At 44.9% G+C, this 144,179-nt stretch overlaps 3 protein-coding genes across 8 annotated transcripts in view; 2 read left to right on the top strand and 1 right to left on the bottom strand.

The window, feature by feature from the left end:
• The first annotated feature begins 1,906 nt into the window (after nt 1–1,906).
• Nucleotides 1,907–61,975, top strand: LAS1L (LAS1 like ribosome biogenesis factor). Of its 2 annotated transcripts, XM_084814152.1 has the most exons (14): nt 1,907–1,991; nt 2,761–2,994; nt 4,708–4,833; nt 6,671–6,740; nt 6,908–6,989; nt 9,244–9,423; nt 10,339–10,385; nt 12,051–12,160; nt 36,620–36,705; nt 37,964–38,170; nt 42,516–42,651; nt 44,766–45,160; nt 49,104–49,248; nt 61,606–61,975. In XM_084814152.1, the coding sequence occupies exons 2-14, from the start codon at nt 2,804–2,806 to the stop codon at nt 61,694–61,696; spliced, it is 1,866 nt and encodes a 621-aa protein (XP_084670278.1). In that variant the 5' UTR covers nt 1,907–1,991; nt 2,761–2,803; the 3' UTR covers nt 61,697–61,975. The 2 variants fall into 2 exon arrangements, with proteins under 2 accessions (XP_084670278.1, XP_084670279.1); XM_084814153.1 differs by lacking the exon at nt 49,104–49,248.
• Nucleotides 61,976–62,262: 287 nt separating this feature from the next.
• ZC3H12B (zinc finger CCCH-type containing 12B) lies at nt 62,263–116,005 on the bottom strand. Its single transcript, XM_084814151.1, has 7 exons — nt 115,758–116,005; nt 103,651–103,738; nt 75,180–75,922; nt 73,608–73,747; nt 70,914–71,148; nt 70,617–70,723; nt 62,263–69,162 (listed from the first exon to the last, which is right to left on the bottom strand). The coding sequence occupies exons 3-7, from the start codon at nt 75,779–75,781 to the stop codon at nt 67,739–67,741; spliced, it is 2,508 nt and encodes an 835-aa protein (XP_084670277.1). The 5' UTR covers nt 75,782–75,922; nt 103,651–103,738; nt 115,758–116,005; the 3' UTR covers nt 62,263–67,738.
• Nucleotides 116,006–129,916: 13,911 nt separating this feature from the next.
• The window catches only part of ZC4H2 (zinc finger C4H2-type containing), a 22,162-nt gene continuing 7,899 nt past the window's right edge, over nt 129,917–144,179 (top strand). The window contains exons 1-2 of one of the 5 annotated variants that reach the window (XM_084814156.1): nt 129,917–130,033; nt 133,703–133,824. Coding sequence is in view for 1 of the 5 variants with exons in the window: in XM_084814154.1 (XP_084670280.1) it covers nt 129,981–130,033 (53 nt within the window). In the remaining 4 variants the exon portion in view is untranslated. Of the gene's footprint in view, nt 130,034–130,091; nt 130,177–130,263; nt 130,536–133,702; nt 133,825–144,179 lie in introns of those variants that run through there. The other 4 variants (XM_084814155.1, XM_084814159.1, XM_084814158.1 and 1 more) reach the window with 4 other exon arrangements.

Consider the following 144,179-nt stretch of genomic DNA (forward strand, 5'->3'; position numbering starts at 1 on the left):
GTGCACACAGTTGGAACTTCCAATAAAAAATAAAAGGCTCCATTGTGTCTATTATTCTGTCGTAGACTTATAGTGCAATCCGATGAATATTTACTCAGAAGTAAGTTCCACTGTATTGCATAGGGCTCAATTCCAGTCTCAGATAAGGTTGCACAGGATTGCAGCCTTATTGCTAGATTCCAACAGGCTGACTGACCTCTTGGAGGGCCACTTGCACAGTGCCAAGCAAGAGAACAAAAGAGGGCAGAGATTTGCATAAATATCTACAAGATTTGCATGTGTGTGTATATGCACGATGCAATTTTAGAAATAATATAATTTACATAGAAATACAGTACATCTCACCATAGTGCCTGCTGAGTCTGCTTAGAAGGCACTAACCGCTGAGGGGCAGCTTCACAGTCCCTGCTGCCCTCCTTTTGTAGGGTTCTTTCTCTTTAAATCAGATTTGGACTGGACAACCCCTCAAACAGAGGATGCTTTCAGACAGAGACTGTCCTTGGTAAAGTAGGGCACATGGCCACCGTGCCAACTTCTGCTTTTGTTTTAAATTTTGTTGTAGCTTTGACAATCCATTTTAGCTCTTTTGTTCATCTGAGTTTTAAGTTTGTTGTACTGCAGCATCACATCGTATTGTTCCACATTTTCTTGTTCTGGGTTTTAGCTTGTGGTTTTATTCTGCAAGATGCTCTGATAACTTTCAGCTAAAAGGCAGATCACGAAATCAAGAGACAAATTTACATATCCCCCCACCCCACCCCACCCCTCTCCAGGGCAAGATTGCCGGCTGTAGAAACAACGGAGGGATCCAAGGTTTTGGCATAGCTGTGACTGGGCAGCAACAACAGCATCTCTCTCCGCACCCACCACTAAAGGGAACAACGGTGAGAGGAGTTCCTGCTCTTTATAAATATAAGGTCAACCGTCCCCAACCTGGTGCCCTCCAGAGTGGCCACGTGTTCTCTTTTACAGAGGACTGTCCTGTATCTGAAGGGCTGTCCAGTCCAAGCACAGTTAAAAAGATAAAGAACCATCAGAAGGAAGAGCTGGGCCTTGAAGAAGCCCATCAACAGCACCTGGACAGCAGGCTGTCCAGTCCACCGTGCTATGCGAGATGTAGCGTATTCCTATTTAAATTACACGAATTATTTCTAAATGTGCATCGATGCATATAAATCAGCACACGAAGATTGCATAGAAAGCGGCGTCCCCCTTTTCGGGCCTGTCTTTGGGTGAATGAATCACAAGCGGTCACTCTTTCAGAACTACAACTCCCACCGTGCCCCAGCTAGCCCTGCATGGTGGGAGTTGTAGTCCTAGCGCATCTGGTTGGGGAAGGCCAAACTAGGTCTTATTCCGCGCGGGAAGTTCGGGTGCCGGACGTTCGGCGTCTTGGTGAAGAATTTACATTTCTCGCAAGAAACAAAAGCTGAGTTGCAAGGAGTCCGGCGCGCCCCTCATTGCTGAGGGGAGGAAGAGAGAGCCTCCAGCAGCTCCATCGTGCAGCCGTCCCCAACCTGGCGCCCTCCAGAGGTGTTGGACTACAACTCCCAGCATCCCCCCTGGGGGATGCTGGGAGTTGTAGTCCAACACCTCTGGAGGGCGCCAGGTTGGGGACGGCTGCACGATGGAGCTGTTCCTCGCCTTCTCCTGGCCGCTCTCACTTCCGCCCAGGAGGGGCCAACCGCCGTCTACGAACGCACCGGAAGCCCAGGCCCCTGAGTCGCTCTAGCCGCTGCGTCTATGCCCTCCGCTTCCGCTCCTGGCCGAGCCACTTCCGAGTCGCTCCGACGCGACGCGCCCAGTCAGATCGCGCGCTTCTTCGCCCCGCCCCGCCCCTGCCAATGCTGTGGTAGCGATTGGCTGCTCTCTCTCTCTCTCGCCCGCCCCTCGCGCGGCCGCTCTCGGGCTCCGGAGCGGCTGCTTGGCGGAGTCCCCGCTCGCCTCAGGAGATGCTCTGAGCGAGGCCTTCGCGGGGCCCGAAGGACAGGGTGCTTAGCCGGAGGGGCGGAGGGGGGCTGTGGGGGGAGCCCTGATTTGGGGGGAAGGGGGGCTGTGGGGGGAGCCCTGATTTGGGGGGGAAGGGGGGCTGTGGGGGGAGCCCTGATTTGAGGGGAAGGGGGGCTGTGGGGGAGCCCTGATTTGGGGGAAGGGGGGCTGTGGGGGAGCCCTGATTTGGGGGGAAGGGGGGCTGTGGGGGAGCCCTGTTTGGGGGGAAGGGGGGCTGTGGGGGAGCCCTGATTTGGGGGAAGGGGGGCTGTGAGGGAGCCCTGATTTGGGGGGAAGGGGGGCTGTGGGGGAGCCTTAATGGGGGGCACAGGGGGGCTGTGGGGGAGCCCTAATGGGGGGCACAGGGGGGCTGTGGGGGAGCCCTAATGGGGGGCTGTGGGGGAGCCCTAATGGGGGGCGCAGGGGGGCTGTGGGGGAGCCCTAATGGGGGGCGCAGGGGGGCTGTGGGGGAGCCCTAATGGGGGGCAGGTTGGGAGAACTCCTCCATAGATTGGGCAGGCTGTCAGTTTAGGAGGCACAAGCGATGTGGGGGGGGGTTTAGCAAAGCATGCAGGTCTTGGATGTGGAGATGTTTTTGGATTTTACTTTAGGCAAGACTTAAAAAAATTGTTTTCATGTTTGCTTGGATGCATTTGGGGGTTTGATGCAACAGCTTGTTCCATCTTAAGAAGCATTGATCTTTTGAGTTGTGAGCGGGGTCTGGGCATGCTTTGTTAAGAATTTGCTTGGCGGTGCTTTTGTTATCCTTAGATCTGGCAGTATTGGACTCAACAAGGCAGTGGAAGACTGCAGCATGGCTAGTGGTCCCAGTGGCCCTTGTCTGGGGCAGAGGCAGGTGGCGGGAAAGTCTCGTCAGAAGAGGCCGCGGAGTGTGGTGGCCTGGCAGAGCAAGGCTGAATGGGATCAGGTCATGGTGGGGCTGTATTGTGGGGACTGCCAGATGCAACGGGATGCGTTGGACCGAGTGTCTGCTTGGAAGAGCAGGTGAGAGGAGATGTGGACAGAGTATGAAGGCAACTGTGTGGTGTTGGGAGAGCAATGGACTGCTGGGAAGAAATGCAGCCAGCCCAACCCTGCATTTCCTAGGACTGAGGACCTGCTGGGCTGTCATACTCATCAGTCCCCTCCCCCACCCCCCACATAAACAGACACACTCAAGTCATGCATCCCGCCTTAGGGGCACCTTCTGTCTTCCCAGCCCCAAGTTCCTGGCTTTACTTCTGAATCTAGATCCTAGTCAGTCACCTTTGATGCCTTTCCTTGTCATCTCCAAGTGAAAATCATGGCACCCCTGCCATCTCTGTCCATTAGTCTAGTCTGAATTTCTGTGCATAGCTACCAAGAAAATTAATTTGCAAATGCAGTGCATTCCTGTTGGGGCAAAGCCTTCTAATGGGTTTTTGCTGCATCTTTTCCTTCAGCCCATAAAGTCTGAAAAGGTGCCTGATGAGTGAGTAACTCTGCATACCTGGACCGAGAGGGATTGAATACATGACACACAGGAGACACAACAATAAAACAAATCCAGCACCCTTTCTCTCCTCATGTGTTTAGCCAATTTGATCTGATGAGAAAAATCCTGCAAAAGCCATTCCTTGTCTTCCAAGAGGAAATTTTGGTCAGGAGGGATGCTATTTCATGCCATACAACATCTTATCCTTTCTTGTGGAAGTTCTTGATTTCTTTTGGGTATAAGGTGGGAGAGAGCAGATAAATGTTTGAGATCACATGAGCACTTCTCCATCTCTGTGGGCTACAGCTGGGATGCCCGTTCAAGAGTACCATTGTCTACAAGCACTAGTTAAGGGCCAAATTAGGACAAAGCCAGTCTTATAGATTTCTCTCCTTGTTGCCTTCTAGAAACACTTGGTAGCCAATGTTCTTGAGACCTGACATTCATTTCTCTCTGACGGCATTAATTTGCATGCTTTCTGGGGGTTTTAAGCAGTGGAAGAATGCCTTCATTATTAAATGTGGGAACCACATAGGACCTGTGTAGGTACTGACAGATTAGAATGTTTTCTGCATAAACTGAATGGAAAGCTGGAGAAGGATGCTTGAAATGCGTGACACCTGATGCCTCTGCTCCAGTACACACCTAATTTACTTGCATCAAACTGAATCAAGCCCCCAACCCCCAGTGCTATTCCACTTCTCAGTAGTTCATTTCATTTATTATATTTCTATACTGCTTCATAGCCAAGGCTCTCTGGGTGGTTCACAAAAATTCCTGTCTCTTGTAGCCCTTATCCCATTTCTAGATAATGCCTGCCAAAGAGACTTGGATGTTCAATGATTCTGTGATTTAGGATGTTTACCATGCCTGACCTCTGGAACTCTGGCTTTCACACTTTCTTCTCCGGATAATTTTTTGCACATTAGTTTTGTCTGCTGAGGAACCCCTGTACATGTGCCAGTGAACCCCTGAGCACTGCAGAAAACTTGAGGGCATCTCCTCAGGCCCAGCCCACACTGGCTGCTCATTGGGCCTGTTGGACCAGCCCTGTGCCTGTGCACTGCAGAAGAAGCTGATCTTCCCTTTGTAGAACCCTGAAAATCCTGAAGGAACCTCTGGGTTTTCTAAGAATTCAGTTTAAAAACGGCTGTTCTAGAAGATAAATGATGAACTGTTTTGACTGGGGATGGGTGGGAGTGAAGATGATCCCAACCTCACCATGTCTCACTCTTTCAAACCAGGTATGGACACAGGATGCCGTTAGCTGTGGAATGCACTGCAGATCTTGTTCGTTGCAAAATCCTAGATGCCGCTGGTGATTTGAAATCCCATGAACTTGTCCTTACGTATGGTCTGGCTCTTGTGAGGTAAGGACTCTAGTAGGCGGTGGGGAGAAGAGTCAAGGGTCAGAAAGGGGATTTGTGTTATTCGGGAACTTCATACCCCTTTGTAGAAGTGCCAAGGGGAGAGAGTCGATCAGCTCTTCATGGAAAACTGTCATGCTTTTAGAGCACAAATGTTTCTCCAGTGTGAAGCTATTTTAAATTTGAGGTTTTTAGTACTATCTTTTCCCCTACACCTTTTTAAAATATACTTTTAGGAAGAAATGTGTTTAAGAAACAAAGCAAAACAATACGAGAAACCCAATAAAACAATCAGACAAACCCAATAAAACAAGAACTTTTAAAAAGAAGGAAACTACTAACTCCTGAATTATTTCAAAATGGATGAATCCTATAGCAATTGTGTAAGTTTTAATAGAGAGAGAAATTGAAAGAGATCCAGTAATAGTAGAATTAAGTCATCAATGATTAATAAACATGAAACAAATGATATTTGAATGGCTTCACACGGTGTGAATTTGTTTATCTGTATAAGTGGCTAACCAGAACCAAACTCACATAAATGCCCATGATATATATTTGCTTGAACTCTTTTAGATTTAATAATATAGCCTTAGGTAAGGATTATCCCCTCTGTTTTGTTTGTATGGATTTGTGATTGCATGATGCCAAGGCTATTAAGATGAATGAGGCTATGCTGTGCCTATATGCATAGAACTAGTGAAATATTTTAAATTCCTAAATGTCAGTAACAAATTTCTAGGCAGCTGGGCACCTGGTATTTTTTCTGGCTATGCCTGTGCAGCAAGTGCAAACCAAAGGTAACATCATCAGCCTGACCCAGCCTTTGGCCAGACAGCCATCAGCTGTTGGGAACGTGCTTCCCTCTCCTTTACCAGGAAAAACTTGGCTGGAATAGCCCATTGCTTTAGGGCTGCAGAGGTGAGGGAAGGAATGCTCTGGCCCCAGTCACCAGCTATGGGACCAAGGGTAGCTGGGAAGTCGCAGCACAAAGCTAGCAAGGGAAGATCAGCCTGGCCCCAAATAGACTTAAATCCCTGTTAAAACTCACCTGTAATTCTGTCATTCTCAAGCTGATCTCACCCCTCTCCCTTTTCCCTCCATTCCTTCTGTGACTAGTCTTTTGGATTGTAAACTTAAGGAGGGTTGTTTCTTTATTTTGGATCTATATATAGTGTAGATACACTAGAAATGATCAGGGAGTCAAACCAATAAGTGTTTTTGGTTTGGTTCTGGTTCGGTTCTGGTTCATGGTTAGTGGTAACTGAAGTTGCTCTGGTTTAGTTCCACTGGAAGTGAATGAAGGTACTGTAACTAGGAGAGTACACATGAACCAACCAATTTTATTGGCTCACGTGCTTAAGAAAACTTATACAAGGCACATTATAATGATCATTTGCAGAGCAAACTAATAAGGTCTAAAACTATAATGCATGCATGAAACACAAGAACAAATTCAAAGTACTTCATAAATTTGCAGTGGTTATTTGAATTGTACTGTTCACCTGTATTATCAGAGATATGTACATTTTATTTTATGAGCTCGTTGGGGATGCCAGTAAATGTACCATATCACTTGTCTTTAGTTGATCCCTTATTTTGGAATGGCAGCCTATTTTTTAAATTATTTTAAAATTTTGGTATGTGGGGTTCTGTGATTCTGGTTCAACAGAGTGAAAATCTTCACTGAGGGATTCAGTGAAAAAATTAAGCCTTGTTCCAATTTTTGGTGCAGGCTCAGGTTTGGTTTGACTCCCTAGAAGTAATGTTTTCAGCAAATGTATCTCTGAAATCCTGAATCACTCATGCATAGGGTCACCTTTCTTTTTGCTGTGCACAGGTTTGTGAATCTCATCACAGAGCGGAAGCAGAAAAGGGTCATTGCTTCGCTGAGATGGCTGGCTAAAGAGGTAAAGAAGGTTCCAGTACGTTCGGTCTTTACAAGCTATAGATATCACCCCCAGCAGTTAGTGTGACCTGTAAATGGTATTCCGAGTGCATTTCAAGCAAATGTCTTTGGAGTGGGGTGGATCTTTTTCTTCTGTGATTTTAATAGCCATTTGCTTCTTATTCAAAGCTGGACATCCCGGTCTGGATTGTGGACCTTCGTCACGAACTGACCCACGGCAAACTTCCCCACCTCGTTGCTTGCCGAAAAGGTGAGTATAGTCTGTTAGAGATGATGATGATGATGGCAGTGGTAAACAGGAAGAATATGTGATTATTTTAGTTAGGCTTAATTACAGCAGGATAGGCTTTCGTACTCTGGTGCTTTCCAGATCCGTTGCATGACGTGCTGGCCGGGAGATACTGGGAGTTGTAGTGTGACACATCTGGACACAACAGGTTGAGGAAGGCTGTGGTACGGTATGAGGTGACTGTGCCTAAGGCTTTATGGAAAAGCTGGGTTACAAGGAGAGATTTGAAGGAAGTAAAAGAGGGGGCTTTCTGGCAAGGGAGATGGGGTGGAGTCCTTCAAAGGAGTAGATCTTCAGATGGGTGCGGGTGCTGGAGCTGGACCAGCAAAGTTCACAGGCGGTTGGCACATTTTGCTGGCAGTTGGTTAGTTTTCATCTAGGGTGGAAATAGGCAATTCCACCTCTATACCCCACCCCAGGGAATTGAAGGTGGTCTGGCAAAAGCATCGTTGTCTCTGGTGTACACTTACCTTAGTTTGCAGGTTGTAGTGTCAGACAGAGTCCCCTGGACTGCAAGGAGGTCAAATCAGTCAATCCTAAAGGAAATCAACCCTGAGTGCTCATTGGAAGGACAGATACTGAAGCTGAAGCTCAAATATTTTGGCCACCTAATGCGAAGAGAAGACTCACTGGAAAAGACCCTGATGCTGGGAAAGATTGAAGGCAAAAGGAGAAGGGGACGGCAGAGGATGAGATGGCTAGATAGCATCACCGATGCAATGAATATGAACTTGAGCACACTCCGGGAGAGAGTGGAGGACAGGAAGGCCTGGCGTGCTGTGGTCCACGGGGTCACGAAGAGTTGGACACGACTTAACAACTGAGCAACAACAACAACAAAAGTGTCATAGGCTTGTGTTGTGCTTCAGAGGCAACAGTGGGGATGAAAGCAATGATAACTCATTCCACCTTCAGCTCTCTTTAAAAAAAACATTGTCCATCTCCAGTCCTGGCAGGTTACTCTCCTAAACAGTTTGCTAAATCGCTGCTGTTAGGTGCGGTGCTTTAGGATCTCCACCTGGTGGTGCTGTGGCATTAGGGTTTGGTGCATGCTTGCACCAAAAGAGAGACCGGATCATGTGGAATCTGCTGCAGAAGCCTTGGCCTGCTTTGGGCAGATTTGTAGCCGCATGGCTCGTAGCCGTTTCTGGGGGCAGAGAAGGCAATATTAGATCACCCTACGGAAGGAAGAAGGGAGGCCAGACATGGGGGTGGTTAAAACAAAGCGGGATTCTGAAGAGCTCCAAGAGGATCTTTCCAAACCGGGAGAATGGGCATCTTAAAGGGCAAATGCAGTTCGGTGTAAGCAAGTGTAAAGTGATGCATGTTGGGGCAGAAAATCCCAACTTCAAGTATAGCCTGATGGGATCTGAGCTAGCGCTGACTGACCAGGAAGGAGATATTGGGGTTGTGGAGAAAATGAAAATGTCAGCCCAGTGTGTGGCTGCTGTAAAAAAGGCAAACTCCATGGTAGGCATAATCAGGAAAGGAATTGAGAATAAAACTGCCAATATCATACTCCCCTTATACAAACCTATGGTGCGACCACACTTAGAATGCTGTATACAGTTCTGGTCACGACACTTAAAAAAGATATTGTAGAGCTGGAAAAAGTGCAGAAAGGGGCAACTAAAATGATCAAGGGACTAGAGCATCTCCCCTCTGAGAGAAGGTTACAGCAGCTGGGATTGTTTAGCTTGGAAAAAAGGAGGGTGAGGAGAGACATGATAGAGGTGTGCAAAATTATGCATGGTGTGGAGAAAGTGGATAGGGAGACATTTTTCTCCCTCTCTCATAATATTGGAACCCGGGGTCATCCTATGAAGCTGATTGGAGGGAGATTCAGGACAGATAAAAGGAAGTGCTTCTTCACAGAGCACATAGTTAAACTATGGAATTAATTACCACAAGACATAATGATGGCCAGCAATTTGGGTGGCTTTAAAAAGGAGGTTAGACAAATTCCTGGAGGAGAAAACTATCAATGGCTACTAGTCCTGATGGCTGTGTGCTACCTCCAAGATCAGAGGCAGTGAGCCTATGTACACCAGTTGCTGGGGAGCATGGGTGGGAGGCTGCTGTTGTGCTCATGCCCTGCTTGTGAGTTTCCTGCGGGCAGCTGGTTGGCCACTGTGTGAACAGAATGCTGGACTAGATGGACCCTGGTCTGACCCAGCAGGGCTCTTCTGATGTTCTTGCCTGTTGTCTCCTCCAGGCTGTGATGTCGTACTAGAGTGGCTCCGGCGCACATACTGGAGCCGCCAGTTTTGCAATGACCAAGCTGAAGATGGCGAAGAGGAAGAAGAGTCAGCAACAGATACAGAGACAGACAGCAGTCGGGAAGAGCTTGAGAAATCACTGTCGCCAGGCTGCCGGAAACACCGGGAGGTCCATGGTTAGTGTAGTTGACATGGGGAGACATAGGGCCGCCCAATACCGTCTGTGCTAAAATCCCAGATTTCTCCGTTGGTTTCTGTGGCTTGTTTGTGGCGGTAGGGATGGGACCCGGGGTTGGACGGACTATGTGAGTCTAGCAATTAAGGCTGTGATTGCAGGCGCTTGAGCCATGGAATGTGGAAGGCTGAAAAGGAAAAACCAAGGGAGAAGGAGGGATTTAGCCAGCTTGAGTCCCTTATACAGGAGTGCAGAACCTCAGGTCCAGGGTCTCTGGACTTCCAGGGTTCCCCAGGAGGCCACACCCCTTTTCCCTAGCCACTGATCACCTGGTTGTTTCCCAGCTTTTGTGCAGTTTTATTCCCCATTCTAAAAGGTTGTAATGCCTCTCATAAGGCTTAGTTCCTAGCAGTAAGACCTTTAAGATAAAATACACCTGTACTTTTGGTATTGGCCCCACCGCTTTTGCCTTCAGCTCCGTCCACCACTGGAATGCAGGGCTGAATGTATAGCATCCTTGCCTGAGAAGGGCTTCACTTCAAAAAGTACAGAATGAAAACCAGTCGGGCAGCACAGGTAATCTCCCTTGAGAAGGATGCAGTAGCTGTTAGGGCCTAAACATGAAATAGTGACGTAAAGGTGAAACGGTCACGTTTGCCTGCGCAGTGCAAACGCTAGATGATCTGATCCGACTTGGCTGCTGCGTCTCATTTACTTTGTAAAATGTCCCTGCCATATAAGTGATCACACAAGATAATGCAAGGGCCTCGAGTTATGATGGAAACGGTGCTTGCTTGCTTGATTGTTTAACTTGTGTCGGGTCTTTCCACAAACGGTGCTCCAGGCAGCTGTGTTGCTTCTCTCTGCATTTTGTCGGTTTCAAAATGTTTCCTTTTCCTCCCTCTTAATCCCCCAGATAAAATCACAGATGTCCTGGTTTCCTATAAAAAACAACAATTTGAGGTAAGGTCCACAGGTTCTTAATGTGTCCAGTAATTCCTGTTTCATTTAAAAACTAGTAAAGTATAAAATTCAGAACATTAGTTCTATTTTTCCTGGCCCTCTTGAACAGTGCATGTAGGGATTTAAACTGGTATTTGAACTTGAACCAGGGGAATTGTATTCTGAACATACATACCAAGTATCATTCAGATGTCTCAGAGGTGCAGATTATCGAAGTCCATCATTTTTGCCAAGACGTTAGGCTGATTTTAAGATGATTCATCCCCAACCTGGCTGGACGGATCTAGTTGGCTTCCAAAATGCTTGGGGGGATTTTTTGGTAGGTCTCACTGGCCTTCCTGTTTCTGGCCTGGCTGATTATTCAAATCAACAGCTCTTGCTGTAATCGCTCCACAGCGGTTCTCTCTGACTTACCAAGGAGCCCTGAGCAATGAAATTAGCAAGTAGCAGAAGTCCCGTGCCAAATCAAGGCACAGCTTGCAGCCCATTTGAAGGCCTGCGTTGCAGCAATAGCGGTAGCGAGGGAATCTTACTTCTCTGAAACGTGCCAGTCAACATGGAGCCGCTGGGCATGGATTTAGCGTGATCACGGGTGTAGGGATGAAAGGCCTGGAGCCTCGCGTTGTTGAAGCACGAACATGCTGTCTGGCTGGGGAAGACTCTCTCTCCACTTCCATTTCCTTATCAGTAACATAGGATTGCTGGTGGCCTGTGACAGAGTGCGGTTGCGACCATTGTCTCTTGCTTCTGCCATTAGCCACAGGACTGAGGGCCACTGGAAGGCTGCACTCCCCTGCTTCACAGGGAGAATATCAATCCAAGGGGGAGACCAGCCTGGCCCATCCACCGTTGAGAGATGGAGCGGCTGCAGGTGCTCGCTTCCCCCTCCCTGCCAGAAGAATCACTCAGCTCCACCTGCCCTTAGTCCTGGAACTGCAGAAGGAAGGGGAAAGAAGAACGCTCTGCCCCCTCCACCGGCCAAAGGAACCGTTGAGCAGGCGGTTGGACTCGATGGCCTTGTAGGCCCCTTCCAACCCTACTATTCTATGATTCTATGAACAAGAGCCTCATTCAAGCAGGAACAGCAGCAGTGGAAGATCAGCCTGGCCCAAAGTGCATTTAAATGCCCTCCTGTTGCTCACCACCTCGTTCTGGCCTTGGGAAACCGATCTCCCTCTGCTTCCTTCTTCCTGTGCTCCCCTCCCCCTGGGTGTGTCTTGTCTTTGTAGCCCATGAGCCTGATGGCTGGGCCTGCCTCTCATTTTGGATTGGTGTGAGCCGCTTTGGGGAGACTATAACTGTCTGAAAAGCGGGATTAGAAAAAGACAGTCAATAGAAAGTCTTTTAGCTTTGGTGTTTTAAATCTGTATTTTAGATCTCTGCATTGCTGCGAGGTTTCATTCTGGTTGTATTGTTATATTGCGGTTTTAATGCTTTTATATTTTATATTGTTTTATCTTGCGTTTTTTTGGTTTAAATTTTTGTGAACCGCCGAGAGAGCTTCAGCTATTGGGCAGTATAGAAATGAAATGAAATAAATATTAAAGGCTGTAACGTCCCCCAGGAGTGCTGGCTCATTCCAGCCAGGCTGTCCCCTTTCTGCCATTGCTACTGTGTGACTCAGTGTCTCTTGTCAATTGACAATGCTCTTCCCGCTTGCCTCAGGTTCTTCAGAAGCTGCAGAACATCGACCAGGCCTGCGAAGCATGGTGCGGCTCTTCCTCAGAGGCGGAGTGGGTCGTGGCCCAGATGAAAGACTTATTGCAAGAGGACAGGTAAAGGGCTGCAACTTCCGACAGAGAGTCAAGCGCTCCGTGGCCGGTGTGTGCCTTGCCTGCAAGGATGCAGAATTTAATGCATCGTGCGTTTGGTTAGGTCCCCTGCCATTTTGCTGTGTGAAGTTAGGCTAAAGTGTCTGTTTCTGCCAACTCTTGAACGGTGTGGGAGAACACAAATGGCAGAATACTTGGATTAAGTGGGTAATTATTCAGCAGCATTTGGGGCTACAAAGTGAGGTTAGGCTGGCCTTCCCCAGCCTGGTGCCCTCCAGATGTGTTGGACTGCAACTCCCATAATTCCCAGCCAGTGTCAGGAATGAGTCCAAGCCTTTTCAGATGTCTGACAGCTCCGATTCTGAGTCAGAGTTAGAACTGCTAGATCAAAGCCTGGGGGAGGGACTTCCCTAAGAGCGCCTTGATGCTGAGAGAGATTCCTCTGAAAGCCTTGACAAACAGATGGCTCAGGTTCAGTCCATGCCCGCTCCCTCCACTCTCAGACTCTTCGCCAGGGTAGCTGCTCTTGGAAGCCAACGTAGGAGGGAGCCACCCTAAGGGAGGGGTATCACTGCAAAGCAACCTGGGCTGTGGGTTCAGGCCCAAACTGCTGGCAACTTGCTGTCCCTTGGTTCGTCTCCTCTGCTTAGAGATGGTTGATTAGTTGTTTAGGGCCTGGGACAGTCTGAGAGTTTCATTTATTATTGCATTTATATCCCACCTTTTTTCCTCTCGCAAGGAACCCCAGGCAGCTCACATAGTCCTCCTCTCCATTTTATCCTCTCAACAACAACCCTGTGAGGTAGGTTAGGCTGAGAGTCAGTGACAGGACCAAAGTCACCCAGTGAGCTTCATGGCTGTGAGGGGGCTAGGACCCAGATCTCCTGAGTCCCAGCCCAACCGTCTAACCACTACACCACAGTGGCTCTTTGGGCTGCCAAATGGGCTCTGTGTTGTCAGATCTGAGCTTCAGCACGAGCCTATAGTCACCGCTGCTCCTGAGGTTTCGTGGGAAGAGGGAAGGCCCGCAGCTGGGCTGGGGGTGGTGGTTCAAGCACAGGGCGTTGGGTTCCTCACTGTAGGAGCTTCGGAAGCTGGCTTATACTGAGTCAGATCATGGCTGGTGCTAGCTCTGGAATGTCTCCGCATTGACCGACAGCATCTCTCCAGGGTTTCAGTTAGGAGACTTCCATAGACTTTGGGAGATGCCAGGGATTGAACTTGAGACCTTTTGCATGCAGAGCGGGCGCTCATCTTGTAAGCCGTGGCTCCGTTACGGCCTCAGGTGGGGTGTCTTGGGGGGTGGGGGTGGCCTCTTGCTGTTTCTTTGGCAGCATTCCACTCCCTGGGGTCCCTGTCTGCTCTGTGGATCCTGCTTCTCCTTGGAGGATGGGTTGTCTGGTTCATGCACTGGTGGGTCTTCCCACAAATGTCCTACTTGCTCAACGTTCTTGTCTACTAACAGCAGACCACAAGGGTGGGTTCACATGCCGGCATGGTGATCATTTTGGTCCCTGAAGGCGCAATCCTATCCCAACAGTGAGCAGCCTCTGAACTTGGATCCTGCCGAATATCCCATGCAGGGAGGGAGGAGAGCGGAGGCTCTGTGGCCCAGCCGCCTTGCATTTTGCTAGACAGGCAGTTTTGCCCATCTAGCAGCAGTGCCTCAGAGGGGGAGGGAAGGAGGCTGAGGCAGCCATAGGAAATGGCGTATCCCAGCTGCCCAGGTCTCCTCTCCGCCCCTAGGAGTGCTCCCTTTGCCCATTTCCATGCTCTTTTTTCTGAGCCCAGACAGGTAGCCAGTGTGGTTCTCTCCGCACTGGCTTGAGGAGGCAGGGGAGAGGGTGGGGAGTGTGGTTTCCTGGCTCCCAGCTCAGAGCCCTATCTCCGACCTCATAGCCAGGAAATGGAACAATCCTATCTCTCTCCCCCCCCCCCCCGAAGCTGGCTCGGGTCCATAGGGTTGGTCTCCCCATGTCTGATTGGCAGTGTTGTGTAGTTAGCAGAGTACAGTCTGTGGACGTGGAAGTTGGAAGCTTGGCTGTCATGGTCAGTACCTGCCAATACGGACTGATGCAACCCCCATTTAAAGGCACTTGTGCTATTCAGCATTGCAACCTCGCATGAAAAGGGATTCCACGTTGTGTGTGGAATGTTTGTGTGTGTGTGTGTCAAATCTGCTTGCCTGTGAATTTCAGTGTTTCTGTACTGCCCTTCAGTTGAGCTTCAAGTGTTACAAAAATGAGAGAAAATACAAATAACATGAGATATGTCTTTAAAACATTCTTTAATACATTAAAAAGCCTGGGAAAATTAGTGATGTCTTTGCCTGGCACCCCAAAAAAGATGTTGGCACCAGGCAGGCAAATGGGGCGCCACTGTCTCTCTCTGGTCACCACCTGCCTTGCATGTCTGGGGCAGCACAACCCATCTAACTTAATCTAACTTAAACCAGATTGCTTGAGACCTGGGTCTTGCTGGGGTGGTCGACCTGTGTCTCCACTGTACCTTTCTAGATTTGAATTTTATTGAATTGCAGTCACAGTTCAGGTACTGAAAATACAAAACATGAAATCAAGCTGACAAATACCAACTGCAAATGCAGAATATACATAAAATGGCAGATTCAGTCAGAACTAACTTCGATGACAGCATCCAGTCATATCAGCTAGTACTAAAGTTAATTGTAATGAAATTTAACCATCTGATTCCTAATAGAACATGCCCAGGCACAAAATTTTGCCACTTTAAGAGAAAATTCATTGGTGGAGTCTGAAAAAAGAAGGAGTAAGACTTATCAGATCTGCCTGGAAACTTAACTAAAGTTGAAGCAATATAATGGGAGCAGATGTCCTTATAATATAAGCAGTATACTAAAATGTGTTCAGCTGTTTCAGCCATGCTTGATTGGCAGGGGCAAACATGTTGAGAATGAGGGATTTGTAAATATCTCCCTTCCAAAATTGCTGATGGTAAAGCATTAAAACGGGCCAAGGTAAAAGCTCTGCAGTATTTAGGGGTCTCAAAAGCATAAAGATAGTCTGCAGGGACAAATATAATATTCTTATTATAATTTTATTTATTTAAAATATTTCTTGGCCGCCTTTCAGGGCAGAAGCCCTCCCAAGGGAGCTTACGGCAATAAAATACATAAAAGCAGTTAATATTAAAAGTGATAAAAACGATAAAAGCAACAATAAAAGCCAACAAAGCCAGCAACAATGTTAACAGCATTACCAGCAACAATAGCAGTCATATCATGAGAAGGCCAAGCAAGGTAAGATAATATGTTTTCAAGGCCTTCTTGAAAGTCTGCAATGACAGAGCATAGTCACTGCAAAACTGGCGGCTCCAGTATGTGCGCCGGAGCCACTCTAGTACGACATCACAGCCTGGAGGAGACAACAGGCAAGAACATCAGAAGAGCCCTGCTGGATCAGAGCAAGGGTCCATCTAGTCCAGCTTTCTATTCATACAGTGGCCAACCAGCTGCCCGCAGGAAACCCACAAGCAGGGCATGAGCGCAACAGCACCCTCCCATCCATGTTCCCCAGCAACTGGTGTACATAGGCTCACTGCCTCTGATCCTGGAGGTAGCACATAGCCATCAAGACTAGTAGCCTTTTCCTCCAGTGATTTGTCTAACCCCCTTTTAAAGCTATCCAAACTGGTGGCCATCACTACTTCCTGTGGTAGCGAATTCCATGGTTTAACTATGTGCCCTGTGAAGAAGTCCTTCCTTTGATCTGTCCTTAATCTCCCTCCAATCAGCTTCATAGGATGACCCCGGGTTCTAATATTTTGAGAGAGGGAGAAAAATGTCTCCCTATCCACATTCTCCACACCATGCATAATTTTGTAGACCTCTATCACGTCTCCCCTCACCCTCCTTTTTTCCAAGCTAAACAATCCCAACTGTTGTAACCTTCCCTCATAGAGGAGATACTCCAGCCCCTTGATCATTTTAGTTGCCCTTTTCTGCACCTTTTCCAGCTCTACAGTATCTTTTTTTAGGTGCGGTGACCAGAACTATATGCAGTATTCCAAGTGTGGTCACACCATAGATTTGTATAGGAGCAGTATGATGTTGGCAGTTTTATTCTCAATTCCTTTTCTAATTATGCCTAACATAGAGTTTGCCTTTTTTTTCTGCAGCCGCACTCTGGGTTGACATCTTCATTGAGCTGTCCACCACAACCCCAAGATCTCTTTCCTGGTCAGTCAGCACTAGCTCAGATCCCATCAGGCTGTACTTGAAGTTGGGGTCTTTTGCCCCAACGTGCATCACTTTACACTTGCTTACATTGGACTGCATTTGTCATTTAGATGCCCATTCTCCCGGTTTGGAAAGATCCTCTTGGAGCTCTTCACAATCCCTCTTTGTTTTAACCACCCTCATGTCTGGCCTCCCTTCTTCCTTCTGTGATCCAGTACTGCCCTCTCTTTGATGGTTCTTTATCTTTAACCACCCTAAATAATTTGGTGTCATCAGCAAACTTGGCCACTTCACTGCTCACTCCTAATTCCAGATCATTTATGAACAGGTTGAAAAGCATTGGTCCTAATACCGATCCCTGTGTGGACCCCAACTATTTACTTCCCTCCATTGGTAGAATTTACCATTTATTCCTACTCTCTGCTTTCTGTTCTTTAACCAATTACTGATCCACAAGAGGACCTCTCCTCTTATTCCACGATTGCTAAGTTTGCTCAAGGGTCTTTGGTGAGGGACTTTGTCAAAAGCCTTTTCGAAGTCCAAGTAGACATGGTCTACCGGATCACCCCTGTCTACATGTTTATTGAGACTCTCAAAAAACTCTAAAAGGTTAGTGGGACAGGACTTACCTTTGCGGAAGCTGTGTTGTTTTTTCAGTAGGGCTTGTCCTATATGCTTACTAATTTTATCTTTAACAATGCCTTCAACCAATTTACCCGGAAGAGTCGTTAAGCTAACCCGTCTGTAATTTCCCCCTGGATCCCTTTTTGAAAATTGGTGTTACATTGGCCATCTGCCAGTCCTCTGGTGTAGAGGCTGATCTTAGGGACGTGTTGCATATTTTGGTTAGAAGATCAGCAATTTCATATTTGAGTTCTTTGAGAACTCTAAGATGGATACCATCTGAGCCCGGTGATTTATTTGCTTTCAATTTATCAAAAAGGTTGAGAACTTCTTTTGTCACCCCTATTTGCCTCAGTTCCTCAGACTCGCTTCCTGAAAATATCAATTCAGGCACGGGTATCTGTCCTGTATCTTCTGCAGTGAAGATGGATGAAAATAATTCATTCAGCTTCTCTGCTATCTCCTTGTCCTCCTTCAGTACTCCTTTAACTCCATTGTCATCCAATGGTCCAACTGCCTCCCTAGTTGGTTTTCTGCTTCTGATTTATTAGATTTATTAGCAGCCCATCTGGCTGGCTACCCAGCCACTCTAGGCGGCATACAACACTAATAACAAATTTACATAATTTAAAGAATTCTTTATTGTTGGCCTTGATGTTAGCGATATGCTCTTTTTTGCATCTCTTATTGTCTGCTTGCATCATATTTGTGCAAGCTTGTGCTCCCTTTTGTTTTCCTCACTTGGGCAGGACTTCCATTTTCTGAAAGAAGCTCTCTTTTTCTCTAATAGCTCCCTTAACCCTGCTGGATAACCATGCCAGCAACCTCTTGGACTTGGTGCTACCTTTCCTAACCTGTGGCATACATTTTAGCTGGGAATCTATTATTATGGTTTTGAGTAATCTCCAAGCATTATGAAGGGATTTCATCCTTTTGACTCCCCCTTTTAGCATCTGTTTCACCATTTCCCTCATTTTAGAGAAGTTTCCTCTTTTGAAGTCAAATGTGACTGTGTTGGACTTCCTGGGTAGGTTTCCACTTAAATATAAATTAAAGCCATTATGTGATCGAATTGGCCCACTCCCACCAATACTCGGGTGGCCACATTCTGCACAAGCTGGAGTTTCTGAACTGTCTTCAAAAGCAGCCCCATGTATAGCATATTACAGTAATCCAGCCTGGACGTGAGTAGTGCATGGATAACTGAGGCAAGGTCTATCCTCTCCAGATAGGGCCGCAGTTACCATACCGGCTTAAGCTGGTAAAAAGCACTCCTGGACACTGCAGCCACCTGGGCTTAGCTCAGAGTCCAGGAGGACTCCCAGATTGCGCACTTGGTCTTTCAGGGGGAGTGCAACGCCATCTAAGACCAGTTTAAAACCTCCATCTGAAGTAGTTAGTTTCCCAAACCATAGTACCTCCAGCTTGTCTGGGTTAAGTTTCAGCTTGTTCACCCGCATCCATCCAAAAACAACCTCCAGACACTGGTTCAAGAGTTCCACAGCCTCCCTGGGATGTGTGGATGGAAACAAGAGGTAGAGCTGAGTATCATCCACATATTGCTGTCATTTCAGCCCAAACCTCCTGATGATTTCCCCCAGTGGGTTCACGTAGATGTTAAAAAGCATGGGGGACAAGATAGAACCTTGCAGCACCCCACAGGCTAATGGCCATGGGGTGGAACCGAAGTCCCCCAGCACCACCTTCTGAGACCACTCCTCCAGAAAGGACTGGATCCACTTTAAAACTTGCTTCCCAAGCCCAATCCAGATAAACGATCCAGAAGGATACCATGGTCGATGGTATCGAAAGCTGCTGAGAGGTCCAGAAGAACCAAGTGCCGGTGAGTACTGACCATTCTAGATTGAATGCTCCTCTGCCCAAATGAGGATGATAAAAAAATGTCCCTGTATGTACAAAAAGAGGTCAGTGAGACAGATTTTAACTCTAGCATTCTCCCTAATTTCCTGTTTTGTGTGGCTCGAATTTTCTCCTGGAACAAAAAATGTTTGATCTGCCTATCCTTAATTATTTTGACAAATAGCCCTTGGGGTTCCCTACCTTGCAACAAAACAAAACCGTGTTGCACTTTCCCATAGATCTTATTGAACTGCTGGGGAAACTGCAATTAGGTGGCTTTCAGATGGCTCATTCAGATTCTGCTTGTGGGCCAGGTAGGTTTCGGAGTTCTCTTGCTTGATATGCCTGTGGTGTCATGTAGAGCCACATGAAATTTGTGCCTTTGTGGTCCTTTTTGGGGAGAGAGAGTGGAGAATAGGACTGTGTTTTTCCCCTTGGGTTGCCTCACAGTGACTCTTTGCTGTGCCTTGTTTTCCCCAGCCCTGTTCTGGAACCTTCGCAGGCTGCCTTTTGCTGTACATACTGGCCCAGTTTGGCCAAGGCTTTTTCCTGAATGCGTTCTAATGTATGATGGGGGAGTGAACGCTTGCTTTCCTGCTTTGCTTATCTGGCAAGGCAATCCAACCAGCAAGGTCACTGGCATGTTCATGAAGCTTATCTATGGAAAATGTGAAATGCATAGTCGCAGGGTCGATACCCAGGTTTTTGCACTGCTCAGGTTCGTGTATGTTGGATTTTACAAATGTTTATCCTATACCAGCCATCTTTAATCCACTGCCCTTGAGAGGCATTGGACTACAACCTCCATCGTTCCCAGCCAGCATGGCCGCCATGCTGTTTTAAGTGCACTGTGAGCATCATGGAGGATAAGGCTATCAGTGGCTACTAGTCATGATAGCTATATATTACTTCCAGTGCTGCAGGCAATGTGCCTTTGCCTACCGGTTCCTGGGGAACACGGACAGGAGGGTGCTGTTGCACTCATGTCCTAGTTCTGGGCTTTCCACAAGCAGCTGGTTGGCCTCAGTTAACAGCCAATGCAGAACTAGATAGGCCTTTGATCTGATTCAGCATGGCTCTTCTTCTTTTCTTATCTTGGCTGGAGAGTTGTATTTCAGTGCCGGTTTGGAGTCATGTCCTCCCTAGGACACATGGTGGATGTGGCAGGAAGGCCCAATCTTTCTCCCTTGTCATGTGTACAGGTCAGGGGAGAATAATAGTCCGGGCCGTGCTGTGAAGGACATAGATTAGCGTCAGCCTACCGCAAAATAATTCCAGCCACAGGAATATCACGGAACTCTTGAACCCCAAAGCGCCACAGCCCTCGGAGCATGCACAGCAGCTGTTCCCTTTGCGCCCTTCCCCAGCAGGACAGAAGAGATGCCTCAGCACTTTCCTACCTTGTTTGTTTCTGAGCTTCCCTGTTTTGATCATGTCATGCCGTCTGTAGCTTGCTGGGAGTGTTTCGTGGAGGCGATTGGCAGAGTTGGCTTGTGGCACTCTGCATTGGAGCGGAGCCTCCTGTGTTCTAGCAATGGGCAGCAGGGAGAGTAGGAGGGGGACTGCTGCGTAGGAGTCGTGATGAAGAGCCAGGCCATGTGGCAGCCATGTGATGCCTTTCACAAGGCAGGGCGAAGGGAGATGCATTTCTGCATCTGAGGCATGCTTGGAGTTGTAGGCCTTTTCTCTGCCTAAACATGCATAGGATTGCGCCCTTAAAAACAAAACAGAAAACATATGACTTGGTCAGTTGACCAGTATTTTGAAGCATTAATTGGATAGAACTGTAACAGAGAACAGACGGAACTGTGGTAATAACAAACTGTCTTATGAACGTAAGAAGCTTCCCTACATATGCCAGGTCAAGCTATTTGTCCATGTCCCTCAGTATTATCTTAAAGGTGTTAAGTAGAGTTTTTTCCCATGACCTTCTACCAGATCCTTTTATCTGGAGTTACTGGGGACAGAAACTGGGAGTGTCTGTAAGCAAAGTATGTGCCATACCAAGAGATGCAAAATTTCTGGAGATTTTGAAGCTGTGGAAAGAATCCAGTGTTTTTTGTCGGGGGAAAAAAGCTGAAATTTGGGGGAAAATTGAAAAAGAAGCAATACTCCTTTTTTTTTTTTTAGCAGTCTCGACAGAAGTAAAGTCACTTTGTTGCTTTAGGACAGCCTGGTGCCCTCCAGACATTTTGGACTTCAACTCCTATCGGCTTCTGGCAAGATGGCCAATGGTCAGGAATGATGGGCACTGTAGTCCAAAACATGTTTTGGACTTCAGTCTGTTTCCCGCCTCCCAGCTGAGCAGAGCAGAGCAAGCTGCTCCAGCTGGTCCAGGGACTACAGAAGCAGGCAAGCTCCCAGAGAGCGAGCGAACAGGGGGAGCGAACAGGAGTTGGCCAGGGGAGTTTGGCAGGGGAAGTCAAGGGGGAGGCCCCTAACATTTCTTTTTTTTAACTAACTTTTTTCCATTTATTTGTCTTGTAACACACACTTTCACACCAGTGGGACTCTGCTTTTAACCTCTACTGAGTAGAGGAGCAGGCACAGGCTAGTCTAGAACAATCACAAAGCTAGACACAAAAAGGGAAAAGAGGCTATGGAAGGACAAGACTCTCCACTGGTGGTGACCTGCAAGGTGTGTGCAGTGTTTGTTTTCTTGCCTGAGAACAACATGGCCTACACCTGCAACAAGTGCAAGTTGATCACGCTGCTGGAAGAAAAAGTAAGTGGACTGGAGCGGCGACTGTCGACCCTCCGGGGAATAAGAGAACACGAAGAGTTCTTGGACAGAATGGGGGAACTACAGCAGCAAAGGGAAGACCAGAAGCTTGAAGAGCAACAGCAAGATGAGGCAGTGGGAAATGCTGAGGTGAAGAAAAATGGAGTAGAGGATACTCCTTGGAAAAGGGCGACAGTTAGGAGAAGAAGAACTAGACACCACTCTGCACCAGTGGAAGCAGTGGAGCTGTGGAACCAATTCCAGTTACTTGCGGATGAGACTGAAGGACAGCCTGCAGAGGAAGAATCACAGGGGAACCTGCATGAGAGTGAGCAAGAGGCTGAAGGTCAGTCAAACAGAGGCGATGAAACCCAGGCCTACAAGAAGAAGAAGAGAAGAATGGTAGTAGTGGGAGACTCCTTGCTGCGTGGGATCGAGACCCAAGTATGTCGCAAAGACCCATGGACTCGCCAGGTATGTTGTCTCCCAGGAGGACAGATTAGAGACGTGACTGAAAGGTTGCCTGCACTCATAAAGCCTACTGACAGGTATCCCTTTCTTCTCATCCATGTGGGAACAAATGATACCGTCAAGCGGAACTACGAAGAGATCACGTCAGACTTTGAAGCTCTGGGAAGGAAACTCAAGAACTTTGGGGCCCAGATAGTTTTCTCATCCATCCTTTCAGTAGTTAGAAGAGGGATAGAAAGGGAATGAAAAATACTCTGGGTGAATGACTGGCTATGAAGGTGGTGCCGACGAGAGAGATTTGGATTCTGGGACCACGGGCTATACTTCCTGGAAGATGGGCTGTTGGCTAGGGACGGGTTGCACCTCACAAAGGATGGGAAGAATGTGTTTGGCCACAGCATGAAGAACTTCATCAGGAGGGCTTTAAACTGAATCCTACGGGGAAGAGAGATGTAATGTTGGGGGTAACAATGGATGTAGAGAGAACAGCTCTGATAGCGCCCGATAATAGTCTTCAGACACATGTAGGAAGAAAGCCAGACTATGAAGCACATGGTGTTCGATGTCTATATACTAATGCCCAGAGTATGGGAAACAAGCAGAACGAACTTGAACTCTTAATACAAGAGGGAAATTATGACCTGATAGGTATAACTGAGACTTGGTGGGATGACTCTCATGACTGGAATACAGCAATTGAAGGGTATAACTTGTTCAAAAAGAACAGGAGGAACAGAAAGGGAGGTGGGGTTGCATTGTATGTGAAAAATTCATATCTCTGCACAGAAATACAGGAGGAGGAGCTTGAAATAAATGGAGCAAAGAATAAAAGGAACCTGGTGGTCGGAGTCTACTACCGGCCACCCAATCAAGGAGAAGACAAGGATGAAACTTTTGAAAAGCAACTAGCCAATGTTTTAAGGAAGCATGATGTAGTAGTAATGGGGGACTTCAATTTCCTCGATATTTGTTGGGAGACAAATTCTGCAAAACATGGCCCCTCCAGGAAATTCCTGACTTGTGTGGTGGATAACTTCCTCCTACAGAAAGTAGAGGAAGGAACTAGAGGATCGGCTATCCTTGACTTGATCCTAACCAACAGAGATGACTTAGTGGATAAAGTAGCAGTTACAGGAACTCTGGGGGAAAGCGACCATGTTGTACTTGAGTTCTTGGTTCTAAGGGAAGCAAAAGCTGAGTGTAGTCAAACGCGTACCCTGGATTTTAGGAAAGCTGATTTTAATAAACTCAGAACAATGATCAGTAAGGTCCCATGGCAAGCGACTCTTAATGAGAAAAGGAGTCCAAGATGGGTGGGAGCTTTTAAAAAAGGAAATTCTCAAGGCACAACCACAAACAATTCCAACAAGAAGAAAAGGTGGAAGACAACAGAAGAAGCCAATGTGGCTTCACAAAAAGCTTAGGGATGACCTGAAAACAAAAAAGGACACATAAGGAAGTGGGAAGAAGGCCAAGTAACAAAGGAAGAGTACAGGCAGATAGCACAGAATTGCGGGGATGGCGTCAGGAAGGCTAAAGCTGAGAATGAGCTGAGGTTAGCAAGGGATGCTAAAAACAACAAGGCTTCAGATACGTGCATAGTAAAAGGCAGAGGAAAGAAATGGTGGTTCACCTATTAAATAAGGATGGCAAAATGATAACAGATGTCAAAGAAAAGGCAGGGGTGCTCAATTCCTACTTTGGCTCAGTCTTCTCCCAAAAGGGGGTCTATGACCCCCCTGGCAAAGGCGAAGTACAGGCTGAAGGGGCAGGATTGCAGCTTGAGATCGATAGGCATATGGTCAAGGAACACCTTATGACCTTGAATGAGTTCAAATCTCCAGGGCCAGATGAACTGCATCCTAGAGTCATAAAGGAACTGGCAGAAGAACTCTCAGAACCGCTGTCTATTCTCTTTGAGAAATCATGGAGGACGGGGGAAGTGCCAGATGACTGGAGGAGGGCTAACGTTGTCCCTATCTTCAAAAAGGGTAAAAAGGAGGAACCTGGGAACTACAGACCAGTCAGTCTGACATCAGTCCCTGGGAAAATTCTGGAGCAGATGATAAAGCAATCCATCTGGAAGCACCTTGACAACAATGCCGTGATTACTCAAAGCCAACATGGATTTGTCAAAAACAAGTCCTGCCAGACAAATCTGATCTCATTTTTTGATCAAGTAACCTTCCTTGTAGACCGTGGGAATGCTGTAGACATCATATACCTCGACTTCAGCAAAGCTTTCGACAAAGTGCCCCATGATATCCTGATGAGCAAACTAGCTAAAAGTGGTCTACAAGAAACAACGATCCGGTGGATCCACAGTTGGCTACAGAATTGGACTCAAAGAGTGCTTATCAATGGGACCTTCTCAAACTGGGGAGAGGTAACGAGTGGGGTAGCGCAGGGCTCAGTCCTGGGCCCAGTGCTCTTCAACATTTGTATTAATGACTTGGAGGAGGAGGTGCAGGGAATGCTGATCAAATTTGCAGATGACACAAAATTGGGCGGGATAGTTAATACTTTGGAAGACAGAAACAAAATTCAAAGTGATCTGGATAGACTGGAGCGCTGGGCAGAAAACAACAGAATGACATTTAATAGGGATAAATGCCAAGTTCTGCACCTAGGAAAAAGAAACCAAATGCACAGTTACAAGATGGGGGATACGCGGCTCAACAACACTACAAGCGAGAAGGATCTTGGAATTGTTGTCGATCACAAGCTGAATATGAGCCAACCATGTGATGTGGCTGCAAAAAAGGCCAATGCTCTTTTGGGCTGCATTAATAGAAGCATAGCTTCCGAATCCCGGGAAGTACTAGTTCCCCTCTACTCAGCACTGGTTAGGCCTCATCTGGAGTACTGTGTCCAGTTCTGGGCACCACACTTGAAGAAGGATGCAGACAAACTGGAGAGGGTTCAGAGGAGGGCAACGAAGATGATCAGGGGACTGGAAACAAAGCCCTATGAAGAGAGACTGAAAGAACTGGGCATGTTTAGCCTTGAGAAGAGAAGACTGAGGGGAGATATGATAGCACTCTTCAAGTACTTGAAAGGTTGTCACAGAGAAGAAGGCCAGGATCTCTTCTTGTTCATCCCAAAGTGCAGGACACGGAATAATGGGCTCACGTGACAGGAAGCCAGATTCCGGCTGAAAATCAGGAAAAACTTCCTGACTGTAAGAGCAATACAACAATGGAACCAGTGACCTAGGGAGGTAGTGGGCTCTCCCACACTGGAGGCCTTCAAGACGAGGCTGGACAGCCATCTGTCAGGGATGCTCTGACTTGGATTCCTGCATTGAGCAGGGAGTTGGACTCAATGGCCTTGCAGGCCCCTTCCAACCCTACTATTCTATGATTCTATGTGGAGGGCACCAGGTTGAGGAAGGCTGAATTAGGAACATAAAGCAGCCTTTATGTTCCTAAAGTTATATTATGTATAACTTAGTTTGCTCATAAAATTATTGCTATATTTGAAAACTTTAAACGGTGAACTCAGTTAGTAAATGTGTAATTATTGTCTAAACATAGCTTAGAATTTTAATATACTAAACATGATTAATTTTATGAACAAACCAAGTTATACATAACATATTTTAGGTTTCTAGTTTATGTCTGACAACAGGGAACTTCAGCAAGAAGTCCCTGAAACTTCTGAATCATTCTAGAAACCAGAAGAAGCAGAAAGAACTGGAGGCAAAGGAAGACAAACAAATACAGGACTCTGTAGAACAAAACCCAAACTGTCAAGAATTCTTCCATGTTATGATATGGTGACTCAATTCACATGTTGGGAAACTAAGCATGACTTGGAGCATCCTGAAAAGTCTATCAGTAAAAGATACATTGAATCAATAATTTTAATAAGAAATAGAAGAAATAACTATGCTGCAGATCTTACAGAGAGGATTAAAAACATTTCCCCCCCACGGCTTCATTATTTCCAGACATTTTATATGTCTAGTCTAAAAACTATTACATAGTTTTTAGAAATCATTGGGGTGGCGGCAGTAAAGTCTTGTTAACCATGTATACACCCTGTCTTAAATTCTTAAAGAAAATATTTCATAATCCAAAGCTGTTCAATTTTTCCAGTTTTTCAGAAAAAAAACAAACAGTCCTTAGAAAACCAGAAAAAGCCCCCCCCCCCCGATTTTTTCTGGGTTTTTTTTTTCTGAACCTACACATCTCTACCCATACCAGCTACGGGCCCTCGCCCTCTTCTAGAGAACCCCAGGCTCCAATCCTTTCTAGAAGCTTTATAGAGCACCAGATCATTTGGAGGCCCCATAGTGCAGGGAAAATACCACAGAGGTTCGCCACCCGGCCCATCATCTTCACCTGAGCTATGGCCTTTGCTTTAATGGATTGGCAAGGATTTTTGTATTGGACAATATCTGACTTTGGGTCACATAACAGGTGGTCAGTTAATTGGGGCTGGAACGAGTTGTTATGGAGTGCACGGGGCTATCCCTGGTCTCTTCTTCTCCCCCATGGTAATGTTTAGTAAGTGAAAATGCATAATGCCCTATGGTTGCATCACAAGTCTCTCCACTTCCTCCCTACTTCATTGGCTGCTGTTTGTGGGAGTGAGGAAACTCACTCATAGACTGTGCCACATCCCGTTACTGCGGGAAGAAATGTGGGACTGCAGCTGCTTTTCGGTGGCAGCCACACAATCTCTGTATTGGCTAGTTTCAGCCTGGGCATATGCCAAGAAGCAGTCGAACAGAAAATGCCTCCAGGTGACTCATGGCAGTGATCAACCCCACTTTCTCTTCCCCCTGCCCCAAGCCAGAAAATACAGCTGACCAGTGTCATCAGGGACACACTTCCTTCCCCACCCCAAACATGGTCAGTTGGCTGGGCCTTGAATGTGAGGAAAAGCCTACCTGGTGAGTCATATCAAACACATTTGAGAAACTCCATGTAGCCCAACATCCTGTGCTTTGCCACATATTTTTTAAAGTCCTTAAATTTCACTTTGGGGTGGGGGGGCTGTTTCTTGGATTTATGAATCTCACATGCGAGCAACTGATCATGTTTAATTGTTCAGAAGTGTTGAAATGGGACTAGAATTATGAAACTTGAAACCTTGAATAGCTTTCGTTTTCCCTGCTTACCTTATTTGAAGATGAAACTGACTTGGGATACATGTTTTCAAATGAATTTACTGGCATGATTTGTGAACCTGCAGCATCCTACAAAGCTCAGGATTACCCTGGACTTTGGCATTTATGCTTTCTGCTGGCTTGTAAATAGCGGGTTGCCTTGGGAAGAGAGCTGGATCTTGTGCCTGCCCCCCTGCCCTTGTTTTATTGATGTGCACATCCAAGAGCATGAGGTGCTAGAGACCTGAGGTCATGAGGTGACTGTACCGCACCTAAATATCGATAGGTGAGGTACCAGTTTTGAATGCTCCGTCATCTTAAAAAAAATCCCTACAAATAAAAATCTAGGGCATTAGCACTGTTTCTAGCCTAGCCTGCTCCTCCTGTACTAGTTTTTTTACTTGCAGAGGATTCCCCCCTGCTCCCCGCATAGGATGAGCATTTAGAAATGGCATCTCTCACCTGCTCTCTGAAGTGATACAGCTCATTCTCCTGCAAGTGTAGGCCAGGCATTAGATACACATGGACAGGTCAGTGAACTAATTTTCAGAGCTGCTTTTTGTGATTTGGTTTTGTCTGTTATTGTCTACAAGCATAGGTGTTCAGGTTTTATGATCGGCCATCGGTTAGAGATAATTTTCTGTGTGCAGCCTTCTGAGTGCAACTCCTACACAGAGCAGACCCATTGAGGTGAATAGGCCTAAACTAAGTAGGACTACTGTTGGATACTGCTCTCTGTGTCTTGCAAAACATGCCATCAAAGCGCTGGTAATGTTACATCAGTTGTATTTGAGGAAGTCAGAGTTAGAACAAGTAAATAAGCACCTAATGCACAGAATTGTGAAGAATAATTGTGCTACTAAGTCACTAATGTCAATATATATCATAAATATAAACACTGTTTAATCAGATTCCTCTCAGATAACTAACAAATCTTGAAGTCTTCAGAGAAGTGAAGGAAGACCAGACTTGGTAATGGTTGTTTTTCGCCTTTTGAGCACACAGTTTTTGTAGGGCTGCTTCCTCCTTACTTAGCGTCAGATCATTGTGGCTTGAAGTCTGTGCCTAGAGAACAGATGTTCTTTCAGGTGAGAAGTTGGAACTAGATCTCAAGACCTTTGTGAATATGAATGCGAGTAGTTTGATTTTTGCTTCCTCTTCTCTCCCAGTTTATCACTTCTGTAAAAGGAATTTGGCACCCAATTGTGAGTTCAGTTACTATAAGATCTGGAAATTTTCCAGTGTGTGGCGCATGGGGAAGTACTTTAGAGAAATGTATAGCATTGAGATAAAAATAGAACTTCTTAGTTCCATATCCTGACTTACAGTCTCTGTTCTTGATAAGACACTGAGCGATGACTCTTCCTCAGGTGATCTTTCGGAAGGAATCTCATGTCAGAGTGATCTTTCCCTCCTCTTCACGCTCCGTAGTTTTATATCTTTTTATTCATTCATTTGGGTGCAAATGAAGGCAAAGAGTGGCGGGGGGGATGTATGATGAGGCCTACTCCTGTGGCTTTTGCATGTGCTCCTGAGCTTTAAATACCATCTGCACTGAATTTGTGGGTGTGTACACCCAAGCATACTTGGGCTCCTGAGTGCACAGCCTGGGACACTTCATTTTCCTGAGTACCAGATTGCACATCTAGGAGCTTATTCACATTTTGATGTACATTTGTAGGCTCCATGCTGATGAGTGGGCACAACCCCGCTCCGTATATTCATTTGTAACCAAATAAACATAAGAAAAGAGCAGTTATGTTTCTAGGTGGCTGGTAGCTGAATTCATCCCTAAATGAAAAGGACGTGTCATCGTGGTGACATGGAGCAACCACAGTAGCCATGCCAGTAAGGATATAAGCAGGGTGGTGTGTACTTGGTGTCAGGGGGAAAATTATTAAAATCCTGGGTGCCCCTAATCTAAATTGTGTGCCCCCCAAAAGCTGAATACCGCCGCCTGCGTAACTTCTACAAAGTGGACAAATGTGTATGGTTTTCCTTATTTTGCCTGGTTCTGCGACTTGTACTATTTTTGCATAATTTGCTGGTTATGGGGAGGGGTAATGCACTAGTGCCATCCAGGCTGGACTACTGTAAGGTGCTCTACATGGGGCTGCCTCTGAATATGGTTTTGAAATTTGAACGGATACATCTGTGCCACCTACAGTTCCATGATAGCAGAAACGCATGATAGAGTTAAGATACATAAACTGAAGCTTTTCCCTGTGGAAACACTCTTATTGTCAAATAAAAGCAACCATGGCCCAAGGGAAATATCGACCTGTTTCACACATAATGGCAGTGCCCAGGTTGCTTAACCCAGGAATTGCCAATATCTAGTGGGAGTGAGAGAGCGCATTGCCTCCCATGCGCTCAGCCTTTCCACTTTCAGTTAACAACCCAGGAGCGAAGCAGGTCAAAGTGTTTCCCTTCACATGGATGCCATTTACATAGATGGCTTTACAGAAAAAGAAATTACTTTCACTGGTGAAACCACACCATTCTCCTGTATTTGTTTTAGACCAGAAATAATGAATACAAAGTGGAGATCTGAGGGATTAATTTGTTTAAAGATGTCTAAAAATAGGGAGCAATAGATGATGACGTGCATACTAGAATAAAAATAACATTTTTAATGCATGCTTTTTTCTCTTCCCTGTTTATATTAATGTTCTAGTGCAGCCTTGCCCAACCCAGCACCCTCCCAATGGGTTGGACTACAGCTCCCGTCATTCCCCAGCCAGCCAGGGGTAGTAATCACATTTTACTTAGAGCTGAGTTGGCTGGGGGTGATGGGAGTTGTAGTCTGACACATTGGGAGGGTGCCAAGTTGGTGAAGGCGGTTCTCACGGTACTAAAATATAATTCGGGTAACATAGATGAAGGGTTTTGAACACACTAAAGTACCAGGTAAGATTATGACGGCTCAGTATTTTAAGGGTTCTTTGTCGTATTGCTATTCTCGCAGAAACTGAACTAGAGGAAGTTTCAGTAAAAGGTTTAAAAAAAAAGAACTTCATAGAGAAGGCTTTCCTTTTCTTGCAGTAGGCAAGGAATCCAGGGAAGGGGTTTTCTCATTGGGTCACCTGAGTCGAGTGAGTCTGAGGTAGGGCTTTGTGGCTGACCACGTAGCAGAAATTTTGCTTCCCTTTTTCGTTCGAGAGGATTTCTTTGGTTTCGAAGAGATGCCAAGCTGTGACTCAAATGGCAAAGGGCAGGGCCTGTAAACTTCCATGTTGCTTGAGACTCCCATTTTAGAATGGCCTGCAGCTTTGTAGAGGCTGTGCCCAAAACACAGGTGCTCGCTCTCTGTTGCAGGATTTTCCAAGGTTCTGGTTCAGGGAGTGGGGGTGGGGACTGTGAAGAAGCCTTTGGAGGAGGAGGGAGCAATTTTCACTTACATTTTTGGCCTCTTGAATGCCTTACCAGACTGCCAAATACCATGTGAGAAGGGTGTGTCTATAGAATTCAGTGCATTTCTTTGTTTAAAAAAAAATCTCAGGAATGGTCTGATTCTTTCCTTGCTGCCACATCAGGGTGGAAATGTAAGTTTGGCAAATAAGGGGTCGTTATCCCATCCCACCCCAGGCATAGTCCAAATGCACATTTTGCAGTTGCTTTTCTACAGTTAAGCTGGTCTGGGACTGATCAGTGGCTGCAGGCCTCGTGTCATCACACAGCCTCCTTGGGCAGCTACTGACACCCATCCTGGGTCCCCCCCCCCCCCCCGGTGGATGGCATTCTGAATAAGTGTCAGTTTCTGCTGTTTACAGTTCCTACAAGTCTTCCTGTCATAGCATGGTTCCTTGGAATTGTGGAAATGTCAATGGTGCTGCCTGGTGCATATGCAGAGTGCTGCAGTCGCCACAAATGCCAGAACCACCAGGGCCCACTGAAATAAGGGGTCCCAGCGGAGGGCATTTTGCTGAGGTTCTCCTCTGAGCTGGAGCCAACCTTGATGTGGCTGGATGGGAAACAGCCTCAGAACCTTTTGTTGCATCTCTTTGAGTCCTTGAGTTCCATCAAGGAAGAAAGGTGGATAAACATAATAAAATTTAAGAAATTTAAAAGTGTTGGGGAATATTTTCAACAAGCAGTGTGTGTGGTGGTGGTGGTGGTGGGGTCTTACTTTTTCAATGCCTGCAAATGCCTTTCTATAAAACCCTCCCCTTCCCCAGATGCTTTTCCACCAAGTGGGATTCTGAGGGTTTTGCTGGTCCAGCAGGGGAAAAGCAAGAATCTTCCCTGGCAAAAAAAGAAGGTGGAGCAGTTCACGGAAGATTCTGCTGGGAACAGCTAGAGGCATCTCCACTGTTGTCATTTGCTCTTGGTGCCAGGAAGTTAATTGATCGGGTCCAGGGGAAAAATAGGTATGGGTAGGAGTTGAGATAAAGAATGGAGATTTCAGAACATATGCCTGTAGCAGTCCCTGATAAACTGACCAGAGGCCTTCTTCTTCCCTGTTCCTTTTGATCTTGTATTCACTTCCCAATTTCTGGAGGAGCGTGTCTTTCGAATTATAGTACGAGCTGCTATTTATACTGTGCAGGGGAGAGGCTGCGTCTATTTCCAGCAGCTGGGACTGATGCACGGACTATGGTGACGTCTTCCCTTTCCATCTTGAAGTTTTCTTTCAGAAGCCGACACTATTATATGGGGCTTCCAGAAAAGATCTGTCCTTCCCCCACCTTAAAAAAAAAAAAAAGTGTAGTATGTTAGTGTTTTTAGAAACAGGTTCATTCCCCCCTCTTTTAAAAAGCAAATTTGTTATGCTTTATATATGGCGACTCAAACTATATTGTGGATTTATCCATGGATTGGTTCTGAGTTTTGGGCTTTCATGTTTCCTCTCTCACTTCTTGATTTGTGTCCATCACTTGCTTCCAAACAGAGCTCTTCTGATGTAATGCCAAACCATGGGATGGCATTAGGAAAATGGGGCCTCCTCTCTTCACATGTGGGGGTTAGAAACATTCCCCCCGTTTTTCGCTTGTGGCAAATAATACTTTCATCATTTTCTCCAAACAAGTGAATTATGGTTTGCACCTACCTGCTAGCCAGCTTTCCAGGTAAACACCAACTATCATTTGGCCCTTCAGGTCTCCCAACAAACTGTTCCGCAGCTGCACTGGGATCAGAAGTTCTTAATTTCTTTGTGCAAGAAATGAGGGGGAAATGTATGAGCCCTGGGCTCCTCAGGACTTGCAGTCATACTGCCAACTCATACTTTGGCAGTATTGCTGAACAGCCCCTTGAGCTGGATTTCAAGTTTGGAGGTGAACTGTGGTTTGTCTAAACCTTAGTTTGTCCAATTCAGACATCATGGGCAAATCGTAGGGTTTGCTCAAATCAGGAAGGGTGAGGGAAAGAGGAAACACACATGCCCGAGTGGAGGACTGCAAGAAACGTCTCAGTGTGTGCCTTGTCGAGAACGGAGGCTTCAGTCATTTTCCTGACATTATCTACATACATATTTCCTTTGGTATTGGAAATTGAAATGGGACATGTTAGCAAATGCTAACGTGAGATGGAATTTTTATAAAATCCAGTTTTATTGATGGCTTTTTCCATAGAGGCCCCTATACAACCTACCCAATGACAACATATTGGTGTCAATCACCTCCCACAGACATCTATCATATTTTGGGTCATGAATTATAACTACAGGCTTCCGGAGAGAGATGCTTCCTGTGGTTAAAGAGATTACAGGCCACGTTACCCAGTATGATTGTACAATTGTATATTTGTGAGTTATTTAAACGATTCAACTATAGTTGATAACCTTGAAGTAATAGCTTACTATCTACAGCAAAATTTTGTGTATCTGGTTGGAAAAGCTTTATAGCTGCTTCACTGATGGACTGGTATGAACAAATCTAGATTATACCTTTGAATAAAGTCCTGTTCATTTATTTATGACACTTGTATACTGCTGAATATAATAAAATCCTTCAGTGGTTCAGGTGTCAACTCTTAATCCTGGTTAGGGGCACGGGGCTGCACACAGTGGCCCACACTCTATGGCTCCATTTGCACAGGCCCCACTCCTCAGCAGTGATGTGGGGTGAACAAGTTTTGTGTGTGTGTGTAAAATTTTCCATTCGTAGCTTCAGGAGTAACAATGAAGGGATACCTATTGCAAATACAATATTAGGCAAGCTTTTGTCAGTAGATCAAAGTAGTAGATCAGTGGTTGTCTGCACATCATGCACAGTTCTTTGGGTTGCTAAAAATTATTAGTGTGTCAGCAGTTCTCAGTACCTTTGGAATTTTTGGGATGAAGGGCTATATATTAATGTCTTAAATTAATAAATCTTAAATGAGAATAAATAAAAGATCAAGTGTATATTGGCTATATTATATATACACTGTGTGTGTGTGTGTGTGTGTGTGTGTGTATATAAGTGTGTGTGTGTGTGTATATATAGTATATTGCCTAAAATTCCTAGTGGATGCAGTTGAACTCTGGTGTGTGCCTATGGCCAGGTATACTAAAACACCGTGAGAGAAGCAAGGAAAAAACATTTCACTGCCTCTATTCAATATTCCACATACTGCCCAGTGGAATGGGTTTACCAAGTGGTTTTTAGGGTTGTCCAGGACCTATTATATTCTGGGCCCACTGTAATGCACTGGCTAAGCACTTCCAAGATAAAATCTCTTGCATCTGCTGGAACTTAGACTCCAGTTTTACTGCTGGTGAATCTGGTGAGGTGTCCAGAGCACAGCCTGGTCTGGTTATCTTGGATGAGTTTTAGTTGGTACGGCTTGAGGCTGTGGACAAGGTATTTGGACATGTTTGTACAACCACTTCCATATTGGATCCTTGCCCCTCTTGGCTTATAAAAACCAGCAGGGAGGGAACAGCCAGCCGGGCCACAGGTGGCTTGGGACCACTCCCTCTTGCAAGGAATAATGCCTCCTTGCAAGAGGGAGTGGTCCCAGGCCACCTGAAAGAAGCAGTGGTGAGACCATTCCTGAAGAAATCCTCCCTAGACCTGGAAAATCTTAATAATTGTAGGCCGGTTGCAAATGTTCCATTTTGGGGCAAGGTCCTTGAGCAGGTGGTTGCAAGCCAGCTCCAGACACTCTTGGATGAGACCGATTATCTGGATCCATTTTAGTTGGAGTTCAGGCCGGGTTTTGGCACAGAAACAGCCTATATGATGACCTCTGTTGGGAGAGAGACAGGAGGAGTGTGACCTTGTTGATTCTCCTTGATCTCAGCAGCTTTTGATGCCATCGACCATGGTATCCTTCTGGGATGGCTCTCTGAGTTGGGAGTGGGAGGCACTGTATTGCAGTGGTCTCGCTCCTACTTGGAGGGTCAGCTCCAGAAGTTGGTGCTTGGCGAACATTGCTTGGCCCCGTGGATCCTCCAGTATGGGGTTCCGCAGGGGTCAGCTTTGTCCCCCATGATGTTCAACATGTCCTTGAAACGGTTGAGTGCAGTCATCCAGAGTTTTGGAGTGTGCTGTCATCAGTATGCTGACGACACACAGTTCTATTTCTACTTTTCATCTTCAGGTGAGGCTGTGGATGTGCTAAATCAGTGCCTGGCTGTGACAATGGACTGGATGAGGGCTAGTAAACTGAAGCACAATACAGACAAGGCTGAGATGCTGTTGGTGGGTGATTCTGCTGACCGTATGGAGGGTGTTCAACCTGTTCTGGATGGGGTTGCACTCCCACTGAAGGAGCAGGTCCGTAGCTTGGGGATCCTCCTAGAACCATCTTTGTCACTTGAGGCTCAGGTGGTCTCAGTGGTATGGATTGCCTTCTACCAACTTTGGTTGGTGGTCCAGTGATGCCCCTATTTGGACAGTGATAACATGGCTTCAGTTGTCTATACTCTGGTAATCTCCAAGTTAGATTACTGCATTGCGCTCTACATGGGGCTGCCTTTGAAAACGGTTCAGAAGCTGCAGCTCGTGCAAAATGCAGTGGCCAGATTGATAACTGGGACTAGAAAGTCCACACATACAAGACCAACTCTGGACTACTTGTACTGGCTGCCTGTATGCTTCCAAGCTCAATTGACTCTGGCCGGCTTGTACTGGCTGCCTGTATGCTTCCAAGCTCAATTGACTCTGGCCGGCTTGTACTGGCTGCCTATGTGCTTCCAGGCTCAATTCAAGGTGCTGGTTTTAACTTATAAAGCCCTACATAGCTTGGGACCTCAATACTTAATGGCACACCTCACCCAAAATGAACCCACCCATACTCTATATTCAGCATTTAAGGTCCTCCTCCAGGTGCCTCTTCCAAGGGAAGCTTGGAAGGTGGCAACAAGGGAGAGGGCCTTCTCAGTGGTGGCCCCCCATCTGTGGAATGAGTTCCCCAATGAGGTTCACCTGGCGCCAATATTATGTTTTTGGTGCCAGGCTAAAGCCCATCTATTTTCCCAGGCATTTGGCAGCACTTGATGAGTTTTAATCAATCCTAGATGTGTCTTCAGTTATGGCTGTTCAAAGTTGGTTTTAATTATATGTTGTTTGTGTATATTGTCTGTGTGTTTTTATGTAAATTGCTTTTAAACTTTGTATATTGTATTTTAATGTTTTTAACTTCTGTAAACCGCCCAGAGAACTTCGGCAGTATAAAAATGTTGTTGTTATTATTATTGTTATTATTATTATTATTATTATTATTATTGCTATTATCATAATCATCAATAATAACAATAATAATATACGTAAACCAAATCCTAAACTCATTTGCTACATACTCTAGTCCTTTTCTATAAATTACCAATGGGCAAAGGCTTTTTTTGGCAATAATAATAATAATAAATATAGAATATGTGTCCATCTGAGTGCCATAGGGCCAAGACTGTGAAATCGAGGCATTTGAAACTTGGCGTGCATACGATAGTAGTGTGCACTTCTGGGTTATTAAAATGCATTTTAATTACTTTTAATGATGTGTCCCTGTGTTTGAAGACTACAATAACATCTTCAGTCACTAGGTGGCAGACTTCCCTAACCAGCACATAGCTTTGCAGTTTTCACAGTTTGAAGCCAGGCACTAGTAGTCTGAGGGACAGGGTTATACAGTTGCCCTCCCCCTGCTGTGGGGCAGCCCTACTCAGGGGAATGGATTGGGTAGGGGGGCTGTAGGGGTGTATCATGGGAGGGGCCATGCCTAGGAGTGCCAATGGGTGTGGTTTCACTCAGGCAGGGAGAGCACAATGTGTCCAATCCTGACACCTGCATAACTTCGCTTGAAGTCTTTACTGTATTAAACTAAAGGCTATTCCAACCCGTGCAAAGCCAGGTCCATTCACTAGTTCTGGATAAAATGAAATTAATCTACCGTACTGAACTGAGAGGAGTGCAAGCAATCATTTTATACTTCAGTCGTTGACTGGAGAGGTAATTGCAGATTGATGCAAGATCTGTGATGGGAAACCGACACACAGAGGGCACTCACAAGGACTTATAATTTTTATAGGGAGGTTGTGGCCAGAGCCTTGCTTGAAGATGGCTTTCTCATCCCAACCACGGAAGAGCTGCAGATCTTGAATATCAACTCACAAGGTTGGTGTCTTAGATCAGGGCTGGGCAGAAGATATTTCGGGATCTACTGGTAGATCTCTAGGTTATATGAAGTATTTCCGACTCCCAATAGTTTAAAAATGACAACAAATGACCCCCCCACACACAAAATAATGTATCCTACTCAAATGAAGAAAGCTGAAGGAGGGGTAACCAAGAAGCATTTTTGTGTGAAGGACTGTGAGCTCAGTGAAGTTCTGGTTCTCAGAACAATTTCCTGGACTCAGAATTCTTTAATTCCACATATATGTCTTTTTGCACCAGGCTCCACTTGGTGGATCTCAGGGATTCTAGTAAAGACAAAGTAGATCTTGCAGGACTGAAGCCTGCTCCTCCCTGTTCTAGATATCTCAGTTTCTTTGGTCAAATAGGTGAATGTTCATTGTTAATTTATTGCCCATTCAAAATACATAAAATAAATATGTGCTAAATCCCAGCAAGTCAAATTTGTTACAAGTAACTCCCCCGCCACCCGCAATATTAACATTTTTAAGTAACAAAAAAATCACTTTTACATTAACGGCCTGCATGGTCAAAATTTATTTGGAGAAGTGAAGAGGGAAAGAGCACCGTGAATAATGGTGAAAAAGGAGGAGACAAGCTCCAGTGCTCGAGAAAACCAATTTATTGCCCTTAGTGCATTTCAGAATGCTTCCTTTCCTCAGGAGTTTGTAGCTCAAGAGATAACATAAGTGTTAGCCTTCTCACGGCTGCATGGCTTTTTAACAAACACACAAATGAATAGTCATTATATCAACTCTTATCTTATGCTTGTCCAAAAGATAAGAGTTGATATGACTGTTCATTTGTGCGTTTGTTAAAAAGCCATGCAGCCGTGAGAAGGCTAACGCTTATGTTATCTCTTGAGCTACAAACTCCTGAGGAAAGGAAGCATTCTGAAATGCATTGAGCGCAATAAATTTGGTTTTCTCGAGCACTGGAGCCTGTGTCCTCCTTTTTTCACCAAAATTTATTTGGAACAAGTGGGAAATTGCAGGGGAGGGAGGAGGAAAAGAAAAGAAGAGAAGCCATTTGCCCCTCAATTTTGTTTTTGGGGGGGATCTCCTCTGGAGATCATGGTTCTCTCCCCACCACCCCCAGTCTTTTAAAAATAATGCAGAAATGTAGCTTTGAAATGTGAACAGCGTTGAGGATGGATGGTGGGGTTCAAAATATTTTTTGTCAATTTGTTTTAATGGTAACATTTTTCCCCTCTCTCATGGTGGTGGTTGGAGTGTAGAAACCAAAGAGTGGGATTTTCAAATCCCTCGGACCTTTCTCTGCTTTTGGCAGCCCCTGCTGAAGGGTCTGCATTCGAAAGACTTCACACAGACTCTGCTAGAGAGAATGTTTAATGAGCTGAAGAAACACACCCAGGATTCGGAGCTCCGATCACAGTACCTCATCAACTGGATCGCAAAAATTCTGAAGACCAACATGCATGCCAGTGAGTATTGTAAAATGTTCAGACTTGAATTTAAGGCAAGACGCGCTCACTCACATTCTGCCTGGCTATATTCTGTTGAGAGAGAGGGAGAGACTCATATTTATAATAAGAGGAGTCCTGTGAATTTTTTTCATTGAAATCCAGCCTTCCTTCCTTCCTTCCTTCCTTCCTTCCTTCCTTCCTTCCTTCCTTCCTCTCACTCACTTTTTAGGCTGAAGAAAAAATCTTCCAAACCTTTCCCACTCCTGAATATCCAAAGGGAAACAATAGTTACCTGAGAATCTCAGACCAACATGTGTAATTTCTAGGTTTAAAGATGTTTAAAAAGGCTACTGATTTTTAATCACTTACATAACCATAGCATTTTCATTGTCATATATTCTAAAGCCTCAAGGAACCAGCCCACTTTAATATGAGCTTGGATCAAAGAAATCCTTACCACGAGGTATTTAAAACAGACTACAGACTGATAAGTAGCCACTTAGTCGCCTGTGATGAGGAAGAATTGCCTCCAGGTGACTAGGCACAGGTGGCTAACATAGATGTCTCTGGGCAGATGGTCTAGTAAAAATGTGTTGGGCCAGTACATTTTGTGAACGTGGATGCAGGGGTGGTTTGGAGAGGAGGGGGATTTTTTTTATCAAATTTCCTGAAACAGGCAGTGTCCTGATCATGGGGGGGGGGGGGGGGGGGGGGGCAAAACAAGCTGACAGCAGCATTCTGTGTTCTCCTCTGCTCATCTGCCACTCTGTTCTTTGGCCACAATGTTAAATGCAACAGCTTGGAAACGTTGGCAGAATATGGAGATGTGTGAAGCTTGTGACCAGCAGCGCTGAAATTCACAAAGCGCTGGTGTAATGGAGATGTATCATTCCTGTTGTCCGAGGTCCAGAATATAAGAGTTGTCCTTGGAGTGTCAGTAGAACCTGTTTCTCAGCTAATGACTTTCCCAAATTAACTTTCATGCTTTAAAAATATATATCTGCCATTCAAGTTTAAATGAGTGAATTGAGCTAATTAACCAACTGAAGCTCATCACCCTCCTAATTACTGTTTTGACAATGTAGAATAAACACCATCAGAGAGAAAGTTGAATACTGATCCAGGTGGAAATTCTATGGTAGGGATACAGAACCTCTTTCAGCCTGAAGGCTGAATTCCCTTTTGGGGAAGCACTTGGGGTCTGTGTTCCAGTGGCAGGTGGGACTGAAGCCAAATGGGGTGGGGCCGAAAGTACCAAAAATGCCCTCATATCTTTGCTTTAATCTCACACGGCCAGCATCTAAGCCTCAGCGGAGGCATTTCAACCTTTTTGAATGGGGGAAAAACTGTGTCAGAGTTGGGAAGCCACCAAATGATCAGTGGTTGGGGGGGAGGGGGGGAGCCAAGAGAGGGGATGTGGCCTTCAAGGGACCCCCGAGGGCCAAATTTGGCCCCTGGGCCTGAGGTTCTGCACCCCTATTCTGTTTGCTTCCAGAATGGGCATTATCATTCAGCCTCAGTTGCCGGTGCGTAAAATTGGCAACTGACAGAAAGTGAGTTCAAATGGGTAAGATATGCAGCCTGGTGTGGGACACACCTCCAGTGCTGCTTACAAAGCAGCCAGTCGGTCCCAGCTTGAGGCAAGTTCTGTTTGTTTCGAAAAAGACACTTTATATGCAGTTGGTCTTAAGATGCCGGCTATTTGCCTCTGGGCACACTTTTTGAGCCCTCTGCTGCTTGACCCTGAATGTCATGTTATGCCTTCTTGGGGGTCTCTGTGTTATCCCCCTGAGCTCATCTAGACAGCCACTGCAACCCACCATTGAGGAGCTTCCTCTCTTCCTTCCTGATGGTTACAAATAAGAATAAGGAATTGCTCTAAAATAGGAATTCCTGAAAGGTGTGCTAGGGATATAGCTTCAGCTATTGGGCGGTATAGAAAGAAAGAAAGAAAGAAAGAAAGAAAGAAAGAAAGAAAGAAAGAAAGAAGTGTACCAGGAAAGAACTGCTAGAGGGCCACGAGAAATTATTTTGAAGTGAAAGTCTTGTAAGCCCAAAGGATCCACCCCTGGAGGAGGCTCCCTAAAGTGTCTCTGCATGATGTATTGCTCTGGCCTAGTCTCTTTCCAATTAGGCTCTGCTTTAGATGCATAATTCTGCCGCATCTTTGTGTTGGGTATGATTGGACCATGTCTGATGCAGACACATAGCAGAATTGCCCACCGCCAGAAACAGTTTGTATGCACTAAACCTTTGGGGGCCGAAGGATGATGGAGGAGGGTGCCTCCAGTTCTTATTCAGAAAAGGGTGCTTCTATCAGGAGTTCGGGAAACATTGTTCTGAAATGAGAGGCGGGCTTCCTTGTGGCATATAAATGGACATTCCTTGATGTCTAAATGTGCTGTTTTAGTTCTAGTGTTAGCAAATGGGAAGTCCTGCCATCTCACAGTTCTCCCCTCGAGGGAAGGAGGCCAGCTATTTTGGGAAGGCCCGGCCTCTGGGGCCAGGTGGCAGTTCCCTTGTGATGAGTTCCAGAGGAGGTGGGGCCTCCCCCTCAAGCTCCAGTTAGGCCTCCTGCCTCATAGCAAGAGGCAGATTCCTCTACAGCTCCTGTGTCGATGCAAGAGCCAACCTAAAAAAAACACTTGGAAGAAGAGTAAAGAAGAAGGAAATCAACATGTGGCTGGAAAGGAGTGTGGAGTACACAGCTGTGGGCACTCTTCCTCTTGGCACACAGGAGGCTGTTTGGGTCACACCGGTGGGCTGATGAAAGGCCCCCCTCAATCCCTCCCTGACTGGGGCAGTCCGGTGGCCAGGGGAAGGAGTCCAGGGACCGCCTACACCCGCCCCAGAGCCCTCCTGGGCCAACAGCCACCACAAAGGCAGGAACAGCCCAATCAATAAAAAGGGTATAATTTGCCTCTGCTGTGGACGCTTCACAGCGGGAAGGGACCCAGCCAAGTGGCAGCCACATCAGCCACCCGCAGGACTGCATGGAAGCAGTGCACAGGGCAGCTACCTGGCTTGCCATGCAGACCTTCGCTAAGCACTACAAGATCAATACTTCCCCATCTGCGGAGGGTGCCTTCGACAGGAGAGTCCTCTGGCGCTCTTCTCCATTAGGGGAGGACCAGCACCACTGGCCCGCCCTGCCATACCCTGCGGTCTACATCCTCAGACTGGCTGGCCTTCTCTGGAAGGGAGAAAGGGAAACTCCGCACTCTCCTGTGAATTTCTGATGAAGGCCAGCTAGGCCCACCCTGGAGCTGGTCCTCCTCGCAGGGAGAACTACTGGCAGTCTCGGTTCTCATTCTGTGTGTGGGCAACCTAGAATCTGAGGACAGGGAAGACGGAACCAGGCTGTGCCCAGAAGGGACCTCCAGTGGGAGCTTCTCATGGACCGTTCAGGAGGAAGCATCTCTGGCACTTGAGGGGGAGGCCCTGTCTCCTCCAGAACTTATAGAAAGGAGGCTGCCTCCCAATCGTGGAGTCAGGGCCTTCCCAAACTAGCTGGCCTCCTTTTCTCGAAGAGAACAAACATTCACGGGCAAGGACAGAATTTTCTGTGGCTTTCCACAAATCTCTATAGAACTTGGCCCCCTGCAGGGCTGTTTTTCTACACACTAGTTTTCTCCTTTTTAAGGATACTGGTGGCTCAAGAAGCTGAAGACAAGAGCGGTCCTGTTGCATTGGACCAAAGATGCATCTAGTCCAGCATCCTGTCTCCAACAGAGCTAATCCGATGGTTCTGGGGAAAGCATAAAAGCAACAGCTGTCTCTCACTATATGCCTGCCAGCAACTGGTATTCGAGACACCGCTTTTGAACATTTAGTTATTGACAGCTGATTGCTTTCCTCCATGAATTTGTCTCTTCACCTTCTAAAGCTATCTATAAGATGGCATTTAAACTGACATTTTCTAAGTAAACAGGCATTCACCAATCCCTGTTCAGTTTGCAAAGTTTGATATGCATTCTCTTTGTCATATGAAAAGTGGCAAGTTGCCAAGATTTTTTTAAAAGTTGTAAATGGGCCTATCCTGAATCCATGCATAGGGCAAGCAACAACATTAGGCTTACCTTCTTTTAGTCTTTAACAACAACACACACACACACACACACACGCACACACACACAATATAGGGTACCCTTGGTCCCACTTTACAGATACGAGAATTAAGGCTGAGAAAGAAGTGTCCCTTGTCCAAAGTCGTGTGATGGATGTGTTCATGGGATGTCAGAAACTTTGGCCCAGGACTTCCATGTCCAAATCCAGCACACTCTTCTGTGCCAGCTCAGTGTCTTTCGCTTCCTGGCTATGACAGCCTTCCCTTTTCTTTTTTCTTCCATGCTTCCGTGTTAAGAGAAAAAATTAAAGCACAGGAATAGGAACACAAGCTCCTCGGAGCTACTTCTCCGGCGTGTTTCATTGCAGTGGCTAAAGCTCCTTGATGACTGCCTAGAAGCTCCCTGCTGGGCGAGTCCCCATCTCCTACATCTGTAAGTATGTAAGCCGTTTGCCAGCAGAGATGTTGGGGGTGAAGCGCAGGACTTTGTGCGTTAATGCAGAGGGCTGTGCTCAAGGAGGGTGCTGTTGCACTCATGTCCTGCGTGTGGGTTCCCAGTCGACAGCCGGTTGGCTGCTGTGTGAGAGGAATGCTGGACTAGATGGACCCTTGGTCTGATCCAGCAGGGCTCTTCTGATGTTCTGAAGGAACCCATGTGATGTGCAGCCAGTGCTCCAACATCTGCGCTTGCATTCCTTTACCTTCCGGGCAGAAGCCACAGATAAGACTTTTAATTTGAATTATCCTAAGTAGCTTGGTGGCACCTACATACCCTAGGAAGGCTCTTTATTTCCTAACCTGTTTCAGTTTCACTTAGATTAGGGAAAGGTCCATAGCTGAGCTGTAGAGCCCGTGGTTTGCTTGAGGAAGGTCCCAGTTCCTATCTCTGGCATTTCCAGTTAAAACCAGGGGGGGGGGAGCCGCATGCCTCTGCCAAATCTGGCCCTCCTGGGGTGCCAATCTGGATCTCTGAGGTTCCCCAGATGACCACACCCCCTTCCCTGGCCCCACCTCCTTTCCCCAACCACTGATTGTTTGATGGTTTCCTCGCTCTTTTGCAGTTTTCCCCCATTCTGAAAGGTTGAAATGCCTCTTCTGAGGCTTAGTCCCTGGCGGGAAGAGCTTTAGGCTAAAGTACACCGGTATTTTTGGCATTATGGTGCTTCCCCCTTTTGCCTTTGGCTCTGCTTCCTTTGCCTTCAGCCCCCCCCCCCCCAACACACACACACTGGAATGTGGCCCCCAAAAGCTTCTCTGAAGTATAATTCAATCCTCAGCTGAAAGATGCTGCACCCCTGGGCTACAAAGACATCTGCCGGTGGTGACCATGCATTTTAATTCTGCTCCTCCACTCCCACAAGTTCTCTGGACATCACAAAAAATGCTCTTCATACCAGAGATGAAGGCACCAGCCTTTCCTCTCTCCTCCTCTCCTTGCCTCCCCCTCCTCTTCATACCTGAGATGAAGGCACCAACCTTGCCTCTCCCCTCCTATCCTTGCCACCCCCTCCTCTTCATACCTGAGATGAAGGCACGAACCTTGCCTCTCCCCTCCTCTCCTTGCCTCCCCCTCCTCTTCATACCAGAGATGAAGGCACCAACCTTGCCTCTCCCCTCCTCTCCTTGCCTCCCCCTCCTCTTCATACCAGAGATGAAGGCACCAACCTTGCCTCTCCCCTCCTCTCTCCTCCATGGGAGGCGATCTTGTCTCACTCCATGCCAGGCTTTGCGGGAAAGTTGGACACAGTGTAAGGCTCTTGCTGCTTTTGACGTTTCCCAATGCCTGGCCTGAAGTGAGAGACCTGCCCTGCTCCCCCCACCCTGTCCCCTTGTTTCTGCTGCTGCCGCAGACCTTAGGGGAGAGTGGCAAGGTTAGTAATGACTCCCAGGCAATTGCCTGCTTGGCTGAGCCAACCTCTGGCCTACGGGAGCTGCCTGCTGAGCTTCACTGAAGCCATTATGTGCCAATGCAGCCTCTTGAAGCACTCTCCCATCCTCTGCACACCCTTGTGCAAAAGAGGCTGCAGTCTACAGCCGTTTATCTAGCCTTTTAAATAAACTTACAGATGTTACTAGCTTGCTGCTGCTTCTTTTCTTTGTAACTCGGCTGCTAGGAAGCGAAGAGCTTGCATTTCCATGCTGACTGCAGAGGACGGGAAGCCGCCTCCTCTGCGGCCGCTATGGATGTTCTGGCAACTCGTCTCTGAGCAGGCAAGCAAGGGTCTTGCTAGCCAGCTCAGAGCAGGCTGGTGGAGGAGGAACCGAGGAATCTGCCCCTCCTCTGCCAGCCTGCTGCGGTTCTGTGCTGGCTGCCGAGGAAGGGGCTGTCCTTCCGCCCTGGCTAGCACAGAGGCCGATGGAGGAACAGCAGAGCATTCTGCCCCCCTCCATCAGACCCCCCTTGCTTGCTTTCCACACATATGCCTGGGTAGAATTTCTTGCCTCCTACAGAGGTCCAGGGCTCCTCCTTTCGAGGCATTTCAAAGCTGCTGTTCGGCTTTTGCGCTGTTCTCTCCTCTTGGTCACTCCTTCCATTTTCCTGGCCAGGATCCTGTCAAGCATGGAGCCGCCTTTGCCGCCGGAGTCCCAGGAGAAACTTCTCTACCTCACCTCCATCTACACCCAAGAAGATGACTCCCTTCCCAGCCCGGGCGCAGCCTTGGACCTTTGCAAGCAGCCCATTTACACAGTGGAGAGCTTGCAGTGGAAAGCAAAGCACAGCAGTGTGGCCCGGGGACTTGCCAAGAGAGCAGGGAAGGGAAAGATGCTGCTGGGGGGTCTTGAAGAGGAAGGGATGGCGGAGGAGGAGGAGGAAGAAGATGAAGAAGAGGAGATGGAGACTCAGCCAGCACCTCTCCAAGAAGTGTTCCTCCCTGAGAACTCCATGGCTCTGGCGGAGAAAAGGGTGGCACTGCAGGGGTCTGCCTGGCAGGTCAGCTCAGGTAAAAACTGCCTTTCAGTTTGCTGGGTCGGGAGAGCTCTGCATGTGAAAAGCAAGAAGTGGGCCAACATGTCTCAAGCTTTACCTCCGAGCGTCTCCAGGGTGTTCACATGTGCAGCGCTCGGTAGTTGGAGTGTGTGGAATGGGGCGGGGGGAGAGGAAAGGACGGAGTACCTGGGGCTTGGAGACCCTTGGCCCCATGGGAACTTTCTTTGAGTAGTGGGGAAGTGCCCAGGAAATGGCATCTTGTGCGAGGGTTCCTACCCCACGATAGACCACCTGATTTTGTATGCAAAGGGTCCCAAGTTCTATCCCCAGCACTAGGAAAGACCCCTGCCTGAAACCCTGAAGAGCTGCTGCTTGGCAGTACTGAGGTAGATGCACCGACAGTCTGATTCGGTATAAGGCAGCTTGTAGGCGCCACTGAAAGGGACCGTCGTTCCCTGGTAGAGCACATGTTGCTGAAGGTCGCAGGTTGAATCTCCGACTTCTCCAGGCAGAGCTGGAAAAGGCTCCCTGCCTGAGACCCTGGAGAACTGCTGCCAATCAGCACAGACATTACCTTTGAAAATGGTCTGGAAACTTCAGCTGGTCCCAAATAGGGCAGTGAGGTTGTTAACAGAGAGTGGCCGATATGATCGTATTACACCAGTACTCTGTGATCTGCGCTGGCTGCCAGCCCATTTTCAGGCCCCATTCAAAGGGCCGGCACGAACCTACAAAGCCCTAAACAGCTTGGGCCAGGTTACCTGAAGGATCGTCTCCTTCCATGTATCCCTATCCAGATCCTAAGATCATCCTCAGTGGCCCTTCTCCAGGTGACCCCTCCAGATGGGTTTTATCTTGGTTTTACTTCGGTTTTATTCTGTTTTAAAACGTATGGTTTTTATATTATGTTTTACTATGCTATTCTGTTGTATGGTTTTAAGGTTTGTCTTGTAAACTGTCCAGAGAGCTTTGGCTAATAGGCGGTATAGAAATGTAATAAAGAAATTCAGAGCACTGGTCTTTAAAGACTTTTTTGAGTGTTCACTCCTAAGGATCTTGTTCAGCAAAGCTACTAACCGTAGCTAAGGTATTGCTTAACCCCTTTCAGCCATTTTTTTCCCCTTGCCACTAGAGCCCACAAACAGGGAAGGAACTTTTCCTGTCTTTCAATGAGGGATTAAATAACAGAATGGTGATTCTAACCCTGCCTTTTGATTTTGTGTGTATTTTTGTTACCTTCTTTTTGATTTTTTGATTTTGTAAGTATATACTATATTAAAAGCTCAAAGAGGATAAATTAAAGCAGCATTCCCAAATGTGGGCCCCTCCGGATGTTTTGCACTACGACTACCCATCATCCCTGACCATTGGCCATGCTGACTGGGGCTCATGGGAGTTGACCCACAACTCCTATGAGCCCCTGTCCAACCATGAGCCTTTATTCCCAACCTCATGGCGAAGGTTGGGAATAAAGCCTACACAAGTATTACAGAATCAGATTGGTGACAACAAAGCATGTAGTTCAGTGTTACCTGAAAATCTCTCATGCCAGTAGATTATAAATGCGAAATAAGTTAAATATGTGTCGAATGACGGAATGGTTTACTGGTCCGTTTCATTGGATGGTGCTTCATTCTAGCGTGATGCAAAAGGGATGAAAAATTCCCTCTTGATCAGTTTGATGGCTAATGTAATATTCCCAGGCCCTGTAGAGTCCTTCGGCCATCATCACTGGTTGTCTTTCCAAGGCGGACTCGCTCTCTTTTGAGCAACAGTGACTAGATTTGCCCCTAATTCCAAACCTTCTAGATCTATTAAATCTCTTGAGTGCTCAATTTGTACACATTTAGTTTCCCAGGTGATTGGATAACCATTTATTTCCTGAATACGATGCGCAACAAAAGTCCAAAAAATGTCGTCGTGTTGGCCGTGTCCAAAAGTGATGTTAAAAGTCTGCTTTCAAGGCACCACCCCTCTACCAGCCACCTTGATCTAATGCTTCTGGGCTTTCCCAGATGGCCATGCCCCCTTGCCCTGTCCTTCCCCTGCCCACTGATTGTTGGTTGTTTTTTTCTCATTCTGAAGGGTTGAAACGCCTCTCTTAAGGCGTAGGAACCGGTAGCAAGAGCCATAAGCTAAAATATGCTGGTGTCTTTTGAATGTTTGGCTCCACCCCTTTTACCTTTGGCCTTGTGTCCTTGTCTTTAGCCCTGTCCACCACTGGAGTGTGGCCCCCAAAAGCTTTTTCAAACCTGCTTTTGGCCCTTGGGCTGAAAGAGGTTCCCCAGCCCTGATATAATGTATGGACAAGCTTTAATATAAATTATCTTGATACTGAGTTTAGGGTGTGTGGAATAGTGAGGATATTTCAAGTCTAGGAATGTTCAAGGCTGGATTTCAATGGCGATCACTCAGAGCACTGTAAATGGGACTCCTAGTGGTCCAGACAGTGACTAGGACAGCTTCTTAGTGACATCAGCACTACAGCTGAAGTCACTATATGAACTTTTATTTAACTAGTGAGTGGGGGCAGGGGAATCACTCTCTTTATGTTCACTGCCCTACATTCACTGCCCTGGTCTTGGGAACAAGCAGGTAGTTAAAGTTGTCACCAAAAGCATTAGTTTCCAACCAGTGCATCAGGACCCATGGCTGGGTCACAACTTGACATTAAGTAGGAGACAGAAGCAGCACTATCACCACACAAGCATGTCGTAGAAAGTTAAGAAGTGGGTCTCCAGGTGGCCATGCCTCCTGGGGATGGTGGGAATTGTAGCCCCAATCATCCCGAAGGCTCCAAGCTGGGGAAGGCTGTCCTAAAGTGACATAGGAAACGTAACAAGAGCCCTGCTGGATCAGACCAGGGGTCCATCTGGTCCAGCATTCTGTTCACACGGTAGCCAACCAGCTGCCAACAGGAAACCCACAAGCAGGATATGAATACAATCTTTGTTTGTTTGTTTTTTAAAAACATTTGTGTCCCACCATATATCATTAAGATCTCAGGGCGGCGTACAGATAAAATCAATGTTAACAGTATAAAACAATAATTTGAACAGTTAAAAACATATTAAACCATTAAGCAAGCTAATACCAATTAAAATCTAGAACAACAAAACTGTTAAAATAGTGTGCTACTTTGGAGAATGCATTTAGCCCTCAAAGTCTTTGATAAAGGGCCATGTTTTTACTTGGCGCCGAAATGAAACCAATGTACGTGCCAATCAGGCGTCCAAGGGGAGGGCATTCCACAACCGGGGTGCCACAGCAGGGAAGGACCTGTCCCACGTCCCACCCTCACACTTGTGGGATGCAGAGGAGGGCCCCTCCAACAGATCTCAATCCTCGGGCAGGCATATATAGAGAGAGGCGCCCCCTCAAATATCGAGGTCCCAAACCGCTTAGGGCTTTAAATGTCATCATCAGAACTTTGAATTCCGACTGGAAGTGTATTGACAGCCCGTGCAATTCCTCTAAAACTGGTGTTATATGATCTTTACGAGTTGTTCCAGTCAGCAGTCTAGCTGCTGCATTTTGCACTAGCTGCAACTTCCAAGTCGTCTTCAAGGGCAGCCCCACACAAAGTGCATTGCAGTAGCCTAATTGGGAAGTTACCAGCACATGTATTACTGTGGCTAGGTTATCCCTGTCCAGGAAAGGCCATAGCTGGAGAATCAGCTGAAGCTGGCCCCAAATACTCCAGGCCACGGAGTCCACCTGGGGTTCCAGTGACATGATCACCCTCCCACCCATATTCTGCAGCAACTGGTGTACATAGGCATAGTGCCTCTGATACTGGAGGTAGCCACTGAACTTGCACTCAGACTCAGTTGTAACTTCTGTTGATATTTGGGGAGGACAAAAACAGGGAACCCTGCATCTCATCGAGGGCCCGTCCCAGTTTTAAAGCATTTGGTCTTGCTGAATTTGTGTTAAAGAGGCATCTCCTCCTGCAGATGGGGTGAAGTGGAAAAAATTTCCCCTGGGGAGGCTGCCCGGCCAGACTGATGATCCAGACAGCCTGCTGGTGGATAACTACTCTGTAATGTCGGCGCTTGACCAGCTGGTGGATCGCGACAGGAAAAGCTCCCCCAGCACTGCGTGAGTCATGCACTTTGGGATTGGGTGGACTTTCTCTTGTCAGATAGAAGAGCCATTGTGCTTGCATGCATGCTGGCCAAGGAGAGGGTTGGCCAGGCTCAGTCTCCGCTCAGCCATGAAGCTCACTGGGGCACCTTGGGCTGGAAATGGCAGAGACATCCGCAACGGAACCAAGTGAGTTCAGATTTTTATGAATCTGTCTAGTAGGTCCTGCAGCAGACCAGCTTTTCCCCAGTCAGGCAGATTCTACAGACTTGTGGACCCTTTTTCTAACTTTCTCAAATTTTGTGCAAATGTAGTAATAGGAAAATATGCAAAATATTTTAAAAATCAGCTGAAGATGCACATTTTCCCCATTAGCTAAAGTGTGAAAAAGCACATTTGGGGGGGATTTGTGCATTTTGGAGGATTTTTGCAAATGTAAATTTGTACAAATTTGGAAACTAAAAAAAATCCAGTTTCCTCGATGAGTGGACAACGGAATGAAAGGCCCCTGACAATCCATGAAACACAGACGGAACGGATTTTAAACAGTCTGTACACCCCCACCTTGGGCAATTCCTCCCCCCCCCCCAGCTTGACATGCGTCACAGCAGCCTTTCCCCAACCTGCTGCCATCCAGGTATGTTGGACTGTAACTCCCATCATTCCCAGCCAGCACACACACACCCCCATTGGCCATGCTGACTGGGATGGATGGGAGGTGCAGTCCAACACATCCGGAGGGTAGCAGGTTGGGAAAAGGCTGCCTCACAGGATCATTTAGGATAAAATGGGTCCTGAGCTCCCTGGAGGAAAGCTAGCTCGGGGCGGGGAGGGAATGAAATAAATAAAGTAAGCGGCACGGCCTGGGGTGTGTGGTAACGCACCACCTGTCTGTGGTCCACAGGCGCCTTAAGCTGCATTTGGGATGTTGCTCTGTGTTTATTTCATTCATTTACCACTTCTAAACCTGCTCCTACGCCAGAGAGCTTGGCATAGCTTTTATAGGGTTCCCAAGACCCCTCTCATCCAGGTGTTCTGCATTTCTCGCCTTCCTTGGCTTTCAGCACTTAATGCAGTGGCATGTGCTGTTCATTCTCTCAGGGGCTGGTGGTGGGCTCTAAGCTGCAGTCCCTTTGGCCTCTGGCAAAAGGCTTTGTCTGATGCAATGAGCAAAGACACGGAAGAAAGTTACCCTGGGAAAGATAAGTCCCCCTTAGGTGGGTGTCAGCTGATGACATGTCGTTTTATGCAGTCCTTGATTTTAATTTCTAGCACAACCCTATACATGTCTATTCAAAAGTAAGTCCAGTTGAGTTCATTGGGGCTTACTCCCAGGAAAATGGTTTTAGGAGTGCAGCCTTAGTGTCTCTTCAGCCGCTATTGTCTTTCCCAGCCCCCCTCTTTCTTCCTTTGTATTTACCTGTCTCTCTGTTTATGGTAAGCCTGGGTGCACAGCCTTCTCCTTGTTCTCTGTGTCACGCTGTACAGCGCCTTTGTATTTTTAAGTGCTTAAAGCAACAGCTGTTATTTGTGTAATTGAGTCGTACGTTAAATGTAGGGCTCTAAAGGTTTGCTGATGGCTTAAACGTTTTCCTTGATTCCATTTAATTGGGCAGCAGAGTTTTATTTTTCTATTTTTTTAGTATCATAATTTTAATTATATTTATTTATAAACTGGGGTTCGCAACTTTTGATAGCCAAACACCAGGACCCTGCCCCTTTCCTTCTTCCTGACCTCGTGCTGCATCACCACCTGAGGTCCAGAACAATCTTCAGCTCCCCTCCCGAGTGCCAGGTTTGTAGCTCAGAAGGGCAAAGAGGTTACTGGTTCAGTCCTTACAAGGCCGAGGCATTCCAGGCACCTGAGCAACAGGGCAACTAGACAAGCAGCCCTCCCTCTTTCTCCCAAGCTTGGAGCTGGAGTGGGGATCATGGTGCAACTATGGGCACAATCCCTGCCCTCTACCCCAGCTCCACAGTGATCCCTGCTTCCATAATATCAAACAGGGGTGTCAACCTTTTTTCAGTCTGGGAATTGGAATCTGTCCGTCCCCCCTCCTGCCCAATCCAGTGGGCCAGATGACATCATTGAGGGGGGGTGTTCCATCTCTGCCCTGATGTCATTCAGTCCCACCCCCACCTATTTTGCTTTTCTCCATGCCTCCCTTTGCAAGGAGAGCAGAACTTGCCCAATGCTGGCAATCCAAGCACCGGACTATTTACTTATTTTATTTATTTCATTTCTATACCGCCCAATAGCCAAAGCTCTCTTGGCAGTTGGCAGAAATTAAAACCACATGGTACAGCATAAAACAATATAAAATATGAAAGCTTCAAACTACAGTATAAAAGTACAACCAGAATAAAACCTAGCAGCAATGCAGAGATTTAAAATACAGATTCAAAACACCAAAGCTAAAAGACTAGGAAGCTAAAATGCCTGGGAGAATAAAAAGGTCTTCACCTGGCGCCGGAAGGAATACAACATGGGTGCCAGGTGAACCTCTAGAGAGCTCATTCCACAGCTGGGGTGCCACAGCAGAAAAGGGTGTCTTCCTGGTAGCCACACGCCTCACTTCCTTTGGCAGGGAATTCTGGAGAAGATCCGTGAACTATTCCCTGGTTTAATATGCCACTCATCGTCCCAACTGGGACAGCGAGTGGCACACTAAGGGGAATCCACACTAGCCTCCAGGGGTGAGGCTTGGGGGAGGGGCCCGTACAAGCTGGATGGAGAAGATATATGGCCTGAATTAGGCCTGTAGGCCAGCGGTTCCCCATCCCCGATGTAAAAACAGAGGGTGCTTTCTTCCCCTTCAGCAGCCTTGTTTTATCATTCATGTTCAAATCACTCCTTATTTAATCAGTGAATTGCTCAAAACGTCTATGGTTAAGATTTCTCTAATTGGTAACGGCTTTATGCTTGATTTTTTTTGTCTGCCCCAAACTCCATAGCCTTGTCCACAACTCAGTCTTTTCTCATGGAGCATGCTTGACAGCCAGACCCACTTCAGGTGGGACTGGGGAATAGTACAGGTGACGCTAAACAGCCCCAGAGCATCTACACCTCTTACAACTGTTTGTCTTCTAGATCAGCTGGTGTCTATTGTAGGTCACCACAGCCCCTCAGTTTGCAGTTTGGTGTTTTTCCATAAGGCTGGATGCTTTCAGCAGGGTGGCTTCTAATTGTCCATTTGAGTCAGTGCCACAGACTTTGCATTGTTCTGTCATCAGGAAGCTAGTGCTGGTTGTCACAGCAGCTGTGGCAATTATGGCCAATTATAGCCACTCCTGCCTTGCTTGCTCAAATGTTCTAAGTCATTAGGTGTTCCTGCTGTGGTGGTCATTTTCTCAAGCTTCCTGTGTGCGGTGTTGGTGGGGGTGGGGAGGTTGGGCACAGAACTGTGGGGGTAGAGATGTGCAGAAAGTGGCTGGTTTCCCATGCATTCACATGGAGCTTTTCTATATGATCAAAAAGGTGGTGAGTCGGGAGGGCCGTTGCCCAGTGGCAGAGCCCCTGCTTTGCATGCAGAAGGTCCCGGGTTCAGTTCCTGGCAATTCCAGACAGGGCTAATAAAACCCCTGCCTGAAACCCTGGGGACCCGTTGCTGCCAGTCATTGTCGACAATACTGGGCTAGATGGACAAATACTCTCAGTATAACCTACAAGTCCCACCTTCATTTAGTTGGTGGAGCAATATTCGTGCAAGCCTGGACCCAGCTGCAGGAGCATGATAGCACTGTCCCTATTTTAATGAATGGGGAATGGTAGCCATTGCTGTAAACCACTTCCCCATGATAGTTGCCAACTCCTGGAAATCCTGGATGAGGGAAGCTGATGGACGAGCAAAGCACACTCATCCCAGCCTCAGCAGTCAGATGGCTCCTGGATGCACCTACCAAGTGCAAAGTGGTGGAGTGCTCAGTCACTCTCCCATCACTCTCCCTTGGGGGCGGGGGCTTCCGGAGAGGGCAGGGCTTGGGGGGGGGGCAAGGGCCTTACCTGAGGTCCTGTGGGCTAGCCTGGCAAGCTAAATTGGGAGATATCCCATCCCTGACGTAGAGGCACACAGAAAATTTAGCCTGGCTGGCAGTTTTACCATTTATTTCATGGGGAGAGTGGGCAGTCTGTGGGCTGGATGCGGCCCCTGGAGGCTATCTATGCAGCGGGCTGGGAGTGCCCTGCCCCCACCCCTACCAATTTTATTTGAACCTGTTCAAGGTTTCCCCGAACTCCTTGGTGTCTCCTGGATATCACAGGTCAAATGCTAAGGACAACTGGGGACAGGGAAGGCATATTTCAAAGTATACTGAGTCAGGGCATTGGTCCATGTAGCCCAGTATTATCAACACCGACTGGCAGCAGCTCTCCACCATTGTAGGCAGGGGTCTTTCCTAGGCCTACCTGGAGATGCCAGGGATTGAACTGGGATCTTCTGCATGCAAAAGCTCTGCTTGATGACTCAGCTGTGGCCCTCCATGGGAACATCAGAAGTAGAGGTGTGAAGGCTGGGGGGAAATGGAAAATATTGGGGGAAAACCAGTTTTTCCCTGGTTCCTCCCTCCACCAGGACTGTTTTTGTTTTTTTCTGAAAAATTGAACAGCTTTGGATTATGAAATATTTTCTTCTAGAATTTAAGACAAGGTATTTATATATTGTTAACAAGCCTTTACTGCCCCCTCAAATGATTGCTAAAAACTATGTAATAAGAAGACTTTCATAGAAAAACTAGAGATGTAAAGTGTCTGGAAATAATGAAGCCATGGGGGGAAATGTTTTTTAGTTCTCTTTGTAAGATTCTCAGCATAGTGATTTCTTCCATTTCTTATTGAAATTATTGATCCAATGTATCTTTTACTGATAGACATTTTGGAATGCTCCAAGTCATGCTCAGTTTCCCAACATGTGAATAAAGTCACCATATCATAATAGAGAAGAAACCGTACATTCCTGACAGTTCGGGTTTTGATCTAGAGAGTCCTGTGTTTCTGGAGTTGTCTTCCGGTGCCTTCAGTTCTTCCTGCTTCTTCTGGCTTCTAGGATGATTCAGATGTTTCAGGGACTTCTTGCTGGAGTTCCTTCTGGTCAGACATAAACTAGGAATTTAAAATATGTTATGCATAACTTGGTTTGCTGATAGAATTAATCATGTTTAGTATATTACATTTTATAGTATAGTTTATTCAGACAATAATTACACATTTACTAACTAAGTTCACTTCTTAAAGTTTTCAGATATAATGATAGTTTTAACTTTAGGAACATAAAGGCTATTTTACGTTCCTAAAGCATCCTTCCACAACCTGGTGCCCTCCAGATGTTTTGAAGTACAGTGGTCAGCATTCCTGACCACTGGCCATCCTGCTTGAGGCTGATAGGAACTCAGGTCCAAAATATCTGAAGGGCACCAGGTTGGGGAGCGCTGTCCTAAAGCAACAAAGTGACCTTAGATCTTTAAAGAATGCTTAAAAATAAGCATTACTTATTTTTCAATTTTTCCCAAAATTTCCATTTTTTCCTGGAAAAACGGAAAATTGGGTTATTTCTTTTTTTTTTCCATCTCATTTCCAGAAATTTTACATTTCTAGAAATGTAGATTTTACATTAATCAGAAGCTGCCAAAACTGAGTCAGACCCTGGGTCCATCTAGCCCAGTATGGCCCAAACTGCCTTGGCAGTGGCTCTCCAACATTTCAAGCAAGATTCTTTCCTACCCCTAACCGCAGATGCTGGGGATTGAACCTGCGACCTTCTGCATGCAAAGCAGGTGCTCTACCATTGAGCCATGGGCCCTTCCCCTCCTCTGTGTCCATGAACCACTAACTGCCACCATTGTGCCTATTGTTGAAACATCTGCCCTTTCTACCTTCCCATATGCATGTAAGAAGAGTATGTACGTTACAGTGAACACAGTTTTTACTATGCCTGAAAACTGAGATACTCATGTTAGTGTTGATAATCATTTGCATGTTTGCTGCTCACTGGCATAAATCTGAAAAATGGGGAAGCCCATGTCTGGACTTGCTGATGCTGTTGGCATTCACAGAGGTTTGGACATTCACTGTAAACATTTCTGTCTCCTATGCAAATATGTGATTGATTACACAACAAAGATGAGCATCAAATCAGATACACCCTTTGTTAAGCATTCCAACTTTTGCTTTTGTAACTTGATGCTGTTGCATTTTCAGGCAGGCAGAATCAAAAGTGATGGTTCTTGGAATACTGGCAGAACTCTGGGAGAGAATTTTCCGGAAGGTTGTGGCCTTCCGCAGGAGGCAGCCTGCCCCACCTGCTGCCCTCCAGGTGTGTAGGACTGCAACTCCTGCCATGCCCAGCCATGCCACATGGCTGGCTGGGGCATGCCGGGATTTGTAGTCCAACACATCTGGAGGGCACCAGGTTGGGGAAGGCTCCCTAAGGGGCACTATATATGCATGGAAGTTAAAATTGGTTTTAAAGCACATAGAACTGTGTGTGTGTTGACCTCCTAAGTTGAGGCCGCATGGTCTTCGGAGTCTTTCCAGTAAAGGGGAGGAAGAGTTCCGTCCTGCCAGTCCCAGAAATAATAGAACCACTAGGATATTCAGGCCTGAACGTTCTGTGGCCGTTTGAATGGAAATATTTAGTAACAAGCTTAGTCTTTGTGGCTGTGTTTATTTCTCTGGGGTTCCTGAAGCAGATTTGAAGATCTGTCATTGCTTCTCCAGCATTCTCTGCTTGAGGCATCTAGCGCAGGCACTTGCATTCGGCAGCACTAGCGATTTTACCGGGGATCAGCAATGTTTAAACAGTAGGTTTTGCCAACCACAGTCCTTTTGAAGGTGGCAGTTTCCTTAGGACATTTGCAGGCAGTTGCGTTCACAATGATGAGATCCAGGATCGGCAGCTTTAATTCCATTCTCGCAAGCAATTGGTGTCAGCTAGGAAGTTGGCGGAAAGCCGTGAAAGGAGAGTTTTGTGTTTCTTTACTTCCTCTCCTGTTCCCCAAGCTCATTTATCCCTTGCACTTTGTGAACCCTTCTTTTTGAGGAAATAGAACATGCTTTGGAGGTTTACTGTATTCCTAAATTAAGGAGTTTTGTAAAGAGGCTTCCCCAAAGATCACTCATCCACTACTACCCATCTTCCCCTGTAATGTGTAGCTACAAGAATGCAGAGTGTTATTGGCTGTACTCCTGGTTAACTCAGAGCAACAGTGAGACCCAGCATGCCCTCTGTGTATGCCTCAGAACAGGGGTGCAGAACCTCAGACCAAATCCAGCCCTTCTGGGGTCCCAATGTGGCCCTCTGGCCACACACCCCTCCACAGTCCCCACCCATTTTCCCCAACCACCCATCATTCACTAGCTTCCCAGGTTTTGTGCAGTTTTTTCTCCTATTCTAAAAGGTTAAAATGCCTCTCCTAATCCTTAGTTACTAACAGCAAGACTGTGAAGCTAAAAGATGCCGGGGGTTTGGCCCTGCCCCTTTTCCATTCGGCTCCGCCCATCACCATGGCCCCCAAAAGCTTCTCCGAAATGACATTTAGCCCTCGGGCTGGTTCTGCCCCCACCCCTGCCTTCGGATATGCCCCATGATTTGAGATTGTTTGGTACAGTGATTGATGGGGCAGGGTGGGGTTGAGGTGAAATCCCTGAATTTCAGAATGTTTCAAAGCTGCTTTTCTGTTTCGTATGAACTCTCTGCAGCCTGCCTTGAGCCAGTGTAGTGTGTCTTCCTTGCAATGCAGGTTTTAGCACCCCCATCCATTGCCTAAGGTAACCTTTGTTTTCCATGCAGGCAAGAGACAGATCATGTCCCTGGATGAGCATGCAAAGGACCTGGGGAAAGTTCTGAACCCATACAATCCCTGTATAGTTCGACTGTTCAGTCTAGTTATCCAAGTAGGACAGTTGATGGTGCCATATGTGCAGTGCAGCCCTACGCATGTTTATTCAGAGCGAGGTCCCCTAGATCTCAGTGGGGCCTACTCTCCAGCAAGTACACTTAGCATTGCAACTTGGGTTTCAAAATAAATTCAGTGTATGCCAGGAGTGGGCAACTTTGGGAGGTCTGGGGGGACCATTTTCCCCACCAGGAGTCACACCCTACCATTGTCACCGCTGAATTGTGCTGCATTTTCAATATTGCTTTAATGCAAAACCATGCTCTTGGAAGCCACAGGGGGAGCACAATTTTGCACATAAGCAAGGTGTGTGTTCCCTACATGCCATTTTAAAGGGAAAATGTAGCCTTTTTGCCTAAAATTGGATGGTGTGGCAGCAGTTTGGGAGCAGCAGAAATGGACAGGGGCACCTGTGTCCTTCAGACCACATGTTGCCAACCCTGATGCTTGCAGTGGAAAAAGAAATGCTGTAACTATTTAACAGATACTGCTGATTTTGTATGTGTGTACAGCTTTGTCACCCAGAGAATTAAGGTAACTTTTTCTCCCCTCTTCAAATAACTGAGATAGGCTTCCTGCCATCAGCCAAATACCCCTCAGTTGCATATATACAAAAATCCTCGCACACCCCGATCTTATTCTACACATAAATTAAGAGGATTTTTGTTTTCTCTACATCTATTTAAAACACTGTTCTGCTTGTGTGTATTTGTGGTTCTTTTCCTTCCTCTTCACCTTTCCCCACTTTGAGGCTGAATTTTTCACAATTCGCAAAATTGGATTTTTGCGGTTGTGAGGTAGCAGAAGACTCCAGTGTGGGAGAAGCTTATAGTCTCGCTTTAGTAGTGAGGTGTGAATTTTGTGGTGGCCAGAATCTATTGTGAACACAGAAAGAGATGAGAATCCTACTTTTCTACTCTGGTTATGAGATCCCTCTCCAGAAGCAAGTTTCCTGCGGGCCGCGGGGGAATTTGATGGCCTAGTATCAGCTGTTGCCGTCACTCACAGATCATACACCCGCTGTTGCAGGGAAGGGGCGTGGGGAGAAGATAGGATGGGGCTTGCCCTCTGTATTCCCCATCTACTTTTGCAACCAGAAGAGGAAGCGCTTGTGTGATGAACAGGATGCAGCTGCTTTCCGGAAGAAATCACTGTTGGACACTCATGCTTATAGCACAGAGAACTAGCAAAAGTCTCTCTTCCGCAAAGCTGCGTGCTCTGCCTCTGCTGTGTAGGTTGTTCCAGGCAATGCTGTAGAAACTGAATATGCTTCTTCAGTACTCCTATCCCGAAGAACATGCAGTACAGTTTGATAGCATCCAACATTGGCTATGTCACCAGCCCCTTCCGTTCTTATTCCATCACACTCCAGCAAAACCAAGATATACAATCCAGGCAGGGCTGTGCTGAAGAGAGCTGGCAGAGTTCTCAGTGGGTCCAGTTCAGCGGTATGGGGCAAGAAGTTGCTCTGCCCAAGGCTCTAGCCTCAGTGATGGGTGAAAAGACTAGAAATCACCTGTCCGTCGGTCTTGAGCTAGCTTCAGATAAACAGGATTAAGGGGTTACGGTTAGACGTTGGACATTCTGAACCCTTCAGACCATCCAAAGGATGGCAGAGCTTGCAAGTCTCGCACGGTTCTGTTAAGGAAAATAAGTTTGAAAGGCTGAAGGGGATGCGTGGTGTGAAAAGTACCATGGGAAGCTTATGCTCAGGACTGTATGAATTCTGGGCTAAAATCCTTAGCCTGGGGCACAGCCAAGGTTGTGTTTATGCTACGATTCTGCAGGAGTACAGTGAGGGGGGACAGACAGAAAATGATGCACACATGATCCCTCTGCCTCACACATACAGGTTGCAAAACTTGGCTTTCCTTATAGCTGGATTTAGATTGGCTGGAAGGGCTTTTTTTTCCTCCAAACGACCAAGCACCCTGGGCATGTGTGGCTCTATACAGTTTAGGAGAGGAAAGAGGAAAACCTAGGCTGTTGGGCTGGACCCTGAACAGAGTGGCATTTCCATTACTAAGGGTGCTGGTCATGTTTGTAAGAGACAAGGCATCCATGACTACAAAGGGGTTGGCACCTGGCTCAAGGTATACATGCAAAGTTGACATTGGGTTCTCCCCAGCCTGGTTCTACTGGCCTGGACTGAATCTCTGTTTTGAGATTGACTGCCTGGGCACTTCCCTACCCCAAGATGAAGGCTTTTCATATGTGTCTGAATTTTGTCAGCCTTTCAGAGCGCAAGCATTCCCCTTGCTGCTGTTGGATTGCAAACTGCCCTGTAGAGTTCAGATTCTGTTCTTTGCTTTGGACAGAGCATGTCAGCAGTCTTTGTCTACCGTTCAGTATTGCTGGTCTCTACTAGGTTCACAACCTGGGACATGCTCTGAAATGTCTGGGTCCATTTGCGAAAATGACCAGGCATTAACTCTCCAGATGCAACAAGTGTTTTCCTTTCATCGCAAGCCAAGAGTTCCACTTCCAAATGTTTCTCTTTCCACTTTATGGTAGACTGACATTCTGGCCTTTAGTTCTATTTCATGCTGCTTGTAGTATCGACTCCTCAGTTCCATACTACAGCCAGGGCTGTACATATGGTGGAAAGAGGTGGTAGAGTTCTAAGATAGGGTGAAAAGATAGGGTAAAATGGACTACCACCATAGGTGGGACATACCATTGTTGAATGCTTCCATAAGTGAAGACTATGCCTGCTAGTCAAAAGCTCGCATAACAGGGTGCAAGCTACTTGAACTACTTGATATGCTTGCTTTTTTTCCTTCCCACACATTTCTGATTGTGCTATTGGGGAACAGTTCTCAAATGGCATCCTTTAATTTGCTCAAGTGATAGTCCACTCTGCTACCTCAGGATTCTGTCATCCCATTCTGTTGCATGTATAGACCAGGCCTACTGCACATCTTTCTTAAATCACATTCATGTAACTTGAGAAGACGTGTTCAAACGTGGACAAATGTGGCTTGATCGTAGTACCAGTTTTATCACATTTTTATCCCGCCCATCCTCCAAGGATCTCATTTTGGGGGAATTTTGTAAGAACTCAAAACATGATTTTGGCCCTGGCTTTTACTGCCCTTTTTCTGGCTTACGGGGAATTCTTAGGTGCTGTTCAGCCTTTTCCTGGTCCTGCTTGCTGAAAGCACTCTGGTGGGGTTGGAAACCAGAAACCACAGTGAACATGAGGCAGGCATGTCTTAAGACTATACTCCTAGACAGCTTTACCAACGCTAAACATCCTGGGTCTGGGATACTTCAGCGAATGCCCTCCCCCACTTTGTGTATACACACACACACACTTAAATTTATCTCCCCCTCCCCATACCTTGAGATTAGGGAATGCAACCCTCTTTTGAATGCTGCCGCACTAAGATTGACTTCTGTTAGAAACAGGGCCTCTTTCATGGTGTCTGGATAATACCTCCTGAAGAACTGTTAGATCCTTTCTGTTGGCCCCATTAGATGGGCAAGTTTTTTTATTTTAATTTTTCTTGTTTTTACTGCCTTGATTTGCAGTTTCTCTTTATAAAGCTGTTATTGGATTCTTAATTTTATTTTGGACAGATTGTTGTGTGAAATGGTAGAAAAGCAGACTGTAAATTACAAAGCTACGTTAAAAGTACAAAGCAAATCCTGCTGAATACAGTAGGATTTACTTCATAAGAACAAAACCAGAATTGGGCAGTTAAAACATCAGCATCCACAGAATGTGTTTCCACAAACACTGGCAGGTCTATCTGATCGTATTTGCATTTTTTGCTTGGGGAATCCCTTCTCTGAGTTCTAAAGAACACACCAGCTATTGAGCCATTGTGTGCATGAGCAGTAACTGGAAAAAAAAAATCCTGTGCAAACGTAACCAGCGCTGAAATAGGGCAAAAATAACTATAGCTCAGTAAGATAACACACTTCACTAGCAAGTCTTGTAGATTTTTATGGACTTGGTGCTCCAGGTAAGGAGAGGCAAGAAAGATTATGGATGGATTCACTGTGCTTGTTAAACAGGCAGATGACACTTCTATTCATGCAGAGGGGCCGATTCCCATAAATTCTCTCTCCTCTGCCCTGTATCAGACTGTTCTGGTGGTGAGTGTGAGGGGCTTCATGGGTTAGGAAAGCCCTGTTGCATGCACAGAACAACAGTCGTTTGGACCTAAGCTTATACAACTCTGCCTTGAGGAAGGACCATGAATTCATTAAAGCAGACCTCAATGCCTGTTCTTTGCTCAAGAGGGGTCAGGCCACTTAGGAGCCATGAGCTATGGCTACTAAATCAAGCAACATGGACGTAGCTGCCACCGCCAGCCCCAGACTTAAGCAGAATTTCGGGGGGGGGGGGGGGCGGGGAATACACAGCTCATTTTCTTGCCTCATGATGTAGCTGTACTAAACGTGCCTGCCCAGCTTAGAACTAATTCTGTGCTTTGGTTCCTTCAGTTCATTATTACTCTTTCCCTCCTACAGCTCTTCAGAATGGGGTGGCTCTGTTGCCGAGGGATTATTATGGACCCAGAGTGAACTCCATAAGTTGAAAAGTGGTCTTCAACTTTTCTAAAAGTGGATGTCGTACTGATGGTGCGCAGGAATATATGGTGTGAAATATGCTTCCCTGATATCAGGGGCAAACAGAAGACTATGTCTGTCCTCTTAAAAGGTACTTTAGTGCAGTGCAGCTCATTCACCTAATTACCTGCAGATAGCAGTTTTTCTGTAAATTTAAGGAGGGTGGGGAGAATGTGTGCACTTATTCGCTGTGCTAGTGGATAACATGCTCAAGAGAACTACCCACTGTTTAAATTCGTTCTGTATTTTAATAAAACATCCTTCAATAGTTGTTTTTCTTGGCTTTTAAATAATGTGTGCCTTTTTGAATAGGAGATTTGATATCCATTTCAGAGACACGGAACAATAATGCAAGATTGTTCCATGTACTAAATTCCTTTTGGGTTTTAAAAATATGCATGCCCATCTGGAAGTCAGATGCCATTCAGTTGTATGTCTGTGCCAAATCTGGGCTTTAAAAAAACACATTTTCAATTAATATGAAACCAGCTACGAAACTGATGAGACTGGTTAGCCTTCTTCGTAATAAGTTGCAAAGAGAAATACATGAGATGATTTCAGAGGTATTGAGCAAGTGACTCAGTTTATTATACATTTATAGAAATACCTAGATATAAAACGGCTACACAAAACCTGTTATACAGTAATCAGAAGTATTCTGATGGGGCAGATATCATCCCCCCCCATAACATTTGAGATACATTTCAACAGACTTTGTTGCCCACATCACCCACCAGAACTTGTGAGTTATAAATACAAGCAAGCTGGAGCCACATTAAGCAGCCTCATAAGTAAATGGGCACTTAGATTCTTTTTGCATGAAATGACAATGAGATCTGTGCTAGTGTGTACATGCATGTGTAAGTAGCAGCCCTATGCAAGAGGAATGCCTGAACCTCAAAAGTGTCACACACTAAATAGATGCTGTCTGACAAGTTCTGCTGCTGGGCAGCCATCCTTCATTTCATTTCGGGCTTTGCTCGAGGCTCCTGCCAAAGCCACAACAATGTGGCTACTCATCAGCAGCGCTTGGTGGGCTGCACCCTTTGGCAAGACCTCTAGCAAAATGTGTATCTAATGCCCTGGACATAAAAATATTCAGCAGTCTGGTACATGTGCTGCTTGCAAGCAACTATTTGGCAGTTCAAAACATAGCAATACTTCTCAAGTTAGTCGTCTAAGCAAATGACTTGGTGTTAATCAATCCTGCTCTCTAGGGTAGACTCTCAACGCGTGGGTTCAAAACTGGTGCCGTTGTCCCAGGCCTGGGAGGGTGTAAACCTGGCACAAGACTTAGAATTCAGTTGTGACATCAAGCACGTTCAGCGGGACCAGAGAGCAGCTGAGGCGACGTCAAGCCCAGTAGAGTTTCTCAAGTACATCATTTGCTCAGTAGATATTACAGGGAGACACCTACAACTAATGCTGTTGATCACTAAAAAATTGAAGCCATCAATTTTCACATTAAGGGAAAAATGGTTTCTGTCCCTCTTGCAAGCTGATGCTTTGGTGATTATCTCAGCCATTTAGTTTATAAAAACATTTTTTACAAAGGCGACATGCATCCCATGCCAGCGAATGCCTTAAACATGCACCTGTAGATAAAAGCACTGCACAAAATATTATACTGATATTATACACCACATGCTGGCCCTGACCCAGCACTAGCTCCACGTTACTGCTCATCCCCTTCTGCATCAGACAGCCAGTTCAGTAGGGGCTGGATTGCCATCATGATATGCAATCAGCTTCTGCACTTGCGGAAGCCCGCTTCCCTGCATGCATCTTGCTGGATCGGGGCAACTGGCTGTGAAGTCTTATCTTCACTCTTTGTCATTGAGACTTACATTATATTTGGGTCAACAAAAAAACCCAAAGAGATTTTATAAATTTTTACTACAACCATTAAACAGTAATGTTTAATTCTACAAATGAGGAAAGCAAAGTACTGTAGCTCAATAGTACAACAAGAGGACTAAGGGCGCAATCCTATGCATTTGCTGGCTAGGGAATGCTGGGAGTTGTAGGCCTGTTCTCTGTCTAAACATGCATAGGATTGCACCCTAATTGTAGTCAAAAATCATGTGTATACAAGCAAAAACAATACTAAATAGCATATCATATTTACAAAATCACTTAACTTAGGGTTGCATTCTAAAACGACCTTGTGTGTTTTCCCAGACACATCTCAGTTGTGGAGCAAGATGAATATTAAGCACTCTTCAATAATAAATTACAGAAAGTTAAAATTCAAATAAATATTTTACAAGAGGGAGATTACTGGGTCGTTTTTAATTTAGACAGACAAATATTCGGTAGCAGTTTGGTACACAATTTAAAAAAATTAAATACTGTGCTCTCAAAAAGAGCATTTTAAAACAGAGTCTTATATTTACAATATAGGTGATTGTGACTTGTTTTTATACCATCCCTTCTATGTTAGAAGAAATTCTGCATTAAGAGATGAAGGAAGTGAAATGTCAGTGTTTTGAACTGGCATGAGAAAAGGAGAAGGAAAAAGCGAGAAATGAATCAAGACAACAGAAATATTTAAAAGTTTCATTGAAAAATAATTGGCAGGCAAAAAAATTGCAGACTACAAATGTTCATTCTCCCTTCCTTGTAGAGAAGACAGATTTGGGAATCTTTTTAGGAAAAGAGGGATTCTCCTTCCTTTCCTAAGGAAAATATGCGCTACAGTTATGGTACACTACTTGCTCTCCACAGCAATGTTTATTTCTTCTCAAGAAAGCACTAAAAAAAAGACTTGCATTTTTAATATAGAACTAAACAATATATAGAACTAAATATAGAACTTTTACTGACCATCACAGTAAAATATTTTTGCCCCCAATAAAAACCTCATGCAGTAACTTCTGCTCAACATTAGGTCTGGTGAAAGACTCCTCTAAAATCCCCTGCGAGAGTTGCCTTAAATTAGGAGTAAAATGGAGAACGCCCATTTTTGTACATACATAAACTGAATTCCATGCAACAGGTTGTGAGTGCACAAAATTTCACACTGAACCTAAATCATACTTTAGTAATTGTCCTGTTAAGAACAAAAGCGGGATGTACAGCGGTTTTTACTGTCAACAGCTTTGTGTATAAATATGAACATCAACCTATCAACACTGATACTTTACAAAAAAAGAATCCATTGCAAGAATGCATTCATTTAATAAATAGACTTAATATAACTTATGCAGCATAGTGCTCTTAAATGTACACACACTAGCTGTGCACATTATAGTAATAAAGTGGATTTCAAAAGTTGCCTTTTTCTATAAACTGTTAAGTGCCCATTTTAAATAAAAAGATTCAGAATCCCCCATGGGCTACTCTCCTGTGACACACAGTGTCACAAACATAGTGATGAAAATACAATATTGAAGCTAATCTAGACATGGCTTTTGTACATTTTTTTATACAATCAAGAAAGAGATACAATTTGTATCAACAAACAAAAGGTCGTTTCTGGTTATTTGAGGTGCTCTCAGCTGCTTTTATACCACGCAAGGAAGTATAAAGTAACTCAATAATAAAGGGATCCCATTCTGATTGAGAAGGTACTTGTTTAGAAAGTTGATCAAAACAATGTTTTCAAACATTTTTCGTGTTTAAATGCCAAGCATTTTACAGTTAGTGTGTCTAATGATGCTCAGATTAAAAGTACAGAGCTGGTCTGCATTCTGCTGTGCACTTCTAAATGATTGAATGAAGCAATCAGTGCAAAGGGCAAGAGCCCTCCTAACCACAGGTCAATGTGGTGTGCCATCCCAAGCCTTTCTAAAACAGGTTCAGCAGCATGTGATCACAATGAATGGTTCAGAACAGTGTGTCACTGACACATTTCTGCACCGACTTGAAAAAAGCAGCCAGCTACAATAAACACAATGGTTGTGTCACTTGGCATTCAGGCATTTTAATGCCTAGAAATAAAGCTGACACAGTTTTTAAACAGAGTACGACATCATGAAATGGCAATAATACTATATGCAGGTGACCTCTGAGTCCCTTGAAAATACAAAGAATTTATATCGTGGGTGAACTGATCCTGTTAGCCTTTATTGTATTTAGATCAGTGTGTCCAGACAGCACCTTCCTCTCAGTTCAGCATTTGTGCACACAACCAGAATCACAGCAAGCTAGCGGAGTTCCTTTTTTCTTTCTTTTTGGCACAGATGTACTACTACTCTGGCTATGGATGCTGCCTGGCCTGTACTGGGCCCAAACTCTCTGCCCAGTTTTATTGTGACCAGCGGACTTGATCAGCATGGGTTGGAATTACCACCACCTGTTGGCTAGTGGTGAACATCCATCTTAATGCATGATCATCCCTCTTCACAACCACCTTAAAGTATACTCATTTAATGAAAAACAGAAACGGGCCACCAGCCATTCCGAGCATCAGTACAATCATTCACGAAGAAAACACTATTATCTAGTTTGGTCTTTTTTCCCACTGGGATCAACAATAACCTGAAAGCAGCTTGCAAGCCATTATCAAAACACCAGAAACAACCCTGACTGCAGCCTCACGTTCCGTGTGTTTCATAGTAAGAAACATTTAGGCAGTGTCACACCTTCTCATGAAGAAACAAAAGGCCAGAAACCAGGCCTTCTCGACTTTCATGAAAAAAAACTACAGTAGAAGTCAACAAGTCCTAGCTCGAGACGTATCGAGTTAGTAGTGGTTCAAAATGTTGAAATACACATTTGGATTTAAAAAGGGTGTCCAGTCAGTGCAGCTTTAAAAAAAACAAGAAAAAATTAAAAAGCCACCACCACTACCATAAATACCTCTTGTGGGAGACATTTAGCTACAAATTTGCCCACCCCTGAGCAAAAATACCCAATGCGCAAAAATTGCCACCCACAGAATGATGATCCTGGTCTGTCAAACAAAGAGTGATAGGAAGCAAACGCTCACCTTTGCATGGATTTTAAAGTGCAAAAAGCAAGCAAGTTGGCAGTATCCCCAATTCTGTAGCATCCCTTTGAAAACTGCCCTGCCTTCCAATACCAATTAAAGCTGGTAAGAGAATTTTTAAAGCTACATACTTTAGCATCCATTCAGGCAATTTCATGGGATATGTATGGTCAAATCACTATGAAAAGGAAAGCAGAATTAAATCTGAGATGCTGCAACTTGACTGCTTTTGGACTGGGATTAATTGGGTAGATTTAAAAGCTTAGAAATGCCAATTATAACAACATTTATAAGTGCAAATCTTACAGCAGTATTTAGCCGAGAATGATTTTACTTGCTTACAAGTGGTCCATTTGTCACTGATGTTCCCGTGCCCAAAGGGCGCAAGCTAAAGCTATCCAGAAGGTTCAAGGTACACGTTCACTGTATTTCATGCAAGCACCACATTCCCTTCAAGGTTGGGCCATGCTCCTGATGTGCAAAAGGACATCTCCACTGTGCACATAGTGGATTCCCCAGAGAACTGGGCCTCCCCCAAAGAGCCTCTTTATGCTGGAGCCACTCAATATGTGCAAAAGCCCTCTGAGGATACAAGGCATGCCAACCGATTAGCCTTTTCTTACCATAAGAAAATCTGAAGATGGATGCCTAAGATGCCAAGCTTCTGTCTGTGAGGAGGATGTTCAAGTGCACAGAGCTTATTTGATGGAACAACATGTCAGTAAATACTGAAAACTATACATTGTGTCATGCAATATAATTGCTAACAGTTTTTAAGGACCTGTTTTAGACATAAACATATGACCTTTTGGATTCAGTAAATGATACATCCATGCATAAGGTATGCACTTCCTGTAAAATGCCTTTTTAAAAATCCCTGCTTTAAAAATTCTTAAATACTCATATTTATAATACAATCTGCTTTTACAGAATGCCTCACATATATTAAATATAATTGCTACAACAATATACAGAGTTGTATACCGCAGTTAAAAACTATTTACAAATAGAGAATATCTTGTCATTTGTAGAGATCTCCTCCAGAATGCTTGCACTGTATTTTCAATATTGATCTTCAAGAATTCAAAACTTAAGCTCCTTTTAACGCCCTGTTCTCAATTTGGCAACAATCATAGCTGCCAACTGTTGTGCATCTGCCATGTGAGGATTCTTCTCCATTACAGAGAGGACAACGCTAGCAGGAAAAATATTGCAGAGATTCTTATAGGTTTGATACTGGTGCTCTGGTATAATGTGCGGCTCTTGCGGCTCACCACAGACTCCAACCCAAGGATTCCGCCAGAGCTGTTCCATCTTCTCAGGCATGCTTCTCACCATTACAGGCTCATAACATGGTTGCATGAGGTTGTTGCTCAGTGGGTAGGAATGGTAAGCATAGGTATCAGTCGCGCATGGTAATGGATCCCAACTGGCATGCTGTTCTCGACAGAGGGGCGGCCGTTTTTGTCGTGTGGGATTGCTTTCATAAAGCCGTGAGTCAGAAATACTGTCCATTCTTGTCATAACAAGGGCCCGGCTTGGCTGGGCAGTGGCTGATGGGTGAACATTCAGCGGCACAGGGTAGTCTCCTGGGCAACTGGACCGTGCCCCAATGACCGGGTGTTGGACGTGCAGTGGTAAATGGGAAGCTGAATGTTTCCGAGGAGGATGTTTCGTTCCTTCAGTACCATAGCTCTGAACTCTCGTTAAGGTCTCGTGATAACCATGAGAAAACGGCTGAAGACGGCTTTGTGGTGGAAGTCGATGAACCTTCACACTGTCTTCTGGGCTTGTATCTCCTACACCCAGATACAAGTCCGTATACGAGGAGTAAGAATCATTACTTGTATGGCTTAAGCAACTGTCAGGACATGGACTTGAATTTCTTGAGTATATACCTTGGTCTACGTCAGCCCCATAATAATCTGTGTTATGCATGCTGCTAATGCTCAAATTGGAGAAGTCACTGAGCATGGAATAATAGCCATGATCTCCCAGAGACTCATACTTTGGGTACTGATCTGTGTAGTTCATTGAAGTGCCATGGCTATTGGTGACCAGGATGGGAGGATACTGCACACTGGCCATGTGTTCCAGTGAGGACTTCTGATGTGTGAACTGTGATGAACCTGGTACGGGGCTACTTGCTGATCGAGTATTTAATGCCCCAACAGCATGGCTTTTAGAAGGCGGAATGGTTGGGACACTTAAGGCTGACACAAGGGAAGGGACAGAATTAGCCTCAGACTTCCGTGCCATTGACAGCCTGTCCTCAGGCTCCACAGCCACAGACCGAATGCTTGGATCAGACTGACGTTTTGGAGCAATGCGCTTCACTTCTGAAGTGATTTCCCCTTTGGAAAGGGCTGCCCCTGTGCCACACTTAGCCAGTGCTCCTTCGCTCATTGTTTTCACAGCAGATAATTTGGCACTGATGCGAAGCTCATCTGCTACGGATCTCAGGGGCTGGTTTGCTCGTTCCGGGTGATAATATTTACATTTGTGTCCATAGGTGCACTTTTTGCCTGGAAAAAACAAGATCTCTCAGATTAGGTATGTTCTTTGCAAGACATGTATCTTGATTACCTAAGCACAAGGTCCTTTACTCTTATTGTAACAGCCATAGCTAGAGGGCACTCCTAATCTCATATGGATAAAAGGCCAACACATTTCCTTGGTTAAAAGACCCAAATGCACTTGATTCATGTCACTGCTTCCTTTTTCTTTCCCAAGTGACATAAAACTCCCTGAAGGCAGCATTTAGAGACAGCAATGTGCTTGCACAATAAAGACCTGGTATCAAATTTCCACTCAAAGGAACACAGGAAAGCACCTTATACTGAGTCAATGGTCCATTTGGCCCAATAATATCTACTTTGACTGGCAGCAGCTTTCCTGGGTCTCAGGCAGAGGTTTTCCACTGCTACCTGATCTTTTTAACTGGCAGTTTCACACACTGACCCTGTTCAGATGTAATAGTGATGTCTGGCGGCAAATCATGGGTTAGTTACCCCACAAATTGCGGGGATGTGCACTGAGCCCAATGCCACATTCAAGGGTTGTTTCCGTGATGTCTGAACCCCAAGTTAACCCAAGAACAAGCCATGAGTTACTTGGGATCATTTAACCCATGAACCAACCCCAAGTGCACCTGTTCAGATGTCATGGGAACAACCCCCAAATACAGCATTTGAGGGTTGTTAATGGAAATAGGGAGTGGCACAGACACACTGCACGTCCCTGCAATTTGTGAATTAATTAACCCACAATTTGCCACAGGCCACCACCACTACATCTGAACAGGGCCATTATTTTCTTTTTATACATACACATAATGAATGGCCTTGGGCCACCATCTTTCTGCCTAACTTGCAACATAGGAGTGCTGTGAAAGTAAATTACAAATGTGAAGATAACTTCCTTAGTCTCCCAGCCAAGGACCATGGAGAGGTCCTCAACAGGAGCTATACCTACATTAGTAAAATAGATCCCCTGGCTGTGGATCTGCCAAGAGCCCAAGCAAGAGGGAAGGAACAGCGGAAGAGGATTTATTTTCAAATATCTCACCAGGTTGTAAAAAATTATTTAACACATTTCTACACTACCCTTCAATTAAAGAAATCCAGGGCAATTTACATTTACCATTTTTTGCCTTTGACTTATTCGGGGTCTCTCTGGCCATCACACTGGATTAGTCAAGTAACTTTTCTAGGAAGGGAGGGCTTAAATGTTTCCAAGCACTGAATCTCCAACTTTATTTCCTTCCAATAGTTTAACCCATGTTGGTTCCCGTCTGAGTAACTGCAAGCCAACCCCAAACAAAATATCTCCCCCCACACTCCTATCAATGCACTACCACTATCTGTACCTCTGACATTATTTCATATGTACACAGATGGCCCGCTATGATTTTTATTTGTTACTAAGGATATTAATTCTTTATTCTGTCTCTCAAACATTGAAGTGTTGCACAACTCACCATAAGGACACGGTTGTTTTTTGTGCTCTGGAATAACAGGCTTTTTCCTCAAGAAGTTTTCAAGGCTAGGGCCATGGCGTCCTAATGGGTCATCGGGTGGCATAAACCTGGGAAGAGAGAGACAGACAAATGTTACCTGCTAGTGTTAATTCCTGCTAAAATTGTAGAGTGGCAAGAAAGGAGCAGCTGAGAATGTGCCAGGAAACCCCAAGCTCAATTTTGTCACAGCTATGAGCTCAGTGGGGTCTTCTTCATCATCATCATCGTCACCCACTCGTAAAGGAAAAAAAAACCTACTTGTCATTCACGAAAGAATACATCAGCAGCCGTTCCTCTATGAATTTCTTCCATTCTGGCTTTTCATTTTGGAGGTCACGATAATTGTCATTTGAGACGATGATGCCATCAGAGTCATAAGCCAGTTTCACTATGAAACGGTCATCATAGCAGACTACCCTTCTCCCTTGAACTCTCCGAGATGGGGTGAAAACAAGAATTTTTTCCTTTTCCAGTTTGTGTAAAATTTCTTGATCTGCAAAATCAGGTTTATAAAAGAACCTGTTAAGGTTAGGTCTTTGGATAAAGTTGCTGGCGTCTGTCATTGTTTACAGTTCTGTATCAGGAAGAATACTTTCTGACTATTAACATTGTCACTTAGATGGTACCACATTTAAGCTGAATTCAAAAATAGTTGGGTATTTTACAGAAAATGGATCCAAGTCACCTGCAATCGTGGTTGGCGTGTGTTGTTCACATCACATAGTATGTCTTGTTGGATTATTGCCATACTACAGATTTTGCTTCACAATCTGCAATATCTTTCTTAAACAGATACTACTGGGGTTGAAGTATCTTGCCTGGTGTGAATCCCATTAGGACAGCCTTCCCCAACTTGGTATCCTCCAGATGTGTTGAACTACACCTCTCATCACCCCCAGTCAATACAGGGGTGATCTACAATGCAATTTCGATTCATCTTCCCATTTTCTGCTTCTTCCCCAGTTTGACCCCTAAACAAGCAGCTCATAAACATGTTGAAACTGTTCCTGGACTGTACAACTTCCAGCTGCATGTGGAAAGATCACATGACCTGAATGCTCTCCCTTAAAAAAAAAAATCCCTGCAACAGAAAATTAGATGTCAGGGAGAAGGGTCCTAGCCTAGCACAGCTAACATACTTGTTTTTTCTATGTTATGGAACTCCCCCGCCCCCGAGCAAAAATCTAACAAATCTAACATGTCCACCTGCAGTTCAAAGAGGAAAAGTCCAGAAATAGTCCTGTGATGGGCTGTCTAGACTGGGCCTTAGTCTCTGGTTCATATGCACCTGGTAATTTTGTATTAATCCAAGCCCTTCTGTTCTACCATTCCCAAAAATGGGGCATCAGTACATTATCATCCTGAGCCAGATTAGTCAGGATTAGGGAGGATAAATCTGTCCATTTTGGTTTCTATCATTTTTCACATCTTAAGTTTGTTCTATCCTGTTTCTACATCAGTTTGTGCTTTTTTAATTAAAAATGTGTATATTTTTGTGCACATTTTTCCTAATGTATCCATTTTTGTATGCACATCTGCCTCATGGATTTTTTTTGCAAGCAGTTTTCCTTAATATAATGTTGTTTTGTAGGTTTCTTCCACTAATAAAAGTATTTAAAAAGCATTGGGGCATAGACTGAAGGCACATGAGGCAGCCACCTTGCTGAAGCTAAGCAGGTCTGGATCTTGACAGTGCTTGGAGGGGAGACCACCTGGAAAAACATGGAGCTACCTTGAGTTCCATGATGGAAGAAAGGTGGGATATAAATATAATAAATAAAATAAATACATTTCTGTGCACAGTTTTGTACACATTTTTGGTTTAAAGAACTGCATCGCAAAATTCTGAAAAGAGGACCAAAGGACACCTGCGTTCTGGTTCACATATTAATTCAGGAAGTGCGAATCTGGTAAGTGCTTATCAAATCCTCCCAGTTCACTGGTCAGGAGCCAACTGTCGCTGACCCAACAGAACTTAACTCAGCTGCAATCAACTTCAATTGGATCACAGGCATTGTATTTATTTGTCAACCCTCTTTAACCTCTTCAATTAATTTTAGGAGTGTCTCAGCCCAAAAGCACCCCTACACCACAGCACCCCAACAGCATTCATGTACTTTCACAAATAAGTGCTTAGGAGAAGATTCCTTTGTGCAAGTACTTAAGAGAATGTTTGGTAAAGGCAGAATGTGAAACTATATGAACAGAGATCATCATCTGAGCCAGGCACAACGCTGCCTGCAAACATGGACAGGTTGTGGCCAGGTGGAAACAGCAAATCTCCATTCACGGTAAGACAGTATTAAGGGCTCTTCCACTTGGAGGACTTCTGGCACAGCCAATCACTGCTCTTCTGCTGTACACTACAAGCAGAATTGCCATGGACTGTCTACAATGCCAGGGGAAACTCACATTCTGTTCACACCAGTGAGCGGAGAATGACAGAAGTAGCCAAAGCTCTCCCTCCCTTTGCTGCTCCCTCCTACCATGATCTTTGTGTGGAGTTTTGTTGCTGTTGTTTGTTCTCCCAGAAGTGCGCAATTCTGGAAGTTCAAAAGTTCATTGCTGCAAAAGTTCACACTTCCTGATTTAATATTTAAAATTCACATTGCTGAGGCTTCACTTTTACTCCTGTGTAAGTATGCACAATTCAGATCAGGACCAAAGCATTCCAGGAGAGGAGGGTTAAACTCCCCCCCCCCCATTTTTCCTCTGAAGTTCCAACACACCTGCCGGGGGGGATCTCCATTGGAGTTACTGAAATAAAATGGAAAGATAAGCGAGGAAATGTGGGATGGGGAAAATGCAAGAGTCTTGTTTAAATCAGTGGGACTTGAATATTCAACTGCGTATTACGCCTTATAACATCAGTATCCACCACAGTAAATATCAACTTCAGAACAGCAACTATTTTACCAACTGAAGAAAACAAATCTGTGTTTGAATTGCTACCTGTAATTGGTGCATCTGGTCGCGATTGCTCTTTTCTCCATGTAGGCACAAATACTGTAATATCTTTGTGACCTTTCTCGAGAAACCAGTCAACAGCTAACTGGATCCCTCTACAGGAAAATCCTTCTTTATTCCCATGGCTGGAAAACAAAGCAAAGTAATTCAGAGAGTACTGATCTTACGTTTTTTGGTATTATCTGTATTCTAAAATACCTAAAACCAGACAAGCTAGTGCGGTGTAGTGGTTAGTGTGCTGGACGTCAACCAAGAAGACCCAAATTCAAATTCCTGCTCAACCAGAAAGAGACCTTGGGCCAGTTCACCGTCTCTCATCTTAACCGACTTCACAGGATTGCTGTGAGGATAAGGGCAAGAGACTATGCACACCATAGTCCAGGGGAGAGGGGGGGGGTTGGAAGAAAAATGTAATAAAAAAAGAGGTAGGCCATTTATTATAGTCTAGCAAATAGTATTAAACAGATCTGAAATAAGACAATTTTTCTCAAAAATCTGTTAATGTTTTAGAAAAAAACACTTTGATTTCAGTGGATAGGGCCCACTTGCAACACTGGTACCTAGCAAATGGTCCGTAAATTGTAAGCTGCTTTTCAGATCTGTGTTACAGAGAGAAATAAATCACCACAGAGTGTGAATAATGCCCTGCCAATTTACTTCAGTGAATTCCATTCTTATCAGTAAGAGTAAGGCCTGAAATTTTATTTGAACTTTAAAGTAATACTTCAAGGAATAGAAACAGACTTTATACTCCATGACATGCTATAAGAAACTAATAGTGTAATCCTAATGCATGTCTTAAGGGCCGCGGTGGCTTAGTGGTTAAGACGCTGAACTGCAGACCTGAAGGTCTGCAGGACAGCAGTTTGCGACCCGAGTGCTGCGTGACGGAGTGAGCTCCCGTCTTCAGTCCCAGCTCCTGCCAACCTAGCAGTTCGAAAGCAAGAAATTGCAAGCACATAAATAGGTACCGCTGCGGTGGGAAAGGTAACAGCGTTCCGTGCACCTCGGTGTTCAGTCATGCCGGCCACATGACCACGGAAGCGTCTTCGGACAGCGCTGGCTCTTCGGCTTAGAAATGGGGATGAGCACCACACCCTAGAGTTGGACACGACTGGTTGGGGACACCTTTACCTTTAATGCATGTCTACTCAGAAGTAAGGATAAAAAGAGGAGGGGAGGCACGAGTGCAGGAATCTTGACTACAAGATAAGCCCTTGAGTAAATCAGTATTTCTGAAATACGTCAGGCCAATATAAAACTATAATAAACCTTTTTTCTATAGGCACCTGGGATTTCTCTATTTCTGTTTTTTCCATTTTTCCTACTCAGGAGTAAGCCCTACTGAGTCCAATGGGACTTACTCCCAGGTAAGTGCATATAGGGTTATGACTGCAACCTTAATAGCCATTCAATGGTGACGTCAAATTTGGTAGGCACCTAAGACTCCTCTCTTTCAGTAGGGTTTTTGAGTTCTGATGGTTGGTGCAAGGGACCTTTTAACTAATTTATTGTTGCTGCTTTTGAATGTATTGTGTTATATTTCTGCCAAATTACCTCATTGCCACATTACTCCCATCAATGACGATTGGTCTCAGGTTGTCAGAGCTGTCCACGACTTCATCTTCCAGAGACAGCTCAGGACTGGCAGTCTCTTTCGGACCAGTACCAGGGGTACCAGTGGTACTTCCAGTACCAGCTTGTCCTTCACTCTCAGCCTTGTTTCCAAGTCTTACAAGCTCTGCCAAAATGTCATTGATGAGAGCATCTGCCCCCAGCTTGTTCAACACAGCTTGAATCTGATCTCCAGCATATCCCAGTTTTAAAGCAAAATCAATTTTAGCTTGATATTCTTTGTTCAAGTTTGTTTTACTCTCTTCCAATTTTAAATCCTGAAGAAGGCTGCTCTGCGAAAAACTCGGACGATCCAAGCAAGGGGAGCGGCAAAGCTGCCGATGTGGTTTGTGGGAAATCTCTTTCTCCCTCCAATGAGTGTTGCTGCAGCTGTTTCGGAAGTAAGGCTGCTCAGGTTCACTCTCTGAGCTTGTCCATTCTTCAGATTCTGCACTGCAGTCCCCACCCTCTTGCTCTGCAGTCCTTTCTTCTTGGGAGCGCCTCTTTTCCATTTTCAGCCTTTCCACCATAGACCAGGCCGTCATCACGTTCACCTTCTGGCCAGATGAACCCAAATTCCTCTCACTGCCAAAGCTGCTCAGAATTGGTACTCCACTGCATCATCTTGTCAATCACGTCACAGGTTGGGTTTGATCTGTGATATACACAAAGCCGACCACATGTTCCTTTGGGGGTGGAGGGAAGAAATACACAGCATATACAATTAGATTTTAAGAACTAATGCAAAACAATTAACAAAACATTTACAAAACACATTTTTGTTTAACTGGATTACAATGTAGTTCGCAATTCTGTTGTTTTTAATCACAGTAAATTTAATTCCATTCCCGTCAGTCCCCACAAAGTTTGTATTTAAGGCAGTGACAGCAATTATACCTACACCACCCACACAGTGAATTCAGTACTGAAGTTAATGCACTGTCAGATACCTTCCTGAAGGATCGGGAAGGATACTTCCCATAAGTATCTGCCTGGACCCTAAGATCATCCATCCATGGCTGTCCTTCTCTTGGGAGCCCTTGACAAAGGAAGTGAGGTGGGTGGCTACCAAGAAGACAGCCTTTTCTACTGTGGCACCCCGGTTGTGGAATGGTCTTCTCAGAGAGGCTCGCCTAGCGCATAAATTGTGCTCTTTCTGGCACCATGTGAGGACCTTTTTGTTTTCCCAAGCATTTTAGTCTTTTATCTCTTTTGTTTTAAAAGTGCCACTGTATATTACATCTTTGCACTGCTGCTAGGTTTTATCTGGGTTTTTACTTTTATTTTATACTGTAGTTTTAAATTTTTAAACTTTTATAATGTGTCTTATATAGTATTGGCTTTAATTGTTTTGAACTGCCCAGGGCACTATTGGGCGGTATAGAAATGTAATAAATAAATAATTAAACAGCAGTTGTGAATTAGAAAATGTGTCCCCAATCCAGAGAAACTAATAGGGGAGTTCACTTGAACCCACTCACACTTTGAAAGAACATGTGAGGGGGTCACACTGCTTAGCCCTGCCCACCCCACCAACACATTTGCCAGCCACATGAGGAGCCTAGGGGTTTGGCCCAGAATCCCCACTCCCCTTGCATGGAGCGGTACATGCATATGGCCCCTTCAAATGGCTGTCACATGCATTGGCCGGGGGGAGAGCAGAGCTACACAGTGAGGGGTTCACGCAAACTCCCACTTAGTTACACTTCAATCTCATTAAACTGGAGAAGTTAGGTGTACCTAGCAAGCACAACTTACTTTCTGTGTCTTTTATGGCAATGAGCACTGTGAACCACAGAAAGCAACACTTATCATTTCTAGCAATTGGTTCCATGCCTGCACTTTGCTTAGCCCTCTTCAGCACAAGATTTTTACAGCACAATCTATGCAGTCATTCCCACTGCGTTCAGTGAGGCTTACATCCAGCTAAACGTGCATATGCTTACAGCCTTACAGTGTAGTCCTATGGATGTCTACTCAAATATAAATCCTATTGAGTCCAATGGGATTTACTCCCAAGTAAATGTGCATGGGATTGCAGCCTTATCCTCTTTTCACCGGTTGGATTTTTCAGACTAAAGACTGATTCCTTTATTAACGTTGATGCCTGTTGCGAAAACACATAAGTGAAACTATTTCTATATTACTAGCCACATATGTCCCATGTCCTCCAACTGTCCCTATTTATCAGGAATAGTTTCTACTTTCTGGTATCCATCCCTCATACATCACTGTCCCTCTTTTCTCTTTTGGGGAGATGTTGAGTATAGCCTTAAAAAAAAAAAAGTAGCTACTTTCACTAGTTTCTGTCCATTCCCTTGGGTCTCCAGAAATGAAGAGTACAATCCAGCAATATTCAGATGGAAATCCTAATGAAATCAATCACATACAAACTAAGTTCCACTCCATTGCTTTTGATGGGATGTCAGTGCAACTAAGGCTGGACTGCTGCCATGTCTCTGACGGGGGGCGGGGGCAGAATAAATAGAAAATACCACCCCATCCAGACAGAAAATGCTGTACAATTTATTCAAATTGCAACCATTTTATATTAAGTACAATTTAATCCACAGAGAGATAAAACATTCAGGAGTTTGTGTTTATGAAAAAAGAAGGAACAATCTGTTACGAGCAGTTTACTAGCAGGACTGTTTTAGAAACCAGTATGGGACAAATTATCACAGAGTAATTGGGCTGGAACCAGACTAAGTCATACTTAGAATAGACACAGTGAAATCTATGGAACTTCATAAGTAATGACCAACTGAAATACCATTGATTTCAATGGGTCTACTGTAAATCTGGATCCAACTCAGTGAATATAGCATACAACACGCAGAGAAAAGCCTTCGGTAATGTGTAAGGCACAGCTTCAGGCAAAGAACAGGGGTGTCCCTTATTTTCATCTGTAAAGTGCTGCAGGATAAATGTCCTTATACTTTGAACAGAGGCCAGGGACACAACTCACTGACAGATGACATCTTTTGCCTGCAAGTGGTTCCAGGTTCAATCACTGGCATCTCCAGTTAAAGGGATGGGAAAGAGAAGCAATGCCGACGAGCATCAAGGTCTAACTCAGTGGTCCAGTTCAGATGCAATGGGAAACATGGTTGCTCACAATGTGAATGAGCCACAGCAAGCCTTGAGCTAGTGATGTCCCATCCTCTCTTCCTTCGCCTCACTGAAAACGTCAAAATTAACAAACCACCAGGTCTGAGTGGTATCCACCCAAGAGTTCTTAAAGAACTCAAATGTGAAATTAATGATCTTCTAACTTTTAAAAAAATGTAATTTGTCCCTAAAATCCATCTCTGTATCAAAGGACTGGAAAACAGCCAATGTAACAACATCTTTTAAAAGAGGACCTGAGGGGGACCGAGGAAACTATACACTGGTTAGCATAATGTCTGTCTGGAATAAATTGGAGGAAAGCATTATTAAAGATAAAATTATCATATAGGACTACAAGTCTTGCTGAAGAAGAATCAACATGGGCTCTGTAAAGGTAAGTCCTGTCTCACTAACCTTTAGAGTTCTTTGAGAGTGTCAACACTCTCTGCTCAAGACTTCCCTCATGAAGGCTCCTCCTCTCTCAAGTGTCACCACCAGGAGCCATCCTAGCGAGATGAGAGGAGAGGGAGAGGAGAGCCATTCCAGCAGCCCCACTAAAACGATTATTTTTTCTTCCCTCCCAGTTCCTTCTTCCTTGTGTGTCCTGCCTTTTTTGATTGTAAGCCTGCAAGCAGGGACTGCCTGGTTTAATTGGTTATATATAAGTCACTCTGGGAACCTTTGTGGCTGAGGAGGGGCATAAAAGTACTTCAGATAAAACATGCATAAGGACTGGGGCAATCCAGTAGACACTGTATACTTGGACTTTCAAAAAGCTTTTCGACAAAGTTGATAACCATGAGCTCCTGAGTAGCAGACAAGGGATAAGAGAACAGGCCCTCTTATGGACTGCTAATAGAGGGCAGGAAGCAGAGAGTAAGAATGAAAGGACAATTCTCAAAATGGAGGAATGTAAAAAGTGATGTCCTCCAAGGATTACTACTAAAACCTGCTGTCATGCAATGAAGCTAAATGGTGGGAGATTCAGGGCAAACAAAAGTAAGTGCTTAGAATCACAGAGTTAGAGGGACCACAAAGATCCTCTAGTCCAGCCCCTGCTCAATGCAAGCTCAACGCAAGCTACAGCATCCCTCACTGATGGCCATCCAGCCTCTGCTTAAATAACTCCAGTGAAGGAGAACCGACCACCTCCCAAGGCAGTCTATTCCATTGCTGAACACCTCTCACTTAGGAAATTTCTCCTAACTTTTAGATGAAATCTGCTTCCCCCTAAATGTCTGCTTTCCCTTCACTGGTTCTATTCCTGCCCACTTCTTAACACTGAGCATAAACTACTGTTGCTGTCGTTCAGTCGTGTCCGACTCCTCGTGACCCCATGGACCATAGCACGCCAGGCCTTCCTGTCCTGCGCTCTCTCCCGGAACGTGCTCAATTCCATATTCATTGCATCAGTGATGCTATCTAGCCATCTCATCCTCTGCCGCCCCTTCTCCTTTTGCCTTCAATCTTTCCCAGCATCAGGGTCTTTTCCGGTGAGTTTTCTCTCCGCATTAGGTGGCTAAAATATTTGAGCTTCAGATTCATTATCTGTCCTTCCAATGAGCAGTCAGGGTTGATTTCCTTTAGGATTGACTGATTTGACCTCCTTGCAGTCCAGGGGACTCGTAACAGTCTTCTCCAGCACCACAGTTCGAAAGCATCGATTCTTCGGCGCTCAGCCTTCCTTAGAGTCCAGCTCTCACAGCCATACGTTACTACTGGGAAAACCACAGCTTTGATTAGACGGACCTTTGTCAGCAAGGTGATGCCTCTGCTTCTTACTTTGCTGTCTAGGTTTGCCATAGCTTTCCTCCCAAGGAGCAAGCGTCTTTTAATTTCATGGCTACAGTCACCGTCTGCGATGATCTTGGAGCCCAAGAAAATAAAATCTGTCACAGCTTCCATTTCTTCCCCTTCTATATGCCAGGAAGTGATGGGCCCAGATGCCATGATCTTCATTTTTTTAATGTTGAGTTTCAAACCAGCTTTTGCACTCTCGTCTTTCACCCTCAACAAGAGGCTCTTGAGATCCTCTTCGCTTTCTGCCATTAGGGTGGTATCATCCGCGTATCTGAGGTTGTTGATAATTCTCCCGGCAATCTTAATTCCGACCTGTGATTCATCCAACCCGGCGTTTCTCATGATGTACTCTGCATATAAGTTAAATAAGCAGGGCGACAATATGCAGCCCTGTCGTACTCCTTTCCCAATTTTGAACCAATCGGTTGTTCCATGTCTGGTTCTTACTGTTGCTTCTTGACCCTCGTACAGGTTTCTCAGGAGACAGGTAAGGTGGTCTGGTACCCCCATCTCTTTCAGAATTTGCCAGACTTCGTTGTGATCCACACAATCAAAGGCTTTAGCGTAGTCAATGAAGCAGAAATAGAGGTTTTTCTGGAATTCTCTTGCTTTCTCCATGATCCAGCAAATGTTGGTGATTTGATCTCTAGTTCCTCTGCCTCTTCGAAACCCAGCTTGTACTTCCAGTAGTTCTCAGTTCGCATAGTGCTGAAGCCTAGCTTGTAGGATTTTGAGCATAACCATGCTGGCATGTGAAATGAGCACAATTGTACGGTAGTTTGAACACTCTTTGGCGTTGCCTTTCTTTGGAATTGGAATGTAAACGGACCTTTTCCAGTCTTGTGGCCACTGTTTAGTGTTCCAAATCTGTTGGCATATTGAGTGCATCATCTTTTAGGATTTTAAAAAGCTCAGCTGGAAGACTGTCTTCTCCGCTAGCTTTGTTGTTAGTAATGCTTCCTAAGGCCCACTTGACTTCACTGTCTAGGTTGTCCGGCTCAAGTTCAGTGACCGCACTATCATGGCTATCAGGGACATTCAGATCTTTCCTGTATAGTTCTTCTGTGTATTCTTTCCACCTCTTCTTAATCTCATCATCTGCTTCTGTTAGGTCCCTGCCTTCTTTGTCCTTTATCATGCCCGTCTTCGCACAAAACGTTCCCTTGAGATCTCCGATTTTCTTGAAAAGATCTCTAGTCTTTCCCATTGTTGTTTTCCTCGATTTCTTTGCATTGTTCATTTAAAAAGACCTTCTTGTCTCTGCTTGCTATTCTCTGGAAATCTGCATTCAGTTGGATTTATCTTCCCCTTTCTCCCTTGCTTTTCGCTTCCCTTCTTTCCTCAGCTACTTGTAAAGCCTCATCAGACAGCCACTTTGCTTTCTTGCATTTCTTTTTCTTTGGGATAGATTGAGTTGCTGTGTCCTGAACAATGTTACGGACCTCCGTCCATAGTTCCTCAGGCACTCTGTCTATCAGGTCTAATCCCTGAAATCTATTCCTCACCTCCACTGTATATTCATAAGGGATATGATTGAGGTCATACCTGAATGGTTTAGTGGTTTTCCCTACGTTCTTCAATTTAAGCTGAAATTTTGCAAGAAGCAGCTCATGATCTGAGCCACAGTCAGCTCCAGGTCTTGTTTTTACTGACTGTATAGAGCTTCTCCGTCTTTGGCTGCAAAGGACATAATCAATCTGATTTCGATATTGACCATCTGGTGATGTCCATGTGTAGAGTCGCCTCTTGTGCTGTTGGAAAAGAGTGTTTGCTATGATCAGCGTGTTCTCTTGGCAAAACTCTCTTAGCCTTTGTCCTGCTTCATTTTGTACACCAAGGCCATGCTTGCCTGTTATCCCGGTGATTTCTTGACTTCCTACTTTAGCATTCCAAACCCCTATGATGAAGAGGACATCTTTTTTTGGTGTTAGTTCTAGAAGGGGTTTTAGGTCTTCATAGAACTGATCAACCTCAGCTTCTTTGGCCTCAGTGGTTGGGGCATAGACTTGAATTACTGTGATGTTGAATGGTTTGCCTTGGATTCGTACTGAGATCATTCTGTCGTTTTTGAAATTGTACCCCAGTACTGCTTTTCCCACCCTTTTGTTGACTATGAGTGCTACTCCATTTCTTCTAAGGGATTCTTGCCCACAGTAGTAGATATGATGGTCACCTGAAGTAAATTCGCCCATGCTTGTCCATTTTAGTTCGCTGATTCCCAAGATGTCGATGTTCAATCTTGCCATCTCATGTTTGACCACCTCCAGCTTACCTTGATTCATTGATCTGACATTCCATGTTCCTAAACAATATTGTTCTTTACAGCATCGGATTTTCTTTTCACCGCCAGACACATCAACAGCTGAGTGTCCTTTCGGCTTTGGCCCAGCCGCTTCACTCTTTCTGGCGCTACTTGGAAATACCCTCTGCTCTTCCCCAGTAGTATACTGGACACCTTCCGACTTGAGCGGCTCATCTTCCGGCATCATATCTTTTAGCCTTGTGATACGTTCCATGGGGTTTTCTTGGCAAGAATACTGGAGTGGGCTGCCATTTCCTTCTCCAGTGGACCACATTTTGTCAGAACTTTCTGCCATGACCTGTCCGTCTTGGGTGGCCCTGCACAGCATAGCTTATGGCTTCACTGAGTTACACAAGCCCCTTCGCCACAACAAGGCAGTGATCCATGAAAGGGTGAGCATAAACCATAGAATTCATTTACTACAAGATGAGATGATGGCCATCAATGTAAGATGGCTTTAAAAGGGGATTAGACAAATTTAGATTGTAAACTTGCAGGCAGGGATCACCTTATTTAACTGTTTGTAAGCCTCACTGGGAGCCTGTCTAGCTGAGGAGCAGGGTGAAAATATTTTTAAATAAATAAAGGTACAATCCTATGCATGTTTAGATAAAGTCCTACAACCACCAGCATTCCATAGCCAGCATGGCTGGCTGGGAAATGCTAGAAGTTGTGGGACATTTTTCTGTCTTAACATTCATAGGATTGTACCCAAAGGCTATCAATGGCTACTAGCCATGATGGCTATATGCTACCTCCAGAGTAAGAGGCAACATGCCTCTGAATACCAGTTGCTGGGGAACAGCAGCAGAAGAGGGCTATTGCCCTTACATCCTGCTTGTGGGCCTCTCACAGGCATATGATTGGCCACTGTGGGTGAGAGGATGATGGATTATATAAGACTTTGGTCTGATCCAGTAGGATTCCTCTTACGTTCTGACGTTTGCACGCTATCGGAAGCGATTAGAAACATCTACTTCTCATTTTAAGCTAACCACTGTTCCAAGTGACATCACAGAAACATAGGAAGCTACCTTATACTGAGTCAGACCATGGGTACTGTCAATACTGACAGGTAGCGTAGTTAAAGCAATGGTATTCCCTGTAGTAACCTATGGCTGTGACAGCTGGACCATAAGGAAGGCTGAGCGAAGGAAGATAGATGCTTTTGAACTGTGGTGCTGGAGGAAATTTCTGAGAGTGTCTTGGACTGCAAGAAGATCAAACCAGTCCATACTCCAGGAAATAAAGCCAGACTGCTCACTTGAGGGAATGATCTTAAAGGCAAAACTGAAGTACTTTGGCCACATAATGAGAAGACAGGACCCCCTGGAGAAGATGCTGATGCTAGGGAAAGTGGAAGGCAAAAGGAAGAGGGGCCGACCAAGGGCAAGATGGATGGATGATATTCTGGAGGTGACCGACTTGACCTTGGGGGAGCTGGGGGTGGCGATGGCCGACAGGAAGCTCTGGTGTGGGCTGGTCCATGAAGTCACGAAGAGTCGGAAGCGACTGACCGAATAAACAACAACAAGCGGCTCTCTGGGGTTTCAGGCAGGAAAGTTTCCACCCGTACCTGGAGATGCCAGGGATTGAGCCTGGGACCTTCGGCATGCAACACACTTGCTCTACCACTGAGCCATGGACCCATCCATACTTGGAGAACTGTGATTTGTTTAAACTATGCTTTCAGAACAAGCCAGGACCTGAAACCATAAACTGATCCAGGCTTGTTCTCACTAACACAGTATGAACAAACCATATTTCCCCAAGTTTGGATATCAGAGGGAACTATGTTTAGTTTAAAGTTGGAACTGAATGTTTCTGCTCTGTTTCTCATGGGTATGATAGAGGGGAACACAAGAACCTGTGGCTCACATAGCGAGAAACCCTGGTTTCCCATGGTGTCTGAACCCGCACAACCACATGCAATAGCATATGGCCTCTATATTTAAAATGTAACTTGAAGACTGGCACCAAATGTTATTCAAGTGCCACTGAACATTCATCTATATGTGAAAGAAGGATCTCACCTAACCAAAATAAATCTTCGTTAAAATATAAAGTGCCCATCTACATAAGTAAAGGCCAAACTACATTTTGATTTTATTTCAAAGTATAAATCTGTATACATTCTTCCTGCAGTGACAGGGAAGAAAGCATGTTCTACAGAATGACAGTAAGTACCTGAATATGGGAAGGGAGTGCTGAAAGGAATTAATGGTCTTAATGTAAATGCAAAATGTCTCTCCAAAGATTAAATATATATAAGGAGGCAATACTTCTTTACTGGAGTACTGAAAATAACTACAGGGTTAAACAAAACATAATGGCAACTCTTCCTCCCTTTAGTTCCTTACCAGAGAAACATAAGTGAAGAAATAACTGCACTTGTGGGATCTCTTCATAACTGAACCTACAAAGATCCTTGCATTAGCCTTTTGAAAAGCTTTTGAAAAAGTTCCCTTCATGATCCACTTCACTTCCTTTATATGGGGAAGCAGATCTTTTGACAGAACTGTCAAAGTGCAAAGGTGTGTTGTTTGAAATGGCCATTATACCACCACATACTCTGGCAGACATATATTTTTTAAACCTTTTACCCTAACAGGGGTGTCACCTACCACTTGAAAAGCCTAGCATCTAAAATGTTCAGGTTTCTACACACACACCCTAACTTGTCTGTCTTAACTACACATTAGGCAGAGAGGAAGACAATCATTACAACAGCTGGGGGGGGGGGGGGGGAGAGAAGCCTGTCAGGGTAATAGCAGCTTGGGAATGTCAACGATGCCCTGCTCTACCTACTATAGTTACTTCTTCTCCCTCTCTCACTGCCAGTCACATGTACTCTGTATTTTGCACACCAGACAAGGTCAGAAGCGTTCACTTCTAGTTTTAAACTAATCATATTTCCCTGTAGAGCAACCTGCTCTTCAGAGGCAACTGACTCAGTTTCTTCAAGTGACAGACAGAACCATTTTTGCTTCTCGGCCTTAAAAAGACCAGTAACACAATCCTATAAGCAAGTCCCACTGAGTTCAGTGGGGCTTGCTCCCAGGTAAGTGGGTATAGGATGCCACTCAAGTCAGTTGCCCCTGACGAAGAGTGTTTTGCCTTGAAATGAGCTAGGCCTTAATATATGGTTCCTCTTTTTCCTTCTCCACTCCAGGACAGGCAACATGGACAGAGCCATCTTCCCAGATGACAGAATTCCACACATATGCTATGGCCAGCAAGCTATGACAAGGAAAACTTAGCTGCAAACAAGAGTGGTTATCACCACTTTTTCTCAGGGTTTTTTTCCTGATATATTTGCCAGGAAAAAATGAACTAAGCTGTTAAGATACTCATGAAAATTACAGACATACATTTTGCAATCTGGGAAAGATTTTGCAGTGCTGTGGTCTGCTCATTTTAATTGTGAAGTATGCCATTTCCCTTGCTCGCTGAAACAGAAACTGAAAACTAACTTTTTGAATGACCTTTCTTTTGCAATCCAGGCTTGGTATGCAAATAAGGAAGGGGAATTCTGAGCTTAGAAAACAAACTTCAGTTTGCACCCTAGTTAAAGAAACAAAGGGTCTGTTCTCCTGTTCATCTGTGGTAGATGCATACCATGCAGACATCTACCCACTGGTGCCAAATATGATGGTGGTTGTGTGAAGACCAGCAGGATACACAAAACTCCCAAGCGCACTTGCTGTTAGCACACTGCTTACAAGTGCCATTCTCACACCAGCATGGAAAGAGCCACTGCACGTAAATTTCTGTGCAGGGACGTGGCCTTCACATTACTAACTCAGTAAGAGTTAATAAGAGTCAGCATATGAAGCAACTACTCTGCTGAAGTGCACAGTGCATGTAACTCTGTCTTCCAGAAAGTTTCCTACCAAAAAAGAAAATTCTGGCCGCTCTAAAATTATTTGTTCTGTAAATTCAACATCCTGAGCATGTCAAGCTCTCATGTTCTTTTCTGTGACAATTTCCTGTCAGCAGGGGCCCAACTAGAAGTGACAGTAGCAACCTTTTGTAAAACCAAATCAGGTCTGTGATTACTGCTCTCATACAGGAAGTGGGATGAAGTGTCTAGTTTTTGGAGGAAAAGGGTTGCATAGGTAACAGAAACAACCCCCCCCTGCTTAGTACCCTGTAGGCTTTTTCCTCCCCTACCCCGCCCCCCAAATGCTTTGCTCCCAACTGAGCTTGCTTCCACTATCAGAACTAATGCACCAGGGGGAGTGGGTTCTGCCACCATCACATCTAGTCTTGCCCTTCATTTGGCTATATATAATACAAATACAGCAACTAATTTCAGTGAGGACAGTGATTCAGTCCAAACGAATAATTCAAACACAGTATGACGATCAATAGCACAAGATCCAACTTCATGGACAGTCCACTTCAAGTGGAAAATAAGGTTAATGCTCATAAGCTTCAGAAGATCAACATGAATCATGAAAGCCTTAAAACAAAATGCAGTCACTAATTTATTTCAGGGGTACATTTCAATTGAAAGCATTTGCAAAAAGCATCAGTAAGTTACCATGAAAACCGTACTTTGGGGGACACACACAGAGTCTTGTGTCACCTTAAAGACTAACAAATTTATTATGGTGTAAGCTTTCAGGTACTAGAGTCATCTGCTACAACTACTAATAGGGATAAGATACTTGTCAATTATTGACAATAACTGAGTACCTATTATATGACCACAGTCAAATATGTCATATGGTCAAGAACAACTGTATGTAAGTTGCAGTTTCTTTTTTATTATTACATCGTGGAATCATTAATATGACTGAAGATACCTTGCATTCAGGCTGGCAGAAATCAGTGCCACGTATGACCACATCCTTTATGTAGAACTAGACAATCCTTGCCCTACACATTTTTTCTGCTTTTTTCCCCTCACACATAGGCAAGTTTAATTTATAAGTCATATGCTATAATCGCGGGCATCTCTGAACAGGAACAAGGGCACATGGTTCAGGAGGAAGATTAAACCGAGCACACACAGCTAAGACATGCCCACAGTTTTATTTCATTTACCAGGGACTAGTCTCTTAGAAGAGATCAAGTTCTTTCACCCTTCAACACCTGGTTCCATATTTGTGAATCAATACTGGATTAAAAATAAAAACAAATTTGTGATCAAACTTCATATTAAGAACATCCTTAAGAATAATTTTCACCAGCCACAAGTTCTAACGAAGTAGGTTCACTAGAACGCAGCATATTTATTTATTTATACATATACACACGCGCGCACGCGCGCACACACACACACACACACACACAGTCCAATATTGTATTTTTAAGGTTTGTAATCTTTGTAAACTGCCCAGTGAACTTTGGCTATTGGGCAGTATAGAAGTGTAATAAATGGAATGGAATGGAATGAAATGAAATGAAATGAAATTATAGCCACCAATTTCTTGAACTTTGCAAATTCAAAGAAAACAGGTGTGGACAAGTTTTCATACTTCTTACTTTATTATTCTGGGATCTCATCTGGTCAGTGGCAAGACACTTGGAATGGAGGGACATAAAGTAATATGGTATCCTAAAGGGAACTTCAAACTGTATATTAAATTGATGTTTTACAGACAGGCACCACTATCCACTCCCAATACACACCAAGGCATATACTGACATATACACACCCATTCTTAATTGTGGGAAATCTATCCAAGTTCATTTCCTTTGGCACAGTGCTGGCACTAATATGGCACTGTTAACAAATGCATTCCAGAGTTTGATATGGACATTACCCATCAGTTTTCAGTGTAGGATAAATGAACAGAGTGCACAGAACTATTAATCAGAGTGGCAACAGCACAAGTAGGGTTCAAAAATTCCACTGCCAATTCGTCGGAGCCCTAGCAATCTTAATGCACTACAGGCACAATCCTATGCATGCTTGTTGTTGTTGTTCAGTCGTTCAGTCGTGTCTGACTCTCCGTGACCCCATGGACCATAGCACACCAGGCCTTCCTGTCCTGCGCACTCTCCCGGAGTGTGCTCAGGTTCATATTCATTGCATCGGTGATGCTATCTAGTCATCTCATCCTCTGCCGTCCCCTTCTCCTTTTGCCTTCAGTCTTTCCCAGCATCAGGGTCTTTTCCAGAGAGTTTTCTCTTCGCATTAGGTGGCCAAAATATTTGAGCTTCAGGCTGGGCTGGGAGCTGTAGGCCTTTCTTCTGTCTAAATGTGCATAGGATTGTGCCCTTAAGAGGTGTTCTGCTCTGCCTCCTCAGATCCCAATTAAAAATAAACAGTATTTTCTAAACATTTTAGAGATGTAAACTAATAGGCACAGTGCTGTTTAAATCACATCAGTTAATCTGTTTTTTCAGTCTACTTTCCCAGCATGATTTTTAAAATATTATTACTAGTCAGAAAGAGGAATGAAAACTGTTCAACTGATAAATCCTAAACTGGGCAAGAAACATTGCCCTAAATCCAAAGAATAGGAGTAACCCTCAACTCCCACTGAAGTTAAGGGACATAAAATAGTAGTTATTTTCTTGTTCAATTGATTTTAATTGGACTTCAGGATGGCTCTCTCTGGATTTGGGACTGTGATACTAAGAAACAGGGAGGCAACTTTGAAAAATACATTAGGAAGAAGTAAAATATCTGTAAGAACAGTTTACTAAGGGAACATGATGCTCACATGGATCATGTGAGAAGACTATGGATTCTTTGAGTCTTTTCTTTAAAGACTGTTACCAGATGAAAAGTAAACGCCAGCGAAAGCGGCATCCCTCTAGGAGTCAGCAACAAGAGGAGGGAGCCTGAACAGTCAGTACCAAGCTTTATTTACCACCACTTTTTGAAGCATGGTCCTATATTTTCATCAACACATTCTCTATTCCTGAAAAACAACCCTAACTTTAGACATATCACCACTATGTTCAGAAGCACATTTGAACATGGGGAAAGGAATAAAGAAGGAATTAAAACTTTGGGTGTTCCACATACTACTGAACTCTTAGATTGGCTATTGCAAAAAAATCCACAAGTAGATTGTAACTTCACTGCACATACACAGATGTGGATTGCAATGTGCAACGATTTCTTGCAACTTTGGCACAGGGATCTGGTAACATGTAGAACAGGCTTTCATGTCTAGATTGTTAACCTAAGGGCAGGGGCTGTCTTGTTTAATTGATTATATGTAAGCTGCTCTCAGAGCCTTTTTGGCTGAAGACTGGCATAAAAACACTTCAAATAAATAAATAAGCAAATACAATTACACATATTCTGTATTATTAAAAACAAATTTAAAAAACAATCCAAAAACCTGCAACCACAATCCCAAGCTTACAAAGCGGACAACAAGAAATAAAACAGAAATGAAATTAAAATCATCGTAAGGATATTTATGCAGACACACCCTTGAAGTATCTTTGATTCAAGAACTACCTCGCCTGCTCTCTTATTTACTGTTAGTTTCTAGTGAAGTATCACAGTAATGTAGTTGAAAGTTTGTTGAACATGTAATATTATTCATATTCTCCAATACCTTATTAAGTAATCATACAGTCAAAGTTTTATGACTCCAGTGGTGAACTTGATATTTGCCCTCATGTATCATTTGCTATGAGGATACAGGTTTATGTAGGGCAGATTACTTGTTACACAGAAGCTGCACTAAAGTCTGTAAGGCTGCTTCTCTGTTGCAAAGCAACTGCAAAAGGAGGGACTTGACCCTTCCCCTGCCAGGCTGTTTTCCCCTGAACTGCTTTTACCCTATAGGATCCCAGATCCCTGTCTGAGGTAAACAAGGTTCAGAATGGCAGGAATGGAAGCAGGTGGGAGATGGGGGAGGTCAACCTTTGCCAGGTGAAGAGTTAAACACTATCTTCCCTCCTACTCTTTCTCCATTGCAAATTGCTCCCTTCCAAAGATAACTTGAATCTTTCTACATGGAGTACTAAAACGAATTTAATACACTCAAAATTTAACAAAGATACACATTCTTCAATGTTAATTTAGAACTAAGAAAATGTAAATTTTCTTGTATTTCCTTTTCAGCTTCATTCACGCTTTTGATCTGTTTCTATAGTTATAGGATATCAAGTATCATGCAACCATACTAAACTCTCTCTCTCTCTCTCTCTCACTCACACATGCACACACACACACCCCTACCTACATAAGTACACCCTAAAGTCTGCTTCTTTTGAACTACAATATTATGAATAAGAGACACTTAAATTAGTCACAAATCCAGAACAGATTTGAAAAGCAAATTAAGTGGGGGGTGGAATCCACCTTGAAGCATACTGCCATTACCACTACCACTAGCATACTCACTTCCAATTGCCTTTAAAGAGAGCAGCTCAGTTGTAATCCATGCTGGTAGTAAAGAGGAGAGCTCTTTGCCAGAGCAGAGTCTGTGTACAGGGATTTTCTATTCTTTGGACTCTGGTGACGGATTGGGTGAATTAAGAAAGCTGCTCTCTGCAGAAACACACCCACTTCCATGACTCACATGAGTTTCTTGCAGGGTGTTTTTTTTTTTTTTTTAATTTAAGCAACTGTCAACTCTGGTTGAAAAGCTTTAAGAAAATTCAGCTCTGTCACTTTTCCATTAAAAGGTGATGACTGGAGGGGGTGGGGGGGAAAGGTATGGTCATGTGGGAATCAGAATAGCCTCTGAATGAATGTTTATGAGGAAGCAATTATATACATTTAAAAAAAATCTGTCCCTTTGCCATTACTACATTTTGCAAAATGGACTGGGACTTGCAACAAACTGTTGCAGTGCAGAGTGCTGCAAATCAAGATTTCATCCACTCCATTCTCCACCTCCACCCCGATTTTGTTTTTTGTGTTTTTTACCCTGTTAGAGTATGCTCAGTCCTCATTTCAATGTATTGGGGTTCCCCCCCACACACACTTAGGATTTCTTTTTCTAAAGTTTTTTTGTACTTCTGCAAACCTCGGGGTTTCCCCAGGTCTGCTGATACCTCCCTTTTCTGTGAGGATGGCGCTGCTTTGGCTATATAAACAAAGGCACTGAGCTCTGAACAGCAGAGAGAGACAGACGGGCGGATGGACGGACAGACAGACAGACAGACAAGTGGTTAGATCAACTCGGGAAAGAGTTTTATCAACCTAGTTTAACATACTGACTGAATTAAATAGGAATTTTTCACTGACAACAAGTTCCAAGAAGCCATTTTCTGTTCCCAAACTAAAGAAAATATTGGGAAAAGAAGTTCTTTAGAGACAAAACTATTTATTAAATGAAACCACTCATATTTCATGATGAAAGACTGACAAGGTTAATGTGTTACCCATTTGGCATAGCTGGCACTTGCTTTTGGCTAGACTCCACATTGCTCCAGTAATACGTGAAGGATGGAATCACATGAAGATCACTCAGGCATTACCCACAACAGACACAACAACTTATATCAAAACAACTGTGGTGATACTGATTTGTTACTGGAGTGATGTGACTTTCAACCACAGATCTGCAATCTCTTTGGGACTACAAAGAGTATATTTCTAAAATGCAGGTTTGGAAACGTTTATCAACTTTTGGTATAACGAATGTCAAAAACCATTTAATTTCAGGTATCTATGCCTTTCTTGGGCATATCAATGCCTTTATAACATCAGGTCAAAATAATCATAATCACAACATTATTAAGAGGGTGGGAAAATGACCCCCCCCACACACACACCAGCAATAATTGACACCATTCATCAAGGGAACATATAAAAAAGGGAAATACTAATTCCGGGACGGGGGGGTTGTATTCATGAAACACGCCTTTGGGCTGCAAAAGGGTAATGGCCTATTTTTAGTCCACCCTTGACCTTTCACATGCAAGAAATTGCCTTAACCTCCTTGGGTGCTCTGTACAACTTAAGAATGCTGTTGTTCTTGGCGTGATGGGTCCTTTGCTGGTCTTGAAATGCCAGCAAACTCCCAGTTGTGCCACTCCTGGAGTCAGCCCCAGTTTCAGGCATCACAAAAATGAATTGGAGGGGTTCCATATTTAGAGATGAGTCAAGTCTTTCACAGAATAGTTCGTGTTTCAAAAGCACTCTCAGAGGTTTTGAGGTATACAATTGTGCAAGTTAGGTTAGTGCTCTTTTCTTTTTTCTTTTTTAACCTTTGCGCTGTCAGACAGGCAAAAGTTAATCTGTGGCACCATCACCAAATTCTTGCCAAAAAAGGAATTACAAGATGACGCACCAGATCTTCAGAAGCATACTGAATACCTAACAGCCACGCTCTCGTTACTGAACAAGTGATCACTGGGCCTGCATCTTTGTTTGAACAATGAAGAATACTCCCAGCCTGCCTCCCCCCAATACTTTTCATACTTTCTCAGCAGCAGACCTTTCTGACCTACAGCCCCACATAGTTTTGATAAGGTGGATAAAAATCAGTAATTATTAAAAAATGTATAAATTGGATTTAATACAATAAGCATCAATAAAATACTAAATCTCTCCTTTAAAATAAAATAACAGTTACAATTACATCTCATCACAAAGCATGCTAAGCCTATATTTACAGTCTCATAAAAATGTATCAACGGCTCTTTCACACTCACAAAAATTGAGGTACCTACCAATCAAACATGGGTATTTTGTGAACCACCCAGAGAGCTTTGGCTATTAGGCGATAGGGATGGCAGAGAATTCCGCCACAGACCTCGTGCGGAACAGAACACTTACCTCCGCCTCCCTGTGGAATTCTCTTCAGACGGATCCTCCATTTATGGCTGCATTTACCTTAAACTAAGACCTTTATGGCCACAAATGGCATCCTGGACGCCATTTGCATCCGCAGTCAATACCCACTCAGCCAGTGTATCGCTGGCACTTCGGAACCGGCCGGCGGCTCCGCAGAATTGCTGCGGAGCAGACCCAGCTGAAGAGGATTCTGAGGGGAGGAACAGATCGCCTCCCCCCCGCGGGCAGATTCCCCACGGACCGGCAGGTAGGTGCTCATCCCTATATAATAGCTCATCCCTATTGTGCGGTATAGAAATGAATGAATGAATGAATAAATAACATTCATTTCCATTTTTCTCTCATAAAATGGCTGAGTCAATACTTGTATACCAAGTATTCATTAGTAAATACTTGTATGTGTTACATTATACTTGTATAATATATAATACAGTCTCAGAGGCAGCAATCCGTGGCCCCTAGACAGCATCCAAGGGGGCATAGGATGTCTCAGAGCCCTGTATCCAAGGTTGGAAACAGCACTCCAACCTCTGAGCAGAGAATCAGAGCTCCGCTCCCCCGCCCCCACCCAACTGGTGTGGAAAGAACTGTGCTGGCTGCACTCCGAGGTCGGGGCATGTCAGTGGGCAGGGAGGACAGGAGAGTGGAGAAGCGCAAATATGCATTTTCCTGAGGCCTCTCCAGCCTCCTTCCCTCCCCCTCCGATGCGCCCCAGATAGACAGGCACAAAAGCTCGTCTAGCGAAAACTGCAGGATTGGGAGGCATCTCCGTCACATCTCCCACTCTGCATTGGATGTTCATTAAGCCTCCGAGTTTGGGGCTTAGGAGCATCAAGGGAGCAACCCATAGGATTGTGCTCTAACCTGTTTACATACAAAAATACTAAAAAGATTAAAAATTACAGCTAGATGTTAAAAAATACATTAACACTAAAAACTGTTGACTTGCAACAACAAATGTAAAATAAAAAGAAACAATAAAAAGAGATGGTAAACTGGAGTAGTATCATGATGATTACAAGCTACGGAAAGTTTGCAAGAACAAGTACATTTTCAAGAGATATTTACAACACACATTTTTTGCCTTCCAAACCATACAAGGGTGAGGGTGGGTACAACTACTGAGAAGGCCCGCTATTCATCACGAAACGGCCAATAAGGCTTCCTCTAAATATCTTAGTGGTCGATTGGGTATATAGAGCGGAAAGCGGTCCGCTACTTATCCTGCTCCTGACTTATTTAGGGCTTTGTATGTCAACAACTGAAGGCAAAAGGAGAAGGGGACGGCAGAGGATGAGATGGCTAGATAGCATCACCGATGCAATGAATATGAACTTGAGCACGCTCCGGGAGAGAGCGCAGGACAGGAAGGCCTGGCGTGCTATGGTCCATGGGGTCACGAAGAGTCGGACACGACTGAACGACTGAACAACAACAACAACAATGTCAACAACAGAACGTTGAAAATGGTTTGGTAGCTAATAGGCAGCCAGCACAGTTCTTTTAATATGGGTGTAGTGTGTACATGCCTGGATACCCCACTGAGCATTCTAGCTGCTGCATTCTGCACTAGCTGCAGCTTCCAAACCAGGAGTGCAAGGGTAGCCCCACATACAGTGCATTACAGTAATCTAATCATGAGAACTTCTTGGAAGTTCTGGGCTTCCAGTTTCTGTTTTTCTGACTAAAGTCACATGTGCAAAGACACAAGCTGTCTAGGATTGTTACTTAAGATTTAGTTTAATAAAATATAAGTGCTGTTGCAGCCTTCCCCAACCCGTTGCCCTTCAGATGTGCTGGACTGCAACTCCCATCATTCCCAGCCAATGGCCATGCTGGCTGTGAATGATGGGAGCTGCATTCCAAAACATCTTGGAGGGCACCAGGTTGAGAAAGGCTGCTGTATTCCGTTTGTGTGTAAGATTTAGTTCTCACCATTCCTAATGTACTGCTGCTGCATCTGCAGCTTGACACAGATAATGGAATATTATGTACTATTTCCTACATTAATCAAAATCAAGTTGTCTAAAAATATATATACAAATTACACAGATGATGTAAAATGCTGTATTGAGTATCAGATTCGCACCATTGCTTAAGAAATATGTGAATAGCTATCCATGGCAAATTTGATTCTCTTGGTAATTTCAATCATGATTTAAATAAATGATGCAGATCACCTTGATTTAATTCAAAATCCACCATGATTTTTGAAAAACATTTTCTACCAATCAAACTTGTTGGGACCAACAAATTTGATCAGCAGGGTCAAGGGAAAGATGGAGAGTTTCAGTCCTTTCCCCATCACTACTCCCCAACCTCTTGTCCATCACTGATGCCACTGCTACAGGCAGAACCAAGTCTGCTTTTCCAAACATGGCTGTGCCCCCTATTCCACTAAACCAAACTTATTCTTCAGGTCTTGAGAAAAAGGTAAAAAACACTTCCTCAGTAAAGGGTCAAAACAATCCCTTGTGATTTCTGGTCTGGATAGAGAATCTCTCCTTTCCCCTCGCTGACCCATCGAGGTCGCCTGATTCGCACGCAACGAGAACCCACAATTTTAAAAAACATTTTGGGATTTCATGAATGGGGCAGCATGCTGGTCCCTGGGTTGTTTGCTGTGATGTGTGAACCAGGAACTCTGGCTTGTCTCTCCCCCCATAAGCCAGAGAAATAACCCATAGTTTGTTCTTGGGTTATTTCTCTGGCTTGTCAGAGGAAAGACAAGCCAGAGTTCCTGGTTCACACGTAATGCTAAACAAACCACAGATGGAACACCAGCATGCTGCCTCATTCACAACAACTGCCCCACTATTATTTTCTGCACTTGAAAATAGGAAGTGAGAAATAGATATGATCAACATCTGTATTATCTGCACTATTTATCTAGCTCTTTCATGCTACCAAGCAATCCTTTAGTATTAACATAAACCATATATAGCAGTAACAATTGAAAATGGAGAAATCAAATGAAACTAAGAAGCAATTGATGGATTCTTTCAATTGTAAAAATTAATATGAACACCACCAAAACCATTATTTGGAATGGGTTAGGTTTTTTCCAGCTGCAAGTAAAACATGTTAAAAAGAAGACAATCTTTAACTATGCAAAATTTCAGAACTTTAAACCTTGGTATAATAATAGTATACCTTGTATAAAACGTATATCTGAATAGCAATTCAAGGAGAAAAAAACAGTACCTCAACCTTCTTGTTTTGCAACATGAAACTATGTCATCAGTCAGAAGGGAAAACTTTGCACTACAGCTTTAAGTGTTTAAGCCTCCAATGCCAATTGCTTAGCAACCGCGCATCCTTACCTAAACATTGCTTTTCAGCACAGTCACGACTGACTGGTGGGGCTGATAATGCAATTCAGAGAGAACATATATTTGAGAAGTACTTGAATTCTGTTCACATAATGCTGTATTTCAAGTATCAATATAATTTCTGTTCAATAAAATACAAAGAAAATGCTTTCTCAATAATTACATTCTACAAGTTAGAACATGGTGGGAAAATAGTAATTCTTCAATTGCACGTTTTTGGTTCTAGCTTTAAAAGTACTGAAGCATAAATGCAGATAACCACTGTCCATAACACCGTTTACATATCCAGAATCAGTTCCACAAAGACAACATTTTATGGAACCATTTGATTTATACACAGATGATCTATATGAAAGATTTTTCAAGCTGTCCTTGAACATCCAGAGTTCAGAGAAATCAATAGGAATTTTCCACTAAGGAGATCTGAGAAGCCAGTTTCTATTCCCAAAAGAACCAATCACAACAACAACAAAATGTGAAAAGAATTTATCTGGAGTCAAGGAATTTCACTTCACTGTCCGCAATTATAGAAGACTATGACCAGATTCACAGGTGATCAGAGTGACAGGGTACTAGTTGAAGTTTCCAAACATCTTCAAGGGCAGCCCCACATATAATGCAATATAGCTATCCAACCTGGAGGTTACCTCTGCATTATTTATTTAGTTACGTTTGTATACTGCTCCACATCTAAAACAGATTTCAGAATGGAGAACATAAAAGGTAAAATGATAAAAAGAATTAAAACACCATTATTAAAATTGTTATTTTAAAAACAAAATACCAATAAAAACCATGGCTGGTCAGTTAAGGAATGCTTCCTGCAAAAGAGCTGTTTTCAGGAGGTGCTGAAAGCAGCACAGTGTTGGCGCCTGTCTGACCTCCAGGGGCAGGGAGTTCCAAAGAAAGGGGGCCACCATACTGAAGGCTCTTCTCCTGGTGGACTCCAGTTGGCCCACAGGTCCAAGTGGAACCACCAGAAGCATGCCCTTGAAGCATGCCCTGGCTATCGAGATGCATGGATCTCTGTAGCCAGGCTATCCCTATTGAGGAAAGGCCACAGCTGGTGAACCAGCTAAAGCTGGTAAAAGGTGCTTCAAGCCACTGAGGCTACAAGTTTCTAGTTCAGGGGTGCAGAACGGATGGCCCTCCAGGTGTCGGTGGACTGCAAATCCCATCTGCCCTAGCCAATGTAGCCAGTGATGAGGGATGATGGGAGCTAAAGTCCAATAACACCTTGAGGGCTATGAGTTCCCCACCCCTGCTCTAGTTAATCCAGTGTTGGATCAAAATGCATGCCAGCACCTTCAGGGGGAATGCAGTCCCAGCCAGAACAGGTTGAACACTAACTTCCTAGACTCAAGAACCACCTATCCACAGTTCCTCTGTCTTGTCAGGATCCAGTTTCAGCTTATCAGCTCTTGTCCAGCCCTTTACCAAATCCAGACAACAGTTCAGCATCTCCACAGCCAATCCTGGCTCAGATGACAGGGAGAAACAGAGCTGGGTGTCATCAGCAAACTGATGGCACCTCACTCCAAATCCCCAGATGACCTCATAGTGGCTTCATATAAATGTTAAAGAGCATGGGGGATAAGATGGAAGCTTGTGGGACTCCACTATTCAAATGCCATGGAATTGAGCAGAAATCCCTCAGTATTACTTTTTGAAACAGACCCGACAGCTAGGGGTGGAAGAACGTTGTCACCAAGTTCCCCAGCTCATAGATTTAACAAGATACCATGGTCAATAGTATCAAAAGCCACTCTAGCATGATCAAGAAACAGAACATGAACAGATCTGAGATAAGAACTCCCTAATCATTCCCATTCCCCTTCATGGATCACTGCCTTGTTGTGGCGAAGGGGCTTGCGTAACTCAGTGAAGCCATAAGCTATGCTGTGCAGGGCCACCCAAGACGGACAGGTCATGGCAGAGAGTTCTGACAAAATGTGGTCCACTGGAAAAGGAAATGGCAGCCCACTCCAGTATTCTTGCCAAGAAAACCCCATGGAACGTATCACAAGGCTAAAAGAGATGACGCCGGAAGATGAGCCCCTCAGGTCGGAAGGTGTCCAATATGCTACTGGGGAAGAGCAGAGGGTATTTCCAAGTAGCGCCAGAAAGAGTGAAGCGGCTGGGCCAAAGCCGAAAGGACACTCAGCTGTGGATGTGTCTGGCGGTGAAAAGAAAATCCGATGCTGTAAAGAACAATACTGTTTAGGAACCTGGAATGTCAGATCAATGAATCAAGGTAAGCTGGAGGTGGTCAAACATGAGATGGCAAGATTGAACATCGACATCTTGGGAATCAGCGAACTAAAATGGACAGGCGTGGGCGAATTTAATTCAAGTGACCATCATATCTACTATTGTGGGCAAGAATCCCTTAGAAGAAATGGAGTAGCACTCATAGTCAACAAAAGGGTGGGAAAAGCAGTACTGGGGTACAATCTTAAAAATGATAGAATGATCTCAGTACGAATCCAAGGCAAACCATTCAACATCACAGTAATTCAAGTCTATGCCCCAACCACTGAGGCTGAAGAAGCTGAGATTGATCGGTTCTATGAAGACCTACAACACCTTCTAGAACTAACACCAAAAAAAGATGTCCTCTTCATCATAGGGGATTGGAATGCTAAAGTAGGAAGTCAAGAAATCAGCAGGATAACAGGCAGGCATGGCCTTGGTGTACAAAATGAAGCAGGACAAAAGCTAATAGAGTTTTGCCAAGAGAACATGCTGATCATAGCAAACACTCTTTTCCAACAGCACAAGAGGCGACTCTACACATGGACGTCACCAGATGGTCAATATCGAAATCAGATTGATTATGTCCTTTGCAGCCAAAGATGGAGAAGCTCCATACAGTCAGTAAAAACAAGACCTGGAGCTGACTGTGGCTCAGATCATGAGCTGCTTCTTGCAAAATTTCGGCTTAAATTGAAGAACGTCGGGAAAACCACTAAACCGTTCAGGTATGACCTAAATCATATCCCTGATGAATATACAGTGGAGGTGAGGAATAGATTTCAAGGATTAGACCTGATAGACAGAGTGCCTGAGGAACTATGGACGGAGGTCCGTAACATTGTTCAGGAGGCAGCAACGAAATCCGTCCCAAAGAAAAAGAAATGCAAGAAAGCCAAGTGGCTGTCTGATGAGGCTTTACAAGTAGCTCACGAAAGAAGGGAAGCGAAAAGCAAGGGAGAAAGGGGAAGATATACCCAACTGAATGCAGAGTTCCAGAGAATAGCAAGGAGAGACAAGAAGGCCTTCTTAAATGAACAATGCAAAGAAATCGAGGAAAACAACAGAATGGGAAAGACTAGAGATCTCTTCAAGAAAATTGGAGATCTCAAGGGAACGTTTTGTGCAAAGACGGGCATGATCAAGGACAAAGAAGGCAGGGACCTAACAGAAGCAGATGATGAGATTAAGAAGAGGTGGCAAGAATACACAGAAGAACTATACAGGAAAGATCTGAATGTCCCTGAAAGCCATGATAGTGCGGTCACTGAACTTGAGCCGGACATCCTAGAGAGTGAAGTCAAGTAGGCCTTAGGAAGCATTAGTAACAACAAAGCTAGAGGAGATGACAGTATTCCAGCCGAGCTATTTAAAATCCTAAAAGATGATGCTGTTAAAGTGCTGCATTCAATATGCCAACAAATCTGGAACACTCAACAGTGGCCACAAGACTGGAAAAGGTCAGTTTACATTCCAATTCCAAAGAAGGGCAACGCCAAAGAGTGTTCAAACTACCGCACAATTGCGCTCATTTCACATGCCAGCAAGGTGATGCTCAAAATCCTACAAGCTAGGCTTCAGCAGTATGCGAACCGAGAACTACCGGAAGTACAAGCTGGGTTTAGAAGAGGCAGAGGAACTAGAGATCAAATCGCCAACATTCGCTGCATCATGGAGAAAGCAAGAGAATTCCAGAAAAACGTCTATTTCTGCTTCATTGACTACGCTAAAGCCTTTGATTGTGTGGATCACAACAAACTGTGGCAAATTCTTAAAGAGATGGGAGTACCAGACCACCTTACCTGTCTCCTGAGAAACCTGTACGAGGGTCAAGAAGCAACAGTAAGAACCAGACATGGAACAACCGATTGGTTCAAAATTGGGAAAGGAGTATGACAAGGCTGCATATTGTCACCCTGCTTATTTAACTTATATGCAGAGTACATCATGAGAAATGCCGGGTTGGATGAATTAGAGGTCGGAATTAAGATTGCCGGGAGAATTATCAACAACCTCCGATATGCAGACGATACCACCCTAATGGCAGAAAGCGAAGAGGATCTCAAGAGCCTCTTGTTGAGGGTGAAAGAGGAGAGTGCAAAAGCTGGTTTGAAACTCAACATTAAAAAAACTAAGATCATGTCATCTGGCCCTATCACTTCCTGGCATATAGAAGGGGAAGAAATGGAAGCAGTGACAGATTTTACTTTCTTGGGCTCCAAGATCACCGCAGATGGTGACTGTAGCCATGAAATTAAAAGACGCTTGCTCCTTGGGAGGAAAGCTATGGCAAACCTAGACAGCATAGTAAGAAGCAGAGACATCACCTTGCTGACAAAGGTCCGTCTAATCAAAGCTATGGTTTTCCCAGTAGTAATGTATGGCTGTGAGAGCCATATAAGGACTATAAGGAAGGCTGAGCGCGGAAGAATTGATGCTTTCGAACTGTGGTGCTGGAGAAGACTCTTACGAGTCCCCTGGACTGCAAGGAGGTCAAATCAGTCCATCCTAAAGGAAATCAACCCTGAGTGCTCATTGGAAGGACAGATAATGAAGCTGAAGCTCCAATATTTTGGCCACCTAATGCGAAGAGAAAACTCCCTGGAAAAGACCCTGATGCTGGGAAAGACTGAAGGCAAAAGGAGAAGGGGACGGCAGAGGATGAGATGGCTAGATAGCATCACGGATGCAATGAGTATGAACTTGAGCACGCTCCGGGAAAGAGCGCAGGACAGGAAGGCCTGGCGTGCTATGGTCCATGGGGTCACGAAGAGTCGGACACGACTGAACGACTGAACAACAACAACAACAACAATCATTCCCATTAAGTTCTGTGAGTCACAGTAAGTAGACTGCTATCAGAAAACCCATTTGAGGGTAAGTAGACAAAACCTCCTTCCTCCAAGAACTAGGGACAGATCATAGTTTTAGCTCCCAGCACAATAGTGTCCACAGAAAAAAGACAGTCTTCTTGGTGAAAATTAGATGTCATACACTATGAATTAATTCAAGCAGAAACTGCCCCCTAGTGGACAGAGGGGAGAATACCTCCTGTGCCTGGACCACTGGACAGACACAAGTTGGGAGAACCCAACTTAAACCCAATACATGATGGGGACAGATGGTGCAGTCAGCATCTCACCTTGAGTGGCATTCCTACTGAAGGCTCAACTTTTGATATTGACCTAGGATAATTATTAGTCCTTTATTAAAGAGATATGGACTTTCCCATGACATATTTTCATGATTTCTAGACAAATTGTCATGAAGGACATGAATAAATTTTCTTTACTCATTTATTTATTTACACTTAATAAAATCTCTAAGCTAAATACTAAAAACCACTATTAAAATACATATATAATACAATATAACAGTACACAGTTACAGCTTACAACAAAATAAAAGACTAGAGGAGCCATCTCATTTCAAACAGGAATCTGGTGCAACCTCAATGGAATAAATTTAGTTGCAACTACATATGCTAGATGGAGTGTCTACTAACAATAAAAATTGTTTAGATTTGGCTCTCACCATCTCTTGTGACTCCTCCTTGCATATATGTCCTGCAAACTAACAGTAGCAGAGAAACAAATACAAGAACAAAACAGAAATATATATTTTGGTACTAAGAGACTTTGGTACAGAGACACCAACGCCCAAGTGTCCAAGCAGGTGCAACTCTGGAGATTTGTGGACAAATATCTCAACTCTTTTCCTCCTCACACTTTAAAACACAGGCAGAGGGTTGGGGGCCACATTCGCAGACATGAGCACGCACACACTTACTCACATGCAGGTGAATGAACACATGCACAGTTTTTCCCCTTGCCCCTCCTACCCACATCTCATATACACTGTCTCACACACGTTCATACACAGACACCCTGTCCAACAGCTCTTTTCCAGTACCCACCTGGGACCCTTTAATCAGAAGCTAGGGCTTTGTTTGAATCTGGGGCCTTAGACATACAAAACACGTGCTGTACAACTGAAGTGTGTGACCTCTCTCAAATTGAACAAAATATCCAGACGTCTAGAGGACCCAACACTAATTACGGTATTCCAGCCCAAAGTTTTCAGGCAGGGAAGGAAAGCGAGCTGCAGTTGAGAAACAGTGCAATATCCTTCTCCACTAGCAGCTCACTGTTCATCTATGCTATGTTGGGAAGAAGAGGTTTCTCAACCTAGCAGGGAAGGCAAAGCGGCAGGGAGGTAGCACAATTCAGTGGTGGGGAGGGGAGAAATTTGGCAGGGGGTGGCTTGGGCACTCTCCGAAGGCCTCGAAGGCTTTCAAGCATCCACTTGGAGCTCCAAATTTTGATCTGAGCACAGATACTATTTTTCGTAGACAAACTGAATTGGGATTAATGGAATACAGGGATTAATGGAATAGTCTCATAATATAGACATTACTCCCTCCCAGGGAAGTTACCTTTTAAATATATGTTAATTCAGATCTAGCAATCCTCCTGAGCTCTTCTGTAAACTTAACAGATGTTATTTAAATTAAAATGAAAATTAATATGAATATATCAGATTTCTTTTACTGTTAAAGCTTAGAATGGGGAGAGAACAATCTAAAATTTTAGTTGATTAATTTATGGATTGAGCCAATTAGATCTTGCAACCTTATTTTTTAGTGAGATCTTAATTTTTAAAAAGTACAGTTCAGAAAGTGGAAAAGAGTGATTTACAGAATATATACTGACTTGGATATTTTCAAGTTAAGTATTTCTAGGATAAAAAAAAACAGTTTATTTTTAGGCATCACACAACCAACCTGAGAGAGAACTGCTTCTTCAACAACTGAAGCCAGTTTTGGAATTAAGAATCAAATAACATTATGTCACAGTCTACTACCTGAATCAGAATAATTTAACTTACAGTTAAAGTTGGCCTCGCCTTTCCTACAGGGCCAAAATTGTATCTTGGGTCTCTAAACTTCAGCCTCACATGGCAGGCATAGGAATTCCTGGTAGAAAAAAAGTTACAGATGTTTTAATACACCAAAGAGCAGATATTAGTAAGATAATATTTGGATTTGCTTTCAAATATTTCTCTATTTCAGCCCATTTGATTGCTAAATAAATGTTACACAGACACAGGACAGAAACTTTAAAACAAGATATTGTAATATATGAAATATTGATCAATTGTATCAGCAAAAGAATCAAACAGTTACCCTAACATTTTCTTCACTGACAGGCCAAATGGGGAGGGTCGGATATCTGACTGTTGTCTTCCCCTCCCTGGGATCCATTTCAGATTAGACCCCAGGCCCATTGATATGGGTCTAATCTGAAATGGGTCAAATCTGTTAAATTTGCTCTAGTCCCTGCTGTAGCATCCCTGGATTGCCTCCCTTTAATTCACACAACTTACCATGGCAAGTGGGGATGAGACAGAGGGCTACCAGGAACACCATGGCAGGGACTGAGGCATAGGGCAGATGTACAGAAGCATGTATGTATGCTAGGAGCCATATTTCCCATGATTGGAATGTACCCCTGACCTCACACTGCACTTCCATGCAACATCAGGGGCTATCCCCTTCTCTCCTTACCTCCAAACTTTGGGGCCAGATAGGGAGGAGCTTGTTTTGGTAGTATATGATTAAGGTACTCCAAGCGTCTTGGCCAGCACAGGTTTCATCTCTATGTCTGAGTCTGAGAGAGAAGTGAGAATCTTCCCCATCATTGCACAGAGCCCTCCGAAGCTCAACATGACTGTGAGAATGATCCCTGCCCAGCTCCAAGCTAGAGGGAGGCTGGGACTCCTCTCATCACCCCTTATCAAAGAGTGATAAAACATATGCCATAGCAAGCAGTAGACCCCTGGCTCCAAATATCTAGAACATGCGCCACAGCTACTTGCCAGGGTGGGAGCTGGTAAACCAGCTTTGTCCTGGATGTACTGGGACAGCAGGAAAGCAACATCTGTCTGCATCTTTGGGGCAGGGGGTCAAGTCTGGGTTTGGCAAGATTTGAGTGCTATGAATCCAGTACAGCTTGCACCCTTGCTTCTGCATGCCAATTGCCCATGTAATCCCTGCTAAACCAGTACATTTGTACAGGCTTTCACAAATCCACTTACATGGGTATTTACGGTGATAGGTCCTCCCTACTCTGGAGAGTCAAGGAGGCAATAACAAGGCTTTTAAGTTTGCATTGTTTGTGATGATTTGCTCAAATTCAAAAGATGTGGAGATACAAGAAGCTGAACTAGTTACTCTGTAGGAGAATATATGTTCAGTTACCTTGTCTATGCTAGTGAATCTGACCAAGAATACATTCCAACTTAAAAAGAAGGGTGAGGGAACAGAGGTTGACATTTGAGCCTCTTTCCATCAGAAACCTTTTTTTTTACAGTGAAAATTACTACCTTGAATTGCAAGGCACTAAATACCAAAAATACAGAAATAAAAAAGTGAAGAAAAGAATCAAATTGAAGCCGGATACTACTCTCCTCCCCTTTTCTTTGATGGGCTTCCTACTTGACAAGCCGTCAGAATGGTAAAACTTCATTGGAAAATTGTTTGCATTTCCTCTAGCTGAAGAAGAGCCTTTGTGTTTTACAAGTGAAACCTACACAATTACTAAAAAGAAAGCGCTACTGAGTTCAAGTAGAGCTTACACCCAACGAAGTATACTTGGGGCACAATCCTACGCATGTTTAGACAGAAAAAGAGTCCCATACCTCACAGCGCTCCATGCTGACTGGGGAATGCTAGGAGTTGTAGGACATTTTTCTGTCTAAACATGCATAGGATTGGGCCCTTACAATAGCAATTTTAGTATCATATGCAGTTGGGAACAGTTGGACAGTAGGTAATGTTCTATCATTTCAATAGAGAAGATTTCTTCCATCTACACACACCCCTTTTGAACAGACACTCAATTTATTTTCAAAATAAAACTTTATGGGGTTATGGAAGTGTTAAACTCTGACCTACCATGTAAAATGAGTGTTGTATCTTGCCAAATTTTGCATTTTCTCATTAGGCAGTAAGAACAAAGTGGTATCCACTTGTGATAGCATGATTGGATCAGATCATTTATCGTGCTCACTGTTGAAGGAGGAAACTATTTGCCTTTGGGAAGCCTAAATTTAGGACTTACATGCCTAAAATTTGGTTTCATCATGAATTCTGATTAAAAATAAATAACTTCCAGTGTGGCCTTTCCAAACCCCATGGGCAGAGAGTTTCAGTGATCCAGCTTGGAAAAAACGACATCTGAGAAGACTCTAGCCTATAAAAACTCATACCACAAAGGAATTTAAGACGCCACAAGACTCTTTGAAAAACTGGTCATTCCTCCTTTCTTTCTGTAATAATATTAATCAGACAGAAGTTTAATATAAGCATATTACTGGCAAAATTCCACTCTTCCCCCACACTGTGGTTATACCAGAAAAGAGCAATGTAAATGTTGTTTAATATTTTAACATATAAAATGTGTGTGTATGTGCGTATTGGGGAAAGAGCAGTCTTATAAAATGTGTGTGTGTTGGGGAAAGAACAACAGTCTTTTAAAAAATTAAAAGGAAAGAAAACCCTGTTGTAAAGAAATAGCTCAGTTGTAAAAGAGAACCAACAGGCCACCAGCCTGAGATTCAGTGGGACTCAAAGTGTTTTTTTGAAGTGCACTTGGCTTTCATTGACTTCTCCATCAGCTGCTGCTTTTTATTCTCTCACAGCCACCTCTCTAGCAGAGTAATAAAAATGTGTAACGTAGCACTAGCACTAGTAGAACTACAGCGCAAATGACGAGTTAGGTGCAGTTTCCAGAAAAAGCACCATTATATACAAATACCGGCAGGGCCATCATTCAGGATACAACTCCATGGAAGCAGTTCAATGTAGAAAGTATGTGTGAAATAGCTCACTACATGGGTCCAGCAATTTTACCTATTCCGCCACAAATAAGTAAATGCTGCAGTGACATGGCTGAAGTAGTCAGAATCACTGGGGAGCCATTTCACACAAATGGCTTGCCACGTGAGCAGTCTCCACACAGTTGCATTTCAAAAAGCTGCCATGCCAGAAAAATGTATTCCTTTCCTGCCCATGTATCACTAAGCCAGTTGCTTCAGTAATCTAAGAACGTAAAATGACAGACAAACACAAATCAATTATGCTATTAAACTGACTTGTCCAAACCTAACAGGGGAGATCTCTGCATGGGAGCAGACTTCCACATGCAGAGCCACAGTAAACACACTTCTGGATTTATGTCCACACCGTTTTGTTCATCTGGGCCTCACTTAACTGGCTGGATTCATCTCTTGATGTAGACTGGGATTCCCATCCATGGCCACTAGCTGTAATAGGCCAAAGTTTAAATTGCTATGGCTGTCATTATCACAAAAAATATTGTTATAAAATTCACTTCTAAACACACTGCAAAAAATAATAATAAGAATATATACTGTGTCCTACAGAACCAGTAGTCATATTATCCATTTGTCAACTAGTTGTCTTATTTATTCTTTTACATTTATATTCCACTTTTCCTCCAAACAGCCATGTGTTTTCCAGAAAAATTTCAGTTTACATCAGGAAATCACTAGAGTGTGATCTATTTTGGCATGTTTAATAAATACAAGTAAAATACTCAAAGCTAAAAAAAATGTGCCCCATATTAATTTTTTGTCCTGATATACCACAAGTACTTGACCTGAAATACTGGCGGGGGGGGGGGGGGAGGAATTACAGCACACTTAATGTGATTTAAATGTTATATTATGTAGACATTTTTATTGGAATGCTTATAAAAATGTTTTTTTTAAATAGCATGTACTTCCTTTAAATGTAAGAAACAAAGGTACTGAAAACCATGGACACAATAATTCAGCCTCCCCTAACCTGGTGCCCTCCAGATATGCTGGACTACAACTCCAGCATCTTCAGTCAGCACTGGGTTGGGAATTCAGTTTGCAGCCTAAGGTTAGAAAATAACTGGCACATGTAGGGTATAAATTACAGAGTTCATTCAGTCAACGGAGTGATTATGGACTTATTCAACACTGGAGTCTCTCAGATGAGCTAGTCAGTGTGTTGATTTTCAAGACTAAAAAGCGGAGTTGATGAAGTACAGAATGAAAATTGAAAATTGGCTAGCACTTCAAAATCTCACTGAAAAATGACTTTACAGAACCACCATGTGAGAGGGTTTTGTTTGTTTGTTTATTTATTTATATACCACCCAATAGCTGATGCTCTCTGGGAGGTTCACAAAAATTAAAACCAAAAAGCAAAGGATAAAACAATATAAAATATAAAAGCATTAAAACCACAATATAACAATACAACCAGAATAAAACCTAGCAGCAATGCAGAGATTAAAATACAGATTCAAAACACCAAAGCTAAAAGACTAGGAAGCTAAAATGCCTGGGAGAATAAAAAGGTCTTCACCTGGCGCCAGAAGGAATACAACGTAGGTGCCAGGTGAACCCCTCTAGGGAGCTCATTCCACAGCCAGGGTGCCACAGCAGAAAAGGCCCTCTTCCTGGTAGCCACCCGCCTCACTTCCTTTGGCAGGGGCTCACAGTGAAGGATGGCTGAGGATGATCTTAGGATCTAGGCAGGCACATATGGGAGGAGGCAGTCGTTCAGATAACCTGGCCCCAAGCCTTTAAGGGCTTTGAATGTTAATACCAGCACTTTGAATTGGGAAATGGACTGGCAGCCAGTGCAGCTGGAAAAGTACTGGTGTAATGTGATATCACTGGCCAGTCCCTGTTAACAACTTTGCTACCCTATTTTGGACTAGCTGAAGTTTCCAGACCATTTTCAAAAGCAGCCCCACGTATAACGCATTGCAGTAATCCAGATGAGAAGTTATCAGACCACGGATAACTGTCAGGAGAAAACAAGGTACACTATGACAGAGGTAAACACAGACAAGAAATAGGGGGAAGGGACAGTTGCTGGCCAATCAAAACTGCATGCATTGAACAGGTTGTTTGGATTGTTCATCTGGAGCACAAATTGTAATCCGGACACCACAAGCCTAGAATATGGGCTAAGCAGTTTTGTGCAAAACTGTAATTTCTGCTAGTAACAAGCAATGCACAAAGTCAGTTCACAGCATGCACAGTACAAGCTAGGGAGCTCCACAAAGAAAAAAAGATAGCATCTAGAGATACAGCTAAATATTATAAACATGAAGCCTTCAGAATAAGATGTGGGCAAGACAAAGTATTAGAACAGGTGTTTGTTTCCATGTGTCATCTTCTGTGGTTATACCTATCAAAATATTGCCCTGCAGAGTTCTAGATAACTGCACACAACAGTATTTGTATTCCCTAAGAAGAGCCCTGTAGCTTCAGACTTCAGGGCCATTGAGTCCATCAATGAACTTCCTATACCACCAGTCACGTGCTTCCGGGAAGCACACAAGCCGGGAGCAGCAGCAGTAATCCTCCCCTGCTCATTGCCCCTAGAATCTGATATGCAGGGTTATACTACCTCTGAACATCTTTCAAAACAACATATTGAAAGACCACATTCTCCCATATGAGCCTGCCCGGCTTCTAAGATTCTCAGGAGAGGCCTTTCTCTCTGCCCCACCAACCATCAAAGGCATATTTGGCAGGAAGATAAGAGGAGATCTCCTCAGTGGCTGCTGCCTGGCTCTGGAACTCCCTGCTAAGGGAGGCAAAGCCTGCTCCATTTTTTGTTGTCCTTCCAGGAGCAGACAAAGACATGTTTATTCGGACAGGCTTTGGGCTTTTATGCTGTCCACTGAAGTAGGTTTTTATCTGGTGGGTGATATTTATTCCTTTTTTATTCCTGTGTTTCTAACTGATTTTCTTATGTGTTTAATTATAATTTTGTATTTTATCTTACATTGTTGTTAGCCGCCTCATGCTGTTTGTACTGGAAAAGAGGGATATATATTTAAGATTAATACCGCCCTCAGCTATTGGGCAGTATAGAAATGTAATAAATATATACATACATAAAGGTATAATTGCAATGTATAATATTGTTTTTGACTTAATGATTAAGGATGCAATCCTAATACACTTATTAAGGAGTAAGTGCCACTGAATTCAGCTGGACTCTGAACAAACATGTTTAGGACTGTACTACTCCTGGAAAAGACCCTGATGCTGGGAAAGATTGAAGGCAAAAGGAGAAGGGGATGGCAGAGGATGAGATGGCTAGATAGCATCACCGATGCAATGAATATGAACTCGAGCACACTCCGGGAGAGAGCGGAGGACAGGAAGGCCTGGCGTGCTATGGTCCATGGGGTCACAAAGAGTCGGACACAACTGAACAACAACAACTGTACTGCAAGTGAAGTAACAATGCACAGAGCATCAGTGCTACTTGGGCAACTAATCAGAATCAATATTGCACATTGCAGGACAAACATTTTATGTGAAACAACTGCCTGCTGCAGATTTCTTACCCATAGTTAAACATTAGAAGCAGCCACAGATTAATATGCTCCCTCCCCAGCCCTCTTCATCTCTCCCAAGCAAATTCCCCCTTCCCTTCTCTAGCCAGCATCAACCATGATATAGTGTTACATCTTCACAGACAGTAACCAGAGTTAGCTTTAACCATGGGGTGCATGTCAATTTCAAAACCCTACATAACACTAACCCTGTTCACTATGGTTAATGCTGCCAATAAGAGGATGGCCTGTTTATGCAGAGTGGGCACAGGAGTACGCCGTCCATTCCTAATCATCTAACCATTGTAAAGAGACTGAAGTGTTACTTCTGAATGAGCCCTGCATAACTTCAACTCATGTCCCAATGTCTTACTTAACTTCTTGATATCTCAATTTGTTATTTCTGGCTACAATAAACTTCCCATTGAAGCTAACTGTAAATCTCCCATTGATTTTAATGGTCGTGAACTGTAGCATTACAAAGTATCCATAAATTATCCTCATTAAACTCACTATACAGCTGTTCAGTGCTTACAAGTTGCTCTATTTTGTAACACAAAATATTATAAGAGTCCTTCCAAATTAGAAAACTATCCTAATGGAAATCATGTAAAAACAATATGGACATAATCAATATTTTTGACTATACGTTATTCTCAGCAATGTAAATATGCTAACATGTAAGAGAGTAACATACATCAGAAAACAGTTTCGTGTTTTATTTTGTATAACAGTTTGCATTTTCAAGATACCAACACAAATTTAAGAATAAGAGCTGGTGTCTATGATACATTTATGAAGAAAGCGAAGCATTTAAGCTACTGAAAAGCTCCACTGGAGTTCTGTGCACTTAGGCTGCAATCCTATACCCACAATCAATGGGACTTACTTCCAAGTAGACATGTACAGGATTGTGTAGTTACTTGTGAGTAAGTTCTACTAAATTCAAAGCAGTTTACTTGTGAGTAAATGAGTTTAGTACACATTACCTGATGTTCAGATTTTGAGTTGCCTTGAATTCATTTACCTTATCCTGCACAACTTTCTCTAAAATTGCCTACTGATTTCAATGGAATTTGCTTCCAGGTAAGTGTTTAGGATTCCAGCCATTGCTGAGCCATTAGTTTACTAAGAGAGCAATCCTATGGCCACTAGTCAGCGGCTAGACGGCCATAGGATACGTCGGTTTCCGGGAACCTACTTCAGAGCCCATGCTTCGAGGTTGGTTTCCTGAGAACTGACCTCCTCCCACCCCAGCACTGCCTCGCAGGCAGCTTGGAATGACCCACGCTCTGTGCTCAGAAGAGGAGTGTGGAGCGGCGAAAACGGGGCGTTCCAGGGGGTGTTCTGGGGCGGGGAAGGAGAAAATGCCAGTACAACACATCCTATGTGTCGTCCAGCAGCCACTTCCCCCACTCCACCTTCCCATGGCTAGACAGATGAAATCAGCTGTCTAGCCACAAATGCAGGGCAGCTGAAGCACGGAGGGGATGATTCCCTCTGCGCTTCTCTTGCCCTGCATTGGATAGGCGGTCGCCTCCGAGCTCAGAGGCGGCCGCCTATCCCCATAGGATTGTACCCTAAAGCTACAATCCTATGCACACTTACTTGGGAGTAACACCCCCACCCCACCCCCAATGAACACAGTGGGAGTAAATTAACACAGTGAGGGTACTTTTGAGTAAGTATCAAGATCTTGCCACATAAAAGCCTGCTACACATGATCAGCTATATGCCCAACATACTCAAACAAGCTATGTAAAGCATTTCGAAAGCTTTTCACATCATTTATAAAAAGGTGCTACAATGATCCATGGCAGAGTAGTGTACATGTTGGTTACTTTTAGGGAAATACAGGGTGAAAAAAGCAAAGAAAATCAAAAATGCTTCTCAGTCTTAACGGATTAGCTACTTAAAAATATATATATATTTTCTTGTGTTTCTTTTCCCATTAGACTGTCCACAACTTCTCTCTTATTTGCGTCTTCCTTTTATTTCTGAATAGCTAAGAAAATGGTCTTTTTAAATTAGTGCCTGCTAGAAGATGTTCAGATTTATTTGCTGTAATCACATAGCCAGATACAAGCAAACCAGCAAATCTATAGAACAAGCTATGCTCCATCTGTGCAGACAAAGGGACCCATACATTCGAGGCTATCCCCATATTAGCCACCTTGAGCACTAATTTTAGTGGAAAGGTGGGATTATAAACATAGAACATAAATGAAATTAAGTAAATATTTGGCCAAGAAGCCCTTGTACAACATGCACTCTCATATATACAAGTACTGTGCCACACCTCTACCTGCAAGTCATAGCACTGGTGCCAAGATCTAAGCCAACACTACACCTGGCACATAAACTTAACTCACCAGCTCACCTTACACCCACATTAATTCTAACATGGGCATAGTTAGAGATGGTACAAAGAACCATTTCTTGGGACTAGTCTGCTTGGAGCCCAGAAGAAAAAAATATTAAGCTTTGTACTAACTCTCTAAACATGTGTGGCACCTGTGGAGGGTGGTAGACAGCACGAGCCATACAGATAATGCAAGATAAAGAGTTGTGCTTCTAGTAAACATGGAAATTAAATGTAGCTGTGACGTCCTGGAAGTCAAATATATTGTCATCAGATAAGAGGCTGAGATCCAGGGGCACCAAATTAGCATTTTCAGAAATGCTCTCTCTTCCACAAGCAGGCTCTCAATACCAGAATCAGAGAGTAGTATTGGGAAGAAGGGTTTAGATGTCCTAGGATGGTGCTGGGAAAACATCTGGGGGCAGCAGGAGCCTATACAAAGGAGATGGGTTTCACCTGAGCTGCAACAGAGATTGAGGGCTGGCACTTTTAGCCAAAAAGGTCACTGAGCAGCTTTTAAATCAACGTATTAGAGGGGGAAGTTGAGGATCATCCAATCTGGAATGACTCATTCCTTCAGAATCGTGTTATAAATGTTTCAGGTCTCAACGTGGGAAAGAGAGTAAGTCGGCAAAGTTCCACAAACTAATGACAGCCAAGGAAAAAGTAACCAGAGAGACATTTAGAGACACAATATAAAAGTATTTATCTATGCTAATATTAGAACCAACCTTGTCAAAATGGGTGGATTGGAGTGCCTGCTATTAAAAGAGAAACAGTGAACATATCAGACACCTGATGAGCTGGTGAAAATAAATGGCAAATACTTATATAAAGCCCACAGAAAGGACAAGGTAGGTTATCACCCTGCTCTGCATGTAGAAGGACAGAGAACCCCATTCATTATGAGGACACCAAATTATTCAGTAAGGCAAAATCCAAAGCAGTCCATGAAGAGTTCTGAAAGGATCTCTTCAAACTGGGCAACAAAATGGCAGATGAGATTCAACATAAAGTGAGATTCAACATAAAGTGATCCACACAAGGACAAAAAAATCTACATTCTTTCCTTCTTGCATTCACCCTACCTCTAGAACAGATATTTGAGTTGTGTTGGAAGGCTTACTATAAACTCAGCATGCTGCATTAGTGAAAAAGGAAAGCTCATTATTAGGAGTAGTTAGGGGAAGCGACTGAAAACAAAATGGAAAGTATCACAACACCTTTATATAACCGTACAGTGCCACCACATTTGGAATACTCTGTACTGCTCACTCCATCTCAGAAAGGATATCACAGACTTGGAAACAAGCAACTAAAATAATCAAGGGGTTTGGGGTGGAGCACGGAGGCATTCAAGATGCAGCTGGGCAGCCATCTGTCAGGGATACTGACTTGGATTCCTGCACTGAGCAGAGGATTGGACTCAATGGTCTTGTAGGCTCCTTCCAACCCTACTATTCTATGATTCTATGAAGCTGAAAGGGCACATAACTGTGGTGGCTTGAACTATGTTTTAAATGTTTTATTAACTGTAGGTACTGTTGGCTGTTTCTGAAATTGTGATTTTATGGTTATTTGTTTTAAACCGCCTTGGACAGTCTCCGTCCTGAAAGGTGATATGTGTGTATATATAGCTATCTGAGCTAATAACTGTCATAGAATCATAGAATGAAAGGGTTGGAAGGGACCTACAAGATCACTGAGTCCAGCCCCCTGCTCCATGCAGGAAACCTGATTCACAGGCGGTCTCCCATCCAAGTACGAACCAGAGCTGACCCTGCTTAGCTTCTGAGATCATTGGAATAAGGAGTTTACTCAACAGACCTATCCTCCCATTAGTCTGCCTAATCCATTTCTAAATGCCATTTTAAAGCCACAGAAACATCTGGCATTCAGAGTACACTGCCTCTGAACATGGAGGCTCCACTGGGCTAGCCAGGCCAGGATCCTTTAATAAACCCCCTACCCGCCTCCCAGAAATTTGTGTAATCCCCCTCTTTAGAAAAAAAAAAACACAAGGCCATGTTCAAAAGCCCAGTAGTATCTGGTATGCAGGAGGTACACTATCTCTGACCTGAAGGCTCCATTGGACTATTATGGTTAACAGCTATCATTAGACCTCACTTTCTAATATTTATTTGTTTCATTTCCATTCCAACCAGTATCTAAAGCTCTCTGGGTGGTTTATTAATAAACAAACATATAGTTGGGTGGGGATTAGAATCTGGGTCTCTCCAGGCATGGTCTGACACTCTAACCACTAGGTTCACAAATTTTAAGGCATTTTTTTTTAAATAAGCCATTTTAAACTCCAGCAACATCCTGCAGTATCTGACCTCTTAACCCTCAGGTTCCATAGAGCTATTTGCTTTTAATCTTGGTTGTAGGCTGCCCCAAGAACACAGCTCTACATATTTTAAATAAGTATCCTGGCTGTGAACAGCTGACAGAAGCCCCCTATTTTTTACCCTAAAAAAAAATACACATTAAATTTATACCCAGCTTTTGCATTTAAAAATACCCAAAGCGGCTAATGATATGCAGCGTAAAACACACACACCACAGACCAATCAGTAACAGAGGCAGAGGCAGAGGTAGACAACATGGTGCCCTACGGATGTTTTAGACTACAACTCCCATAATCCCTGACCACTGGCCATGGTGGCTGGGGTTTATGGGAGCTGCAGTCCAAAACACCTGGAGGACACTACATTGTCTACCCCTGCTAAGCAACAAGAGAAGCAATATAACAAATCAAAGGCAGCCAGATTTATCCCCCATCCTGCATTTCAAAGCTTATAAATCAGCCTCCCAGAAACCTGGTGCCTTCCAGATGTTTTGGTCCACAACTCTCAGCATTCCTGACCACTGGCCATACTAGGGTTGGGGCTGATGGGAGCTGAAGTCCGAAACATCTGGAGGATCCCCGCTTGAACACGGCTGGTATAAATAAGAACAATTGCAATGATAAACCAAGCCCCAGGAGCAGCATGCGGCCTGCAGAAGGGTACACTGCCCCTGCGGAGAGAAGCTCGCCCAGGTCTGAGGAGCCTCGACGCCCACCCGGGGGCCGCCACGGGGATGGCCGAGCCCCCGCCTCGCCCGCCCCGCAGGAATGGGGGAGGCCGGCCGGGGCGGCGGCTGGGCCCGAAGGCCGCTCCCGCCGCAGAGCCCCCCTCCGCCCTCCTCCTCCTCCTCCTCCTCCTCCTCACCGGCGCTCCCCCTCGACGCGACGGCGGCGGCCCGCTCCGAGTCTGGCGGCGGCGGGGGCGGCGCCTCTTCCTGGGGGGCCCGTCGCGGCCGCTCCCGCCCAGCGGCGCCCACACCATGGGGTCGAGGCAGGGGCGGCCTTGCGGCGGGCGGAGAAGCGGCTCCGGGGCCAAGGAGCCGCCGCCTCTCCCCGGCGCCCAGCGAGGCAGCTCCCCGGCAAGGCCGCTCGGCGCCGTCTCCCGGCAACCGCGCCGGCCCCTCCCGCGCCGCGCCGCGCCGCGCGGGGCTCACGCCGCCGCCGCCCGGCCGCAAGGACGCCGCCGCGCCGCGCATGCGCGCTCCGCGGGCCGGCCGGCCGCCGCGCGGCACCCCGGCCGCGTCGCCGCCGGAGGAGGCCGCAGCCTGGCCGCCTCCGGATGTGCCGGGCTGCGAAGCCCAGCGGTCCTGACCGGTGGCCATGCTGGCTGCGGCTGCTGGGGGTTGTAGTCCGAAAGCAGCTGGAGGGCACCAGGCTGGGGAAGGCTGCCGCTGGGCTCCTGCGCTGCCCCTGCAGAGGTGCTGCAAGAGGTGGTAGAGCCCTGGCGGAATGGGGGGGTGATGGGCTGTATGTGTTTGGGGGGGAGGGAGTGGGCTGTATGTGTTTGGGGGGGAGGGAGTGGGCTGTGTTTGCGGGGGAGGGGTTGCGGGGGGAGGGAGTGGGCTGTGTTTGCGGGGGAGGGGTTGCGGGGGGAGGGAGTGGGCTGTGTTTGCGGGGGAGGGGTTGCGGGGGGAGGGAGTGGGCTGTGTTTGCGGGGGAGGGGTTGCGGGGGGAGGGAGTGGGCTGTGTTTGCAGGGGGGTTGCGGGGGGAGGGAGTGGGCTGTGTTTGCGGGGGAGGGGTTGCGGGGGGAGGGAGTGCGCTGTGTTTGCGAGGGGAGTGGGTTGCGGGGGGAGGGAGTGGGCTGTGTTTGCGAGGGGAGTGGGTTGCGGGGGGGAGGGAGTGCGCTGTGTTTGCGAGGGGAGTGGGTTGCGGGGGGGAGGGAGTGCGCTGTGTTTGCGAGGGGAGTGGGTTGCGGGGGGAGGGTTGCGGGGACAGGGAGTGGGCTGTTTGCGGGGGGGTTGTATTTGCAGGGGGAGGGTTGTGGGGGAGGGAGTGGGCTGTGTTTGCGGGGGAGGGTTGTGGGCTGTGTTTGCAGGGGAGGGGTTGTGGGGGGAGGGAGTGGGCTGTGTTTGCGGGAGGAGGGGTTGTGGGGGGAGGGAGTGGGCTGTGTTTGCGGGAGGAGGGGTTGTGGGGGGAGGGAGTGGGCTGTGTGTGTTTGTATGGGAGGAATGGGCTGTGTGTGTTTCGTTTGGGAATGGACTGTGTGTTTGTATGTGAGGGGAGGCAATGGGCTGTGTGTGTTTGTGGGGGGAGGCAATGGGCTGTCTGTGTATGTGTATTCACACTATATACTAATAGCGAACTCATTCTTCAAGTGTGGATCTTTATGTCGTCAAAATGGCACCACTCATGCACAGAAGGAAGGTATCAAAAGGCTCAGGGAAATCCCAAGGATTACAGAAGTAGAAAAAATGTTTAAGGGGGGGGGAAAAACCCTAAAGGGCGGGGGGGGGGTCTCAAAAAAGCTCAATGGGAATAGTGCCTGCTTAGTGGGCATGGAATGCTGAATGGCTATTGGAGAAAAAGTGGAAAGGGAGATAGGGGAAATGGAATGGAGTATCCAGGAAATGGGTCTGCCTGTCTGGAACCCTGAACAAGAGTGTTCTCCACTGCAACATTTTGTTGCATGTCCCAGGTGTGTATGCAGGGAGTATATATACACATCTCCCTGCAAGTAGAAAATAGCACACAACACCACAGGGAGCAGGCTGAGATAGTACCTTTCTCTTCACTGTGCTAAACAGTTGATTTACTTGCATAGCGTGTTTTCTTTTTTTTACAAAACAGGAGGAACATTCAGAAACGGTATCCCCGCCACCATCACCCACAAGCTGAATTGGTAGTATTTATTCTGCCCACTCAGGATCCTGCCACTACATACTGCTGCACAGATAGGCTCTGCTTGCCTAATCTTTTATTGCAGATCCTCCTGAAACATGGAGGAGAATGAAGAATCATACAATGATAGGGTGGACCCTACCACTTCAGTTCAGAGGTGCAGATACTATTTTTAAATGCTCCCCCACACAAACAGCGCTGTGCTAGAAGAAAACTACAACAGCGGTCCTCTTATCTGTCCTGCTCCTTTTCTACTTGCAGGGCTGGGTTGGCCTGAGGCTACGGATGGCGGAGAATTCCGCCACGGATCTCGGTGAGGCCGAATGCCAGTGCATTCAGCCCCCCGAAATCCGTGGCGGAACAAAGCCCCCACCCCCCCAACCCACGGAAGGCGCGCAAAACAGAGCACTTACCTGCTACCGTCCACACTGACTTGCAAATGGCGACTGCCCTGCATTCGCTTCCTGATCATAGCCGTGATAGGCTACGTAAATACTTACATAGCCTATCACGGCTAACGCAGGGACGCCATTTGCGTTCCGTATTTTTCGCCATTTTATCTGACGTAAATACTTAGGTAGCCTGTCATGGCAAGCAAAAAAACCAAAATGCGTACGCAAATGGTGGTGGCTACGGCGGCCGCCATTTGCGTTCCCTATTTTTCACCGTTTTATCCTACGTAAATATTTACTTAGGCTATTATGGCGAAAAAAAAGGGGAACGCAAATAACGCCCACTACGCTATTTGCGTTCCCCTTTTTTTCCGCCGTAATAGCCTACGTAAATATTTACGTAAGATAAAATGGTGAAAAATACGGACCGCAAATGGCGGCCGCCATAGCGTGTGGGTTTTTTTGCCTGCTGTGATAGGCTACGTAAATAGTTACATAGCCTATCACTGCAGCCTGGCTGGACGCAAATGGTGACTGCCATTTGCGTCCACAGCAGCCCGTCTGCGGCCGGAACTCCGGTTGCGGACAGCCCTGGCTGGCTGCTCCGCGGAGCTGGAGCGGAGCCGGCCGGCAGGATTCCAGGGGGGGGAGGACCGGATCACCTCCCCCCCACCTGTCGAGGATTCCGGGGGGGAGGGACGGAGCGCCTTCCCCCACACCGCGAATCACATCCGCAAAAAGGTAAGTGACTTTCGTACATCCCTACCTGAGGCTATACCTGGACAGCATCTCAGACTTGGCAAAAGAGTGTCAGTAGCCTCTTACGTTCTGATGATGAGTTAAGAAGGCTAGGTGACGGATAGAAGAGATTACTCGTCCAGATCTCTCCCCCCTCCAGGGTGGGTGGAGGTAGTAAGGTGTCTGTGACCTAGTTTGCATGATCACTGCACCCCACCGCAGCAGTGGTTTGCGGTGCCTGTGGGTGCTAGGTTGCCGATCCAACCCCCTGCCGCCATGGCTTCTCATTAAATGTGAACCTGGAAAGGGTGGGTTGTTTGGGTGGTTGACAAGCCACCCAGAACCCATGGGCTGTTTTAGGGTTGTGGGTGGCTCGTGAACTGCCCCCAACAATGCGCCCTTTCTGGATTTGCATGTAACAGCAAGAGGCAACAGTATGCCCCTGCCACAAGTCAAATATTCAAAATGGTGGCCACCGCAGCCATAAGCCCTGCAGGGAAATTCACCCATGGTGGCTTCTTGTTACATGCGAACGGGGCCATTGTGTGTGAAAAGAATAATACACTGCAGTTTTGAAGACAGACTGAGAAAGATGCAGAGGGCTGGGTTTGGCTTTATAAGGATGCAGTCCTCAGCATGTTTAGACAGAACGAAGTACAACTCCCAGCCAGAGTTGCTGGCTGGGGAAAGCTAGAAGTTGCAGGATATTTTTTTTAATTTAAGCATGCATAGGATAGTGCCCTAAGCATCTTAGAGCACAATCCTATGCCTGTTAGCAGCTAGAATTGCGCTCATTTCACATGCCAGCAAGGTTATGCTCAAAATCCTACAAGCTAGGCTTCAGTATGTGAACTGAGAACTACCGGAAGTTCTCTGGGTTTCGAAGAGGCAGAGGAGCTAGAGATCAAATCGCCAACATTCGCTGGATCGTGGAGAAAGCAAGAGAAAAACGTCTATGTCTGCTTCATTGACTACGCTAAAGCCTTTGATTGTGTGGATCACAACAAACTGGCAAATTCTGAAAGAGATGGGAGTACCAGACCACCTTACCTGTCTCCTGAGAAAGCTGTACGAGGGTCAAGAAGCAACAGTAAGAACCGGACATGGAACAACCGATTGGTTCAAAATTGGGAAAGGAGTACGACAAGGCTGTATATTGTCGCCCTGCTTATTTAATTTATATGCAGAGTATATCATGAGAAACGCCGGGTTGGATGAATCACAGGTTGGAATTAAGATTGCCGGGAGAATTATCAACAACCTCAGATATGCAGATAATATCACCCTAATGGCAGAAAGCAAAGAGGATCTAAAGAGCCCCTTGCTGAGGGTGAAAGTGGAGAGTGCAAAAGCTGGCTTGAAACTCAACATTAAAACTAAAATCATGGCATCTGGGCCCATCACTTCCTGGCATATAGAAGGGGAAGAAATGGAAGCAGTGACAGATTTTACTTTCTTGGGCTCCGAGATCACCGCAGACGGTGACTGTAGCCATGAAATTAAAAGACGCTTGTTCCTTGGGAGGAAAGCTATGGCAAACCTAGACAGCATAGTAAGAAGCAGAGACATCACCTTGCCGACAAAGGTTCGTATAATCAAAGCTATGGTTTTCCCAGTACTAACATATGGCTGCGAGAGCTGGACTATAAGGAAGGCTGAGCGCTGAAGAATCGATGCTTTCGAACTGTGGTGCTGGAGAAGACTCTTATGAGTCCCCTGGACTGCAAGGAGGTCAAATCAGTCAATCCTAAAGGAAATCAACCCTGACTGCTCATTGGAAGGACAGATACTGAAGCTGAAGCTCAAATATTTTGGCCACCTAATGCGGAGAGAAAACTCACCGGAAAAGACCCTGATGCTGGGAAAGATTGAAGGCAAAAGGAGAAGGGGCGGCAGAGGATGAGATGGCTAGATAGCATCACCGATGCAATGAATACGAACCTGAGCACACTCCGGGAGAGAGCGCAGGACAGGAAGGACTGGCATGCTATGGTCCATGGGGTCACGAAGAGTCGGACACGATTTAACGACTGAACAACAACAACAGAGGGCCATAGGATAGGTCAGTTTCCAGGAACCGACCTCGGAGCCTGCACTCCGACGTCGGTTCTCGGAGAACCAACCTCCACCTCCTCCTGCGCCGCCTCGTAGGCAGCGCAGATCAGCCCCACACACTGCTCAGAAGACTAGCATGGAGCGGGGGAAACAGCACATTCCCAAGGGTGGGGCGAGGAGGTCAGAAGTGCCAGTATGACACATTCTTTGTGTCATATAATCATAGAATGGTAGGGTTGGAAGGGGCCTAGAAGACCATTTGAGTCCAACCGAAATCTGTCTAGCCACAAAAGCTGGGCGGGGGGAGCAAGGAGGAGATGCGCTCCTCACCACTCCTCCCGCCTTGTGCTGGATAGGTATATAGATGTCAATCGCCCCTGAGGTCGGAGGTGACCATGGATCTGCATAGGATTACTTCTTCCAAGCGCTGTCTCCCTCCCTAGGGATCTGATGTGGGAGCCCTGAATGTTGGCTGCCTGTTGGAGTGTTTAAACTGTGCCTCCATCTATGGTCAACATGTATATTTGTAAATAAACGCAAATGTTATAAAACGCCAGTAAGCCTCCAGTGATCTTTTTCCAAAGGGAGCAAAACCTGCCTAAGGGCTGTGCCCCTCGAACCTCTCAACCTTTGGAAAAGCAGGTTGAGCATAATGTTACGAACTATGGAAGTATATAGGTGCTGCTACAAGTTAACTGAACTACATAGTGGAGGACATCCCTGTTCTCCATAAAGGGCACCCCCCCCACACACCATTTTATCAGCATGCTCCTCTCTGCGTACAGACAGCAACCAAGGCTGTGCTGCTATGTACATTATTGGGGAGTAAAGCCCCACCCACCCATTCCCCAGTTGTACTCGAGAAGGATTTATTTCCAAATGTGCTTATAGTTGTGTCGCATGGCTTGCAATCTTAACAAATACTGTCAAGACATACTGGACAGAAACGCATTTCGCTCCTTGTCAGGGAGGTTTGGACCACCCAATGGAACGGTGGTGAATAGGCAGTTCCCCCAACTGCAACAATGTTCCCAATTCAGTGCTTGAATTTTCTCTGCAAGCATGACTGGAGACGATTCATATTTCTGGGAGAAAGTCAAGGGGAGTACTTGGGACCCCAATGGGGCAAGAGCTAAAACAACTCCTTGCCCCTGGTGGCCCTAGCCATTAATTAAGAATCATGCCGTCTCCTGTTTACATAGCTCCACCATTTCATCCAGGAAGACAGGGAGCTGTCCTATACCAAATGGAGTATTTGTCCGTCTAGCCAAGTACGGTCTACTCTGACAGTAGCTCACCAGGGGGTCAAGCGGTGGTCTTTCACATTATCCAGTATTGGAGAGAGCAAGGATTGAACTTGGGACCTCTTCCACTGAGTATTGGCCCTTCCTCTCTCTGCATCAGAGGTCCCAGCATGAACGGGCTCCCCAACACGGTACCCACAGGCACATAATTTTTTCCACTACACACACACACACACAAGAATTTGTATGAAATGCATACACATTTTTAGCAATTACACATGGGTTGCAACAAAAGTCGACCAAATATCTAAATAAATATCCATTTGAAGGTGACATCTATATGCTGCTCTTTCAAATACTGAAAGTGTTGCAGGTCCACAATCCAGTGCAGTATAGGTGGTGAATGTTTATTTTTCCATTGTGGTAATAACAGTATTTTAGGGAGCAATCCTATGCATGTTTAGACAGACAAAAGTTTTGTCTGTCTAAACATGCATAGGATTGCACCCTTAGTTGTCAAAAAGGTGCAGAGGATCCAGTTACACTGACCAGTTAATTTCCATGAAGCAGGTAAACAATTTAAAAGAGTGTGTACACCAGTGAATATTAAAAGACTGTTCCAGTACAAAATATATCTGTGTAATAACCTCCCAACAAAAAGAAACAACTACTGAACATTGCCAAAAGAGATGTTTAAAAGAAGCATTAACTGTATTGCACTGCCAGCAAGTAGCCAAATTAAACAATCTCTTATTAAAGAGATGTGGGGTCCAAGAGACATGAAGCAAATGTTTTTGCTGAATAAGATGCAGCCCAAGATCTGTAAAAGCGAAAAGGTAGATGCCAAAGCGGTGATCCACTGATTAGGTATTTTGTGGTGGTGCTCACAGCAGTTTCTCAAATTCCCAAGTGCACCCACGGGTCCAAAAAAGTTGGGGAGCCTTGCTCTACATAACCTTGGTCATGAGTGTCAGAGTTTCTTGGTCCCAGTATGATGTGACAACATAGGAAGCTGCCTTACATCAGTTTTTTTTTTTTTTCCAACTAGCCCAGTATTGCCTGGCCTAACTTGCAGCTAGTTTTAAATTGTTTAAGACTGTACATTTTGCTAGTATATAAATGCTTCCCCCCTTCTTCTCCTGCTTGAGATTCTTTCAATTGGAGATGTCAGAGACTGAACCTGGGACCTCCTACAGGCAAAGCATGTGCTCTGTAGCATATTGATTGTTGTATTTTGGTTGTCTTACTGCTCAGGCGTAGGTCTCAAAGCAGTTTACAGAATGAAACAAAAGTTATAACTGAAATTGGGTGAAACAGATGTACCAAAAGGAAAAGAAAATGAAGGCACAAAGATTCCCACTGCTAGAAAGCCAGGCGGACTTATTGATGTGATGCAAACTCTCAAAGGCCCCCCGTAGTTTATTAAAGGAATATTGTGGTGAGTCATTTTATTTCTCTCTTATCCTGTATTGATTTGCCCTTTAAAAAGTAAAGTGAATCAGCTGTTTCATGATCCTTCTCCAACCTTTATGGAAAGTATCTCTCAATTACTTCATATTTACTAATTGTTTTCTTAAATGTAGTGTGTTTTGTGTGCATGCGTGAGAGAGAGAGAGAGAGAGAAATCTACCCCTGAGAAAATGTATCCAGAATAACTCTACCACGGTGTATATACACCATGATATATACACAAATATACACACTGAATGTGAAGGAGAAAGCAAACATCCTGACAGTGCTAAGTTCACAAAGCTGCATCAGTTCCCCCAAAAGCGAACAGCAGGTACTTGGAGCCCCTTTCCAAGTTCCCTCTTTTACTCACCTGCAAAACTCATCTTCGCTGACTACACTGCTGCTCAGCTGCTTGTCCAGCCTCAATGCAAACATTGACAATATGTGTTCAAGGTCAGTAGCCACCAGCCATCAATGCTGATTGGGGGGCGGGGGGTGGGGGATTCTAGCTATCAAAACTCATTGAGCCAACCTTGATAGCAAGCTCCAGAAACATCTACTGGCTGGTAATACTTATTAATAAATAATCAAATTAAACAACAACAACATGATTCACTTGACACAAAATTATAGCATTTCTATTAGCTAATGTTATAGACTTTTTTATTTTTATGGCTCTTGCATATTTTTATATTTCTCTATTCCACTGCTGTTTGTCATTTTGTATTGGAACTCATTCTTTTAAATAATTGCATTGTATTTTTTTCTTTAAATATTTGTACTGAATTTTATTCTTTTAACTATTTGTAATCTGCCCAGACATCTGTTCCTCTTAGGTGGATTAAAAATATTAGCAAATTAATAATTCACAATTCGTACAATAATATCAGGGAAAGTGGTGGTGCTGCCCATGATTCAGAATGTGCTGAAACCAATTGAAGCTGCAATCCCATGCACATGTTTTTGGGAGTAAAGCCCACTGAACTCAGTGCGTCTTTCTTCTGAGTAAGGCATGCATAGGATTGCACTGCTAGGCCATGGGACCCGGATCTAAACCGAAAACCTTTCCCCTTCTCTGTTATTTTTCAGCCAAGATAACTGAGGAAGTTGTTATAGCTGGCCAACAAGATATCCTGGATTTCAACAAGGACCTCTCTGGATTATGTTATCACAATCAATTTGTCTTTTGGACCGCACAATGTGCAAGCCACTTAGAGTCATCTTCTTGGAGTCATTGAGAGTGAGCTGGTCTGTGTCGAGGGATGCCAGTTTATGTGGGCTGAGGAGCGTGGACTGCAGCCTTGAGTCACATTCCATTCGCTAATGAGATGGGGCAACTGAAGAAAAGCACTTAAAAAAACAAGGATAAATCCAGCTTCCAAATGCTTGGGCAAAAAATAGTAATACCCCTGCTCCAGTCAAGTAGGATTGTTATTAATATTGATCATAGAATAGTAGGGTTCGAAGGGGCCTATAAGACCATCGAGTCCAACCCCCTGCTCAGTGCAGGAATCCAAGTCAGAGCATCCCTGACAGATGGCTGCCCAGCCTTGTTCTGAATGCCTCCCATGTGGGAGAGCCCACCACCTCCCTAGGTCATTGGTTCCATTGTCGTATTGCTTTAACAGTCAGGAAGTTTTTCCTGATGTTCAGTCGGAATCTGACTTCCTGTCACTTGAGCCCATTATTCCATGTCCTGCCCTCTGGGATGATGGAGAAGAGATCCTGGCCTTCCTCTCTGTGACAGCCTTTCAAGTACTTGAAAAGCACTATCAAATCTCCCCTCAGTCTTCTCAAGGCTAAACATGCCCAGTTCTTTCAGTCTCTCCTCATAGGGCTTTGTTTCCAGTCCCTTGATCATCTTTGTTGCCCTCCTCTGAACCCTCTCCAGCTTGTCTGCATCCTTCTTAAAGTGTGCTGCCCAGAACTGGACACAGTACTCCAGATGAGGCCTAACCAGTGCTGAGTAGAGGGGAACTAGTACTTCCCGGGATTTGGAAGCTATGCTTCTATTAATGCAGCCCAAAATAGCATTTGCCTTTTTTGCAGCCACATCACATTGTTAGCTCATATTCGGCTTGTGATCTACAACAGTTCCAAGATCCTTCTCGCTTGTAGTGTGTTGAGCCAAGTATCCCCCATCTTGTAACTGTGCATTTGATTTTTTTCCCCCTAGGTGCAGAACTTGGCATTTATCCCTATAAAATGTCGTTCTGTTGTTTTCTGCCCAGCGCTCCAGTCCATCAAGATCACTTTGCATTTTATTTCTGTCTTCCAAGGTATTAGCTATCCTGCCCAATTTTGTGTCATCTGCAAATGTGATCAGCATTCTCTGCACCTCCTCCTCCAAGTCAGTAATAAAAATCTTGAAGAGCCCTGGGGTACTGAAGGCTGGGAAGGCTGTGGCCTGTGTCACTGCTCATCTCTCGTGTATGTTCTGCGGAATCATTCCCTTCCCATCGTTTCTTCAACCTGCCACTCTCTTTCCCCTCAGTGTCTTAGCAACCGAAGGAGATTCACTGGCCCACTGCAGTGAACATCCCTCAACCCCCTCAAAGCAATCGCATTTAATTCGTTTAATTAAATCCACACATCAAAGGAACTTGCATCCTCCAAACATAACAGCTCGAAGCTGACCCAATTCTTAAATGGTCTCCTGAAACCAATGAGAGTATAAACCAACTTAATTCAACGGCAGCAGGATTGCACAACCGCCATCCTTCCGCAGATGTGTGTGGGGGCACCCTGTCTCACACCAACAATATTTTAATACCACCCAAAGCTACTCGCTGGCTGCTGTGCATCATATTCATTGATTCTGCAGTGATATGCCACAGCCTCCCCCAACCCAATCCCTTTCATATATGTTGGACTACTTCTCCCATCATCCCCAGCCACAGTATTAATTCCACAAAATTCAATAAAACTTAACCAATTCACTGCAAATTTATCCCATTTTTGTCTGTTTTCTACCTTTATGATATAATGTGATCATATTGAGATAATAGCAACGCCCCATATTTTGTCTAACCATTCTTCAATAGGGGGTAACATAGTCAGTCTCCATGTCTGTTTTTGCATATAATCTTACTGCAGTTACCATGTGTGATGTTAACTCTTTATACAATTGATGAACAATGTAATTGGAGCAAAGGGTTGCACCCTCAGTAACTATTATTTGGGGAATGGAAGGAGAGCAGTGCACGGTATGTTGTGCCCATGTGCATTTCATTTCATTCATTTATTATATTTCTATACTGCCCCATAGCCGAAGCGCTCTGGGCGGTTCACAAAAATTAAAAACCATTAAAATACATTATATAAAATATATAAAATATAAAAACCATTCACATAATGACATAAAACAAATAACACAACAACAACATATTTAAAACAATCAGTCAGAGACAACCAGAGACTCATTTTTTTGTTGTTCAGTCAAGTCGTGTCCGACTCTTTGTGACCCCATGGACCATAGCACGCCAGGCCCATGCTGCCAAATGCCTGAGAGAAGAGGGCAGTTTTTACCTGGCGCTGAAAAGATGGCAATGTTGATTCCAGGCGTGCCTTATCAGGGATATTATTCCAGAAATGGGGAGCCACCACCAAAAAGGTCTTCTCCCTTGTTGCCACCCTCCAAACCTTCCTCGGAGGACGCTTCTGGAGGAGGGCCTTACATGCATGCTTAAGAACGTAAGAAGAGCTGTTCTGGATCAGACGAAAGGCCCATCTCATCCAGCATTCTGTTCTCACAGTGGTCACCAGATGCTCCTGGAAAGCCCACAAGCAGGACATGAGTGTAATAGTATCATCCTGTTCATGTTTCAAAGCAACTGGCATTCAGGGACACACTGCTTCTGTTACCAGAGGTAATATATAGTTATCATGACTAGTAGCCATTGATAACCTTATCCTCCATGCATGGTTATGAGAGTTAGGGCGCAATCCTATGCATGTTTAGACAGAGAAAAGGCCTACAACTCCCAGCATTCCTTTTGGGAGTTGTAGGCCTTTTCTCTGTCTAAACATGCATAGAATTGTGCCCTCAATTTGTATTATTTCCCCCTCCCCAGAAATGTAACATATAGAAACCCAGCAGAGGGGTCCGAAACCTGAAGATCTGTGTGTGTACATTAGACAGAATTCTCAAAAGCATCCCAGAATTTCTGCAAAAGACCAAATAGGGCTGGGGAGGAATTTATCAGGGAAAGCAGTCCCAAAACAATAGTGTCTGGCCCTGGGAAATAGGCACAAACTTGGAACAAAATGGAATTGGCTTTTAAATATTATAGAAGACATAAGCAGATGGCACATTTTCTCACTGTTCAAATTAATTTTAAAATTCAGAAGAAACACAAAAATGTTATGACATAAGGCAGGGGTGGGGAACCTCAGGCCCAGGATCCCAATCCACCCCTCTGGGCAGGGGAGGCTGGTGGATCCGATTCTGTTGGGGCAGAGATTCCATTCTGGGTTTTCCTTACAACTAGCCAGGAGTCTAAAGGAGCTATCCAAAGTGCTGGACACTTTGGGGGGATAGGGTTCCCTACCAAAGGATTCTTGCTATGGTGGACAAAAGAAAGGGAAGGGGAAACTGCCTCACTTTGTGGGTGAAGGGGAATTTTTGCATGATCTTTCTTGTGTGATTTATGTGGAAAGCTTATGCATGTTTAGACAGGAAAGCAAGTCCCACAACTTCTACCATTATCTAGTCAGCTATGCTGACTGGGGAATACTGGGAGCTGTAGGGCTTTGTTCTGTCTAAACATGCGTAGGATTGCACCCTAAATAGATCATGCAAGTCCTACAAATGAGCTATGCTGGCTGATGAATGCTGGGAGCTATAGCACTTTTTTTCGGTGTAAACATGCATGGGATTGCACCCTTAATCACGCAAGATTAATCAAAGCAATTTGTAGCAGAGAGGTTGGCAGCGTTTCCTCAATGAGCATTTTTTTGTTTAGATTTTCAGTTATACCACCTCACAAATTAAAATCGATGCTACATTGGCCCATACAAAACAATAAAAATCTCAGGAACACCCATGCCTAATAATAATTCGTTCCTTCACCTCTCAAAATGTCGCTTGAGCTTATTCAGAACTTGACCACGTTTTGTTCAATACAGACTGAAAAAAGAATAAGAATAAAAATGGAAATAAATAACAAATGAAAAAAGCTTTTCATCCCAATCATGCCAATTTGAGAGTGCACGTTTTAGTTCCAGTATTTGTGATGGAAAGGCCACTCCAGCATCCCGTCCTCACCACTAACCCTCCCAAGTACTCTTAACAGTGCCATCCTGTGTATCAGTAGTAAACCTGTAGAGGAAAACCACCGGAAGACTATTGTATATTGAGGAGATAGGGATGGTGTGCCACAGTTGTTCCTTCTATTTCCATGTCTCCTGGAAGACCTTAAACTTAGGCCTCCTTAAGGCCTTTAGTGGGAAATTCAGTTTCCAGAGTTAGTTGCAGGTGGGGATGGCACGCAGCAGCCTTGAAACGCGGGAGGATGACATGAGCGATGGTACGGCCTTGGAATGTGGGAGGCTCCCATCTGGCTATTGTCCGCTCGCTTCGCCTAATCTTTTGAGTGGTACAGATATGACATACATCATCAGGTGGCTGAAGCTCAACAGGTGTGATTAAGGTGCTGTCCCAAGCGGCAGGTAGCACCCAAGAGATTAGGGTATAGAAAAGCCCCGCAGTTTGCCCAGTGAGCTTCGATGCAGGCCTGACCGGGAAGGCGCTGCATGCCCGCCATAGACTGGGGACTCCTTGTTGTCATTCCGCTGGGGCTCCCGACAACTGATTGAGGACAGCTTGCTTGGTATTGTACATTCTTCTTGATATCCTCCTGCCTGCTTTAACTAAAATCCTTTGACTTCAACTCGCATGTGTGCTTATTACTCCTGAATCCAAAAAGAACCCTTGTCTTTGGCAAGACAAAACCCCATTTTCAGTGGGGCTTACTCCCAGGTAAGAATGCAGCCTAAGGCGGGGAGGGCGTGGACACGCATCTCCCCCCTTTGCACCCCTAAGACCCTTTGACATAATTAGCTGTGGCAAATGGAAAGATGGGTTGCCGGAAGAGAGAGAGCGCGCGCACGCACACACAGGAGCTCCGCGCTTTGCACTGTGGGGCTTGTAGTCCAGGTAGCCCGCGGGAGCCTGGACCGCTATAAAGCCCTGAACTCGAAGTCCCGATAGGTTTCGCTCTCTCCTGCTGCAGTCTTTGCGCCCAGAAGTCTGTCGGGGGCGGCTACATTGTGTCTATTGTATTAGATTGCCCTGCTCCCCCCCGCCCCTTGCCCGGGCAATATTTTGTACGTTTCACGGGAGGTTGAAATCGCGAGGGAGCGAAAGCATGGCCGATGAGCAGGAAATCATGTGCAAACTTGAAAGCATCAAAGAGATCAGGTAGGGTGCGTGTGTGTGATCCCCCCCCCTTCTTTCTCTCTCTCCCCCCCCCTTTTGTGCAATCTTAGTGGAGCAGTTCTGCAGCCTGATCCGATGCCTGTTGACTCAGAACGAAGCCCCACAGGGCTCACTCTCAGTCTCGGGTAAGTCTTCGCGTAGGACTGCGATTTAATTCTCTCTCCTGCCTCTCCACTCCCCCCCCCCCGCCCCCCGGTCTCGCACTCTTCTAGAAAAGCGGTTGATTTTATCCCGATATAAAAGTGGCTCCTGTTGATGCGCAAGATCCCTTGGGACATGACCTGGACTGGAGCTCTTTTTCCAAACAACAACCTGGGGAAGGCAGAATCGAACGGGTGGTGCGTGTATTTGGAGCATGCACAGAAGAGTTGCTATATCTTGCTTTTGTAGGGATTTATCTATACTGATGATGATGATGAAGTTTGTTATTGTTTATTATTGGCTGAGGGTAGCAGCAATAGAAGAGCGCAGCATGGATCCACATGTAAGTTGTTTTATTTTAAAGCCTCCTTCTCTACATCCTTTTTGGAAGGATGTCTCGGGGAAAACCCCTCGATTAGAGCTGTGCAGCCCGATGCTGTGTGTGCTTACTCGGAAGAAAGTCCCACTGTGTTCGGTGTGGTTTGCTCCCTAGTAATTGTGCACATAGTAATTATGAATATTGTGCACATAGTAATCATAGTAATTATGAACTTGAGCACGCTCCGGGAGAGAGCGGAGGACAGGAAGGCCTGGCATGTTATGGTCCATGGGGTCATGAAGAGTCGGACACGACTTAACTGCTGAACAACAATTGTGCACAGGGTTCCAGCCGGAGAGAGGAAGCAGCCATCTAGTAAATCCCTTAGAAGTAACAATAAGGCTCCAATCCTATATGCACTTCCCTAGAAATAAGGCCTGTTAAATTCAGGGGGGGTTACTTCTGGGTAGATATGTGTAGGATTACGTTGCAGGTCTCCAAGCAGTGGCAGAGCAGCTCTGGAAATGAACACGATTGGGAAGTGTGTATATATGAAGAAGTGTTTGCCAAAGGTGTTTTAACTTAGCAATGGTAAAAGGGAGGAGAATTGGGGGTTTTCTTTACCAAAAGCAAATCAGAGAGAATTTCTATTGAGGACTTCTTCATAACAAGTTTATCTTTGCCTAATACAACACATACCTTTCTTTGTGGGGAGAAAAGGATGTGCTTGATAATGTAGGGGTGTCAGCCTTCCCCAACCTGGTGCTTGCCAGATGTGTTGGACTGCAACTCCCATCAGGCCATGCTGGTTGGGCATGATGGGAGTCATAGTCCAGCACATCTGGAGGGCACCAGGTGGGGAAGGCTGAAACCACAGTCAAATCTGAATGGTTCTTCATCTGTTTTCTTCCTGTTAGTGGCTTAAGGAAGTAGATTCTACATAGGAGACCCATAGGAGAAGGAACAGGGGGCGGGGGGGGGGACAGGTCATGCTGTTAAAGAAGAAAAGATATAATAGATCCAGTGCTGCTGAGTTCTCAAAAGCACTCCTCCAAGCCCCAGCATCTGGGATTGCCCACTCTTTCATGCTATCCAATATGCTCTGAATTTTTATTCAGTGCCCTTCATACAGCATATGGTGGAGAGCATATTCTTGGGAGCAGCATTGGGGTATTGTTTCTCTTTCACTTTAAATGGGGCATTTGTGCCCTTTATAATATGGATGTCATATTCTGGTTATATTGCTTCATTTCCCTTGGCTAAGCCTGCTTTTGGGATGGTAAAGCCAGGCGCTGAAGAGGCTAAGCATACAAAGTAGGTGAAGCCACAAACTGGCAGAGTGTGTGTGTGTTACCACCCAGGCAGACATGTGTGAAAACTGAATATATTTTAATGCAGTGTGACACTGAATGGTTAACAGTGGAATCCTACTGAATTCAGTGGGACTTACTCTCAGGCATTGCCCTGCAAACTGAATGACAATGAGAACCCCATGTACGGCTGTCACTATATCATATCCTATGCATGTCTGCTCAAAAGTAAGCCCCACTGAGTTACTCCTAAGTAAGTGTGTATAGAACTGCAGCACTAGAGCAGGATTCCACCACAGCTTTACTAAGCTTAAATCCAAGGAAATACAATGAAAACAGATCAAATAGAGACTTGGATCTTTGGAAAAAGGTGATAGAAAATATATTCATCCAGAAAAAATCTGCATGCCAAGAAAAAATATAATAAAACTAAAAAGTGATCAGATTAAACACCTAAAGACAATTAACAATGAAGTACAGATGGCAGAGGTAGAAGACCAGAGATACGCAGCCTTGGGACCCTTTATCTAGAGAGTGCAGAGGAATATTATTTAGGCCATGGATTCTCTTCTTGAGATAATGCATTCTGCCCCAAGGGGGCATGGATGCATGAAGTGAAGCGGAAGCAGAGCTAGGAAGCCAATCCTCTGTTGCAAGACCAAGGGTGCTTTCAGAGTGGTGGCTTCAAGCACTAGCCAGTGTGGTGTAGGGGTTCGAGTTTGGGGCTGGAACTTGCAAGACCTGGATTCAAGTCCCACACATTCTCCATCCCTGCTGTACACAATACTAAGCTAGACAGACCAGCGCTCTGACTCGGCCTGCTCTGACTTTCTTTGTTGCCAAAGCAGAGAGTGCCAAAGGGCCTTAGAATACCGAATGTAGCACCTCATGCGGTATAGTGGCGAGAGTGTTGGACTGGGAGTCGGGAAATCCAGGTTCTAGTCCCCACTCAGCCATGAAGCTCACTGGGTGACTTTGGGCCAGTCACTGGCTCTCAACCTAACCTACCTCACAGGGTTGTTGTGAGGATAAAATGGAGAGGAGGAGGATCATGTATGCCACCTTGGGGTCCTTGAAGGGAAGGTGGGATATAAATGTAACAAATAAATAAGCTATGTGTGGAATTGCAATTGACTTTCCACACTTGGAGAGGAGGGAAGGGGTACAGTGTGTGTGTGTGTGTGTGTGTGTGTACATGTACATCCCAGGATGTTCCATACAAATCCACACTAGTGGGCGTGACATAGCCATGTGGCGGGGTGGGGTGGGGTGGAGAAGGAATAGTCTACCCTGACCTTGCCATTTTGAAACATTCTTCCTCACCCTAATTTTTCCTATCAGTTTCTAAAAAATCTGGATGGGGCTAGGATCAGAGACCAACTCCAAACAAGGGTTCGTTGTTCACTCATTTTTAATATTTGTGCTAAAGCACTTTTAAAGTTTTGGTGCTATTATTACTTACTTTTTTGCAAAGTAGAAGAAAAAATTAAAGCACCAAAAGTACCCCCTGCCCCCCCACACACACACAGTGGCTGTATTCACATAGAACTGTACACCAACAATTCTGGGTTATTAAACTACAGTGTTAACGAGTAACAAGGGAGAGGGCCTTTTCAGTGTTGGCCCCCTCATTTATGGGATAATCTCCCTGACAAGACCCACCTGGTGCCAACATTGTCATTTTCTCAGCACCAGGTTAGAACTGCCCTCTTCCCTCAGGCATTTGGCAGCGTATGATGAGTCTCTTGATTGTCTCTGGCTGATTGTTTTAAATTGTTTTAGATATATGTTGTTGTGTGTGCTTTTTGTTCTGTGTCATTATGTGAATAGTTTTTATGTTTTATATAATGTATTTTAATGGTTTTTAATTTTTGTGAACAGCCCAGAGAGCTTCGGCTATGGGGCAGTATAGAAATAGAATGAATGAAATGAACAAGCAACTTGTTTTCTCTTGATTCGTCCCTCACTTCATGCAAGTGGGTAAGCAGAAGAAACCTGGATAGGTTAGTGTGATGTTCAAACCTGGGATTATGGTTTCTTGCGCCCCAACAAGCCAGGATGAAGAACAAACCCGGGTTTAGAGCTGGCTTATGATCCTGGCTCCCTCCAGATGTGTTAGACTACAACTCCCACCATCCCCCAGCCAGTGTAGCCAACACATCTGGAGGGTTCCAGGTTGGGGAAAGGTGTTTTAAATAGACCTTAAAAGTCTCTTGTGTTTTACTAAGAGTGTCATGCTGGGCTTTTTTTTTATGATCTTGGTGTTTTTAGATTTGTTACTGGCTTGTTTTGTGTCCCTTTAAAACCACCGTTTGATATTGTTTTGCTTAAGTTTGTAAGCCAGCTTGGGAGGGCTTTGCTCTGAAAGGTGACATAGAAATCCCATAGAGGTGGAGTTTGAAATGCAATTTGTAAGAGGGCTATTTGGTAAGATTCATATATAGAGAGGGGGAGACATTAACTACTCAAAGCATTTTTCATTTCTTGCTTTTGGAGACTACTGATTCCCAAAGCAGCCCTCCCCAACTTGGAGCCCTCCAGATGTTTTGGACCACAACTCCCAGAATTCCTGTGCTTTGGCTATGCTGGCTGGGGTTGATGGGAGTTGAAGTCCAAAACCCCTTTGAGCCAGCCCTACAGATATCTGAGATGAGTCCTCTGAACATACATGAAGCTGTCTAACAGAGACAGACCTGTGATCCACTTCAGAAAATATGGTTTATGAATGGCTCCCCAGGGCCTCATGCAAAGGGCGTTCCCATCACCTCCTATATGGGATCCTTTGCCTGGAGATGGTAGGGATTCATCTTGGGCCCTCCTGAATGCAAACCAAATGCTTTCCCACTGGGCTAAGCCTTCTCCCCTTCTTTGTCCATCTTAACTATTAGGCAAACTGTCAAGCTTCTAAATCAGCCTTCTCCAGCTTGGCACCCTCCAGTTGTTTTGGACTTCAACTCCTATGAGCCCCATCTAGCATGGCCAATGGTCAGGAGTGATGAGCATTGTAGTCCAAAGCATCCAGACAGCACCAGATTGGGGAAGGCTATCCTAAATGACAGGCAGGAGCCCCGCTGGTTTTCATCTACCCAGTGGTTCTAACCTCTTCAAAAAATGTACAGCAGCGATCGGGAAAGGTGCTCATTGGTACATGCAAACTCGTTATCTTCAACACTCTCTTGGAAGTGTGAGCTTGAGAGAAGGGTTGACAGCACCTTCGCGGTACTATGGGCGGCAGGTGAGGCCATAATGAGAACAGGGCCCCTGTCTCGCTCATCGCTTCCGCTGCAGCCAGTGAGAGGGCCTGGTGCCGGGGAGGCGGATGTTAAAAGGGGCAACCTGACTTCCTGCTACTGTAGAAGCCTTGGCACCGATGATACACCATGAAGGAAAAGATCAAGAGGGGCCAAAGAAACAGTTCCAGACAATGGAGCATCTTTCACCATGGCAGGGGCTCAAAAGAAGAGTTGGTTAGCTTAGATGTGTCCAGAGAGTAGGGGCACTGAGATCTGGAAGGATGGGGCTGTAGCTTAGTGACAGAGCACATGTTTTGCATGCAGAAGGCCCCAGGTGCAATTCCCAACATCCCTGGGTAAATCTGGGAACGACCCATGCTTGAACCCCTGGAGATCCAGTGTCTACAATACTAAGCTAGAGAGCCACTCGACTGACTCAGTCTAGGCAGCTTCCCAGGTTCCTATCATCATAATTATTAGGTAGGATTGTAAGAGCGGATAGCATTGGTGTTTTGCTCTCTCTCTCAAAATACTAGAATCCAGTGTCATCCTGATTGGTGGGAGATTCAGGACAGATAAAAGGAAGGACTTCTTCTCACAGCACATGGTTAAGCTATGGAATTGGCTACCACAGGATGTAGTGATGGCCACCTATTTGGATGGCTTTAAAAGAGGGTTGGACAAATCCATGGAGGAGAAGGCTGTCAATGGCTACTAGTCTTGATGGCTGTGTGCTACCTACAGAACCAGAGGCAGTAAGCCTATGTACACCAGTTGCAGGGGAACATGGGTGGGAGGGTGCTGTTGCGCTCATGCCCTGCTTGTGAGTTCCTGGTCGACAGCTGGTTGGCCACTGAATCATAGAATCATAGAATAGTAGGGTTGGAAGGGGCCTATAAGACCATCGAGGCCAACATCCTGCTCAGTGCAGGAATCCATGTCAAAGCATCCCTGACAGATGGCTGTCTAGCTTCATCTTGACTGCCTCCAGTGTGGGAGAGCCCACCACCTCCCTAGGTCATTGGTTCCATGGTCATATTGCTCTAACAGTCAGGAAGTTTTTCCTGATTCACTGTGTGAACAGAACACTGTGTTCACTGTGTGAACAGAATGCTGGACTAGATGGACCCATGGTCTGATCCAGCATGGCTCTTACGTTCTTATGCTTCTCTGCTGAGCCATTCAGTAGTGCCCACTAACTGGATGAACAAATCCCATGTAAATGAAGAACCTAAGAGACATGTTAGATTAGACCAAAGGCCTATCTACTCTGGCATTCTGTTTGCACAGTGGCCATGGGGATCTCACAAGCAGCACATGAGCGCAACAGCACCGTCCTGCTAATGTTCCCATCATCAACTGGTACCAGTGGTGCAGTGGAGCCAGGACTCCGGGATGCACAGCTCCCGCACTTTGCTATTAGCAAGGATGCTGATGTCATTGCCCCCCCCCCTCAGAATTCCCTGTTTCCTGGGTGTTTCATTGCAATTTTCACAGCAGCTGGAGCGGTGAGGGGGGATGGGTCTTCCCAGCAACAATATATTGTTCCTTATTGTAATGCAAAGTGTTTTTTGGTGGGGGGAGTTGGTCTTAAAAGGACAACTAAGACCCATTAGCTTTACAAAACACTTCCTCCTGGTAGAGATGAAAACTGATTTCTTGATATGGATCAACAGAGCAGCCTGAATTTTTGGCTTCTCCTTGGGGGCTGGGCTAAGGGGGCTCTCATCATGAATGCCCCCCACTTCAAATTTCCCATGACGACACTGTGTGCTGCCTAGTGCCTCTAATACTGGAGGTAAGGTATAATCATCATGACTAATAGCCACTGATAGCCTTATCTTCCATGAATATGTCCAGTCCCCTTTTAAAGTCATTCAAGTTGGTGGCCATCGCCACATCTTGTGATAGCAAATTCCATAGTTTTAACTATGTGTTGTGTGAAGATGTTTGATCTGTTGTGGCTCTTCCACCATTCAGCTACATGGGATGCCCCTGGGTTTCATTTCATTTTTTCATGTATTTCATTTCTATACCGCCCAATAGTCAAAGCTCTCTGGGCTTTTTACAAAGATTCACAACCTTAAAAATACAATATTGTACATAATATAAAAACCACTTACATATGAACATATAAGCAGACAGCACACACACGCGTGCGCGCGCACGCACACAATTTTAACGATCAACAATAAGAAATCCCATGACCTGATTGAAAACCTTATCATACGCTGCCAAATTCCTGAGAGTAGAGGAAGGTCTTAACCTGTAATATAATACTGTTGGCTCCAGGCGGGCCTCACTAGGGAGATAATCCCATAATTGGCCACCACGGAGAAGGCCCTCTCCCTTGTTGCCACGTTCTGAGCATCCCTCAGAGGAGGCACCTGGAGGAGGGCTTTAGATGATGAGTGCAGTATTCAGGTTCCAGCATTATGAGAACACAATCCACTTTCTCCACACAATACATTTTTTCGACACCTCTGTGTCGCCTTACCTTCTAGAGATGATGGTTATAGAGCTGACATGCCAGTCAGTTGCTTGGTCAATTAACAGCCTGTTGTATCCGACCATGGTCAAATGCCTCAAATATCCCATGAAGCCAAGAAGGTCACTATGTAGGTGGAAACGTACCTTTACCACTATCTTTTTAATTGCTGCTTCTTTTCTTTTTTAAAAATGCTGCTAGTACTTTGCTTTGTTCCTATTTTAATGTCATATAAAAAACTAAAAGTAACTGTAGACTGACCTTGATGTTTCAGGATAAAAGCTGGAGAGAAGTGAATCGTTCACAGCTACGGAAACCTTACCTAACATTGTTCAAAGCTAGAATAGATCACTGGAATTGAGGTGTTTTAAAAATTAGTCACTGTTTCACAATGCTAGTCTATGCATTTGTTTTTATAATCATAATCATAGAGTTGGAAGGACCTCAGGGGTCATCTAGTCTGACTCCCTGTTCAGTGCAGGATGCAGCACCCTAGATAGATGGCCATCCAGCCTCTGCTTAAATCCTTCCAGTGAAGGAACAGCCACCTGCCAGAGCAGTCTGTTCCTATCTCCAACAGCTGAAGTTTCTTCTGACATTTAGCTGAAATCTGGACCCCTGCAATTTCCACCCATTAGTTCTAGGCTAATGGGTGCAACAGAGACCAAGCTCTGGAGGAATAGAGACCAAGTCTGCTCCATCATCTGTGTGACAGCTTTTCAAATAAATATAGATATATAGTTTTGTTTTTTCCCCCCCTTCATGGATCACTGCCTTGTTGTGGCGAAGGGGCTTGCGTAACTCAGTGAAGCCATAAGCTATGCCGTGCAGGGCCACCCAAGACAGACAGGTCATGGCGGAGAGTTCTGACAAAATGTGGTCCACTGGAGAAGGAAATGGCAACCCACTCCACTATTCTTGCCAAGAAAACCCCATGGAACGTATCACAAGGCTAAAAGAGATGACGCCGGAAGATGAGCCCCTCAGGTCGGAAGGTGTCCAATATACTACTGGGGAAGAGCAGAGGGAATTTCCAAGTAGCGCCAGAAAGAGTGAAGTGGCTGGGCCAAAGCTGAAAGGACACTCAGCTGTGGATGTGTCTGGTGGTGAAAAGAAAGTCCGATGCTGTAAAGAACAATATCATTTAGGAACCTGGAATGTAAGATCAATGAATCAAGGTAAGCTGGAGGTGGTCAAACATGAGATGGCAAGACTGAACATCGACATCTTGGGAATCAGCGAACTCAAATGGACAAGCATGGGCGAATTTAATTCAGGTGATCATCATATCTACTACTGTGGGCAAGAATCCCTTAGAAGAAATGGAGTAGCACTCATAGTCAACAAAAGGGTGGGGAAAGCAGTACTGGGGTACAATCTCAAAAACGATAGAATGATCTCAGTACGAATCCTAGGCAAACCATTCAACATCACAGTAATTCAAGTCTATGCCCCAACCACTGATGCTGAAGAAGCTGAGGTTGATCGGTTCGATGAAGACCTACAACCCCTTCTAGAACTAACACCAAAAAAAGATGTCCTCTTCATCATAGGGGATTGGAATGCCAAAGTAGGAAGTCAAGGAATCACCGGGATAACAGGCAAGCATGGCCTTGGTGTACAAAATGAAGCAGGACAAAGGCTAAGAGAGTTTTGTGAAGAGAACACGCTGATCATAGCAAACACTCTTTTCCAACAGCACAAGAGGCGACTCTACACATGGACATCACCAGATGGTCAATATCGAAATCAGATTGATTTTGTACTTTGCAGCCAAAGATGGAGAAACTCTATACAGTCAGTAAAAACAAGACCTGGAGCTGACTGTGGCTCAGATCATGAGCTTCTTGTTGCAAAATTTTGGCTTAAATTGAAGAACATAGGGAAAACCACTAAACCATTCAGGTATGACCTAAATCATATCCCTTATGAATATACAGTGGAGGTGAGGAATAGATTTAAGGGATTAGACCTGATAGACAGAGTGCCTGAGAAACTCTGAATGGAGGTGCATAACAATGTTCAGGAGGCAGCAACTCAATCCATCCCAAAGAAGAAGAAATGCAAGGAAGCAAAGTGGCTGTCTGATGAGGCTTTACATGTAGCCAAGGAAAGAAGGGAAGTGAAAAGCAAGGGAGAAAGGGGAAGATATACCCCACTGAATGCAGATTTCCAGAGAATAGCAAGGAGAGACAAGAAGGCCTTCTTAAATGAACAATGCAAAGAAATCGAAGAAAACAATAGAATGGGAAAGACTAGAGATCTCTTCAAGAAAATCGGAGATCTCAAGGGAACGTTTTGTGCAAAGATGGGCATGATAAAGGACAAAGAAGGCAGGGACCTAACAGAAGCAGATGAGACTACGAAGAGGTGGAAAGAATACACAGAAAAACTCTACAGGAAAGATCTTAATGTCCCTGATAGCCATGATAGTGCGGTCACTGAACTTGACCTGGACATCCTCGAGAGTGAAGTCAAGTGGGCCTTAGGAAGCATTACTAACAACAAAGCTAGTGGAGAAGACAGTCTTCCAGCTGAGCTATTTAAAATCCTAAAAGATGATGCTGTTAAAGTGCTGCACTCAATATGCCAACACATTTGGAACACTCAGCAGTGGCCACAAGACTGGAAAAGGTCAGTTTACTTTCCAATTCCAAAGAAGGGCAATGCCAAAGAGTGTTCAAACTACCGTACAATTGTGCTCATTTCACATGCCAGCAAGGTGATACTCAAAATCCTACAAGCTAGGCTTCAGCAGTATGTGAACCGAGAACTACCGGAAGTACAAGCTGGGTTTCGAAGAGGCAGAGGAACTAGAGATCAAATCGCCAACATTCGCTGGATTGTGGAGAAAGCAAGAGCATTCCAGAAAAACATCTATTTCTGCTTCATTGACTACGCTAAAAGCTTCGATTGTGTGGATCACAACAAACTGTAGCAAATTCTTAAAGAGATGGGAGTACCAGACCACCTTACCTGTCTCCTGAGAAACCTGTAAGAGGGACAAGAAGCAACAGTAAGAACCGGACATGGAACAACTGATTGGTTCAAAATTGGGAAAGGAGTACGACAAGGCTGTATATTGTCGCCCTGCTTATTTAATTTATATGCAGAGAACATAATGAGAAACGCCGGGTTGGATGAATCACAGGTCGGAATTAAGATTGTTGGGAGAATTATCAACAACCTCCAATACGCAGACGATACCACCCTAATGGCAGAAAGTGAAGAGGATCTAAAGAGCCTCTTGTTGAGGGTGAAAGTGGAGAGTGCAAAAGCTGGATTGAAACTCAACATTAAAAAAACTAAAATCATGATATCTGGGCCCATCACTTCCTGGCATATAGAAGGGGAAGAAATGGAAGCAGTGACAGATTTTATTTTCTTGGGCTCCAAGATCACCGCAGACGGTGACTGTAACCATGAAATTAAAAGACGCTTGCTCCTGGGGAGGAAAGCTATGGCAAACCTAGACAGCATAGTAAGAAGCAGTGACATCACCTTGCCGACAAAGGTCCGTCTAATCAAAGCTATGGTTTTCCCAGTAGTAATGTATGGCTGTGAGAGCTGGACTATAAGGAAGGCTGAGCGCCAAAGAATCGATGCCTTCGAACTATGGTGCTGGAGAAGACTCTTACAAGTCCCCTGGACTGCAAGGAGGTCAAATCAGTCCATCCTAAAGGAAATCAACCCTGAGTGCTCATTGGAAGGACAGATACTGAAGCTGAAGCTCAAATATTTTGGCCACCTAATGCGATGAGAAAACTCACTGGAAAAGACCCTGATGCTGGGAAAGATTGAAGGCAAAAGGAGAAGGGGGCGGCAGAGGATGAGATGGCTAGATAGCATCACGGATGCAATGAATATGAACTTGAGCACACTCCAGGAGAGAGCAGAGGACAGGAAGGCCTGGCGTGCTATGATGCATGGGGTCACAAAGAGTCGGACACGACTGAATGACTGAACAACAACAATAGTTTTTTTAAATTGCTTTTTATTTATGCAGAGAAAAATGGCTTTGCTTCCCTTCTCAAGGGATGGTTAACTGCAGAAGCGCACCTCACTGTTTGTGCTGTAACAAATAAAGTAGTTTTGCAAGGTCATGCTCTTAGCAAGGAGATGAAAGAAATCTTTGCAAACCTAAGCAGAGTGGAGAAGATGAAACAGGCATTTTTTTCCCAGGGGTGTGGAACCTGGTGCCTGCCAGATGTTGTTCAACTCCCATCAGCCCCAGCCAGCATGGGCAATGGTCAGGGATGCTGGGAGTTGTAGTTCAAAACATTAATTTCATTCATTTATTACATTTCTATACCGCCCCATAGCCGAAGCACTATAAAATATAAAACCATTCACGTCATGACACAGAACAAATAGCATACACACCAACAACATATATCTAAAACAATTTAAAACAATCAGCCAGAAACAATCAAGAGACTTATTATATGCTACCAAATGCCTGAGAGAAGAGGGTAGTTTTAACCTGGCACAGAAAAGATGTTGGTGCCGGGTGGGCCTCATCAGGGAGATTATTCCATGAATGGGGAGTCACCACCGAAAAGGCTCTATCCCATGTTGCTGCCCTCTGAGCTTCCCTCGGAGAAGGCTCCCAGAGGAGGGCCTTAGATGCAGAGTGTAGTGTTCGGGTTGGGTCTGGAGACATCTGGAGAGCCACAAATTTCTCACTCCTGTCTTATGGCTAGGCTGCTGTGTGTTGAAACATGTGAGCAGTGCCTGCCGGCTGAAACCTCAGAAACCCGAAGGGTGGCTGGATAAGCTTTCTAGCAGATGCAGAGAGAGCAGGGACTCAAGTGCCCTATGTAGCTCTTTGCCTCTCTTCATGTTTTACCAGCACAAATGATCCCAAATAGTAGAAGTTGCAGAACAGATTATGTAAGAGAAATCATGAGCACTTGCTCAATGTACATAATTTTATACCAGCTGCAGAATCTCTCTTCCTCCAGTCACAGAATTTGGATTGCCTAGATGGAGAATTCATTGTTTCATTTTAAATGAGCAGTGCGCTCTGTCATTGTCTGATGGAACATGGTGCTTTTTAGAAGATGAGAACTCTCCAGCTGTTTCTTTTACAAGGCTTAAACCATCAGTCCCTTCCTTTTTTAAATTTTATTTTTATTATGACATTTACATTCCACACTTTTTCCTCTTGCAAGGAACCCATGGTGGCTTAAATGGTCCTCTTCCTCCCCATTTTATCCTCACAGCAACCCTGCGAGGTAGGTTAGGCTGAGAGTCAGTGACTAGCCCACAGTTACCCAGTGAGCTTCATGGCCAAGTGGGGACTAGAACTGGATCTCCTGTGTTCCAGTCCAACACTCTCACCACTACACCACACTGGTTCCTTTTTTGTAATAAGGACAAACACAGGTGCTCTTTAGTATAAGTGTGAAAATGTAATTGACCAAGAGGCAAGGAGAAGTGACTTTCTCCTTTGCTGCAGCCTCCCTGCCATCACTCAGGAAGACGGTCAAGACTGGCATTAGCGCTGGTATCAACAGGCACCTGCTGAGGCCCATGTCATGGAAGGGGGCCTACTGCAAATCCCTAACGCCTCCTGTTCCTAAGGATGCATGGATCAGCGTATCTCCGTTCTGTTCTGTTTCTCATATTTATCTGTGATTGATTCACTCCATTCCGCTTTTGGATAGAACAGTGCTTTTTTTTTATTATTAAAATGTGACCTAAAATGGGCAGTTTGGGCTGTATCAATGCATTTTGGTCACAATTTACACATTTTTTGAGCTGATAACCACATTGCAAAGTTCTGAAAAGTGCAATTTCTGACATTACCGTGTTATGCTCCACACAGTGGTTCAGGGTGTGTGAATTGGTTTGTTCAGCATTAAAATGCAGACTACACAAAGCATCCTTGCCTCGTGCCCCTACTCGGTGTTGCTGCCTGTTCATCTGCCCTCTCTGAGCAAAACAGGAAGGAGCAGTAACCTCCTCTCCCTCTGGGAAAGAAGAGGTGGGTCCAATGAGAACATCGTACCCAAGCCCCCACACACGCACGCACAAGAATCCTGGAACTAGTGCGGAAGACAACACTTCAAATCGTGACAGGTCTATATCCATGCTAGCAAAACCAGTACCAGAGGCAGTAAGCCTGTGCACACCAGTTGCAGGGGAACATGGGTGGGAGGGTGCTCTTGCGCTCATGCCCTGCCTGTGGGTTCCTGGTCAACAGCTGGTTGGCCACTGAATCATAGCATCATAGAATAGTAGGGTTGGAAGGGGCCTATAAGACCGTCGAGGCCAACATCCTGCTCAGTGCAGGAATCCATGTCAAAGCATCCCTGACAGATGGCCATCTAGCTTCATCTTGACTGCCTCCAGTGTGGGAGAGCCCACCACCTCCCTAGGTCATTGGTTCCATGGTCATATTGCTCTAACAGTCAGGAATTTTTTCCTGATTCACTGTGTGGACAGAACATGTCTATGTCCATGTCTATGTCCATGCTAGCAAAACCAGCACCAGAGGCAGTAAGCCTATGTACACCAGTTGCTGGGGAACATGGGTGGGAACGTGATGTTGCCCTCATGTCCTGCTTCTCACCATCGCCATTGTCTGGGCCAGGAAGAGAGGCAGGTGAACAAGCAAGTTGCAAGGGTGAAG

The sequence above is a fragment of the Heloderma suspectum genome, chromosome 9, assembly GCF_057233095.1.
Source record: "Heloderma suspectum isolate Gila_16-S chromosome 9, 16-S_ref, whole genome shotgun sequence".
Lineage (NCBI taxonomy): Eukaryota > Metazoa > Chordata > Lepidosauria > Squamata > Helodermatidae > Heloderma > Heloderma suspectum.

Excerpts from the sequence above, each read along its gene's own strand:
- LAS1L (XM_084814152.1), top strand. The coding sequence starts at position 2,804 with ATGGCTAGTGGTCCCAGTGGCCCTTGTCTGGGGCAGAGGCAGGTGGCG. Across the intron at positions 9,424-10,338 it reads GAAACACCGGGAGGTCCATG|ATAAAATCACAGATGTCCTG; the intron begins GTTAGTGTAGTT and ends TTAATCCCCCAG. Across the intron at positions 36,706-37,963 it reads CTTGAATATCAACTCACAAG|AAACCAAAGAGTGGGATTTT; the intron begins GTTGGTGTCTTA and ends GTTGGAGTGTAG.
- ZC3H12B (XM_084814151.1), bottom strand. The coding sequence starts at position 75,781 with ATGACGGCCTGGTCTATGGTGGAAAGGCTGAAAATGGAAAAGAGGCGC. Across the intron at positions 71,149-73,607 it reads ACCAGATGCACCAATTACAG|ATCAAGAAATTTTACACAAA; the intron begins GTAGCAATTCAA and ends CTGATTTTGCAG. Across the intron at positions 70,724-70,913 it reads TATTCTTTCGTGAATGACAA|GTTTATGCCACCCGATGACC; the intron begins GTAGGTTTTTTT and ends CTCTCTTCCCAG.